The sequence below is a fragment of the Rattus rattus genome, chromosome X, assembly GCF_011064425.1.
Source record: "Rattus rattus isolate New Zealand chromosome X, Rrattus_CSIRO_v1, whole genome shotgun sequence".
In the NCBI taxonomy this organism is placed as follows: domain Eukaryota; kingdom Metazoa; phylum Chordata; class Mammalia; order Rodentia; family Muridae; genus Rattus; species Rattus rattus.
Genome location: NC_046172.1, coordinates 94,235,070 through 94,379,248, shown reverse-complemented (window position 1 = coordinate 94,379,248; position 144,179 = coordinate 94,235,070). Strand labels below are relative to the sequence as shown.

Genomic DNA, 144,179 nt, shown 5'->3' with positions numbered 1-144,179 from the left:
CAAATTCTGTACATTTTACTAAGGGCCAAAAGGTGGAAAATACTTAGATGAAAATATACAGATATACCACTACTTAGCACCCCAAATCACAGTTCTCGGGAACATGACATGATAGGTCTTTGTATACTCATTTTAATTAACTGGGCTGATGTAAAATTTACTTGCATTTTTAACTAGTGAAGAATTGTGTACCTTTGAAGTATAACCATTATCGAATGACTCCACTTCCTCTGGGAGTCCGTAATTATGAGCTGTGTGTTTGTCATTCCTACGTCAACAACACAGGTTCCGGGAGCTGAGAAGAAGCTCTGTTCCTCTTTGCCTTCTTCTGCCATCAGCCTGGCTTCCCCACCTCCAAAAACAACTGCTGAACCGAGTTTCTTATGCTGGAAAAGGCAAGAACCACTTTAAAAAATGAAGGACCAGCTGCAGGGAGGGTTCTGCGCACATTGTCATTGGGTACGAATTTAAGTTAGCAATGGAAGCCGAAGCATCATCCTCCTTCCCAGTGGGGAACTTGGGTCTCCATTTGGAAGCCCCTAGGTCAGCAGCCCTGTCTGTAGCTCACACGTCTACACTGTTTTCTCACCACACTCCGACGGTTCTCCTGGGGTGGGTCACCTGCAGTTTTGCCACTACAACATAAACATCTGAAATCCACATTTGGGAACACAAAAGACAGTCCACAAGTGTTCTGTTAGGAAACCAGTTAGGACTTAAATTATTTTCTGTCTTCCCCACTAGGGTGCTCAAATAAATGAAATAGGCCCATTAGCCAGTGTTAGAAAGTACCACAGTCAGATACATAATCGGCGGCAGGATCTTGTGCATAGGTAGCTTTTATCTTCCTTCACGCACTTACAGGAAAACCCAAGTGGGAAGCACTACCAGCTGTCGATAAGTGTACTAGTGTATTGGTAGGAGAGCTGTGCCAAGGATTAAGAGCACTGGATGGTCTTCCTGAGGAACTGGACTCAGTTTTAGCTACCCACATGGTAGTAACCCACAGCCATCCTGTAACTCTAGTCCCAGGGGATCTGACACCCTCCGCTGACCTCCTTGGGTACCAGGCATTCATGTCATGCACATGCAGACAAAACACCCAGACACGTCTTTTCACCATTTTGGCACCTGTGGAGGCCGCTGAGCTGAGAAGAGGACTTCTAAAGGGCAAGTATGTCTGGAAGGCTGTGGTGCAAGGCCATTTCTGCCGGCTACAGGCAAGGTCTCCGGAACCAAAGAGGGCAAGGCCTCTTCTTCAAATTGAAGATATTTATGCCTGGGATGAAAGTGAGTTCTACTTAGACAAGAGATGTGCATATGTGTATAAAGCAAAACACAATACAGTGACTCCTGGAGGCAAACCCAACAAAAACAGAGTGATCTGGGGAAAAGTAACTCAGACCCATGCAAACAGTGGCATGGTTCGTGCCAAATTCCAAAGCAACCTTCCTGCAAAGGCCATTGGACACAGAGTCCATGTGTTGCTGTAACCTTCTTGCATTTGAACTAATAGCAAAGTGAAAAGCAAAACAACCCCCCACACCCATCCACAGACAGACAGACAAATAAAAATAAAAAAAATAGTAATACTAATGTGTGCTAGCTTTAAAAGTAGCTGTTTGGCATTTAAAAATACAACTGTCCCCCCTTTGAAGATTTGTTTTCTTTTGTGTCACCCTGACAGATCAACACTTTTACTTCCAGTAGCTGGTTCATCAACGGGTGGGTAAACACTATAAAGATAATCAAAATATACTCTAATTATGTACTATTCTCTATGATGACAATTAAATTTTGCAAATAAAGTGACTACCTGATACCAAAAGCAACAAAAACAACAAAAAAGGGTGTAATCTTTTGTAAACTGACCATGTTCTAATGGAAGAACACACGTCCAAGAATATCTATGGGCAGAGGCTGGAGATAGCTCAGTGAATAAGAGCACGGATTGCTCCTCTACTGGACCAGTCCGATTAACCACCTGTGCCTCCAGTTCCAGGGGAAACCAGCCATGCACATGGCACACACATCTGCATTGATGCAGAAATGCCCATACACATAAGTGATAATAAATCCAGCACTTGGAAAGCAGACACAGATGGACTTCTGCTGAATTCTGAACAGGTGAGTTTAAGGACAGTCAAGCCTGGTCTACATAGTGAGTTCCAGGACAGTCAGGGGTATATAGTGAAATTCTGTCTCGACAAAGCAAAACAAACACCCCCCTACAGCAACAGCAAAGGAATATATGGGCAACATAAATAGGATTAAAAACTTTTGGTTTCTTTTCAAGAGGACTGTCGTGTAGCCTTCCTGACATTTCCCATTCCTGTGGCTCTTATAATTTTTCTGTCCCCTCTTCTTTATGACCCTGAAACTTAGATGCAGGAGTTTTGTTGTAGCTGTATCAGTTGGTCAGGGTATATTTACATAATTAGGAATATGCAACTATCTGGCTATCTATCTGTATATATGTAACAACAGTTAAAGAAAAAATTATAAATTTGTGAGAGAGTAAGGAAGGGCACATGGAAGGGATTGGAGGAAGGAAAAGGAAGGGGAATTGATGCAATTATATTTACAAATATTATAAATAAAAATAAATATTTGTCCAAGAAAATGTGAATATAAAGAGGACACAGTGCTGAATGGCAGGGCAAAAGAGAATGTGGAAGAGGTTGGAAAAAAGCCATGAATATGATCAAAATACACATTGCATGAGATTATAAAAAAAAACTAATGGAAAACAAAGATAAAAATTTAGCTGTGCATGGAGTGAGTGAATGTATGAGAGAGCAAGTCAGTGTTCTATGATTTCTGCTTATGTTCCTTCCCTTTTTGACTTCTTCTTTTTAAAAATAGATTTATTTTACATATATAAATGTTTTTCTTGAATGCCTATATGTACACCATGTGTGTGGTTAGTACCCACAGAGGTCAGGACCACATTAAACCCCTTAGAACTGGGGTTACATGTGGGGCTATGAATCAAAACTGGGTCCTCTGTGAGAAGTACAAGTGCTCTTAATTAACTCCGAGGCTTCTCTCCAGTCCCCCTGTTTGATTTCTTGTGCCGAATACTCTATGATGGAATGTAAACTAGAAGTGTAGGCTAAGAAACAAGCCCTTTCCTCTCTGTCTTATTTAGGGTTTCTATTTTGTAACAAAACAAAACCAAAAGAAACTTAGGGAGGAAATGGTTTATTACAGTTTACAGTTCTACATCACAGTCCATCACTGAGGGAAACTACAATAGAAACTCAATCAGAGTCGGAATCTGGAGGAAGGAACTAAAACAGAGACCATGGAGGAGTGCTGCTTACAGGCTGCTCCCTGTAGCTTGCTCAGTTTGCTTTCCTATAGCAGCCAGGAATACAATTCCAAGGGTGGCACTGCCCACTGTGAGCCTGCTCCACCCCAATCAATCATCCATCAAGAAAATGCACCACAGACTTACTACAGGTCAATCTGGTGGGACTACTTTTCAATTGAGGTTCCCTCTTCCAAAATGACTCTTAATAATTAAGAGTTTATTGGTGTGAAGAAAACCATGACCACTGCAACTCCTATTAAAAAAAAAAACATTCAATTGGGTCTGTCTTGCAGTTCAGAGGTTTAGTGCATTGTTGTCACAACAGGACGCATGGCAACATGCAGGCAGACATGGTACTGGGGAAGCAGCTGAGACTTCTACATCTGGATTCAAAGGCAGCAGGAAGAGACTGAGATGTGCTTCCTCTGATAAGTCACACCTACTCCAACAACGCCACGAGTCCTAACAGTGGCACTCCCTGTTAGCCTATGGGGGCCATTTACTTCAAACCAACACACACACACACACAGAGAGAGAGAGAGAGAGAGAGAGAGAGAGAGAGAGAGAGAGAGAGAGAGAGAGAGACAGAGACAGAGACAGAGACAGAGACAGAGAGACAGAGAGAGACAGAGAGAGAGACAGAGAGACAGAAGAGAGAGAGAAGAGAGAGAGAGAGAAGAGAGAAGAGATGAGAGAAACAGAGGAGACATACATACAAAAACCCAGGAACTGGGGAGTTGGCTTTGTGGGTAAAAAATTCTGCAAAACAAGCATGAGAACCTAAGCTTGAATATCGAGCTCTTCTGTCGGAAAAAGAACCTCTCTGTCTCTGTCTCTCTGTCTCTGTCTCTGTCTCTGTCTCTGTCTCTGTCTCTGTCTCTCTCTCTCTCTCTCTCTGTGTGTGTGTGTGTGTGTGTGTGTGTGTGTGTGTGTGTGTGTATTCGATTGTTCCTGTAACAGTTTACTGTAGGGAGTGAGGGAGTGGCGAGAGAATTGCCAGGGCTTGGTGGCCTCTAGTCATAGTTTCAGAGTCTTTGAGTGCTCCAATTTCAAGGTAATATGGGAGATAATGACCGAGCAGAACATCTGACATCCTTATCTGCACGTGTTCTATGTATGCACGTATAGCAACCCCTATAAAATAAAAAAAAGTAAATTACATATTTCCTGCACACAATGGCACAGCACACATATTACCATTCCAAAAAGAAAGAATGGAGTTACAGTGATGAAATGCTGAGTCAAAAGGAGATAAAAACCCAACAGGGCAAACTCCAAATCCATTATCACCATGTCAAAGGGCATAGAATGCTCCACGCTCCACCTTTGCGCACTGCAACCCGTTCTCTCTCTTGGGCTGCTTGCACTCCCTGTCCTGCAGCTCTCCCTGGCAGGCACCTCCGCAGCTCTGGCATCTCCAACGTTGTGGAATCCTGACTGCACTCCAGGCATCACTTTCATAGCTTTATGCAATGGCTTTTCAGCGTCCCCATGTAGAGACTCCCCTGTTACATGCCTAGCCACTGTACCTCTTCTTAACCACAGAGGAAGAGTGTAACAATCCCTTTACTAGTGTATCTTTTATGACTCTAAAGCCAGAACCATGTGTCCGATGCTGCAAAGTTCAGCTTACCTTTTGGGATGGAACATGGCCCTTTTCTTGAATTACCTTTGCATAAGCTTTTGATTTGTTGTTTCATTTTCAGGATCATAAAATTCTTTAGGTCTTTTTATTTGACATATTGCAGAAATAGCTAGGGTGGGTCTTACTCTGAGGGCATCACCTACTTTATTTCACTTTGTACCAGGGTTTTCCACGTCTCTTTCAGCACAAAGACTTGGCTCCAGCATTCAATTTCCTGGTGCTCCTTTTCTTCTCAAACTGTACATTTTGCATTTTTTTGGTTCCTTTTTTTTCACTGTAGGTATGAATGGGTGATCACTAATAATCACACGACAGAGTCGATATTAAGATCTCCTCTGCCAAAGAAATTAGTTCATGACTCCTCCACTTAGCCTCAAGCAAAAACAAGAGCAAAAAGCAGCCTCACCCTTTGCTAAACCATCACAATGATCTCTACCCCAGTTACTGATTAGTGTTCCCCTCTGAAACCTCTTGAGCTAGGTCACTCCATAGTGCACACTGCTCAGCACTGTCACCCTCCACGCTTCTACCAGGCAGTCCATTGTCAGAGCTGGATTTTTTTCATTTGACATGTAGGTGCTTGCCTGCATCGATCTTTTGAGTATCACATTCATGCAGTACCTGTGGAGGCCAGAAGAGGGCATCAGATCCGCCAGGAGTGCGGTTAGAGATGGTTGTGTGCCACCAAGTGGGTGCTACAGGGCAGCCAGTGCTCTCAGCAGCTAAGCTATCTCCTCAGCCCTCACTATCTGGATGTTTATTGCGCATTTAATCGCAGATATATGATGTATCCTAAAAGCCTTCATCTGACAAATACACATTTCTGCAACAATAATCTGTATATGTCTCTCCCTTTGATCGCTAGATTTAACTAGACCCCAATAGGAAATCTTTTGTGCAGAAGGACTTGACAAAAGAAAATATTACCTAGAACAGTTTGGTGATATTTTGACAAAATACTCTCAAATCCAAAAAGACTACCATTTCCCTGATAAATGTATGGCTATGGTAATACACTTACCACCTGCCCCCACTCTGTGTGTGTGTGTGTGTGTGTGTGTGTGTGTGTGTGTGTGTGTGTGTGTGTGTGTGTGTGTGTGTGTGTGTGTAGTTTGTATTAGTCCATGTCTCTCCTGACCATGTGTGTTATGTAGAGGCCAGTGATTGACACTGTGACACTGCTTTCCTTCCTATGTCCCCTTCCAATAAACAAATAACTGATAATACTTTTATTATTGTTTCATGTGTATTGCTTTTTTCATGCATGTATATCTATGTATCATGAGTGTGCAGTACCCATGGTGGCCAAAAGTGGGAGTCAGATCCCTTGGAACTAGAGTTACAGACACATGTGAGCCATCATTCCGAGATTGGGAATTGAACCCAGGTCCTCTGAAAGAGCAGCCAATGTTATTATTAACTCCAGATCCTTTCTCTAGCTTTACAAAAAAATTCTTTCACAATTTCATTTGCACAAACACACACATATACATGTGACTTGGATCGTGCTTTTTCCCTATTGTTCTCTCAACTGCTCGACCCTCCTACTGAACCCCTTCCTTCTATTTACATGTCTCTTTTGTTTATGACACACTGCATTTAATCGGGGTAGCCTGTGTGAGCATAGGTGGGAATTTATTTACTTGTACAAGGGTGACTTACCACTGAACTCTGCTGACGAACATAACTCCCCAATTTGAGGCAGGTTCTTTTAGTGTAAATGGAGCTCACACACTGCCGAGACTTGCTGCCCAACAAGTCCCTGGGGGGTCTTAATGTCTCCCAACCCAGTGATGGGATTACAACTCCTGTGCTACTATGCTTTTTTAAAATGTGGGTGCTAGGGATCCCAACTTGGATTCTCTGCATACAAAGCAAGCCCTTCGGCAACTGAGTCATGTACGGCAGCCCCTTGGATTGTACTTTTATATAAACTATACACTACTAAGTAATTTTAAGGTAAAGATTAAAAAACTGTTATTGTAGCAAATATATTAAGGCACAAATGCACTTTCTAGTCCGTGGCTTTTTCTAGCAATATGATCCAGTCATGAAATACAAATAACACGGTAAGACTTGGAATACCATGTGACTACTAGTTGGCCCCAGTTTACTTCCCTGTTGCTGTGTTTAACACTGACCAAAAACAGCTTGGGGGTAGAAAAGGGTTTATTTTGGCTTACAGCTCACAGGTCATCACTGAGGGAAGCCACAGCAGAAACTCAAAGAGGAGTTTAGAATGAAGCAAGATACCATGGTGGAAAGCTGCTTTTGCCATCCATGGCTTGTTCATCCTGCTTTCATATACAACCCAGGGTACCTGCCCAGAAATGAGCCACTCAGTGATCCGACTCCTCCCACATCAATCATTAATGAAGAAAGTTCCCCCATGGGGGTGTTTACAGGCAAGACTGGTAGAGGCAATTCCTCATCCGAGGATCAAAACACCAACCAGGACACAGGAGAAAAGCATTTAGCCTTAACTTCCACTAATACCTATAAACTTAGAACTAACTGGATTCCTGGCCAATTTATTATAAGTAAAATTATTATGATTTTATGTGCATGGATACTTCATCTGCTTGTATGTCAGCACCACTTGTGTGCACTGAGTGCCTGGCAGAGACAGATCCCCTGAAACTGGTGCTATAGATAGTTATGTGTCGCCATGTAGGTGCTGGGAGTAAGACTCCTGTTCTCTGAAAGAGCAGCCAGTGCTCTGAACTACTGACCTATCCCTTACTCGTTTGGCTAGGCAAAACTCGTTAATATTTCATCTAAGGTACAGCTAATTACAACGTTCGCCATTGTCTTGTGTACGAATGATGATAAGAGGAGGACAGTGGCTCAACTCTGATGCAGCATTAATTCTCTTTTTCCAAAGTGTCTGTTGACTTTTTTTCAAGACATAACTCTGCTATATATGTGGCACCCAAACTGGTGCCACAAATGCACATTTTTTCCCTCAGACTACTGAGTACTGGGATTTCAGTCATAACTTACTCTAACTAGTTGATAATATGCTTATTTTTAAGATGTATTTTGTGTGGGTATGAGTGCCTTCAGGTATATATGTGAACCATATGAGTGGCTGGTACCCACAGAGGTCAGAACCGGGGGGGGGGGTCAGATATCGTGGACCTGGAGTCACAGCCACTTGTGAGCCAGAGTGTGGGTGACGGGAACTAAATCTCCATCCTCTGTAACAGTAGCAAATGTTGCTTGTGGGGATGACTTCTGAAAATGCTGTTTAAAACTTGTTTTACAAATCAAACTCTCTCTTAACCTGTAACCAACTTAGTGAGGTGCTTTAAGATCCTTTACGGCGATGTTCTACTTCAGCTTATGTTCTGTATTTTCAACTTGTTCAGAATTAACTGAATTCTAAGAAAAACACTGCAATCTTACTATGCATTGAACATTCTGATGTACCATGTTTGCTATCTTTCCTTTGTGACACATTCATGTTCTTGACACAGAACAGTGTGTATGCATAAGATGTTGTGGGTCAGACCTAAGATCATTTACTGGAAACAGTGAGGTATATCTAATTGTGGTTTTACATATTTTTCTGAGTCAACAGGGCCAAATAACAATTTCCTCCCTTGCAAGCCTTCTGGAAAGGAGTAAGACAAAAGTTCATTCATTTTGAAATCATATTTGCTGTGCTGTTTAATAAAGAGAGGACAGCCTCTGTTTGAGAGATCAATGAGATCAGGAGAGAAATTAGATTTCTTCTGCACAAGTCACACGTCACACTAATTGATGTATAAATAATGCCAAGAGTGGGCTGGTGAGATGGCTCTTCCAGAGGTCCTGAGTTCAATTCCCAGTGACCACATGGTGGCTCATGGCCATCTATGAGGGCATCTTATGCAGGTATACATGTAGCAGAACAATCATACACTGAATAAACAAACAAACAAACAAACAAATAAAATCTTTTTTTAAAATGCCATAGGGTCCCTAACCTCAGTCCAATGGTTGGCTGAGTATCTGCATCTTTCTCAGTCAGGTGCTGGTAGAGTTTCTCAGAGGACAACATGCTACACTCCTGTGTGCAATCACACCATAGCATCAATAATAGTGTCTGGGTTTGGTGCCTGCCCATGTGATGGATACCATGATAGGCTGGTCACTGGTTGGTCATTCCTTTTGGTCTCTGCTCACAGGCAAGCATTGGACCGAGGTCAGGGAGACCTATTGAAGAGCTTGGGGAAGGACTGAAGGAATTGGAAGGGATTGTAACCCCATAGGAAGACCAACAGTCTACTAACTACTCAATTAACCTGGACTCTGGGGAGCTCCCAGAGACTACGCCACCAACCAAATAGCATACAGAGGTGGGGCCCAGACACATATGTTTCAGAGGACTGCTTTGTGAAGTCTCAGTGAGAGAGGATGCACCTAATCCTGTAGAGACTTGATGCCCCAGAGAAGCAGGTGATGCCTGGTTGGGGGCACCCTCTCAGAGGTGAAGTGGATGAGGGATGAGGTGAAGAAGTCTGGGAGTAGGCACTGGGAGAAGGGTAACATTTGGGGTGTAAATAAAATAATTTAAAAAATAACATCAAAAGTTAGTTTTGTTTGTATTGCACCAGCTCTTAATCACCGTGCCTTCTTGCTAGATCCTATTGACATTATTTTTAATGTAATATTAAAATTGGAGGAATAAAGGTTTCTGGAATGCCACTGCATTTCTGATTCAATGTTCAATAAATGGAATGCTTTGGCTATTTTCTCCAGGTTAAGAGTACCAATTTCTCACCCCAAACTTCACTAGTGTTTCAAATAGTTGATTCTTTGCAATGTGCGTGCTTTGTAGGAAAAGAGGGAAAGACAGACTGTATAATAGACAGGGAAAAAAGCCCAAGTTATTTATCATTGTTTTTTAGCATTGTAACATGTTTTATTTTTTAAGTTAAGAAGTCTCAGTTATGATGATAACTAAACCACTCAAAGACCCAAAATAAGAAAGGGAACTTCAGACCAATTTTCCTTAAGACTATCAATGCAAAAATGCTCAGTAAAATTCACACAAACTGAATCCAAGAACACATCACAATGATCATCCATCGTGATCAAGTAGGCTTCATCCCAGTGATGCAGGGATGGTTCAATATACAGAAATCCATCTACATAATCCACTATAAAACAAACTCAAAGAAAAAAAAAACGTATGACCATTTCATTAGATGCTGAGAAAGCATTTGACAAAATTCAACACCTCTTCATTGTAAAAGTCTTGGAAAGATCAGGAATTCAAGGCCCATACCTAAACATAGTAAAAGCCATATACAGCAAACCAGTAGCCAACATCAAACTAAATGGAGAGAAACTTGAAGCAATCTCACAAAAATCAGGGACTAGACATAATTAGTCAATATAGTACTCAAAATACTAGCCAAAGCAATCAGACAATGAAAAGAGGTCAAAGGGATACAAATTGGAAAGGAAGAAGTCAAAATATCACTATTTGCAGATGATATGATAGTGTACTTAAGTGACCCCCAAAGTTCTACCAGAGAACTACTATGCCTGATGAACAACTTCAGCAAAGTGGCTGGGTATAAAATTAACTCAAACAAATCAGTAGCCTTCCTCTACTCAAAGGATAAACAGGCTGAGAATGAAATTAGGGAAACGACACCCTTCATAGTAGTCACGAATAACATAAAATACCTTGGTGTGACTCTAACCAAGCAAGTGAAAGATCTGTGTGACAAGAACTTCAACTTCTGAAGAAAGAAATCGAAAATCTCAGAAGATGGAAAGACCTCCCATGCTCAAGGATTGGTAGGATTAATATAGTAAAAATGGCCACTTTACCAAAAGCAAACACAGATTTAATGCAATCACCATCAAACTTCCGACTCAATTCTTCACAGAGATAGAGCAATTCTCAAATTCATCTGGAATGAAAAAAAATTCAGGATAGCAAAAACTATTCTAGAAATTAAGAGAACTTCTGTGGGAATCAACACCCCTGACCTGAAGTTCTACTACAGAGCAGTAGTGACAAAAACCGCATGGTATTGGTACAGAGACAGGTAGGTAGATCAGTAGAATAGAATAGAAGACCCAGAAATGAACCCACACACCTATGGTCACTTGATCAAAGGAGCTAAAACCATCCAATGGAAAAAAAGATAGCATTTTCAATAAATGGTGCTGGTTCAACTGGAGGTCAGCATGTAGAAGAATGCAAATTGACCCATTTTTATCACCCTGTACAAAACTTAAGTTCAAGTGGATCAAGGATCTACACACAAAACCAGATACACTCAAACTAATAGAAGAAAAAGTGGGGAAGAATCTCGAACACATCAGCACATGGGAAAATTTCATGAACAGAACATGCTCATGCTCTAAGATCAAGAATTGACAAATGTGGTCTCATAAAACTGCAAAGCTTCTGTAAGGCAAAGAACACTGTCAATAGGACAAAACAGCAACCAGCAGATTGCAAACAGATATTTACTAATCCTAAATCTGATAGAGTGCTAATATCCAATATATACAAAGAACTCAAGAAGTTAGACTCCAGAGAATCAAATAACCCTATTTAAAAATGGGTAGAGAGATCTCTGACTCCAGAGGAAAACACCAAACGCCATCTGGAACCCTGGTGCACGGAAGCTCCCAGAAAGGGCGGCGTAGATCTTCCTGGTTGCTGCCGCCGCGGAGAGCTCATAAGCAACAGCCCATGAGCAAAATTGAGCCTTGGGACTGCAGGTAAGACCAACTTTCCTGCTGCAAGTGACCTGACTGGTGGCCTTGGGACACACAGAGGCAAAATTCCTCTAGGGACCGGACACTTCCGGGTTTTTAGTGGAGTCCCAATCCGCAGCTCCCTGCCTCCAGCCACTGCCCCAAACCCCGTGGGAGAGAGAGAGCTCACCGCCGAGACAGGTGGGCACTCCTGAGACTGCAGAGCGGAAGAGACCACCAACACTGCCCACCCCTGCCCACATCCCTGGCCCAAGAGGAAACTGTATACGGCCTCTGGGTTCCCTTGGATAAGGGCACAAGAGCAGGAAATCCGCTGCGTCTGAGACACCGCCGGAACCTGAAGGGACCGACCGGATAAACAGTCCTCTGCACCCAAATCCCGTGGGAGGGAAAGTTAAACCTTCAGAGAGGCAGACCGCCTGGGAAACCAGAAGAGACTGTACTCTGCACACATCTCTGACTCCAGAGGAAAACACCAAACGCCATCTGGAACCCCACAGAAGCTCCCGGAAAAGCAGCGCAGATCTTCTGGTTGCTGCCGCAGAGAGCTCATAAGGCAACACCCCACGAGCAAACTTGACCTTGGGACCACAGGTAAGACAAACCTTCCAGCTCCAAGTGACCTGCCTGGTGAACTCAAGACACAGGCCCACAGGAACAGCTGAAGACCTGTAGATAGGAAAAACTACACGCCCGAAAGCAGAACACTCTGTCCCCATAACTGGCTGAAAGAAAACAAGAAAACAGGTCTACAGCACTCCTGACACACAGGCTTATAGGACAGTCTAGCCACTGTCAGAAGTAGTAGAACAAAGTAACACTAGAGATAATCTGATGGCGAGAGGCAAGCGAGGAACCCAAGCAACAGAAACCAAAGACTACATGGTATCATCGAGCCCAATTCTCCCACCAAAGCAAAAACACAGAATATCCAAACACACTAGAAAAGCAAAGATCTAGTTTCAAAATCATATTTGATCATGATGCTGAGGACTTCAAGAACATGAAGAACTCCTTAGAGAAAACACAGGAAAACATAAATAAACAAGTAGAAACCATTAGGGACTAAAACAAGGCTGCCCACTCTCTCCCCTACTTATTCAATATAGTTCTTGAAGTTCTAGCCAGAGCAATCAGACAACAAAAGGAAAACAAGGTGATACATATTGGTAAAGAAGAAGTCAAAATATCACTATTTGCAGATGATATGATAGTATATTTAAGTGATCCCAAAAGTTCCACCAGAGAACTACTAAAGCTGATAAACAACTTCAGCAAAGTGGCTGGGTATAAAAATAACGAAAATAAATCAGTAGCCTTCCTCTACACAAAAGAGAAACAAGCCGAGAAAGAAATTAAGGAAACGACACCCTTCATAATAGACCCAAACAATATAAAGTACCTTGGTGTGACTTTAACCAAGCAAGTAAAAGATCTGTACAATAAGAACTTCAAGACTCTGAAGAAAGAAATTGAAGACGACCTCAGAAGATGGAAAGATCTCCCATGCTCATGGATTGGCAGGATTAATATAGTAAAAATGGCCATTTTACCAAAAGCGATCTACAGATTCAATGCAATCCCCATCAAAATACCAATCCATTTCTTCAAAGAGTTAGACAGAACAATTTGCAAATTCATCTGGAATAACAAAAAACCCAGGATAGCTAAAACTATCCTCAACAATAAAAGGACTTCAGGGGGAATCACTATCCCTGAACTCAAGCAGTATTACAGAGCAATAGTGATAAAAACTGCATGGTATTGGTACAGAGACAGACAGATAGAACAATGGAACAGAATTGAAGACCCAGAAATGAACCCACACACCTATGGGCACTTGATTTTTGACAAAGGAGCCAAAACCATCCAATGGAAAAAAAGATAGCATTTTCAGCAAATGGTGCTGGAATTGGAGGTCAACATGTAGAAGAATGCAGATCGATCCATGCTTATCACCCTGTACAAAGCTGAAGTCCAAGTGGATCAAGGATCTCCACATCAAACCAGATACACTCAAACTAATAGAAGAAAAACTAGGGCAGCATCTCGAACACATGGGCACTGGAAAAAAATTTCCTGAACAAAACACCAATGGCTTATGCTCTAAGATCAAGAATCGACAAATGGGATCTCATAAAACTGCAAAGCTTCTGTAAGGCAAAGGACACTGTGGTTAGGACAAAACGGCAACCAACAGATTGGGAAAAGATCTTTACCAATCCTATAACAGATAGAGGGCTTATATCCAAAATATACAAAGAACTCAAGAAGTTAGACCGCAAGGAGTCAAATAACCCTATTAAAAAATGGGGTTCAGAACTAAACAAAGAATTCACAGCTGAGGAATGCCGAATGGCTGAGAAACACCTAAAGAAATGTTCAACATCTTTAGGCATAAGGGAAATGCAAATCGAAACAACCCTGAGATTTCACCTCACACCAGTGAGAATGGCTAAGATCAAAAACTCAGGTGACAACAAATGCTGGCCAGGACGTGGAGAAAGAGGAACACTCCTCCATTGTTGGTGGGATTGCAGTTGTACCAATCTGCAAATCAGTTCTGGAATTCACTCTGGAGGTTCCTCAGAAAATTGGACATTGAACTACCTGAGGATCCAGCTATACCTCTCTTGGGCATATACCCACAAGGTGCCCCAACATATATAAAAGACACGTGCTCCACTATGTTCATATCAGCCTTATTTATAATAGCCAGAAGCTGGAAAGAACTCAGATGCCCTTCAACAGAGGAATGGATACAGAAAATGTGGTACATCTACACAATGGAATATTACTCAGCTATCCAAAACAATGCCTTTATGAAATTCATAGGCAAATGGTTGGAACTGGAAAATATCATCCTGAGTGAGCTAACCCAATTACAGAAAGACATACATGGTATGCACTCATTGATAAGTGGCTATTAACCCAAATGCTTGAATTACCCTAGATGCCTAGAACAAATGAAACTCAAGACGGATGATCAAAATGTGAATGCTTCACTCCTTCTTTAAAAGGGGGAACAAGAATACCCTTGGCAGGGAATAGAGAAGCAAAGATTAAAACAGAGACAGAAGGAACACCCATTCAGAGCCTGCCCCACATGTGGCCCACACATATACAGCCACCCAATTAGACAAGATGGATGAAGCAAAGAAGTGCAGGCCGACAGTAGCCGGATGTAGATCTCTCCTGAAAGACACAGCCAGAATACAGCAAATACAGAGGCAAATGCCAGCAGCAAACCACTGAACTGAGAATAGGACCCCCGTTGAAGGAATCAGAGAAAGAACTGGAAGAGTTTGAAGGGGCTTGAGACCCCTTATGAACAACAGTGCCAAGCAACTAGAGCTTCCAGGGACTAAGCCACTACCTAAAGACTATGCATGGACTGACCCTAGATTCTGACCTCATAGGTAGCAATGAATATCCTAGTAAGATCACCAGTGTAAGGGGAAGCCCTTGGTCCTGCTAAGACTGAACCCCCAGTGAACGTGATTGTTGGGGGGAGGGCGGCAATGGGGGGAGGATGGGGAGGGGAACACCCATAAGAAAGGGGAGGGGGAGGGATTAGGGGGATGTTTGCCTTTGCCCGGAAACCGGGAAAGGGAATAACACTCGAAATGTATATAAGAAATACTCAAGTTAATAAAAAAAAAAATGGGGTAGAGAACTAAACAAAGAATTCTCAACTGGGGGAATCTCGAATGGGGAAAGAAGGACTTAAGAAATGTTCAAGATCCTTAGTCTTCAGGGAAATAAAAATCAAAACCAACGTGCGATTTCACCCCACACCAGTCTAAATGCCTAAGATAAAAAACTCAGGTGACAGCATGCTGGCGAGGCTGTGGAGAAAAAGGCACACTCCTCCATTGTTGGTGGGATTGCAAGTTGGTATAACCACTCTGGAAACCATTCTGGAGGTTCCTCAGAAAATTGGACATAGTACTATCTGAGGACCCAGCTATACCACTCCTGGGCATATACTCAAAAGATGCTCCAATGTATAAAAAGACACGTTCTCCACTATGTTCATAGCAGCCTTATTTATGATAGCCAGAAACTGGAAAGAACCCAGATGACCTCCAATAGAGGAATGGATACAGAAAATGTGGTACATCTACACAATGGAGTACTACTCAGCTATCAAAACAATGATCTTATGAAATTCATAGGCAAATGGATGGAACTGGAAAATATCATCCTGAGTGAGGTAACCTAATCACAAAAGAACACACATGGTATGCACTCACTGATAAGTGGATATTAGGGAAAAAGCTTGCAATACCCATAATATAACTCACAGACCATATGAAGCTCAAGAAGGAAGACCAAAGTGGGGATGCCTCCGTCCTACCTAGAAGGGGGAACAAAATAATCGCACGAGGTAGAGGAAGGGAGCAGCATGGGAGGGAGAGAGGAGGGCAAGGTAAAAAGGGGGCAGGATCAGGTGTGGGATGAGATGGGAGAGAAGTTCCAGAGGGTTAGGAAATTGAATTGAGGTGTGTAGCAGTGTGGGATGAGGAACTGGGGTAGCCACTAGAAAGTCCCAGATGCAAGGAAAATAAGAGTCTCCAAGGACCTTGAGGGGATGACACTAGCTGAAATACCCAATAGAGGGGAGAGAGAATCTGTAGAGACCATATCCAGAGGTTAGGCATGGCCCCCATTTGAGGGAAGGGGTCACCCACCCATCTCAAAAATATTAATCCAGAATTGCTCCTGTCTAAAGAAAATGCAGGGACAAAGAGTGGAAGGAGAGACTGAAGGAAAAGCCATCTAGATACTGCCCCACCTAGAGATTCATCCCATCTGCAGATACCAAACACATACACTATTGCTGATGTCAAGAAGTGCTTGCTGACAGGAGCCTGATATAGCTGTTTCCTGAGAGGCTCTGCCAGCACCTGACCAATACAGATGAGGATGCTTACAGCCAACCATTGGACTGAGCACTGAGATCCCAATGAAGGAGTTAGGGGAAGGACTGAAGGAGCTGAAGGGGTTTGCAACCTCATAGGAAGACCAACAGTATCAACCAAGCAGAATTCCCAAAGTTCCCAGTGACTAAACCACCACCCAAAGAGTACACATGGAGCAACCCACGTCTCCAGCCTCATATGTAGCAGAGGATGACTTTGCCAGGCACCCATGGGAGGAGAGGCCCTTGGTCCTGTGAAGGATGCCCCAGTATAAGGGAATGCCAATGCCAGGGTAGAGAGGTGGGAGGGAGAGAGTGGGTGGGGTTGCACTCTTATGGAAGCATGGAGGAGGGAGGATGGGATAGGGGGGTTGTTGGTGGGGGAACTGGGAAAGGGGATAACATTTGAAATGTAAATTAATGAAATAATAAAACTATTTTTAAAAAAGAAGCCTTATAATGAACCAGTTCCCATTCTGGGGCCTTAAATACAAAAGCAAAAATACCATAAGAAAGACTTGAGAAAACTTGTGAAAATGCATTTTTATTTTATTTTTTAAGTTATAAAAATATGAACATGTCAAAAATAGTTTAGTCCACACATGAGCAGTTCCAGCCATTTAAAGTCATACACATTACGGAATTATACAGTGTATGGATAAAGCAATTCACAATGGTTCAATTCTGTTATTGCTAATTATACACAGTTTTGAGATTGTTCTCCACCAATAGAAAGGGCAGCGATTGGACATTTTAATTGTTTCCACTAAAGATGTAGTTAATGGAAAAAAATTCAAAATAAGAGCAAGCCCACTCTGAATAGTCTAGAATGCGTATGTTTTGATAAGAACTGAAATAAACCATAGTTTTAAATATCAGTTCTATCCCCTTCTACTTCATTTAAATAATACAATAATTAAAAGTGCATTTCTGGACCAAAGTAAATTACTAGTTTTAAAATTGAGTGACAATTTAATTTTGATCATACCACAGAACAAAGATAGCATGTTAACTTAAAATATTTAAAAACTGCAAAAAAATTGTAAAATTTAAAATTTAACTAAAAACTAAAAACTTTTTTTTTGTCTTTAGAAGCTAAGACATAAAGTTAATGAGTTTGTTCCTTTGAAGTTTATCATGAAGATCTTTCCCTTGATTTCTGGTTTTTTTTTAACCATAAGCAGAAATATTTTAATATTATTTCTAATCCAGTGCCATACAGAAATAAATCATAAGATCATAGATTTAATTTTAAAAAGTAGGTAATACAGTTGACAGTGTAAACACCAGAGAAGAAAATCATTCCTGCGCGTGGCGGGTAAGACCCAGGAGGCTGTGGGCTCGAGGCCTAAATGGAATACTTTGGAGTTCGGGGTACACAGGGATTGAGCAGTAGCCTCCTTTCTACCTTTCAGATTCTGAGACAAAGTTTACTGCTGATATCTTAATCCTATGAATTCACAAACTAGGGTGGACACTGGAGATAAATATGAAGGGGAGTAAAAGGATCTTAAAATCCAGTTTTTAGGACCATTTGGCAAGGATTCTTAGACACTTTCGGGAGACAATCCTGAAACTAGGCTACACTTGCAGGAGGTAGGACACGAGTATGGCCACCTCTCTCGTGTGTTGGCTTCAGTCTCAGATTTCTATATTTCTCATTCCATACTCTCCCATTAAAGCTTTTATTCTCACTCCCATTTATCACATAAATATATTGACTTGAAGCTTCCAAGAAAATGTTTCTCTGAGTTGCTACTGCCACTAAATGTACCCAATACCCAAGTATCCATCAAGACCATTTTCGCCCATCTAGTTGATTACTTCATTTCAAAAGGAAACATGTCAGAAAACAGCAGGACTATTATACACTTATATGCAATTGAAATATGACAGAACACTAGCATAAAATTAAATTGAACTGACTTCAAATATCTATACTTATATATTAAAACTTTAGTACCATTGTTCATCGTAAACAGGCATGTGCTTCATTGAAAAATTACTCTAATAACTGAAAAACCACTATTTCCTCCTACAGAGCTATCTTGTGCTATTCCATAGACAGTATTACAAAAAAGGACTCCATTTGTGCAAGAGATCGGGTTCACAGTGAATATCTTAGTACCTAGATCATGTTTAATATTACCTTGAGAGTATCAGTAGTGGAATGTATGCATAAGGCATGTAAAAAACTATCTTTAAAGCTTTTAAGGGCAATAATCCAAACTGGCAGCTAATCTAGCAAAGGTGCTGCTAGGAATAAAAAAATATTACATACATTTAGTTTTAGCACATACACTTAAGTTTATAGTACTTTTGCAACGAAATATATTAATTCACATTAAACTTCTCTTGCTGGAACTAATGGACCAATCGAACGGGCTTTTGCTCCTTTAAATACTAGCCCAATCTTGAAAACGGAAGCAATCACTTGCAATCTTCCACACCGTGCTGTTAGGAGTGCTCTGTGCAGTCAGCAGGAAGTTCTGGTTAAAGAAGTGTTGTTTGTTTCCATCAAACTTCACCACTCCACTGGTCACGACGAGCACTGTAGTCTGGTACTGGGTAGCTTGCTCTTTAGCAATATAAGCAAGAGGAATAGGTCACATTACACATCTAAGCTTATGCTGCAATGTTAAAAGTTTTTTTCATGAACGCTCTTTATTTTAAGAAGGCATTTCAAAGTCAATATATGAATATTTTAAAAAAGTATTAAGATGATTCTTTTCAGTCTAGAAAGATTTGCAGGGTTCTCTCAAGTTTCAAAAAAACAGAGATCATAAATCCAACATGACTACATGCTCCCTGTACATGTTAATATTTCATTAGATAGCTAACATCATTCATAGTTTATCTCTAAAGCCATTCTTCAGGAACTATAAGGGGAAATATCATTATAAACAACTACTTAAGATAGTGAATTCCCCATCTAGAGGTGAACTGCATCAATCCACTGGGAATCAAATTCTATCACAAGTCATTCTCCCATAGAATACAGTTCTCTGAAATTTTAACAAACACTCAAACACATTAATCTATGATATGATATTTAATTTTTTTCTGTAGGCATTCTCCTTTTAGATAACAAAGAATCACAATCTCCCAAAATTAATGGTGGTTTCTGGAGTGAAAACAAGACCCAAATCCTGACTATATAACTTGTTTTTTTGTGACACTTAACTTGCTCAAATAAGTAACCATACCCACTATTGAAGGTTACTGTTGCTTGGGGTGTAAACCTCAGTGTTTACTAACAGAAAATGAAGGAGATTCTTTGAAAGATCATGATCTTACCATGAACTGGTTGGCAATCTAACATATTGATCTGGAATTCACTGGAAGGCAACATCTCAAAAAAATTAGCAAGGGCTTCCAGCCCTGTAACAACATTTCCATTCCAGATTAGAGTGGCCTTGTCCAAATACAGCCTGACAAGTGCCTAAAAATAAAGGAAGAGTTTAAAAATAGATATTTTAACTCACAAGCATCTTCTACAAATGCATTAAAAGATTATGGACGGTATGTAAACATTTTCATGGCACAGTCTCTACCTCCATGGTTTCTATTTCCACTTCTTTTGCCTGGTTGCTTTTGGAAAATAATGTGACCATGATGCCTACCTTGCCTTGAATAGGTATTATCCCACTCTGTAAAACTGGAAATTCGTATTTTAATATTTTCATATTAGTTTTGATGACAAAACCTTGCTTGTTTTATTCTCAAAGGTAAAGTTGGATTAAAAGTATCACATATACCCTTGCACTGATAATGAACTATGTTACCTGTCTTTTTTTAACTTTTGTCTTGTATTCCAGGATGGCCTCACACCTAGGATCTTGTCTGAGCCTCTAGAATTCTACAATTACAGAAGTGCACCAAGAGGGGCTTGGCTATGCTGTCCCATGTGCCCCTTAACTTTACTTGACTTTACTCTATCTATCTATCTATCTATCTATCTATCTATCTATCTATCTATCTATCTATCTATCTATCTATCCATCCATCCATCTATCTATCTATGTGTGTGTATGTTTGTATCTGTCTGTCTATCTATCTATCTATCTATCTATGTATCTCTGTATCTCTATATCTATCTATCTATCTATGTGTGTGTATGTTTGTATCTATCTATCTATGTGTGTGTATGTTTGTATCTGTCTGTCTGTCTATCTATCTATCTATCTCTGTATCTCTCTCTCTCTCTCTCTCTCTTTATCTATCTATGGGTCATCTATTTTTCTGGAACAGGGTGTTACTATGTAGCTCTGGCTGTCCTGGAATTAGAGGCTTATGCCATCAAACTCAATAGGATACAGTAGTTCTGAAAGCACCAAGATAAGATAAATGACAAATATTTATGACAAGGGACAATAAGCATCCACTGTCATAGATTTTCCCACCCCCAGGTCCATGTCAGCAATTGTAAAATGTTTTATCTTACTTTAAAAAGTTTTAAAAATAACAAAACAGTCCTGTACTGGTAGGAGAACAAGGCAAGACTCATTTAATCATATGTTGGAATAATAAATACAGTTAATTATTCTTTATAATACAGTTCAGGTGGTGTTGCGAGATGGCTCAGTGGTTAAGAACTGAGGATGTGAATTCAAGTCCCAGCACTCACATGTCAGTTCACAACTATCTGTAACACCATTTCATACAGGCAGGCAAAACACAAATGCACATAAAAATCTATAAAACTAGAGTTGAGGAATATGTTACAATGAAAACAAAAAACGATATGAGACCTTGATGTATTAAAAACTCAAAGCATGTGTATTACTAGGAGTCTTACTGTGAACATCAGCTACGACTGTGAACCTTAAGCAGACATTTTCTATTAGTATAGAAAATAAAAGAAGCAAACCAGGAGACCTCCCTGCATCATCGCTTTAACTTTGTTAATTTGAGGAACTAAGAAAAGATCAATCACTTATATGTACAGGTATGTTGGACCCAGTTATATGAAATGTCTAAATTAATTCCTGAACTGGGTATATGGGAGGAGTGGTAAAAGTACTTGTATAGTATGTTAAGGCCCTGAATTCAATTTCCAGTACCACATTTTTTTTTCCAATTTAAAAATAAAACGAGGTTAAAAAAAGTTGGGACTTGGCTGAAGAGCATGGTAAAGGCAAACTTATGCTTCCAGAGCTGGCATCTTTACTAATACCTTATCATACCTTCTATAAGCAACTCGTCCTCTTTTCTTTTTATATTTTTATGTAAAAAATTTTAAATTTAAGTATTTTGATCATATTCTTTCTCTCCCCCAAGTCCCACCAGATCTTCTCCCTAGACTTCCAATGTGCTTGGGTTTCAAAAATACAGCGAACCATTCCCCAAATCAAGAAAACAAAATGAAACAACACCAAAAACAGGAAAAACAAAACCAAAACTAAAAATCAATAACCAAAATGTAATCCAATAGAAGCAACTCTTGAAGAACTTGTGCAGCATAATTAAGTATGCAGGTTCAGATAAATGGTATTTAAACAAAAATAATATTTAAACAAAGAATTATATAGACTATAAAACTCACATGTCGTCTTTTGTCCATTGTCTCATAGTAAATATTGACAAATTCCTCAGCAGCTCTACATGCCTGATCCACATACATTTTAAAATCCTACGAAAGAAAATTTTCTACAAGGTAAATTAAGTTCCACCAATCACCCTCAAGCAAAATACAAAAAAAAGCTGTCAATTTATGCACACCACTCTAAAACTGCCTTTGAAAGCCACTCCTATCACATAAATTTGAATACTTTTAAGGTTAAGGCATAAATTTCAGCGTAAAAAAATCTGCTGTTAGTTTTAGGTGTATGTCTTTAAATAAAACAATCAACTCCCATCTTCTTTTCACCCTTCACATATAAATCTTTGCTTGGGATGTAAGTAAAGAAAAGCTCAGTATGACAAAGCATTCACCTATAAAAGGGCACCATAGTAATTGTAACTTGGAGATGTGCGGAGACAGAAGCCTAGGTGTGAGGTGTGGGCAATCATTGAACAGGCTAGTAAAATGCTTCGTTTCAACTTATGACCAAGCTCAAAAGCTACTGAGTTTTAAAAAAAAACCTGTCAAAATCCACATGAAGGTCTAAGGAGCCTCACTTAGACATTTTTCTTACATTATATAACTACTCACTGGTGTTTGGAAGCGAATTGCAGAAACTAAGAAATGGAACCTGATAAAGTAATCATTTTACCTGAAAGGCTCTGTTCTTTTGAATTAAAACAACTGCCCCTTTTTAAAGGGGATCAGAGGCTTTTTTTTTTAGCGCCACAGTAAGGACACCACAGAAAGTCACAATCCACCAAGCCCTCATCTTCCTGCTGGCTTCTACCCTCCCGTCTGCCGCTTTTTCTCAGGACCAGGGGGCGGGTGGAGGGCGCGAGCCCCGCCCCAGGGGCTGGCGGGCCAGACCCTGATTCGCCACTTGCTCACGTGTCCAAGCCCGGCTCGCGCCTCCCTTCCCTTCCCTCCCCTCTGCTGCCCGAGCCCTTGCTTTTCAGCTCGGCGCGAGGTGCCCCGCACTCACCACGGCCATGGCCATCGGGGAGCTTGAAATGATCTGCTCCGGCCTTGGCACCTGAGGTGTCAGCGCTTCCTCACTCTTCTGGGTCCTTTGGCTGCGGAAGGATGAAATGTTTAGCAACAAAATGAACCGCGCCAAAGGCACAGAATATTCAACCCGCCCATTGTCCCCCGGAAGTAGCTCAGTCCGGTGTTAAAATCACCCCGATGTTCCAACTTTAAGCAGCGTTTCTCTTCAGTTCCGACTGATCCGGTCCATCCATTTTAAATCACTTGCAAACTGTTTATTTAGCATAAGAGAAACAAAAGAAACTAACCAACTTACACCACCCCCTCAAAAACCTCAGCCAAACAAAAGGTGGGGCACCTCAAAAACACCAACAAAAGGTGGGAACCTTGCTTTTGCAACCTTAATATGGAAAACAAATGCATCTCAATTTCCCAGCTATCTGCCCTGGCACAATTTAAAATGTTCAATTTTGGCTGGGGGGCATTTTTACTCCAGGAGGTGGGCCCAAAATTTGAAGGCCAATGAGAAACTGAAAAGACTACGTTAGTAGCCAATAGGAAAGGTGGGCAGAACTTATGGAAAGGTACACCAACTGCCCGGTGCACGAGGGCTGAAAACTGTGTTAACTTGAAAGCACTTTAAAGTTCTAGAACGTCCTCCATTTTGAGCCTCAGCCACCAACGCTTCACTTGGATGCCTAAAATTTCCCACTGTTTAAAACATAAGCATCTTACTCATTCTCTCCACTCTGGAGGGATTATACATCAAGGACCACCCCCTAAATACTGTGGTATATGTTTCCACAGTTTATTCAAGAACACCATGACAAAAAACAGTTTAGTAGTGATCACAAGCACATTTTAAACATTTTTACTCATATTCAATTATTTATGACAACTGTGAGTTAAACGTTATTTTGTTATCAGTCTATAAATAAAGCGATTAACCAGCAACTACCTAGGATTTAAGTTCAAGCTATGAAACTTGTTTCACTACGCCGTTGCGGTTAATTTTAAAGCGGCCACCCCCAGACTTCGAAACTTTGATTCAAAGATTTCTATAAACTTACTATCTGTAGTTGTTTTGTGGATCCTCATAGGAACTGCCAGACTTTCCATAATGTTTGTTACTATTGGACCAGTTACTACCAAACTTTTTCATATCTTTATTCTCCGTCAGCTCTCACGACCGTACTAACAGTCACAGATCACCTCTCCGACTGCGCGCGACTGCACGTGACTGAGCTTCTGTTACTTCCGCTTTGTCTGTTATGATGCTTACTTCCTGTATTCTTATAACTTCCGGAGCTCCCACGTGATGCTCTGCTGTTCTTCATATGCTAATGAATCATGATTTTGTATATTCCATTCTACCTTTTTTATGGAGATGAATTATACATATTGAATCTGACTAATAGTGAAAATGGGAATGTTGTGCATGTTTTTCAGGTTTCTCAGGCACTCAAGTCCAAAATTTAAACTAATTTTATTCCAGTTTATTTCTCTTCTTTGTTTTCTTAGTCAGCTGTGCATGGATCTTTGGATGTTATTAATATTTGATTCTCTTATTATTTATTCTATCAACAAGTGCTTATAATCATTTACTGTGGTCCCGGCATTGTGCAAAGCTCTATCTGCTAAGCAGTGAACTTAGTGGACATAATACCATTGCAAAAGCTTACCTAACAAAATGGCAAACAATCAAATCATTACTAATAAGGTTTAAAAGGCATTTCCATGTAATGAGTTCTGAATATCTAGTTTTAGCCTATCTCTAAAACATTTTCTATCCCATCTTCTCTCTTTGTGTCTGTGCCTTTCTAGCCCCTTTTCCCTTTTCCTTCTTCCCTCCTGCACTTTTTCTCCTCCCCCTCACTCTTACCTCTTCTGTTTTACATTTAATCGCTCTATCCCCACCACCAGAGTTCTAATATTTAAAGCCTATCTTTTTTTTTTTTTTTTTTTTGAGCTGGGGGATGGAACCAGGCCTTGGCGCTTTAGGCAAGCGCTCTACCACTGAGAGCTAAATCCCCAACAAAGCCTATCTTGATGTGTTTTTTTAAATTTATTTTTCCAGAGTTCTCTCCCAAATTTAAGAAAAGTTAGTAAATTATGTCTCCTCAAATTAACTCTTGTTCATTGTTATATAGGTTTTGGCTTTTCTTCAGTACAGGAAGGTATTTAATATAATTTCATTTACTCTTCATAAAACACAGGTAAATATTAATATTATCCATATTTTTAAGAATTTAAGGGGCTGGAGAGATGGCTCAGCAGTTAAGAGCACTGACTGCTCTTCCAGAGGTCCTGAGTTCAATTCCCAGAGACCACATGGTGCCTCCCAACCATCTGTAATATTTGAAGAGAGTGTCAGTGTACCATATACATAAAATAAATAAATATTTTTTAAAAAGAGTTTTAGATGAAACTCAAAAGAGAAAAATAAAACAAAAACAAAACTTTTGCTGGGATGACACAGTCTGGGCTGGAGAGATGGCTCAGCAGCTAAGAGTTGCTCTTGCAGAGGACCTAGGTTTAGTTTCTATCACCCATATCAGTCAGCTGTAACTCCAGTTCCAGGATATCAGATGTCTTCTGGCCTATTCTGATATCAGCATGCATGTACTCAGGTACACTCACGTACACATAAGCATTTTAAAACAAGATGATACAGCTTCCTGGTCAACACATTGCCATTTATTTATTTATTTATTTATTTATTTATTTATTTATTTATTTATTTATTTATTTGAAGTGAAAACTTATGGGTTTTTTTGAATGTCAGTTGTGTTGGATGGTGTTTTGTTGGGGCAAACATGAAGGAGTGTTTTGCTGAAGTAGACATAGGTGAAAGGATGTTCTGTTAAAGTAAGTATGTGAAAGGACACGTGATGAAGAATTTTTTGGTTAATGATGCATATGTATTGGTCTGTCTTATATTGTGTGGTTGAGCTTTATTTGTCAAGACTTCATAGAGAAAATCATATCTTTATGATAAATATGGTATGCTGTGGTTTCTTACTGCTCCCATGGATTCATACCTTTATTTATTTATTTATTTATTTATTTATTTATTTATTTATTATTTGTTTGTTTAGTTAGTTTAATTATTATATATCGCCTATTCCTCGTCTCAGATATATGAGCCTGTGGGGGCCATTATTATTCAAATTGCCCCAGTATCTAACACTTTATACAGTAATTAAAAGCAACTTATTTTTAAAAAGAGATCATGCCATTTGACAAAATATGATGAGTAAAATAAGCCAGTTATAGGAAAATTATTGTGTGGTCTCTTTTACACATAGAGTCTAAAAACTGTCATACGCATAGAATAAAACAGTTATTATTAGGAGCAAGCTAGGGAAGAGAGAGGGAAGATGCAGGTCAAAAAGTAGCAGTCTCCAGAGCTAACATGCAACAAGAGTCCTAGTTAATAGTAGTGTATTCTATTCAGGAACTGTGTAAATATATAGATTGCATATGGTTTTGTCATGAAAGGAAAATGGATAACCATGTGAGGTGATTAGTATCTTTTCTGCTTTCAATAGACACCATGAGATCTTTATTTAAAATATTTTGTAGTAAACACTCTTATTATTTATATACTTATTTTTTCTAGTAGATTATTTTTGGAATAACATTATGCATTTTTCATGTATTTTTCACTTGACTACTGACACTGAGTAAAAAACAATCTTACAGAGTATGTGGTTGAAACTGAGTGACCAAATACAATTTCTTCCTTTTGTAAACCTCCCTACATCTCCATTCTGAATCCATTCTGGATGAAACGAAGGTGTGAATTAATTTCCTGTAAAGGAATTCTTTTTTCCTGTAGACATGAAGTGAAAGCATAATCCATTTTCACCTCATTACATTCCAATTGCCTCCTCTATGGGGCATTCGCAAGTCTTGTCTTCAAGGGAGAACAATTCTTTCAACTCCCTGCTGGAAACTTGGACTTCAATTAATTATTTTCAGAATAAAAACATATAACAAGCCCTTTGTGTTGGTTGAGCTTTCTGGTTTCTGGAAGTCCTGCTGAGACTCTGGTTTATCCAGTCTGAAAACTTCTTAGAAAAATATGATTGTGATTGTCAAGATATTGCAATGAAAGATTCTGGCCTAAATGTGCATTTAATTAATAAGAGGACAAACTAAAATCTCAACATTTCCTTATCTTATTTTGCTCTACCAGTGGAGTGTCATTCATTTATTTATCTTATACTCTCTTTCCTATCAAGTTCTAAAATTCACCCTCCCGAAAAAAAAAACCTCAAGTCCAAATAAAAAATTTTGAAGACAATAGGTGACCTTTCTCTGCATACATTTCCAAACAGAAAGAATACACACTTTTGGACTTAATGTCATGGTTCAGTTTTTCTGTTACCTTTCATTATATTTTCTGATATTAACCTAAATCTACCAACGTTTTCAGTAACAAAGTGTTTTATGAAAATAAGGGTTGAACACAGCAATTCACCTGTGCTAATCACTTTACCACTAAGTTATGTCACTGATCAGAGCTTTTAGTATGTGTTTGGCATAACTTTATCATTTTCAATGTTTATGAATTCTAGTATTGACGTGTTGCCTTTTCAAAATTGCATATAAGTAACAACGAGTAATGAAAAAGAGGCCAAAGGCCTTGAATTTGGTAGAGAACAAGGAGTGGTGGATATTTGAATAAACAGTAATTTTTCAGTCCAGGAGGCTGGATGTCTCAGTTAGTTTTTAGAATATTCTGGAATCCCAAAGAAGTAGATTCTAATGCCAGTGAAGGAATGGACTTATTAGTGATGCCAGAGCAAGCAGGCAAATATCCCCAGCTTCCTTCTTCCTTGTCCTTGTATAGGCTTCCAAAAAAAGGCATGGCTCAGATTAGAAGTGAGTCCTATCACCTCAAAAGTTCTGGATTGAAGGTATGTCTTCCCACCTCAGAAATCTGGACTAGAATTATTTCTTTCCACTTCAAAACCTCTCACAAGTGTGTCCCTCTATTTTGGGGCTTGAACTGATTCCAGATGTAGTCAGGTTGACAACTAAGAATAGCCATCCCGATTACAGTAATTTTCATAATGTTCAAGTGTATTACTTGCTGGATTTTATGTATATGCTCATGTAAGAACTGCAACAAAATGGAGTGATTGCATTGTTCCAGGAAGTGCCTTCCCGTCTTCCCCTAGTAAATAATTCCTAAAAGTAACTATAATGACTTCTCTGGTTATAGGTAGGTCTTGACAGGTAATCTCTGTATAAAATGACATAACACAGTATATGTTCTTTGAATCTTGGTTTTTTAAATGTTAATTCAAATGTTTTAGTTGACTAATGGGGTTGGAGAGGTAGCTTAGTGGTTAAAATGCTGTTCGTTCACATCATGTAATATGTATATCAAATACATCTATGTTTGACATAATTCTCATTTGTCAAGAAATTATTTACTATCAATCTTTCGTTTCAATTTTGAAATATAATATGGCTTATTAACTACTACCACTTAGGTATACAACAGATCTTGATGCTTCTCTTGTTTTGTCCCCACATTGGGCATCATTGTGAGATTTACTTTTGTTGTTGTCTATAATTAACAGTATTTATATGAATGAACAACAGTGTATCTATCCCCTTTCCTATTAACTGATGTTTGCACTGTTTTCAGTCTGGAGATGTTTTAAATAAAGTTGGTGTGGATATATATATATATATATATATATATATATATATATGTGTGTGTGTGTGTGTGTGTGTGTGTGTGTGTGTGTATGTTTGTGTTGGGAAGAGAGCTCACTTACTTTCTGTAAAGAGTTGGAATAGCTAGATTGTAGTCTCTAAATATCATTAGCTCTGTGAGATTCTGGCAGAAGACATTTCGAATTGATACATTTACCAATAATCTTTGTTGTTGTTTTATTTTTCAAGAGATGGTTTCTTTGTGTAGCCCTGGCTGTCCTGGAACTTGCTCCACAGACCAGGTTGCTCTCAAACTTACAGAGACCCCCCTAATTCTGCCTCTTGAGTACTGGTACTAAAGGCACGAGTCACTGCTACTCAGTTTAGTAATTTTTAAAAATTTCACTTTGTCGGGGGTTGGGGATTTAGCTCAGCGGTAGAGCGCTTGCCTAGCGAGCACAAGGCCCTGGGTTCGGTCCCCAGCTCCGGAAAAAAAAAAAGAAAAAAGAAAAAAAATTTCACTTTGTCTACATTTTTTCCGTGATTGGTATTGTCAGTAAATTTTATTTTGAACTACTTTGGAGACTATGTGCTGGTATTTCAAAATGGCAGGTTATGAGTTAAGATCCATATACTTATTGGCTATGTATTTACTTATAGTGAAAAGCGTACTTGCCTATTTTACTCATTTTAAAAATATGTATTCTACTTGGGCAATGGTGGTAAGTCTGGTGGCACAAACCTGTAACATAGGCAGGAAGGTCTCTGGGTTTGAGACCAGCATGGTCTAGAGAGTGAGTTCCAGGGCAGCCAGGGCTACACAGAGAAACCCTGTCTTGAAATGGTTTTTGCTAATTGAATGTAACTTAAGCACCATGAAATACTTGAAAAATGATAACATAAAATATCATATGCCAGGCATCATGTGTGACTGAGTATGGGGTGGGGAGAAAGAGAGAGAGAGAGAGAGAGAGAGAGAGAGAGAGAGAGAGAGAGAGAGAGAGAGAGAGAATGAATACATGCTATGGTTTGAATGTGTGGTAAATTTAATTCCCAATGCAAAAGAATTGGCAAAATGGTCTGTGTTTTCATATTTTACAGGCAAGCGAAGGGTAACAATTTACCTATATAATTTGCAAATGTTACTGTAACTATGATCCTCATATGTTATCTAGCCCGACAGACTCTGATCTTTTTTTTTTTTTTATCACTATCCTCAATAGCCTTCCTAAATCAGAGGCTTTTTTCCTTTCTTTTTATGAAACAGGGTATCACCATTGCCCTAGATGCCTGGGATTTGCTATGATATAGCCCAAGCTTACCTGAAACTTGCCATCCTCCTGCTCCAGCCTCCTTAGCTCTGGAACTATAGGCATGTGTCAATACACTGGCTTGACCTCCAACTTTTGCACTCGTCATTCTTCCTGACATATTTTGCCCCTGCCCCCTGCTCATACATCTGGGGATGACAATATATGGTTTGAATATACCCTTGTGCTGTTGGGCTGTGACAGTGAGCTGTTGTGGACCACAAGGGTAGATAAGCGATACTCTACAGTAGACTGGGTGTTGCTAAAGTGTGATGTTTAGGATGCATGTTAAATGCATTTTTATTTGAAATATTTTTTCAACTTATGATGAATTTATTGGAACTTTTACAAGTATATAAAATTTGAAATTGTGACACACTTTGAAAGAAATAACTCTAGCCATATTCCAAGGCTTTGGTCAGGAATATCTCTTTGGGATGTTGAATAATACTATAATACTAGTGAAAATACATAATCATATATTATATATTATACATTATATTATTGAAAATTATTATCAATACATTATATATTATATATTGTATGCTATTATTAATATAGTTATTGTTTATATTTTATGTAATATAATAATAGTGTGATAATGATTTATTATTATTTATTACTATTATTTGGTTCTTCAAGACAGGGTTTCTTTGTGTGGCTATGCTGGAACTCACTCTGTAGATCAGGTTCCAACTCACAGACATCCTTCTGCCTTTGCCTCTGTAGGGCTGGGATTAAAGGCATACACAACACCACCCAGTGAAAGTTGAAGATTTGTAGTGTGTTTTGTTTTTTGAGAGAAAGGTTTCACTGTCTGGACTGGAGTTTACTGTAGAAATATAGACTACTGTAGTACTCCTCCCTTATTTATATACTTTATATACTTCTATTTTCTAGTGAATTTAGCGTTTCAGGAATTACATTATGTAATTTATATATTTAACATGAAACCACTGACATTGAATAAACATTTTATACAGAGTAGGTAATCAAAACTGATTATGTATGAAAGTCTTTAGATTCATGACTTTGCATTTTCTTCTTTTAGTGGTAGGTTTTGATAAGCAGAAGGTTTTAATTTTGATGAAATAGATTTCGTTACATTTCCCTTTCAATATTTATTCTGATTGTGTTCCAGTTTAGAAAAGTATGACTATCTTGGAGGTCCTTAAGGCATTCTTTTAACTTAAAAAGTTTATGCTCTTTATTACATGGTAGGATTTGAAGCATGGATCACCCTTTGCTCCAGTAGCCAGCAATCCTTGTGTCTCAACCTCCCAAGTTCTGGGATTATAGGCATGTAGTAAAAGACTTGGTAGATTTTTAAAAATTTATTTCTAGTTGTTTGACGAGGAGTATATACACATACAAATGATTGTTTCTGTTTAATTTATACGGCATTTTGTTGTGTTCACTTAAATATTTTAAAAAATCTGTAGATTCATTTGAATAGAGTATATGAATAGTCATGTTATCATTCAGTTTTTGGTGCTCATCCAAGAGAAATCACAAAACTGTGTGTTGTTTTATGGGCCTCTGGAACTTCCTGGACAACTTATGGAGATGTTTCACACCTCTGGCACTTGAATTTTTGTTTAGTATTACATAGCTTCTGAGAAAAGCTTTTCCCAGTCATGAAGGGTACCTATTTTTCACTTTCCCCTTTTAAGATTTATTTATTTATTTAATTTTTCTTTTTTAAAAAATTACCCCCCTCCTTTTAAAGATGTATTTATTATATATGAGTACAATGTTGCTGTGTTCAAACACACCAGAAGAAGGCATCAGATCCCATTACAGATGGTTGTGAGCCACCATGTGGTTGCTGGGAATTGAACTCAGGACCTCTGAAAGAGTAGTCAGGACTTTAACCGCCAAGTCATCTCTCCAGCCCTATTTATTGTTGTTGTAAATAAATAAAAATAAAAAGTAAAAAGTAAAAAACAAAAACAGGGTGAATGTTTTCCTCAGGGTGTTTTTCTCTAGGGTTCCACCTCACTTGCCCCAGATATCTGCTGAGGATATCTTGGCATAAACCTTCAGCCCAGCCACAGCTTTCTTATACTGAGACTCTTACAAAGAGCATACAACTGGTGTTTTTACCCTGCTAGGGGTTCCACCTCACTGCTCTAGATATCTGCTGGATATCTTGGGCAGAAACATAGCCCAACCACACGCTTTTCTTATACTGAGACTCCTACTGAGACACACCCACACAATAATCTTTGGTCCAATTGGTGGGATATAATTGCTCGATTAAACAGCCTAAAACCCGGTACCATCTATCCTTACCTTTATTTACAAGTCTCCAGCTTCTTCTCCCACAACGACTCCTTTGCTTCTCTCTCTCTCTGCACTATTTCTCACTCTCTGATATATCAACTCTTTTGTGCTTTGGTTTCTCTTTCTCTTACAAATTCCTAGCTTCTCTCCTCTCCATCTCCTGTCTCTAAGCCTATTTTCTTTCTCACTCTCCCAAATATATCAACTCTTTTATGCTTTTAGTTTCTCTTTTCTCTTACAAGATTCCTAGCTTCTCCTCTCTCTCCATCTTGTCTTTTCTTCCTTCAGTTCCCCATCTTGTCTCTAAACCGTTCCCTTCTTTCTCCCTAGCCTCCTCCCTCTTCCTGCTCACTCTTTTAAACTGTACCATCCTCCCCCCCCCCTGCTCAGGTTCCACTGGCTCAACTGTCACCAACTGTCCTCTCTCAACCTAACCTCTGAATCTAATCCCCCTCCTGCTCCTGACTCCTTCCTCTGCCCAAATCTAGTGCTCTTGCCTTTATTCCACAAATTCAGAGAAAACTCCAAGGCAAACCACAACAAGGAGGAGCTGGGGGAGGGAGCTGGGTGAGTCCCTGGGATTCATAGCACCCATGATGGTGACAGGCCTGCTGTGAGAGAGCCCAGCTGGCTGACTGTAGCCAGTGCAAACCAAGGGGTCGTTCGGAGCTTCAGGAAATAACATTTCCCCCTTTTTGTCCAGTTAAAAAACCTTTTCCCTATACATAGGTGAACTAAGTATTATTACCATTCTGCAATTTATTAAACCAACAATATGCTGATCACCCAGTCCACCAACTCTGTTCACCAACCATGTTATCCACACCACATCTTGGCAAGGCAAACCACAACAATTTATTTTTCAAGATAGGATTTCCCTGTGTAGCCTTGGCTGTCCTGGCACTTGCTTTGTAGACCAGGCTTGCCTCAGACTCACCGAGATCTGCCTCCTGAGTTTTGGAAATATAAGCATGAGCCACTACTGCGTGGCTTAAATAAATTACATTTTTCAAAAACTTGACAACAATATACTAGCGTTCCCTATGGCCTTTTCATTCCGTTTTGCTTTGATTAGCCCTCTCTCTGCTCCCTTGTCTTCTCCCATTCCCAGGTCTCGCTCCCTAATTAAGCCTTTCAATCCCCAGTATTCACTCTCTCTATTTTCATATTGCCTATGTTCTACTATGGCCTGCCCATCCTCTTAAACCAACCCTCTCTTAGTGGCCTCTCTAGTTTTCTGGCTTTCACAAGTACTCAGATTTTAACACATAGTATTTAAGGCTCTACTGTCATGGGAGACTGGGGATGGGTAACCTACTACCTTTAGTGACTGAACAATAATTTTCTTAAGGCCACCCACCTAACTCCAAAATTTTAACTCAGAATTTTTCCTGTCTAAAGCAAATACAGGGACAAAGAGTGGAGTCACAGAAGGGGTGAAGAAAAAGAAGAAAAGGCCATCCAGAGTGCCCCACCTGGGGATTCATCCCATATCCAGCCACCAAACACAGACACTATTTCTGATGCCAATATAAAAGATAGACATCTTATATATCAATTTATCTATTGATGGATATTGAGCTGTTACTCTTCTTATAACTATTGGAAGTAATGCTGTTGTGAATATACTCACATATGTGTATTTGTTTCCATTATATTGGGGTATTGGATATCGTTTTCTTTTACTGTGATGTATCTGCTATTCATCAGGATCATAATTGTCTGAATAATTTGGGAAGTGCCTCTCTACCTCTTTAATATTGTGCGTGCATGCACACACACACACACACACACACACACACACACACACACGGGAGTGAACAATTGGCCCTAATTCTTCCTTCAATATTTAATGGTTTTCATCGGTTGCAGCCATTTGCTCCAGGTTTTATTAAATAGAAATTTTTAATTTTAATTACTTATCCAATCACTTTTATGTATTTCATTATCTGTTTAAAATATTCCTTTCGTAATTTTTTTGCACATCCTTTAACATTTTATTTGTTGTTATTTTGTGTATGATAAATATGAGGGGTGCCATGAAGTACATGTGTAGGACATTTTGTGCAATTTTTCTCTCTTTCCACCTTTGCATGGGTTCTAGGGATTGAACTCAGGTCATAGGACTTGTGTGGCAATCACTTTACCCACTGAGTTATCTTAATGGCCCATGTCTTAGTTAGGTTCTTATTGCTATGAACAGACACCATGACCAAAGCAAGTTTTAAAATGGACAACATTTAACTGAGGCTGGCTTACAGGTTCAGAGGTTCAGTCCATTATCATCAAGCATGCTTGAGCCTCCAGGGCAGGCATGGTGCAGGAGGAGCTGGTTCTACATCTTCACTCAAAGGAAGCCAGGAACAGACTGAGCATCCTCAGGCAGCTAGGAGGTGGGTCTCTAAGCCCCACCCCCACAGTGACATACTTCCTTTAACAAGGCCACACCTGCTAATAGTGCCACTCCCTGAGCCAAGCACATGCAAATCATCATAGCCCATATTTAATTTTAGCTGCTTTTTGGTTTGTTTTTTACTAATTTGTCTGTGTATGTGTGCGTGAGAATGAGTGTACTTTTATATGGTGAAAATGTGTATATTTAGAATTGACTAACTGAAATCAGTTTAGATGACCCCAATCTGGTTGTCAACATCCAGAACATCATGATCAGGAAGCATCCTAACATATGCCTTCTTCTCTATATCAGGCCTCATCAGGGTATTTCCTTTGGCCACATCAGTGTCACTGAGTTTCTTCACAGTCAGTATGATCTGGTGCATGCTGGCCTTGACATCCACAATGAACTGTTGTCCTCTAACTTCTTCAGGCTGACTCTTTATTGGACAGGGAATTTGGTGATGGCGTAATTCTAGCTTCTATCTGCCTATCATGTTCTTTTTTGAGGGTTTTTGTGCTTCCTGATCTGTAAGGGCTTAGCCACAGGAAGGTGGGTGATGTTTGGATCTTCTTTTTTTTAGGCTGTGGAGATCTTTTACCACTGCCTTCTTTTGGGAGAGGCAGGAATTTCCTTGTTTGCTTTTGGTGCCATCTTGGCAAAAAGGCAAGAATGAATATGTTTTATCTAGGCTATATAATTTGTTATTTTATCATTGTTCATTGTATTCTTTTATATTTTTTATTAAAATTGATTTATTTGTGGTGATCACTGTCTCTGTCTCTTTCTCTGTTTCTGTCTGTCTGTCTGTCCCTCTCTCTCACATGCACGCGCACACACACACATACACACACATACACACACACACACACACACACACACACACACAAACACACACTTGTGCCACAGAGCATGTGTGGAGGTCAGAGGAAAACTTGCAGGAATTACTTCTCTCTTTCTCCCACAGGGATTCATTCCATTGTTTTCTTTTCACTTTATGTGGGTCTCAGATTGAACTCGGGTCCTCAGGCATGGTGTCAAGTGGCTTTTTATGCCGAGGTGCCCTGTATTTTTATATCTGTAAGCTACGACATCACTTTATTTTTCATTTAGTGATTCACCTTTTCTCTGTTTTCCTTGTTAATATTGGTCAATGTTTGCCAGTTTGTTAACCATTTCACAAAATTAACTTTGATCTGGTAGTGTTCTCAGTTACCTTTACATCCCCATTGCAGTACATGGTAATCTTCATTATTTCCTTCTGCCTGGTGACTTTAGCTTCTTTTGCTCCCCCTAGTTCCTTCAGGTGTAAAGTTATTGATTTCAGATGCTTCTTCTTTCTTAAACATGAACAGTTATTGCAAAAATTGCTCTTTGACCACTGATTTCATTATTTACCACATATTTTGGTATGATGAGTTATTAAAAAACAGAATCTTCCAAAACGTTTCTAATTTCCTTTGTGACTTGTTTGATCTATAGACTGTTGAAGACCACAATATTTAATTTCCACACATTTATGGATTTTCAGAGGTTTTTTCCTAACAATTATTTCTGGGTCTATTCTGTGGTACTCAGAGGAAATACATTATATTAGGAATATTTCTCAATATTAATATATTGAGAAATTTGAGGGAACTTAACATATGATCTATTACAGGGAATGATCAGTGTGGGTTTGAGATGAGTATTTCTACTGGAGGCTGTCAAGTGTGGAATTTGTATTTGATTTGTTTGGCTTATGGTGTTGTACTCCTCATTTTTTTCCTGATCATTAGTCTATAAATTCTACACAGCATTAAATGAGAGGAGGCACCCTGGATGGTCTTTGGACATTTTTTACCACAGCATTGCTTATCTTTTTAAAAGACTTGGGTTTTGTTTTGTTTTGTTTTGTTTTTGGTGAGAGGAATAAGTGAAGCATTCAAATTCCCCCCTTTTATTGAACATAGATTTTGTTTAAAAACCATGGAATGTAAAATGATTATGAATCAGTACCCCGATCCTCCCCCCAGCTACTTCTCAACTCCCCTCCTATTTGGATCCATTTTCTTTCTGTCTCTCATTAGAAAATAAACAGGCTACCATGAGACAATAAATAAAATAAAATTTAAAATAATAAGACATACAAAAACTAACATATCAGAATTGGACAAAACAAACAAACAAGACAGGAATCCATTTGTTCATACACTCGGGTGTTCCATAAAAATTCTAAACTGGAAGCCACAGTATATATGCAATGGACCAACAGGGTGGTGGGCTACAAGGAAGGTTAAAACATTTAAGAACCATCTTGAAAAATAGGATTTGAAAAAATTAAAGTTACAGGAGGACTTCCCTCTCTCACTACTTTTACTCAATATTTTACTGAAAGCACTTGCCAATTCAATTAGTCAAGAGAAATACATAAAAAAAATCCAAGATGGAAGGAAGAAAGTCACAGATAATATAGTTTTTAATATTAAAAAAACCTGTTGACAACTTCACCAAATACTGTTAAAAACAACCAAGCAAAATCAAATTTGGTAATGCTAAGGAATGAAACATCAACATACAAAAGTCATATCATTTGTATACATTAATAAAAGCTAAAGGAAAAGATATCACAACATCTATAATTACCACAAAATATTTATGAATAAAAGAGTTAAATAATATCTATAGAAAATAAAGTGCTTTTCAGGAAAGCATGAGGATTTGTGGTCAAATTCCAGCACGCACATAATAGTGATGGTTACCTATAATGCTACCACTAAGGAGGCAGAAATAGAAGACTCCCTGAGGCCAGCCAGTCTAAACCTAACCGAAACTATGAGACACTGAACCTGACATTGATCTCTGACCTCTACATGTATGTTCCATAAATACACAAAACCATACACACGTATACACAGAGAGAAAATTAAAAAAATATTGAAGAAAAATGATACAATCAAGGTGAATGACACAAACGAAAAGATACTCTGTGCTCATAGATTGGAAGAATTAATATTATTAAAATATCCCTATCACCCCAGCCAGCCTATAAATTCAATATAATCCTATCAAAATATCAGTGTTGTTTTGCCCAGACAAATTTTTTAAAAAATCTTGAAATCCACACAGGACTACAGAATACTCTGATAGCCAAAGTAATGTTTAGCAAAGAGAACAAAGCCAGATATTTCACATATTAAATATACTATAAACCTTTTCTAATTAAACCATCATGGCAGTGAGATAAACACATGAACCTGGCAGACATAACAGAGCAACTGAGCAGAATAGGAATTCCAGAAATAATCACATACTTTTATAACCAAATTATATTTAAGAAAGGAACCAAGACTACACAATGAGGAAAGACACAATCCTAATAAATGATGCTAGGAAAATTGGATATCCACATGTGGAATAACAAAATTATCTCTATATTTAAGTAGTTACAAAGTCAACTAATGAAAAATGAAATGAAATATTTATTATAAAATTACAAATTTATGAATAAATTTACAAAATTTATTTTAATATAAATCTATGTATATATCTATATAAATAAAATTACTAAAATGAAATAAATATTTAAATGTAAGATTAGAATACATTAAATTACTAGAAGAAAACCAAGAGGAAACATTTCAAAAGCACAAGCAACAAAGTAAAAATTAACAAAAGATACTAAATCAAACTAAAAACCCTCTTTATAGAAAAAAATAAACACACACATAATTATCCAATGAGAGGAAATATTTGTAGCATATACATATGACAAGGGGTTAATACACATGATTTCATAAGGAACTCAAACAATTCTGAAAAAAAAAAAACCACTTCTAAATGATGCAATTTTTGTATCAGATAAAAACCTGAACGAGCATTTTTGAAAAAGAAACATGTAAATGTCCATCAGATGTTTGAAAAGTATTAGACATGACTATTTCTCATAGAGCTAATAAGACCCTGTTTGTGCATATGATAAGAATCAGAGTAATTATCAGTAGTCAGAAATAGTATTTAAAGAAATGCTGAGCAAAATATGTCTAAGACTGACAAAAGACATACAAAAGGAACCCCCTTAAACAACTAAGCAGTATAACACAGAATATACCAGAAGTAAACTTTTGAAAAGTTAGTCAAATAAAGATGAAAAGTAGTTACAATACGAAAAAATAAAAACATATAATAAAATTTTTTTTTCTTCAATAAAAAATTAAAGAAAACAGGAGACAAAAATGACACTTTAACAGTTGAGGAAAAGAGAACCTAACAAAAATCACGGCAGGCAGGGAAGCAGGAAGGCTAACTGCAGGTCTTCACATCTCTCTCCATTCCTCCAAATCCAAACCCCTAGCTTCATTCCCAGCAGACCACCTGCCCCCCACCCCCCATAGCTAGTGGATCACACAGATCTTCCCCTCCAAACTTCCCTCTCCATACTCATTACTTTATCCCAACCCCCAACTCTAGAAGGTACTCCCTGAGATCCCACAGGCCACTCCAACAAGGGAAGCAGGTAGCCTAACTGTAGATCTTCACCACACCCTTCTATCCTCCAGTGTAATCCCTCATTCTCAACCCCTTTTTAGTAGCAGACTACCTGTTGCCACCTCCCCCTCCTTTCTTCTCTCATCCAGGGGATTTAGCAGATCTTATGTTAATCCTGAGATTTTCCAGGGGGGAAAAAAAACAATTTCAATATTTTGGGCCAAATTTAAAGCAAACATTTGTTAAATATTAAACACTGACCAAGAAATGGACTTTGGTCAGGATCATTTCACCACAATTGCCCAGCTGGAATGCCCTTAGGACTCTTGTTGTAGGGGCTTAAAAGGACAACCATATCTGCCACTGTACTTTTCCATGAGGCTTTGTTATTTCCCAAGTATTACAATTCCCAGCATTCCAGGAAGTTACCTGGTTCCTAGGCAGGTGGGGCTTACAGATTAATTTTGAGAATTACATTTATTCTCCTACTTTATTCCAATTCATATTGTTGTCCCAGCTCTCAACTCCAGAACACCTTCACTGGGAACCTGCCAGCCAAGCCTGGCAGAGAAGCATGTAGACCAGCTGGGCAGATATGTGAGCTTCAGAGTTTCACTCTCCTTTCCTTCATATGAAATGTTCTAGTCCCATCCCCAGCTCTGTAGCAGACCTGTTATGTCCTCTCTTAACTCTCTCACATATTCTCAGGGGGCTAAACAGATTCTAGTGGAACACTCTGCTTTCCACACTCCTGAGGACTCCCCCTTACCTCCTAACCCATGCACATGTCAGCTCCAAATATCTAGGAACATGTCTTACCAGGGACCTCCAGTGACCACATCTATCAGAATCCTCGAAGAATTTCCTACCAGGAAACACACAGCCACTAAACTTTCCTAAGAATCAGATAAGGCAACAGAAACCAAGGAACAAAATCCTCCAGACAACAAAGACAAGACCAGATATCAGCACCTAGAACATTGGTTCTCAATCTTCCTAATGCTATGATCTTTTAACATAGTTCCTCATGTTGTGGTGATACCCTCAACCATGAAATTATTTTCATTGCTATTGAATAATTGTCATTTTGCTACTGTTATGAATCACATGTAAATATTTATGTTTTCTGATGGTCTTAGGTGAGCCCTCTGAAAGGGTCATTCAACTCCAACCATAAGTTGGAGTACTAGAATCATAGCTTGAGAACTACTGACCTAGAATAACAATCTTCAAAGGCACATCTAGATATCTAGAAACTAGTATAAAAACACAATTAGTAAAAGCCAAGACAATATGTCTACATTAGAGCCCAGTAAGGCCCTGAGGATTGCAACATACATGAAGCATAAGACAAAGATCTTAAAATAGCCCTTGTGAACATGACAGTAATCCTTAAAGGGGAAATGAATATTCCCCCCTAAAGACATGTATGAAAACACATAGTGAAAGTACTGCCTGGGTTGTATCAACTTGACACAAGCTATAGTCATCAAAGAGGAAGAAGCCTCAGTTGAGGAAATGCCTCCACGAGATCCAACTATGACACATTTTCTGGGTAAAAGCCCAGCACATGGTCAGTGAGCAACTTTTGTTTAGCAAGCCAGTAAGCAGTACCCCTACACAACTTCTACATCAGCTCCTGCCTCCGGGATCCTATCCTGTTTGAGTTTCTGTCCTAACTTTCTTCAATAATGAATATGGACGTGTAAGCCAAATAAACCTGTTTCTTCCCCACTTGCTTTTTGCAAGTTGTTTCATCACAGCAATAGAAACCCTAACTAAGATGCTAAAGAAATGAATAAAACATTTCAAGTCCTGAAAGTGGAAACAGAACCAACAAAAAAACCCAACAGGTGGTGGTAGTGCACACTTTTAATCCCAGCCCTCAGAAAGCAGAAGCAGGTAGATTTCTGTGAGTTGGAAGCAAACCTGGTCTACAGATCAAGTTCCAGGACAGCCAGGGTTACACAGAGAAATACTGTCTTGAGAAAAAAGAAACATAATAAAATAAAAATAAACAGTAAAGAGAACCCAAACTAAAACAAATCTGTAAATGAAAATTTTAGGAAGTCAAACAGAACCTCATCAAAAAATACCAGAGATGGAAGGAAGATAGGCTCTCAGACATTGAAGACACAATAGAAAAAATGGATACCTCAGTCAATTAAAACATTAAATCTAAAACAAAGTCCTGGCACAAAACATTCAGGAAAAACATTCATCTGTGAGAAGAACAAATCTAAGAATAGGAATAGAAGAAGAAAACGAAACACAGGTCAAAGGCGCAGAAAATATTTTTAAAAAAATCATACAAAAAAATGTCCTTAACCTAAAGGAAGAGATGTCTATAAAGTACAGGAAGCATACAGAACACCAAATAAACTGGACCAGAAAAGAAATTGTCCACAACACATAATAATTAAAACACAAAACATACACAACAAAGAAAGGATATAAATAAAATTTATAGACTTATAAAGTATAGATAGATAAAAAATTTTAAAAAATGGAAAAGATCAAGTAATATATAAAGGCAGACCTATTAGAATAAGACCTAACTTCTCAATAGACACTCAAGAAGACCAAAAGGCTTGGAAAAATATAGACTCTAGGAAACCACAGATGCCAGGCTAGACTACTATACCCAGCAAAACCTTTCAATCCGATTAGTTCTTTTATAAATTGAAGTCTTTTACATTTTGGGAAGAATGTTGTCAAACTTTCCCCCAAAATTACTTCAAGCTCTTTGCCAGTTTCTTCCCATGATGAGGCAATTTCAGCATTAGTAAAAACGTCCCATAATTTCTGCTGGGTCTATTCCTGCTAATTGACAAAGTCACATTTTTCCTTTCAGAATCAATTCACAAATCTTTTCTACATAGTTCTTTAATTTTACACTATGTGCTAAAAATATCCATTCTAAGATACTATCTTCCCTCTGCATAAGAATACCTGTGGGAGAATGAGTAGAAGACAAAATAACAAAATACATTCCAGCTTTGGAACCAAACAGTCAACATGTGTATCCTGTAATTTCTTTTCTATGAGAGACAATTGTATATTAGCTTCAGCTGATACTTTTCTTAGACTGTTTAAATCCTTATCACCTTTTAAGGTTTGATAGAAATTACACAGCTCTTGAACAGTTAATCCATTTGTGAACCATAGCCAAATAATATCTCCCAACAATTTTTGAAAATTATTAATAGATTATAATTACTCTCCAGATTTGTACTTTCTGGGGTCAAATTTTCTGTAGCTCTATCTTATATTCTAGATAAATAATAGAATCTCCTTTTGTATCTTTTCAGGAAAATTTGTAATCCCTAACAAGGCAAGATTTCTTTATTTCATCAAACATTTTTTTCTTATTTTCGAGCTGGGGACTGAACCTAGGGCCTTGTGCTTATAGGCAAGCGCTCTAACACTGAGCTAAATCCCCAACCCCAAACATTTTTCCTAAGATGACATTATCTGCATCTGAATCAGCCAGCAAAATATCTTAGGAAACTATTTATGAATCATCTCTAGAGGCCGTTTGTTGTACAAAATATTAGCATAAGGTAGGACTGTTTAACATTCCTTGTGGTGAGACATTCTATTTATATCCTTTTTTTTCTTTTTTTTCTCCATCTTTATTAAACTGGTTATTTCTTATATACATTTCAATTGTTATTACCTTTTTCTGTTTCCAGGTCAACATCCCCCTAACCCCTCCCCCTCCCCTTCTATATGGGTGTTCCCCTCCCCATCCTCCCCCCATTGCCGCCCTCCCCCCAAACAATCCCGTTCACTGGGGGTTCAGTCTTAGCAGGACCAAGGGCCTCCCCTTCCACTGGTGATCTTACTAGGATATTCATTGCTACCTATGAGGTTGGAGCCCAGGGGCAGTCCATGTATAGTCTTTAGGGAGTGGCTTAGTCCCTGGAAGCCCTGGTTGCTTGGCATTGTTGTTCATGGGGTCCAAGCCCCTTCAAGTTCTTTCTCAGTCCTTTCTCTGATTCCTTCCAATGGGGTCCTATTCCTCAGTTCAGTGGTTTAATGATGGCATTCTGCCCATGTGTTTGTATATTCTGGCTGTGTCTCTCAGGAGAGATCTACATCCAGTTCCTGTCTGCCTGCACTTTTTGCTTCATCCATCTTATCTAGTTTGGTGGTTGTATATGTATGAGCTACATGTGGGGCAGGCTCTGAATGGGTGTTCCTTCAGCCTCTGCTTTAAATCCTTTTGCTTCCTATCCCTCCCAAGGGTATTCTCCCCTTTTTAGAGAAGGATAAGCATTTGCATTCTGATCATCCTTCTTTGAGTTTCATGCTTCAGCATCTAGGGTAATTGAGCATTTGGGCTAATAGCCACTTATCAATGAGTACATACCATGTGTGTTTTTCTGTGATTGGGTTACCTCACTCAGGATGATATTTTCCAGTTCCAACCATTTGCCTACGAATTTCATAAAGTCATTGTTTTTGATAGCTGAATAATATTCCATTGTGTAGATGTACCACATTTTCTGTATCCATTCCTCTGTTGAAGGGCATCTGGGTTCTTTCCAGCTTCTGGCTATTATGAATAAGGCTGCGATGAACATAGTGGAGCACGTGTCTTTTTTATATGTTGGGGCATCTTTTGGGTATATGCCCAAGAGAGGTATAGCTGGATCCTCAGGCAGTTCAATGTCCAATTTTCTGAGGAACCTCCAGACTGATTTCCAGAATGGTTGTAGCAGTCTGTAATCCCACCAACAATGGAGGAGTGTCTTTTTCTCCACATCCTCGCCAGCATCTGCTGTCACCTGAGTTTTTTGATCTTAGCCATTCTGACTGGTGTGAGGTGGAATCTCAGGTTGTTTTGATTTATTTCCTCGTGACTAAAGATGTTGAACATTTCTTTAGGTGCTTTCAGCCATTCGGCATTCCTCAGCTGTGAATTTTGTTTAGCTCTGAGCCCTGGTTTTTAATAGAGTCATTTGTCTCCCTGCAGTCTAACTTCATGAGTTCTTTGCATATTTTGGATATAAGCTCCCTCTAGTTTATGTATGAGTATTTCCCAAATAGACCCTGTGTACCACATGGCATGCCTGATTCCTGAGGAGTACAGGAGAAGATGCTGGATCTTGTGGAACTGGAGTTGCAGATGGTTGTAAGCTGCCACATGAATGTTGGGAACCAAAGGAAAACCACTCCTCTGCAAGAGCAGCCAGTGCTCTTTAACAGCTGACCTATCTCTCCAAACCTCTAAATTATTTTTCAAATGTACATTTACCATTTCATGTCAATGTATGTGGGAGAAGACACGGGGCAGGGCCTCTGATTGCTAAAGTAGCAGAGAGCTTACCATAGAGTTAAAAGGTCTTGGTTGGTACGAAACAGTATTATTGGAGCTCCTGCTGCATACTGGAATCATCATCTTTAATCCACACAGGCAAACCCAGGATGTAAAGAACTTACACATCTGATTCCAGTTCTGAAATTTAGGAAAGGTGGGGATGGTATTTGAAGAGCGGTCCAGTTTGACACCATAGCCTGTGATTGTTATGAGAACATATATGTCATAATATCATGTTAAAAATGAACTGCACTGGGCATAATGGTGCATGACTTTAATCCCAGCAATTAGGGAGCAGAATTAGGCGGGTCTGTGCGTTCCAAACCATCCTGGTATAAAATATAAACTCAGTGTGGTGCCTCTAATCACAGATCTTGGGAGGCAGAGGAACAAGGATTGCCTCAAGTTTGGGCCAGTCTGTCGTGTAAATTTTTCTCAAAAAATGTAAATGTGCACACAAATAAGACATCTAATAGAAACGACATATTTTAATTATTTTGTACTGTTCTCCATCACAAAATATTGTCAGCATCAAGTTAGAGGAATTTTGTAGTCATGATGGTGCAATAGTGACATCGTGTGGCTTCCTTCTGTCATTGCAGCCTTAGTTTTAATTTCAATTGCAACGCTGACCACTAGAGGTCAGCACTGAAATCTGTTCTGGCCATGTATTCTGGACTAAATAAGATAACATGAACAATATTCCACCTATACAAGTACAGAAAAACAAACCATTACTGATGTCACAGATAAATACATATGTGCACAAAATAATATATGCATGAAAGTTACTTTCCATCCCCCGCACCATAAAGCCTGAAGAAATATAGTGAACTTAGTAACTTCCAGATTCTCTCTCTCATATTTTTATTGGATATTTTCTTTATTTACATTTCAAATGTTATCCCCTTTCCCAATTTCCCCTCCAGAAACCCCCCATCCCAAGGTTACAGATTCTCAAACCACACTTCCTATAGGACCCCACCATTTACTAACCATGTAACATTATTCAAGCTACATAACCTGTATAGGATCACTCAGTTTCTCCATATGTAAAGTGAGGTTAGGAATTGTCCTTGTGCCTTAGAGTTGCTCTGAAAGATCAATGAAATAATACATTTGCAGTGCCACTTGTGAGGATGTGCACAGTAACTGGTAATTATGATATTGTTCCTAACCCCAGTATCCTCTTTTTTTCTTTTCCTTTTCCTTTTTGTTTTTCTTTTCTTTTCCTTCCTTCTTTTCTTTTCTTTTCTTTTCTTCCTTCCTTCCTTCCTTCCTTCCTTCCTTTCTTTCTTTCTTTCTTTCTTTCTTTTTCATTTGCTTTGTTTCTCTATGTAGCCCTGGCTTTCCTGGAATCCACTCTGTAGACCAGGCTGGCCTCAAACTCAGATCCACCTGCTTCTACCTTCCAAATGCCAGCACACTTGGCTGAGACTACCATTTTTTTAAAGAGCTAATGTACATCCTGTGGAGCACAATAAGTATGAAAATGTGACAAAATGCAAAAGAACTTTGCTATTGCTATTAATTGTACTAAAGAAATGTCAAAGATGTGGTTCAGCAGTTAAGAGCACTGACTGCTCTTTGGTGGACCTGTTCAACTGCTAGCACCCACATGCCATCTCATGACCATCTGAACTCCAGCCTCAGGGAATCTGATACCCTCTTCTGGTCTCCATGGGTATTGCATGCATGTTGTGCACCATGTAGACAAAACTTCCATACACATAAAAATATTAAATGATTGTTCAAAACTATTTTAAGAAAAAAATTTCGGTGGTATGTGCCACATGAAACAATTTTTAAAGGTTGAAAATTGTCAATAAGTACCCTCATTGGAAATAGAGGGGGTTGTGGACATGTGCGGTGTCTAACATCTTGTTTAGTAGCTTTCCTCTTCATTCATACTTATTTTTCCCCAACATTTTTCCCAGGCTAACCCACCATTTCCTGACTTGATGAGAGAACATATCAAAAGCTTCATTCTGAATGATTAATCAGGGGCTTGCCAATAGGAATCTATTTTTATAGCCCACGCTCTAGCCTGCGTCCCAGTCGTGAAAGGAATATGAGGGTTGTGGGCTAATGTCATATAAAGCCTGTGCTACTTTTTCATGATAAATGTCTTTGAAGTTCTCGGTTGTGTTTAGTAGAAAAAACACCATTCAATGGAAAGAGACTGTAGTTTCTTTTGTTTGTAGTTATGATTACAAAGGAAGATAGGGCGTCAGCTAGATGTCTCAGTAGATAAAGGGACTCCCCAAGCAACCCTAGAAGCCTAGAGTTCAATCACCTGAATTTATTTAGAGTGAAGGAAAGAATGGTCTCCCTCTGCAGACATGCAAGGGGACTGTGCCTAGGACTTCTCTCTGTGTATACCCAAGAGAAAAGAAAGTACTACTTCCACTTGGTCTTTTGTTTTGTTTTCAGAGACAGGGTCTCTCCGTGTGACCTTAGCTGTCCTGAGGTTCACTTTATAGACCAGGCTGGCCTCAAATTCAGAGATCCACTTGCCTCTGCCTCCTGAGAGCTGAGATGAAAGGTGTGAGGTACCACGTCTCTGCCCATCTAAAAGTCATATATGACATTCCAGTTTCAGAGATGGCTCAGTTTATAAAATGTTTGCTGTGCAAGCAAGGACACCTGAGTTTATCTCCTAATGCACCCATAAAAATGAGGAGCACTGTGGCTTGCTCCTGAAACCCCAGTGATGTTGAGACGGGGACAAGAGAATCCCTTGGGCTTGCTGGTTACCACTCTAGCCAAAGACTGTTTTAGTGAGAAACCCCATATTAAAAAACAAGGTGGATCGTGATTGGGGAACACACCTTCTGTTCTGAATATATGCACACACACTCTCCACATTTATGCCTAAAAGCGCATGATCCCAGAGAAACCATTTCACATAAAATAGAACATTTCATAATGGCTGAAAAGTGGGAACAGCCGAGATATCAATCATCTGATGGTAAATGTAGCATGTCCAAGGTAAAAAAGGTGGTATGTCCTGGAGGGTGTAAACTAAATGTGTTATGTCTAACAGGGTGTAAACAAACAAAATGTGGTGCATTCAAGAGGGTGTGAAGAAACATATGGTAGTATGTCCAAAAGAGTGTAAACAAAATACGGCATGTCCAAGTGAGTGGAATATTATTTGATCGTTAAAAGGAATGGAATACTCCTGAATGATAGAACAAGCATAAATCTTGGAACTATAATGCTAAGTGAAACAAGGTGGTTTCAAAAGGCCACATACTGCATGCTTCTATGTAATCTCTAGGATAGGCAATCCACAGAAAGTGAAAGCAGATCAATAATTCCCTAGGCATGGGAAGAAAGGGGATTGAGTTGCTTTTACTCAAGTCTTGTAGAGAAAGTGAACATTGTCCTGGGATGAAAGAATGGTGATCATTGTATAATCTCATGGATATATTTAAAACCTCTAATGTGTGTGAGGGAAGTAAATATGATAGGTGAATTATAACAGAATTAAGCTATTGTAAAATGGTTGTCATGTAGTAAACTTTACTTAATACAAGTCATTTTTATTCCTTGATATCTCAACTCTTAAAGTCTGGATGGCAGAATAGAGCCCTGAATGAATGGTGGCAGGCATCTGGGGACAGGTGAGGGGGATGACAGGGAAAAGCACAGATCTAAAGTCTAAGTGGGGGTGGGGTGGGTGGGAGGGCCGGAGTGCAGGAAAGTTAGAAAGCCTTTCTTGCAGGGAAAGGAAGTGCTAGTCCTTAAGGGGGAGGGCTATAAGAGGGAGAGGAATTTCATCTCCTTTGAAATTTTCAGGACTCAGCCTGGATCATCACTCATATCTCAGACCAGCATCACAGCTGATAAATGTTCTGGCATTTAGAGCTCTCCTGGAGAAAGGGGGCTTTGTAGTTATTAGACAGATGGGGGATGGGGGGGAGGAACACACAGGCAAACTGCAAAGCTATGTGAGCCTAGCTAGAAAGGTAGAAGGCAGTAGTCTGTGGAGGATGCACATGTCTAGAGGATTCAAATTGTTAATCTCTGGGTCAATGCATTTAGGTCAGCTCTAACTCGGCTACAGGTGGGATCAATTTAAAGGATTACAAGTGTCACTCTAAATCCTAATCCAGGTCTTGGTGAGGGGATACCGCAGTGATTTTCTAAAGGTTTACAATGCCTCACAATTATTTACTCTTTCAATGGAATTTGTCAACAGACTGGAGTCCTTGGTGGGATTATGACAGCCCAAAAGATGGGTGCATTGGAGTAGCTGTGCCTGAGATCTGCATGTTCAGGCTGTCCACTGGAGATGATTGAATGGTGATTTACATGGTAAGTAGCTGATAACTCTTGTCTATGGGAAAGCTTGTAATGGGGGAAAGAAAATCGGTCCACTTGTGAGCTCAGACGCTACCTGAGATATGTTACATTTATTGCAATATGTGGTGAAAAGAAGAAAGGAAAGGAAGCGAAGCGAGGGAGGAAGAGAGGAGAGAGGGAGAGAGGGAGGGAGGGGAGGAAGGAGAGAGGGAGGGTGAGAGGAGGAGCTGGTTAGTTCAAGACACGTTTAAATCAAGATTTGGATTTAAAAACTCTCCTCCAAGCTTTCATTTACTTTCTCCCATGGCTCTTTTATTTCTTCCTGACCTTGTCTTAGCCAAGCCGTTAACTTAATTCAGGCTGTAACTGCGCAGATCAATCTTCCAGAGAAGTCCCCAGCTTGACGAGCTAGGAGAAGGAGTCATTTCCCTCAGTTCTCTCCGTCTTAGCTTTTCTTTGTGTATGTTTAGAGAACAGTGTCTGTCCTTGTGAAGCCAGAGGTTGGGGAAGCTACCCATGCCCTGAGCATGGTCTGTGGAAGCAGGACCCTTGTGTAGATCTTCATACCTGAGTTACTTACACAATAATCACAGAACTTTGGGTCAGTAGTGTTCTAGTTCCAAAATTACTTAACTTCAGATTTCCTTTTGGTTGTGTCTAGGCTTCCTATTAACCCCAGGGAACCCTACAGCAGGCTTGTTTTGTAAGCGAGGAACAAAGGTCATTTATACAAGAATTTTATACTTTGTCTTTAAATCAAAATCAACATGTGAAGGTATTCTTACTTCCTCCCTCCTCCCTCTTCTTATCTTCATTTCCCCATCTCCATCCCTCCTTTAGTTCCTCTATGAATTCCCCCTTTTAAAGAGTAAGTTTTCCTTCTGTCAATCTTGAGTTGGGGAAACAAAATGCAATACTAAAACAACATAGAAAGTTCTGCTTCTTCAGGGAGACCTAGCATTAATAGCAGCCATGCTTAATGCATGACGTACAGAAAGAATGTGAGGGCAGATCTTCAGCTTGGTAGAGCATTAACTTTGCAGTTCATGAAGGAAACGGGCTGCAGCAATGGGCAAGGGACACTTTCTGACCCATGGCTAGAGGAAGGGCCTATGTTATATGTGCATGTAAACTTTGAAAAATGCTTCAAGAAAACTAAATGTTTTAGAACTTGAGATGGGGCAGGCATTAGGAAGACTGACCTGGATTACATCATTACAATGCCAGGCTTATACCAGAGAGGACAGCCAATGGCTTTGATCCACAGGTTCGAATTTCCCTGTTTAAAATGGGAATGCTCTTCACGCACCTGCAGTAATATAAATTAATACTATTTAATGCAAAAAGTTGGCATGACCATGCCTCCAAACCACTTTTCAAACACTGTTCTCACAGAGAAGGGTATAGAGAATACCAAATGTTCTAATTTTTTACATATCCATGCAGATTATTTAAAGACAGTTTTCTCTAGAGTTGCTTTTTTCTCTATTAATGGAGAAGCCAGAGAGAAATGAGAAAAAAACACGGGGGCAAGTTTGTGGATTATTTTGCAAAGGTAGCTATTTACCAAGTTCTAAAATAGAGCTGTTTCAAGAACACAGTAATGTAAAAACATCTCATGGCTGCTGTTTAATCCTCTTTGCCAATTGCTCAACAAGTATTTATTGAGCATTTACTATGTCCCAGGCACAGTGCTAGGTGCTCAGGTTCTAAACAGATGTGTAGGAGCAATAATGGCAAGTGATAGCTTTAGAAATCCAGGCTGTCGGCACAGTATAACTCACACTGAAAGAGAAAGTAGGCTTCACATATTAGGTTTCTATCAAGGATTATAAATTGGAAAATTTAAAAAACTGGATCTGCTAGTTTGCACTCAGGATAAAGGTTGGGTGTGACATGAGGAAGACGCTTTTGAGGAAAAGGCCTTTCATGGGGTGGGGTGGGGAGTGGGGGGGGGGTGAGAGGTGGGGGGTGGTGTTGATGGGTTTATCAAGCACTTTAACTGTGGTATGCTCGGGAATCACTGTCTGGAAGAAGCAGAGAAATCAGGAAGCCAGAGAAAAAAAGATTATTGAAGATCCCAAAGTCCAGTTTAGCGGGGAGAGGGAAGCAATTTGGTGACAGTTGAATGGTACTGAGTCACTAGCAGAGCTGGATCCAGAGGCCTGGCCTTGTGACTGGCAGCATGGCCCACTTGGCAAGCAGCAAAGAGGAACCAGGGTAATGAAAAGACTGCTGTGTGCCGAGCATGATAACTTATTTAACTAGCTCTCTTCAGAGAATTGCATTCCATTTAACTACATTTTGCAGATGAAGAAATGGAAACAGTGAGAGATATTCTCCCAAGACATCCCTGAACACCTACGTAGGCTTGCTATATAGTGTAGAGGTTCTAGTGACCCCCACTTCTTCCCGAAGCACTGTGCTTCAAGTCAGGTTGTTTCAGGGAGAGGATTAAACATAAACCACAGATTTCTTCCATTTCGATGGTGATTTTCTTTTTCCAAAGAAAAATCCAAAGAAAATTTTGCTTTGTTTCTATACCTCTTGGTCTAATCTATTCTTTCATAGGGGGGTGGGGGGAACTAAAGAAGTCTTAAACCACAAATGAGTCGATAAAACTCAATTTGAGTGTGAGAGAAAGTATAATGAGGTGATCTCAATTATTTTATAGATTAGGGGATATCTGTAAACCTTCCTTCTCAGTGCTTAATCAACGGGGGTGTAAATCCTCAGTCTACCATGGCGCACCCTCAGGCAAGGTGTTCTCTCAGTACTCTCTCCCCATCTATAATTGATTATGACAGCAGGTGCCTCTAAGCTCAAATGAAGTCTTTAAATTAAGTTGCTATTAAAATAAGATACTACATGCAAAGGATATAGCTAACTGTTTCTCACATACTCAAAACTCAGTAAATGTTAGCCTTTATTATTTGGTGCTGATTTTTAATTTAAATATACAGGTTATGGAGAAGAACTCATCAGATTGGTGTGTTTGGGTTAAAAGAACCAATTGTTTGTCTTGGTAGTCCACTTTGGGTTGCTATGACAACATATTTGAGGTTGAGTCCTTTGCAAAGAGAGATGTTTATTAAGCTTACAGCTTTGAATCAGGAAATTCAAGATCTACAGGTCAGGTTACACCGTAATATTTCTGTGCGACATTGAATGGGTACTCGATGGCTCACCAGGGAGAGTACCAGACCTACTTTATAAGAATATACTCATTTCAAGAACTCATCCATTGAAATCCAAAACCACCAATCCTCCGAAGGAGTATCAGATAAGAGATCGCATAACATAAAAACACTGAAGGTAATGCACAAGCTCCTTATGTACCAGACTCAGTTCTTATAAGAATATACTCACTTTCAAGAACCTTCCATCCATCCCTATGGGAACACTAAGTAACTCCAAAACCCATCAATCCCTCCTGAAGACCCATTCACCTCTTAAAAGTTCCACCACAACACTGGTGGTACATTGGTGATGATGCGTCACCATGAAGTTAGTAATGCACAAGCTCCTTATGAATAACAGCAGCTTACTTCACCTTGTTGTTATAAATTAGGGTCAGTTCACCACAAGGAATTGCTTTCATTGCAGTCCATTCCTGGGGGTTGAAAGAGCGAGGACCTGTAAGTTAAGGGGGTATATAATCCAATATCTGTCACAAAAAATATACTTGAAACAGAACCCGCCCCAAAATGAAAAAACTCTTGGAATGAGAAGAAGGTGGAGGAGAGGCACGGCTGCCCTATCAGAGCTCAGCTTGTAGCCACACCCTTGACTTTTAGGTTGTGTCTTACCTGCATGTTTCCACCATAGCACTACAGACCAGATGCGCTTTTTTTTTTTTTTTTTTTAATGAAAGAGAGGTTAAGTAGCATTGAAAGCATATTATCTTTCAGGGCCTAGCAATGAATCTGAGATCTTCAGGCATATAGCCATCCAAGAAGCACCTTTTCTCTACCCCTAAAGCTTCTCTTGCTAATGCTTACACCCCTGTCTTCAGTGTGTTACTTTTGATCTTCCTAATTTCCCAAGTTACCGCCACTGTCCTTTAAAACAACTTTCACTGGTGTATGAATGTTAGCCACAGTAGTTTGTTGATGCTTAAAGATCTACCAGGTGTGCCACAGTTAGGCTTTCTCACAAAATTAGGTGTCGGAGCCAGGATAACATTCAACGGGGCTACCACAAGGAAAACAATTATAGTTTATTACAATAATAATAATAATAATAATAATAATAATAATAATAATAATAAATAGTTTGACATGATCAGTGTACACCTATGCTAATTATCAACCCAGAGGAGGGCCAAGGCATTATTCTGACATTTGATTCATTGTTTACTAATGGTTTTCCTCATTATCACCTCTCCTGAGCAATTAATGTTTTTGAATGTATATGTTTTTTAAAATTAATTTTCTTTTGAGGGTCTCAGTCTGTACACTGGGCTATCCTTGAACTTACTTCAGTCTTTTTAACTTAGCTTCCTAAATGCTGTGACGACAGTAACGAGAAATTAATTGGAAGTATTGAAGGTATTCCTGGCCTGGGACTAACTTGAATGTGTTGTTTCTCCATTTCACACACATTCATCTGATTTTCTTTGCTGGGTACTTGGCTACAGGAAATCTTAGTCAAGCAGGGCCTCTTCTCCATACAACCACCCTTATCATGGCTTATTTCATTTGAAGTTCTGTGAGTGCAGAGAAATCAGTCAGTTCAGTGTCCTTATCCATCCAGAAATATAGAAGCTTAGAATGAGAGTAATACTTCCTCTCGAAGTTATGAACATGGGTGCAATGAATTCAACCTGGGAGGGTTTTCTAAGGTAGCACACAATGGGAAACACTTCACTTGGTTCTTAAAGGGAGAGTTCATCAAAAGAGTCTGAAAGGAGACAATGGAAGAGAGAAGAGGGAATTACACACAGAAGGCATGAGATTTCCTAAATCTTAGTTCTGTCAGATGATGTGACATGTGTCAGAAGAACTATACGACCTTTCTCAGAGCATGAAGAAAGACGAGCAGGGTATGGGGGAGGGTAGAGGCAAGGACTGAATCTTTAGCATCTGTTATCTTGGATTCTCCATGCTTGCCAACTTTACGTCATGCATTCATTCTTCTTTATTTCCTCATTGTGGTCCTTGATCTTGCATCCCTACTATTCTGACTGCAAGTCTACTAGGCCCCTATCTTTGACTTACTTGATTTTACTGAGGTGTGATACAGATAAATAATCTGTGTTCTCAAAGTTTTATCATCCTTAGAGTATACAATAAGCTTTTCTTTTTTCCTTAGGAGCTTGTAAGTCATTATGACTTATTTCCTTTCTGATTGTCTTTTAAGTGTTGTGGAGTCTCAGAGATTTGGTATTTTTCATCCTGGAGAAATTCATCTTACTCCTCTTCTATATCTTCACCCTTATGCTTTGGTCTGTTTCTTTTTAAAAAGATTTCTTTTTCTTTCAGCACATTGGTGTTTTGCTTGCATGCATGTCTGTGAGAGGGTGCCAGAGTCCCTGGAACTAGAGTTATTGACAGTTGTGAGTTGTTATGTGGGTGCTAGGAATTGAACCCAGATCCTGTGGAAGAGCAGCCAATGCTCTTAACCACGGATCCATTTCTCCAACCCCCCTGTTATGTCTTGTATGGGTGTTTGCAAACTGTCTTTTTTTAAGTCTTGCCAGCCTTCCAGACCATTCTCCACATTGCAGATAGCAGCCATGTCTGATCTACTAGCCAGGCTCATACACAGCTGGGACAGCTATGAGGTTGGCCCAGATAGAGCAAGTCATACACATATTAAAATGTTATAAGATTATTTTGTGATTGGGGGGGGTGGGTAACAGGATCACACATTTCTGGAGCACGAACTCTGTAGACGACAATGTCTTATAAATGTCAGAAGCTTGAAAACTCATGATATACAGATCTTAGTGATCTGGCCTTTGCTTTCATTGATTCCATAAATCAAGGTCGGCAGAAGAAATAGTTTGAAACTCTGGAATCTAACGTACACTGTTTTCGGTTTTATTTTCAGACAGGGTTTTCTCTGTTAACAGCCCAGGCTGGCCTTGAACTCTCAGAGCAATTCCTGCTTCTGCTTCTTTAGTGTTAGGATTAAAGGTATGCTCTACTACACTCAGCTAAATTCACATATTTTCAACTCTGATGCATTCTACACAGTGTAAGAAACAAAAGGAAACGAAACTCGAAAGCCTTCTAGCTTTCCCCTTGTTTGCCCCCTCCCTTCTTGTGGTTGAAAGTAGGAAGTGCTATAAGTGCAGAGTGCAGAGGTCTCAAACAGGAAGAAATCTTTTACAACACCCAGAGATACCCCTCTTCCCTGGTCTCTTCTTTCCTCACGTTTCCTCTACCCAGTTGCTCCTGTCAGTGCGAGCTACCTCAAATAGCACTTCTCTGCACTGCTACCATCCGTTTTCACCTGTCTGTCTCCAGGAAGGCAGTGTGGGGAGTAAATGGATGTCTTGTAAACCATCATGTGTATAATAATACACCAAGTATAATTCTGATGATTATTCAGGCCATGTTAGAAGCACTTCCCATATATTACCCCTTGTAATTGTTACAAAATTGTGAGGTAGAGAAATCTTATTAATGTTGAATACACTGGACTTGGTGATGGATTGAATATGGAGGGGTAGCAAACGAGGAACCTCCATAATTCTACAGTTTTTGACTGAAGTAAGTGAATAAACAGTGGAAGGAGATGTTGCCATCCACTATGAGGTAAGGAGGACCAGATGAGGAAATGTTTTGGTTGGGGTGGGGAATGGAAAGTTTCACCTTGGGAGGCTGCATTGTTTCAAAAGTGATTTTTTTTTTTGCCCTAGAAACTTCAGAAATAGTGTAACATATATTTCCCTCTGCTTGACAGGCACTCGGAAACACCACTGTTCATGTCCAGAGGGCAGAGTAATCCTTCAGTATCTCATCACTAACTTGCTGGAGGGCAGCAAGGCTATGTTCCTCGGACCCTGGCCTTTTTCTCGCCTTCTGTCCTGGTTTGCCACTTCCAGCAGACTGTCAGGACAGCATGGCCTCACTTCCTCCAAGTTCCTGAGATGCTTGTGCCTCCTGGCCCTATTACCTCTCATATGGTGGGGGCAAGCACTCCCCTACAAGATAGGGGTCATAGGCCCCTGGACATGTGATCCGTTCTTTTCCAAGGCCCTGCCTGAGGTTGCTGCTGCTTTAGCAATTGAACGAATCAGCCGGGACATGTCATTTGACAGAAGTTACTCCTTCGAATATGTGATTCTTAACGAAGATTGCCAGACTTCAAAGGCCCTCACCAGTTTCATTTCCCACCAGCAGATGGCCTCAGGATTTGTTGGGCCTGCCAACCCTGGCTACTGTGAGGCAGCCTCACTCCTGGGAAACAGCTGGGACAAAGGGATTTTCTCTTGGGCTTGTGTGAATCATGAATTAGATAACAAACATAGCTACCCGACTTTTTCTCGGACACTTCCTTCTCCTATCCGGGTGCTTGTAACCGTCATGAAGTATTTCCAGTGGGCTCATGCTGGGGTCATTTCCTCAGATGAAGACATTTGGGTGCATACAGCCAATCAAGTCTCAAGTGCTCTTCGGAGCCACGGCCTACCTGTAGGGGTCGTCCTGACCTCGGGACAAGACAGCCATAGCATTCAGAAAGCTCTGCAGCAGATTCGCCAGGCAGACAGAATTCGCAGTGAGTGCTCGCTCCTAGCTAAGGTTTAAATGTGGTTTGGTTAAAAGCATGACAATCTCTGAAAGCTTTTCTGCCTCCATACCCTAGGCCAACACCTTATCCCCTCGTTCTTTTTGCACATGCCTTCTTTCACCCATAATCAGACCCCAAGACTGTGGCTTCAACAGAGCCAAACTTAGGGACTTAATAGAGATTTCAAGAACTCTATGGTCAAATGTGCCAGCACTTGATTGCAGCGGCTGGTATGGAAGAACGACATCAAGAGTCCTGTAGGCACATCCTGTCTTTGTCCCGAGGACCACAGCAGTTTCAGACTAACCACAGCAATGCCCTCCGATAGTTTTGCCTCGTTTCTGTTTGGTTGTTTTATGTTCTGGTTTCTTTTCTCATCGAGTGGAGATGTACTTTGGACTCCCTTCTGAGTAGCTCCTTCATGGGTGCCCAGTACCATTTTGTCATCACCCCTGTCCTTCTCTCTCCTTCCTAATAAAGCAGGCCCTTCTTCCTGCAGAATGCAGCTCATTGGTATGGAGGGCACTTAGGTGGCAAATGAAAGCAGAGCAAAGCATGCTTTGTGTTCGCTCGCCTCTTGTTTCAAGGGAAGCTTTATGCTTGGAAATAATTTTCCCAGAGGCAATAGGCAGGCAAAATGTGCCACAGGGGACTTGACTCATGGAAGCTTCAATTACCAACAGGATTTGAGTTAATTTGGGGAGGGAACCTTCCTAGTTCTCTAGAATCAGATTTTTTTTTCTCTTACATTTCTGACACTTGGTTTTGATTTTTTCCTTCTATATCCTATTTGGTTTTTTAAAAGAAATTTCCTCTTTACCTTCCACTGGAAGTGGCAGTGATATATGGGAATGATGCTCATGCCAAACTCTAACCCCTTCACCATGGTAGGACCTGTAGCTCAGAACCCACTAGTCAAACTGGTGGCTTCTAGGATTAGTCCTGGTCCCAGTCATTTCCTTAACATAGCAATGGTCTTGCTAGAAACTGGTCCATCTTAGGTCTGGTCTATAGCCAGAATCCATTTTAAATTTCAAGTGTCTCCAGTATTGCACCTTAATTATGATCACTGCAGGAAGATGGGAGGCAGAGGTCTAAGTTCCAGGAGCTACAGTAGTCCTATAGTCTGCAAGCTCCAGTCTGTAAGACCTTCTGTCTGAGGCAATCAGCGTGGCTCTGATTATTTCATAGCAGAACTTAGAACCTGTTGAGCACAGAATTACTATTTTTCAAATGTAAGAAAACATTTCCAGGGAGGAGCTATGTTAGGAACAAAACAACATACTTAGTGTCAGTATTTTATGTCAGAGATTCAAGGAAGACCTGTGTCTCTCCTAAGGTTCATATCCCACTCATTCTAAATACTAAGTTCTTCAAATGAGTGTTCCTTGTTTGAAGTGACCAGTCATCTTTGCCTTAATAAGACTTCGTTTGGTCAGAATGTATTTTTTGATGATGATATGTATTAGCCCATGCATGGGAATGAACGGGGAACCCAACAGAGACTGTTTAAGGAGCAGTGGAAGCCCCTGTATAAGGGTGGCAGAAGCAGGCGGAGGAAAGAGACTCTGAAAGAGACAGTGTTGGAGGTGACGATAAATCAGTATGCTCCAGGAATACTATTTCTCTATTTCTGACAAACATAAGCCAACTCAAGTGAGTCACAATATGGTGAGGTATGGAAACAGAGAAATTGGGTTGTAGGCTGGGTTGTAGACTGAGTGTGAGGTCGTGTTATTTCTGTGTAGAGCGAGCAAAGGAGTACGGGGTTCCTGCAACTGGTACAATTAAGTACACTAGATTTTAGTCTGTCCTAACCAGTGGGTGAGATGTGGTAGTAGGAGTTGGAAAAGAGAAGTGAGAGTTTGAGAAAATCAGTCTTTGGGTCAATGCAAAGAGGTCTTGTTATGCCTTGAAACCAAGAGCTCCCAACACTGTAACCTAGGTTCTTTACAGGACGATAAAGGAACTCAATAATAAGGAGTTTTCCTAGGAAAATACTTTGCAGCTCTGAATACAGCGAGAAGAGACCATTCCTTTGAAGAGACCTGGTAATAGTTGTAAGGCTGTATCACATTAACAGTGATGACATTTCTATATGACAGTGGTATCCAGTGGTGGGTACTGGGGGCAATAGGGATAAAAGGAAAAGAAGATCTGGCACTGCTGCATATACTATTTCTGTTCCCTACAAATTAATGTTTCCAGTTAGGCCATGTTGTTGGTCCTTTATTGGAGTTAGAAGGAGTGTTTTTCTGAGAAACAAATCTGAATCATATTTGCACAGTACAAAGGCAATGGTTAATTAAACAATGGTGTAATAATAAAGCTAAATACTTTTGGAAGGGAAAGCGATAGAGGCTTCATTAGATGTTGGGTCACAGAGACAATAAAAGCAACCACAATTCATTCTGCCTCACATCTAAACTGCATTCTACAGTTTACAAGGTATGTACACATTGACCAATTCGCTTGTCAGTATTTTCCAGGAGATAGTTGTTTTCATCTTCAAAGTTTACAGTATCTGTGAGGCTCACAAGAACAAGTAGATAGGTGTAGGCATTATTGGTATCAAATAACAGGGGCGATGCAGCCTCAGAGTAGGGGGATTCAGCCTTCCCAAGGTTAGCGAGCCATTTCTTTTAAATCTTGGAAGTGATTGCCAATTATCTTTATTTCCAACAAAGTCAAGTGGAGGTATTGATCAAAGACAAAGACCTCAATTTGCAGTCAGAAATCCTGTGTAGGATTATGTAGGTTTTGCCCTGTGCCTGGGAAACTTAACTGAGTGGATAAGGGGGCCCACAATTCCATCCACTCTCTGCTCCTCTACCCATGAGCCCTGCTGGAGGTTTTTGTCCCTTGACACAAAGGAGCATTCACTCCCCAAGGCAAAGCACCTGAGGGATTGCGTCCACCCAGGAGGGGTTCCCTTTCCCATTCCTACAAAGGCCAGCAGGAAGCCTTACCTCTTGCTCTTCAGAGGCCTTTTCAAATGACCATTTCAATTCCTCCCGTCTTCTTATTTTGAAGTCCTTTCAACTTAAGCTTACCTGGTTGTCCACCAACTGGAGTTTCCTTTAAATCCTTCCAAATTGGAATTGCTTTATTGTGCCAGTCAAAATGCCCTTTCTTGTTCTCCCCAAATTAGATACATTTTTCTTTCTTTTATGTATTGGGGGCCTGACTGGCTTCTTTCCATTGATTACATTCCTCCACATGAAAGAATAATTGATAATACCTAATATTTATCGAGAATTTATTATATCCTAGGCATTTGGAAAGGACTTTTCATTCAGTTCTTCCAACGTCCCTATAAAATAAGGCCAATTACTGTTTCCCAGTTTTCTGCGTAAGACTTCTGAGGCAGCAAGGTTAAAGAACTTGCCAGACATCATACAGCTAGTGGATGGGAAAGCTAAGAGATATGCCTTCAGGTTTATCTGATGTAGTGGCTCTCAAATCTAAGTGAGCATCAGCATTTCCCAGGGGGGCTTTTTCAAACACTTTGCTGAGTTCTTTTCTCCAAAGCGTCTGACTCAGAGAGGCTGGGGAAAGTTCCTAAGTGATGCTCACTCTGGTTGCCCACAGACTATATACTTTGATAACTGACCTATGAAAGGACTTTACTACTTCATCTCTGCTTGAGATATGCTCCTAAAACGCACACACTGGAGAGTCTGTGTTTTCTTGATCACGTATAATTCAGCACTTCTGATTTTCTTTCTTAATTCAAAGGCCCGCTGATGAATTATTTTAAGTCTCCTCAGGTGTGCAAGGTTTAAGTCCCATCTCCAACACTAATAACAGTGAGACTGGTAATACTGTGGTGAATGGTGTTAATCCTGATAGAGATTTCTATATAAAATTTGCTATAGATAAATGTAAATGTACAGAAATATAATTGGCAAGAAGACTGCCTGCTTTTATGAACATTACATCTATGTTGTCTATATTTCTTCCGTCCTATACTCTTCCCTCCCTTTAGTCAGTTTTAACAAATCATTAAACTGAAACAGGCTAAGATGAATGTCAGTGGAAGAAAATGGCACAGAAAAGTCAAAAATGCAGGTAGAGGACAAAAAATGAGGGTTTTTTTTTTTTGGACAGTGTATTCCTGTGTCTCTGGCTGACCTTGAACGTGTTATAGTTCAGCCTGTGCACTGTGATACCGCATCATGACCATCCTGCCCACTTCTTACTAGTGCTGGCATCACAGGAGTGCAGAACACTGTCTGACAACTTTTGTCCTTTGAAGAATATAAGTCATCTACCTCGAGGAAATAGTGTAGGAAGAGAAAAAGAAGAGTAGAGGACCCAGGCTTTCATTCATGACATTCCTTTCTAGGAATACTGAGGGGAGGGAGGTTCCTACAGAGTTTTGCATGGAGAGCCCCACAGTCTGAAGGCATGGCTTCCGGCAGCTCAATTGGAGTTGTGCATATACCAGAGAAAGAGCTTGACTCATCCTTGTAAGATATGATCTCCACAGGATGTATTTTCAGGTCCTTGTTTTGGCTATAACATGTCTTGACTGTTAACAATCAAGATGGAAACTTACAAATTAATATTATTTGATGACCACCTGTTGACCTAAACCTTGTCTAGGATTTAACTTTTCTGTATACTAATCCTTTCCTGACAACAACTTAGAGGTCAAGTCCCATTTTAATGAATGTAATTTTGAGATAATAAAAGCTATTTAGTAAAAACCATCTCGTGGAACAGATGCATCCATAAATCCCTGGGCATGAAGCACTCAATCTATTAAATTAAGATGCTGTTGTTTGAATTCAGTATTTATGCTTTCTACTTTAATTGTGTCCAATGACAAGTTCTTGCCTTGCAAAAATAGAGGCCAGAGATCATTCAATTTCAACATTTCCATTTTTTTTTATCCGAAAATGAAAGGGGAAGCTTGGGCTGGATACTTTTAAGTTGTCTTTCTAGTTTTGGAAATTTGGTTAAAAAGGTCATTCATATGTGCCAACGAGAAAAAAAAATAGAGATTCAGATTGAGGGGTAAGATAATGGCACTCAGTATACGTATAAGCTTGCTAGTCTCTACTCATGTAGGCATATATCTTCCAATTGTTCTGTTTTCGTGACAGTATAAATGTGCCCATGTCTCTTATATACTTCATAGAACATTTAAAAAATGTTTGAATGCAGATTATTTCTTCCTAGGAATTTGCTAGCATGCAGACATCCATCTAAACAATGGTTTGTGTGTGTGTGTGTGTGTGTGTGTGTGTGTGTTTATTTCATGTGTATCAGGATAAAAGGTAAATATGACACAGTCTCTGACATTAAGAAGTCTACAGTTTCATAGAAGATGCTGTCATATACAAATTAGAGCAAGAAATACAGTGGGTATCATGGTAGAAGCCAGTTTAGGGTATAGTTGTAACTTCAAACTGGTGCTAGGTGTATCTTTGAGTCCAGGAACTTTATTGGTGAGTGTTTTCAAGTATAACACTCATGAGGGAGAGAAAGCAGAGAAGTAAGCAAAAAGAACAAAACAAAAAAGGCTAAGTCCAATCCATAAGGGTACTCTGGAGCTGGAACAACCAGAATTGAGATAAAGAGGCTGCAGCTCTCCACCACTATGTGTAGACAGCTCATTGTGTAGGCCTACCTAAAGAAAGGGTATAATGTGCTAATAATTGTTTTAGCAAGCACCTTCCCGGGAGTGCAAAAGCCCTGATTTGTAGTTTGCTGATTTCCATAGAGTAAATCACCATCGCCATGGCCAATTTCAAGCTAATAACATGTTGTTTACTGGATTACAGATGTCCTGAAAATGTAACCATAGATTCAGTGTAAGTCAACCCCAGCCAGCTTCAGTTCCCTGCTGAAGGCATGTGACCTTGTGAGAGGTGGCTCTCTTCAGCTGAGGTTAATTATTTGTGAAGCATTAGCTCTTACATACTGACATTCTCAGCAGCTAGGGGGAACGCGTGTCAGTCCTGAAGTGTGTGTCTGGATGGCACACCATAATAGTTCCCTCTGCATGCACTGAAACATTTGTATCTTAACAAACGCAAAGTACTTTGTTCTATTTCATGTTTTCCATGCAGTAATTTCAATATCCCTTAAGGGAGTTAAATAGAATGGTGTTTGAGTAACCTTGATCAAGTCAGTTTATCACTGCCTTTGCTGGAGAAATGCCAACTGACTTTCTTGCCAAGAATACTCACGAACTAGCCAACTAACTAAAGAAAGTTCATATCCTACCAACCCCAACGGACCTGTGACTTGACCGATTGGGTCAAATGAATTCATGTTTGATGGTGTAGTCAAGCAGAAAGGGTGATGCTAGTTTTAATTTCTCTTCCCAAGCCCAACTCTTGCATTGCCAAACATCTCTGGTACCGCATTTTCCCATTTCTACAGTGTGTGATCTCAGAATTCTTTGTGTGGCTCAAGACACAGCTCCAAAGATACATCTCTTTGGAGAGTTCAAAGGAAGGTCTGAGCATCTGAATACATGTAGGTCCTCTTAAGGTATTTGTTTTGTGGTCATTTAAGAACTCAAATTTGCCTGGGTTGTATGTGTATTGTGTGTGTGTGTGTGTGTGTGTGTGTGTGTGTGTGTGTGTGTGTGTGTGTGTCTTTAAAATCCACGTTGAAAGTTACTTGGTAACTTTCATTGAAAAAATTGAGGTGGTAGCTCTGGTTCCAAATCAAACTTTCTAGGAGTCTTTAAAAGTGTAAAAAAGCTTTGGAAAAAACATAAGCAATCACGGTAATGCCAAAGACAAGTCACTGAATGTAGTTAAGCACACTTAGCTCCTGAGATTAAAGGTTTCATGGAAGCATGTATAATTAATATTTACCAGTGGTGATAGGATTTTTGCTTTTCTTCAAGGAGCTCAGAATGCTTGCCAGGCATTATCTAATTAAACTACTCAATGTACCTGTGAAATGCATTGGAATCTGCATTTTAAAGATGTGGGCACTGAAGCACAAGTGGGCTTAAACTAAACTCATTTAGCATGCCAAGGACAAAATTGGATATAAGACTTTCAGTCTCATGATCTAGCCGCCATTCTTCAACCGTGGCCTACTCTAATCCAGTCTATTCTAGCATAGCCTTGCCAAACAACATAGTTTCATAAGTTTGGGAAGAATTAAATTGAGTGCAAAATAATTCCAATTATAGGGAAGTAAGATTGAAAAAGTTGAGCATATCATCCACAGTTTTAGGACCATTTATAGATGAGTATGGGTTAGTGCCATTCATTGTCTATAATGGCTTTGGTAAGAGTGAGGAACATTAGTCAAAATACGCTGGAGTGCACATTTGTAATGAGTGGACAGCAAGAAAGCAATAGTGGCTGTGGGCCTTCTTACACGGGAGTAGATACTATCCATCTAGTGCTATGTACTCATCATATGAATTTTCTCCTTGAATTATCACTCCCTCTCCATGAATTATTGACATCTGGAGGCACAGTGAGGACAAGTCATTTTCCCAGAAGTACACAGCTAATACCTCGTGCTATCAGGATATAAACTTAATAGACCTTTCAACCTCAAGGCCTCTGTGTTTGCTGTCCCCAACTTTTACTATTATTCCTGTTGAGGATTAGGCTCTCCTTCTGTCTTTCTTCCCTCTATATACAATTTACAGAGTTCCACATATGACGCAGACTCAACTTAGGACCTTAGTATCTTTCCCATCCTGTGGGAATAGGAAAGAAATAATTTCTAAATGATTGGCTAGAGCACATTTCTTTCTTTTTCCTGTTTGCTTTCTGATTCTATGTTTTACTACCTTAACCCCCCGCCCCCCTGTTTCAGTAATCATCATGTGTATGCATTCAGCCTTGATTGGGGGAGAGACTCAGACACACTTCTTGGAATTGGCTCATGATCTGAAAATGACAGATGGGACTTACGTCTTTGTCCCCTACGATGTACTGCTCTACAGTTTACCTTATAAGCACAGCCCCTACCAGGTCCTGAGGAACAATCAAAAGCTCCGCGAAGCCTATGATGCTGTGTTGACTATTACAGTGGAGTCCCATAAAAAGACCTTCTATGAAGCCTTTACAGAAGCAGCAGCCAGTGGAGAGATTCCTGAGAAGCTTGACTCACACCAAGTAAGTGCAGACACACAAGTTGTGTCATAAACTGAGAACATAAAAAAAGGGAAAACAAATGGCTTTTTTTCCTTTACCAAATATTCTGAGAATTAATTCCCTGTCAGATGAATAGCTGCCAACATTTTCCCCAGTTCTGCTGGCTTTCTCTTCTCTCTGGTAACTAGAAAGAAGGAAAGAAAAGCATTCAGCATGTGCTGGGGCTGCTCAATGGAAACTAATAAAATAGAGGTCTTTTTTTGTGACCCAAGTTTGGAACCAATTCACCAAACTGTGACAGTGGGATATAGCTGTGGGCTATGACTGTGGGCAACTGGGGAAGCCTGGGAGTGGGAGAGATGGTCTTCCCCAGTAAGCACAGCAATCCATTGTCTAGGGCCAAATGGCCCTCCCTGTAAACATACATACAAATAACATTATATAAACTGAGCAGGGTATATTTAGGAGTGTGTGTGTGTGTGTGTGTGTGAAGGGTCATGTCACTTAAGGACTACACTCAGAAGAGTGAGGGGAAGACAGGAAGGCAAAGGAGCTGCTTACATTAGAGAAATACACATGCAAGCTTCCTCTCTCCCTTCCTCCCTTCTCCATTCTTCCTTCTCCTTTCTGCCATTTCTCCCTTCTTCCCTCTATTCCACATTCCCTGTGTCTCTTCCTTCCTTCTTACCCTCCTTCCTCCCTGCCTGCTTTTCTTCCCCCCCATTCTTTTTCCCTCTCTTCCTCAATTTCTTCCTCTCTTCTTCCCTCCCTTTTTTCGCCTGTCTTCCTTCTTTCCTTCCTTCCTTCCCATCTGCCTGCCTGCCTGCTTGCTTGCCTGCTTTCCTCGATGTGTCTCTGTCTCTCTCTGCCCCCCTCCCTTTCTTGTTGGGCAAGGTCTTGCTCTACCGGGCATAGGCATGGAACTTGCAATCCTCTTGCCTCTACTTCCCAAGTGTTAGAATTCCAATTGTGTGTACCCATTTCCAGCTCATATGGTAGCTTCTATAGATTACACGTTATATGCACACAGTATGCATTTATAAAAGTAGCTAGAATGGCATGTGAATATATTTCAAAGTACAAGAATTTACTAATATTAGTTCTATTAATTCTCACTATTAATTACAGAGGGCCCCACAAACATTGTACTAAATAATTATTATTTTTGCAAAATGTAAAACAGAGAGCTCTGGGGGTGGTCACCCCAGGAAATCTATAAAGTCATCCAAGAATCAGCTTGTTTTCACTGTTACCCTTCTCAAGTCATGTCATGATAGTTTTGTTTTCACTCATAAACTGGTTTTCCTTATGGTACGTGAATGACTGCCACATTTCTGGACATTGTGCACAAGTATGGATATTCAGAAATGCCAAACAGAAATGTTCCTTTCTTGTATCTGTTCAAGATTGGGAAAATCTTCTCAGAAGTTACTCATGTAGACTTTCCCCCACACCTTCCTTGTTATAATTGTGTCTCTTTCCCATGCCTGGATCGATAATCTGGAGAGAGGAATGAGACCACTGTGATTTAGTCTATAGATGCTGGCAGACTATGAACTAAGCTAAATTCAGCTAGCAAAGAAGAAGGGGGATTGTGCCTAATGGCTACATTCTCCAACGCATGCTTTCATTCCAGCTTTTATTTGTCCAGTTGCTTGTTCTTCTATGAATAAGTGATTCAAATCAAATTTAGGATTGCATATGGTTTCCTGCCTTGACAGCAAAGATTTCTCAAATTGTTTTTCTTTTAAGAAAACTGACTCACAAAAATACTGATAGTATTGGATTTATTCTGCATCACTGCTGATACATCGATTAGAAATCTCTTTTAGGGGATATACAGACACACAGACACATAGAGACAGAGACAGAGACAGAGAGAGACAGACAGACAGACAGACACAGACACAGACACACACACAACATGCACACCTATAAAGCGACTGTTCACAGGACTCTCTCAGATTAATAAGACTTGTTGGTCAGAGCAGACATTCACAAATGACTGGGTTGTTAATTTTTGTGCTATTTAAGCCAATGATACACAGCATCATATAAATATAGTCTGAAAACTCATCTTTTTTCCTATGATTATTGGATTGAGGGAAGAAGAGGAGTGTGTGTGTGTGTGTGTGTGTGTGCTATGCATATGTATGAACACATATATTGATATAAAAACTCAGACCTTGCACTCTAGATATTTGATTCAATCCCTTTGAGCTTGTACAAAACATAAGATAATTAAGGCAAAAAAGAGACACCATTAGCTTGGTTGCTAGGCAGCCTGCATTCTGCTTTAGACAAGGAAATAGAGAGCTACAACAAAGAATACAGAGCTTATTTTTTTAAAGGCTTCTTGGATGCATTTCTACTCCCACTTTTCAGGTACCTAGGCTAAACTGTATAACTAAAGGATGTAAAGAATGAGAGGAGGTTAGATAATTAGCCTCATGTCTCTTATAAACAAAACTCCCATTTAAAAATATGTCTTTTAAAGGGTAGTTTTGAAGGTAGTTGGTATAGCAGGAAGAGATTATAATGAGAAGCTAAACAAACTTGTTCAAATCCAGCTCTCCGGGGAAGGTGGATCAATGAAGACTCAGTTACAGCGAGATAAGTAAGAAGTTGCATAATAGGTGACTATAGATAAGATATTCTATGTTTCTCAAAAGGTAGAAGAAAAGATTTCTTAAGAATATTTTCATTATCAAATGATACCTTATATGTGTTAGTTATCTGATAAATGTTACAATGATTACATTATAGAGGTAAACATGTATAAAAGCATCACATGTTCATGCATAATTTTGTGTCATAATGTGTCAGTTAAAAGCAAGCAAAAATAAAAACATCAAAACCAGATCTCTTCCTTCCTATCTTGGGAACGTTGCTTGCAATTGATGACTCTGTTTTCCCATCTGTAGAATGGGGAGGCCTGTCTCTTGGGATTCTTGTGGTGATTAAACAAAGTAGCATGCATAAACTGAATAGCTGAATGCTTGGCTCACTCTTATCTTCCCTATTTTTCCCTCCTTGAGGCCAGTGTGCCATTGTAGATTGATGGTGACCCAATACCAGTCTGACTTCAGCTATTAATATTTTCTTTGTTTCAAATTTGGAAAGCTTTTACCTTTTGAAAATGTAATGTAAGTTTTGTCTGATCAGGTTACACAAGGTTCTTTACATGCAAGTATATAATTGCTTGGAGCAATCCTCTCCCTTGTTTTTTTTTTACCCCTCCTATTCATTGTTTTTACACCCCCCTTCCCAGACAGTGTCTCTTCTGCTCTCACAAAGTCTAGCCTTTGACTTTCTTCGGCTTGGGGAATTTTAAGTCAGTTTTTGCAGACTAAATAATTGCATGCATTCGATGTTGGCCTATCTCTGTGCTTGCTTTTTAAAATTATTTTATTCAGGGGTTGGGGATTTAGCTCAGTGGTAGAGCGCTTGCCTAGCAACCGCAAGGTCCTGGGTTCGGTCCCCAGCTCCGGGGGGGAAAAAAAAATTATTTTATTCATTTCAATGTTGGTCTATCTCTGTGCTTATGTTTTTTTTAAATTATTTTATTCATTCCAATGTTGGTCGATCTCTGTGCTTATGTTTTTTTAAAATTATTTTATTCATTTCAATATTGGTCTATCTCTGTGCTTATGTTTTGAAAAATTATTTTATTCATTTCAATGTTGGTCTATCTCTGTGTTTATGTTTTGAAAAATTATTTTATTTGTTTACATTCTGGTCATTGCCTACCCCTAAGTTCCCCCTCCCACAGTTCCTCATCCCATTCCTCCTCCCTCTTGCCGCTGAGAGGGTGCTCCCGATCCACCTGGCTTCCCCCTTCCCTGGGGCCTCCAGTCTCTGCAGGGTTAAGCACGCTGTCTCCCACTGAGGCCAGACCGGGTAGACCTCTGCTACATAAGTGCCTGAGGCCTTCGACTGGCCCCTGTGTGCTCCTGGTTGAAGGCTCAGTCTCTGGGAGCTCCTGCTGTCTGGATTAATTGAGACTGCTGGTCTTCCTATGGGGTTGCTCTCCCTTTCAGCCTCTTCAATCCTTCCCCTAATTCAACCATCAGGGTCCCTGACTTCAGTCCAATGGTTGGGAAAAGACTTCTGTCTCAGTCAGCTGCTGGTAGGGCCTCTCAGAGGACAGCCATGCCACGCTCCTGTCTGTAAGCACATAATAGCATCAGTAATAGTGTCAGGCCTTGGTGTCCCCCATGAGATGGTTTCTCAGCCATTCTGGGATTTTTTTTTGTTTGTGGGTTCTCGTTTAACTCTGTATCCCATTTTAATTGGGTTATTTGAGGTTTTTTTTGGAGGCTAACTTCTTGAGTTATTTATATATTTTGGGTATTAGTCCTCTGTCAGATGTAGGGTTAGTGAAGAGTTTTTCCCAATCTGTGGGTTGCCAATTTGTCCTATTGACTGTGTCTTTTGCCTTTCAATTTCATGAGGTTCCATTTATTAATTGTTTTTTATCTTAGAGGCTGAGCCATTGGAGTTCTGCTTAGGAAATACCCCCTATCCTCACCCAGTGCCAATTAGTTTGAGGCTCTTTCCCACTTTCTCTTCTATTAGATTCAGCGTGTCTGGTTTGATGTGGAGGTCCTTGATCCACTTGGACTTGAGCTTTGTACAGGGTGATAAGCATGGATCGATCTGCATTCTTCTACATGTTGACCTCCAGTTGAACCAGCACCATTTGCTGAAAATGCTATCTTTTTTCCATTTGATGGTTTTGGCTCCTTTGTCAAAAATCAAGTGCCCATAGGTGTGTGGGTTCATTTCTGAGTCTTCAATTCTGTTCCAGGGTCTATCTGTCTGTCTCTGTACCAATACCATACAGTTTTTTTTTTTTTTTGTTTTGTTTTTTGTTTTTGTTTTTGTTTTTTTTTTTTGGGAGCTGGGGACCCGAGAAGCCAGGGCCTTGCTCTTGCTAGCAAGTGCTCTACCACGAGCTAAATCCCAACCCTACCATACAGTTTTTTTTTTATCACTATTGCTCTGTAATACTCCTTGAGGTCAGGAATGGTGATTTCCCCAGAAGTTCTTTTATTGGTGAAAATTGTTTTGGCTATCCTGGCCCTGGGCTTTTTTGTTTGGGAGGTTTTGGTGACTATTTTCACTTCCTTAGGGGTCATGGGGGACTGTTTACATACTTTACATGATTTTGATTTAACTTTGGTATCTGGTATCTGTCTAGAAAATCATCCATTTCATCTAGATTTTCCAGTTTTGTAGAGTACAGGTTTTTGTAGTAGGATCTGATGATTTTTTAAATTTCTTCAGGTTCTGTTGGTATGTTTCCCTTTTCACTTCTGATTTTGTTAACGTGGATAGTGTCTATGTGCTCTTTAGTGGGTTTGGCTAAGGATTTATCTATCTTGTTGATTTTCTCAAAGAACTAGTTCTTGGTTTTTTGATTTTTTGTATTGTTCTCTTTGGGCGGGTATCGGCCAGGCTCTGTGCTGTCGTTTATTCCGTTTCAGTGAACAGGTAAACTGCTGCTTACTGAGTCAGCATGTGCTAAGCACCGTGATTAAGTGCAGAGAGAGGAAAAGGAACACGACAGGAAAAGTTTCTCTCAGTGGTATGGTGGAGCCAGTCACCAGAGCCAATATGCTGTATCTGCTACCAATTCAGTGTTTACTGACACCATTTTGGTAGCTTGAACTTAGGTATGGAAAGAACGTTCACATGACTAGAACTTGAAAATGCTGCAGATGAAGCTCTTGTTGTGTCTGTAGAATCAATGTTGAACATTTATTAGCCTATTGCTATTCCTGTTATGCTGCATGAGGCTTACATTCTAGGAGTAGAGAGAGAGAAAATAACTGAGTGAGTGAGGAACAAGTGAGTTCTGGGTTTGCAAATGTATTAAAGATAGCTCCTATTTAAAATAATGTGATTGATTAAAAAGTAGGGGTATTGAGTCTGGAAAGAAGGTTTAGTGGTAAGAGCCTTTGCTTCACTTGCAGAGAACCTGGATTTCTTTCCCATGGTGGCTCACAACTGGTCCCATGGAATATGACACTTCTTTCGGCCTCTGTGGCTGCTGCACACATGTGGCACACGTTTACTCATGAAGGGTTACACACACACCTAAATCAAATAGATACACCCTTAAAATTCTTTTGCCAATAACTTTCAATGGAATTGAAATTTCTCTACATAGGCTTCATTACCTACATCAAAGACTTCAAGTACACTTAATTTATTTAAAAGGCAAAATATAAAAGTAAAACTAAGCAAGTAAATTATGAAAGAGATGAGAGCACATAGATTTCAAAGTCGGGAGATGCTGAAATGTTCACACCAACAATAAAAAACAGACCTTAAAATTTCATCTTCTCCTTCAGACGTATTCACTACCATGTGCCTTAGGTCTTGATTCTTGTATAACCCGTCCCTCTTTCTCCCTCTCTCTCCTCTCTCTCTCTCTCTCTCTCTCCTCTCTCTCTCTCTCTCTCTCTCTCTCTCTCTGTGTGTGTGTGTGTCTGTCTGTGTGTTTGTGGGTATGGACTTGTGAATACAGTGCAGGGGAGTTGCTCTAGGCTGGAGTTAAGGCTACCTGACATGTGTGCTTGCAAACAATCTCAGCTTGTCATCAACAGCTGTGTGATCTCTTAACTGCAGAGCTGTCTCCCATGCCTGTTTTATTCTACCATACTGGTATTGGTCTATCTTGATTTCTCAGCGTGGGTCACTTGTTACATTCCTATTACAATGGAGGAAGACTGCTAGCCTTTTTTTTTTTTAAAAAACACTCTTATCCTTCTTCCAATCCTCCATCTTATGTTCATATATTTAGTTAAATACAAGTATGTTTTACTCGTCACCTCTCTCTTTTTTGTAGACAGTCTCATGAGTCCATGTATCATGTGACAAAGGAGGATGGCTGTGGACTTCTGATTTTCTTAGTTCTATTAGTGGCTGCTACACCCATCAGTGTTTTTTTTTTCTTCCTATTATGTCTTTTATTCTTTTTTGATATATTTTCAAATATTTCGTATTTCCTCCCCACCCCCTTTCTTTCCCCTTCAAAACCCATATCCCCCTAAGTCCAACCCTCCCCTCTTCCTCTCAAAAAATAATAAAACTGCTAGGGACATCAACCAATCACAGCACAAAAAAGAACAATGAGACCAGGTACATACCATGGCATCAAAGGCCAAGCAAGTAGGAGGAAAAGGGCCCCATATGCAAAAGAATCAGAGACAGCCACCACTCCACTGTTAGCTCTACAAGAGCACCAAGCTACTCAGCAATAACACATGTGCAGAGGTTAGACCCCTACAGGCTCCCTGATCTGCCCCCAGTGCCTGTGAGTCCTGGTCAGTTGATTCTGTGGACCATGTTCTTGTGATGTCCCTGACTCCTCTGTTCTTCCACAATCCTTCCTCCTCTTCCTCTACAGGACTCCCCGAGCTCCTCCTAATGTTTGCCTGTGGTACTCTGCATCTGCTCCCATCAGTTGCAGAGTGCGTCTCTCTGCATCTTTTGATGTTGATTCCTGCTAGGGCTCTGGTCCCAGCCACACAGAGGGATCGATTTCAGTATCATTCAATGAAGATTGCAAAAAGCAAAAGTTTATGTGGGGCATATGTTACCATACCAGCAAAATTTACCTTGCACACAAAATAAACCCACTTTAATTTGCATTTCATAGTAATTCCACGCTTCCTGATAAGACTGTAAAATCCTCTCAAACAATTTTATACATGGTAAAGCCCATAAAATCCCTTCTCAACTTTATTTTTCTTGAGGCCCTTTGTCTTCCTAGTCTGGTGTAAGCCTATACCCTTTTAAGAGTGTCCCACAACTATTTGTCTGAAATCTCCATTTTTACATTTAAAAAAATGTTCCTTTTCACTTCTCTGTTCTGGATGCACTACATTTCCTAACTCCCATGACACCCATTTTTCTTGATTTGTTTTCTCATTTATTTTGTCAAGTACATCTCTCAGGAGCCTCTGAAGAAAGCATGTTGGGTAGACATTTAAAGTATCATGTGTCCAGAAAGTCTTTAGTCCATCCTTTGCTATGTCAGTCTTGGAGAAAAATCATTTCTCTCAGTTCTGTGAAGTTCATTGCTGTTTTTCTGGGATAGGGGGCATTGCTGAGGATGGACTTAGGACCTCACACTTGCTAAGCTAAAATTCTACCACTGAGCTAAATCTTCAGCCTTATCTATCTTTGTTTCTGATGCTATGAACCATGATGGTGTATGAGTCTTTCACATATTGTATACTATTCCTTTGGTAGAGTCTTTTGGTCTAGAAGCCCATTCTTCCTGGGAAATTTTGTTTTATTATTTATTTGACATTATTTTAAATAATTTTTGTCATAGTTATCTTTAGGAAGGCAAGTAGGGAGGTAAGACTTTCTGGATTGATTTTTTAAAATATTTTTTCTCCATCTTTATTAAATTGTGTATTTCTAATTTACATTTCAATTGCTATTCCCCTTCCCGGTTTCCAGGCCAACATCCCCCTAACCCCCCCTCCCCTTCTCTATGGGTGTTCCCCTCCATATCCTCCCCCCATTACCGCTCTCCCTCCAACAAACCCGTTCACTGGGGGTTCAGTCTTGGCTTCCCCTTCCACTGGTGCCCTATGATTTTGGAATATTTTATCTAAATAAGTGACAAGGAAGTAGAGACGCAGCTCAGGTGGCAGAGTCCATACCCAGTGTGCAGAAATCCCTGGGTTTAACCTACAGCACTGCAGTTCAGTAATCCCAGAACTGGAAGTAGAAGCAGAGGGATTAGAAGTTTAAAGTTATTTGTGGTTACATAGGGATTTTGAGATCAGCCTGAGATACATGAGAGCCTGTGTGAAACAGACAAACAAACAAAACCACAAAATGATGAACAAATAAATAAGGCAGATTAGTTTCTAGTTCTATTTTACTATAATTTTAATGCACATTTTAAAAATTAGTGTAATTCAAATTAGTATTTTTTAAATATTTTTTAATCATATTAACCTTAGTATTTCTTATTTACATTTCAATTGTTATTCCCTTTCCGGTTTCAGGCCAACATCCCCCTAACCCCTCATTCCTCCCCTTCTCTATATGGGTGTTCCCCTCCCCATCCTCCCCCATTACCGCCCTCCCCACAAGAATCCGGTTCACTGGGGGTCTAGCCTTGGCAGGGCCAAGGGCTTCCCCTTCCACTGGTGTCCTTACTAGGCTATTCATTGCTACCTATGAGGTTGGAGCTCAGGGTCAGTCCATGTATAGTCTTTGGGTAGTGGCTTAGTCCCTGGAAGCTCTGGTTGGTTGGCATTGTTGTTCATAAGGGGTCTTGAGCCCCTTCGAGCTCTTCCAGTCCTTTCTCTGATTCCTTCAACGGGGGTCCCATTCTCAGTTCAGTGGTTTGCTGCTGGCATTCACCTATGTCAAATTAGTATTTTTATGTGCACATCCATGATGTGCTCACAGGGTCTGTGCCCTCTATCCCCTAAATACAGTTCCCAGTTCCTAAAAGTACTTTTCATTTACTTGCCCTTTTCTTCCTTTTATCCTTCCTTTCCTGAGACCCTGTTTCATTATGTATGCGCTTACGAGTTGATTTATTATTTTCTTAAATGACTAAGAACATATGGTATTTATATTTCTGGCTTGTCTTACCTAAGATAAGTTTCTCCATTGCCATCCATATCTTTGCAAATGACAACATTTTATCTCTAACGGATGAGTGTTCTATGTGCTTCCTTTTCTTTATCTGTTTATCTGCTGAGAGGATGCATCTGGCTTGCTTTGCTATTCTGCCGATTCTGAATAATGCTGTAAGCATTTCATCTGCGTTCTCGTTCTCTATATGCTGGGCTGATCTTTTAATTGTTTTATTGTTCTCTTATATGTCCCATTTATTTGATTTAGTTGACCTTATCGAATCGCCCAACTGTGTGCTCTTAGCCTTTTACCAATTCTTTTTAAAAATGCATAGTTTCAACATTTTTATTTCTAAGAGTCCATTCTATTTTAGTGGTGTTCTGTTTCATCAAGGACAAAGTGCAATTGTCCTTCAGTAGTTATGGAATATTGGTTTCAGAATCTCCTCCAGATATCAAAGGCTATGTTTTCTCAAGTTCTTTACATAAAATGGTATGATATAACTTGTATATATCCTATGCTGATCCTCGTTCATACTTTGAATCACATTTAGATCATTTATGATGCCTCATACAAGGGCTATACATGTCTTATACTATATTATATGGGAAATAACAAAAGCTTCAAATACACACACATCATTTTCCAGTATATATGCATACAGATACATGCTTACAATTTTGTATGCATGCAAGTATGTGTGTGTGTTGAATTTTTTTTTTTTTTTGCTTAGCATTTGGTTGAAGTTGTAGATATAGAACTCAAGGACACGAGGAGTTCTTATTTCTTTAAAAGTATCATAGCTTCTTTGAAGCCCACTTCTATTTTTTCCCCTTAGTTCCTCATTTTTCATGTTTCTTTGTTCTGATCATTCTATTTACTGTTAGAAACTCTGCCCAGACTGACCCTGGACTCTGACCTCATAGGTAGCAATGAATATCCTAGTAAGAGCACCAGTGGAAGGGGAAGCCCTGGGTCCTGCTAATACTGAACCCCCAGTGAACTAGACTGTTGCGGGGGGGGCGGCAATGGGGGGAGGGTGGGGAGGGAACACCCATAAGGAAGGGGAGGGAGGGGATGTTTGCGAAACCGGGAAGGGAATAATACTTGAAATGTATATAAGAAATATTCAAGTTAATAAAAAAAAAAAGAAAAAAAAAAAAAAAGAAGAGCAGAAAGTATGCTCATAATCTTGCTCAGACATACAATCAATGATACGTGTGTATAGCCTTGGCCTTGAATGTACTCCTACACACATTATTATATTTCTAAAACAATGCCATGAGAGTTTTCATACATTTTTAATAAACATTCTATAAAAAAAAAAAAAAAAAAAAAGAAACTCTGCCCAGACATCTAGCAATGGGAATGTCTGCCTGTAGTTAAGAATGAAGCTCCAAACAGCAGATCTGAAATAGATATGTTGCCTTAGAGGTCTTCTGAGAGAGCAGTTAGCTAACCAGCTGTTGTTCAATTTGATTTCATTTATTTGTTTTTGATTAATATATGCTGACCCTTGGGTCCAAGACAGTCTTCAGAGAAAAGACTTAGAAATTTTCACTGCCAGAATCTAGGCACAAATTTTGGTGAAAAAAAAAAAAAACTGAGATTCTCACTATCAGTCTCATGAATACTGTAACTTCACCACTCCTTTTTTGTCCTCCATCTCAATTTCAAGTTTCGTTGTTTCCACCATTTTTGATTCTGGAGCTTCTGTGAAACAACAGAATGGATTTCTGGTTGTTGTTTGTTATTTTTTTGTTTCATTTTTGCAGGGGTCTGTCTGTTTTCAGTACCTGTCAGGAGAGGGAGATGTCTAAGTATTCCTTCCTTAGATATTTAAAGACCTTTCTCTCATTAATGCTCAGCCTCAGCCCTACTAGCATAGTGTCAAACAACTCTAACTGATACTCTTTTCTAGTATTCTACAAAAACACAGCTGTTTGCTGCTTATCAATCAACCTAAGTTTGGTTGGCCTCCATGATGCAAAATCACTTACTGCTCCTATATCAGCCTTCTCTCCTACATGTTCTCTGGCCCGGGTTTGCAGAGGTCTTTGATAATACTAATTTCGAAACACTAATGTTCTGTTTCTTCTCTCTGTAGTAAGAAGTCTATGGACAAATAATGTAGGACAAAATAAGTTACAAAAGGGTGCACATGATACTCCTTTTTGTTGTTGCCACAGCTTTGTAATTAATTCAACAATATTTATTAAGCTTAAACATAGGATGTTGGTTTAAAGCTTCAAAGACACTTTAGTATGCTTAAACTCTGTATCTTCTCTTTATTTTAACTTGCATTGATATTGGTACCCTCTCACAGAACTGTGAGAATAAAATGAGTGAAGACATTAATGAATTTGCCTGATAACTAGTAACCCCTTAATAAATGTTAGTCATAATATTAATAAATTAGCCATTGTTAATATTACTGTGACTCAGGAATATTACTGCAGGGGATGTAATGAGAAGCAAAATATAAATAGGTCTTCGTTTCAATTAAGAAAGAATGGTTTTACCATTTGGGGACATGGAGACTATAACTGGTTACAGATTTCAGACTGGAACAAGGGGCAAAACCACGACATTTCCAGGATGATGTTGCCAGAGACAGTAGCTACTTCTCATAAATGCAAACAATAGCTGGTATTGTACATTCAATGTTTTCTCTGTACTAAGTAGTTTTGATAATCATCCCATTGAATCCTCAAGTCAACTCATAAATTACATACTAACATTTATATTTTATGAGTAAGGAAATTAAAGCTCAAAGCAGTTTTCTCAAGGTCAAGACAAGTGATAGACTTGGGATTCCACCCAAGATTGCTATCAGAACCTGATCACGGGACCACACATCACACCGGGCCTTATTATACATAGCTAGTGAGTAGCTAATGCTAATTCTTTACTAAAGGAATGTAATGGAACTAAGTGACTGATATTTTGATCTGAACATGTTTATTGGATTCTTTTCCCTGGACATAGGAGATAGTAAGTCGTTACAAGGCGCCATGAAAAGGGAACAGTTCATCTAAAATAGAGAGATGTAGGGATGGAAACCCGCTGACAAACTGCCTAATTTGGTCTCAGGAAGACTGAGCAAGGATTATCACTATGTACCTTTATACTTCGGCACAAAATAGACTTCTGAAATTAGGTATTGATGCTTGAATTCTTCCCCCCCTTTCAAAATTATACTCTGATGTTTGTTTTGAATGAAATTCTGTTGGCTACAAGCACACATTGCTAGAACACACACTTTGGATATTTTCCTCAAGTGTGGCCTTATAAGGTTAGGAAAAGGGAATCCTCCAGGTTTCTTAGGATGCTTGTTGTGGGGAGCTTATGGTCCTTGTACCTACTGTCCTTCATTAGCCTGAATATGGATGCTTGGCAGGGCGTGCCGAGCTGAAGGGGAGACAGGCAGCAGCTTGGACATTTCAGAAAGAGGCCTAGGAGACATTTCAAAAGTCTGAAAAGAATGATTTCCCAGGTGTCACAATGACCGCAGTTGTCTACCTTACTCTTAGAGTATTGTGCTCATGACCATCACACCAAGCATTGCTTATTCATCAAGCTTCTAACCAAGTCACAGGATTCTGATCATGAATTATTGTATCATTTTAACAACAGAAATTCAATTAACTTAAAGTTCTTAAGTCTCTTCATGTGCCTAGTTCTTGTTTGAAAGTGGTGCTGCCTTTTTAAAATTATTCTTTAATCTCTCTTTACAGTCCAGACTTACCCCCCTCCCGGTCCACCCCCCAACTGTTCCACATCTCACACCTCCTCCACCCTAGGGCCACCCCCCAACCCCTGTCTCCAAGAGGATGTCCCCACCCCACCCCACCAGACCTCCCCACTCCCTGGAACCTCAAGTCTCTTAAGGGTTAGGTGCATCTTCTCTGACTGAGGCCAGACCAGGCAGTCCTCTGCTGTAGATGTGTCGGGGGGCCTCATCTCAGTTGGTGTATGCTGCCTGTTTGGTGGCTCCATGTCTGAGAGATCTAGGAGTTAGTTAGTTGACCTCCTTAACTTCTTCCAGCCTCTCCCTAATTCAACCACAAGGGTCAGCAGCTTCTCACCCTTGGTTGGGTGTAAATATCTGCCTCCTACTCTTTCAGCTGCTTGTTGGTCCTCTCAGAGGACAGCCATGCTAGCCTCCTATATGCAAGCACACAACAGTATTAGTAACAGGGTCAGGCCGTGGGATCTCCCCTTGAGATGGATTCCAAGTTGGGCCGGTCACTGAAACTTCTTTTCCTCAGGCTCTTTTCTAATTTTGTCCCCGCAGTTCTTTAAGACAGGAACAATTTTGGGTCAGAGTTTTGATCATGGGATGGCAATCCTATCTCTCCACTTGATGCCCTGTCTTTCTACTGGAGGTGGACCTTACAAATTCCCTCTCCCCACTGTAGGGCATTTCATCTAAGGTCTCTCCCTTTGAGTTCTGAGATTCTCTCACTTCCCAGGTCTCTGGTACTTTCTAGAGGGTCTCCCCACATCCTACCTCCCAAGGTTACCTGTTTCTATTCTTTCTGCTGGCCCTCAGGGCTTCAGTCCTGTTTCCCCCCAACACTTGATCATGCTCTCCTCTTCCCCTCTCTGTCCCCTTTCCCACCCAGATCCCCTCTCCCTCGTGTTTATTGCTTTTTCTCCTCCCAAGTAGGATTGAGGCATCCTCACTTGGGCCTTTTAGTTTGTAAGCCTTTTTGAGTTTGGTGGATTGTGTCCTTGGTATTCTGTACTTTTTTTTTTTTTTGGTAATAGCCACTTATCAGTGAATGCATATCATGTGTGTTCTTTTTTGACTGGGTTACCTCACTCACAATGATATTTTCTAATTCCATCCATTCACCTATGTATTTCAGGATGTCATTGTTTTGAAAGCTCATTAGTACTCCATTGCGTAGATGTACTACATTTTCTGTATCCATTCTTCTGTTATGGGATATCTGGGTTTTTTCTAGCTTCTGGCTATTACAAATAAGGTTGCTATGAACATAGGGGAACATGGTGCTGCAATTTATTTTATTCAAATAATGATTGTTTGAAGAAGTAGGTTTTAATGTACACTTTTGAAGACCAAGTGATGACAATCAACTTTATCCAAGCATAAACTGCTGAAAACAATTTAGATAGCACCATTCTTTACTGTGACCTTATTCATTTTTAAAGATTATTAAAATCTTAGAATAGAGTTATCTAAAGTCCTGAAACAAAAACCAGTGCTATGTTTCACTTAGCATTTATTCTTTTTTTTCCTTTTCTTTTTTTCGGAGCTGGGGACCAAACCCAGGGCCTTGCGCTTGCTAGGCAAGCGCTCTACCACTGAGCTAAATCCCCAACCCCTTATTCTTTTTTTAAAAAAGATTTATTTATTTCATGTATGTGAGTACACTGTTGCTGTCTTCAGACACACCAGAAGAGGGCATTGGATCCCATTGCAGATGGCTGTGAGCCACCATGTGGTTGCTAGGAATTGAACTCAGGACCTCTGGAAGAGCAGTCAGTGCTCTTAACCACTGGGCCATCTCTCCAGTCCAGCATTTATTCTTAATTCAATTATTCAGATTCAGATCTACGCAATTGGCAAAAATTGCACAAATCATTAATTTTTTTCTTCTGGACTGTGAGATCAACAAAGTCATCTGTCTGTCAGGTATTCCTGCCCATTCTGTCTTGCTTCTTGTCTTAGTCAGTTTTTTGTCCCTGTGACAAAACACTATGAGCTTATAGAAGCTTATAGAAGAAATGTTTAAATGGACCTTACAGTATAATAAGATGGTGAGTTTATGACTATCATGGCAGAGAGCATGGCAACAGGCTACATCTGATTCCCAATGTGGAGATATCTATATATCTATATATCTATAGATATATAGATATATAGATAGATAGATATAGATATAGATATAGATATAGATATAGATATAGATATAGATATAGATATAGATATAGATATAGATATAGATATAGATATAGATAGATATAGATATAGATAGGTAGGTAGTGTAGGCCAAAAACTAGCAAACCACCTTTCTTTCAAAAAGGTCACACCTACTCCAACAAGGCCACACCTAATTCTTCCCAAACATGTCCACCAATTTAGACCCAAATATTGAAACATTTGAGCCTATGGGGGACATTCTCATTCAAACCACCACACTTTTTAAAACTGTTTTAGTGAGAAGTCAGGATAGGGCTACAGAGCATGTTCAGATATCTCTTGTTTCTTCCTCTACTTATTTTCATGATTTGCTACAAATACAACTAGAGAACTTTTGTGATTGATACCAATAGATCATGCTTTGGACTTCGGACTTATGTATGTGAAGGGCAAAATTTCCATTGTTAAGGAGCTAAATGGGTGAAACAGACCCAAGCTTTCTTATGGACTGTGGGCCAGGGTGACAGCTCCTTGTTTGTAATTGCATACGGCTTGTAAACTTTTCTCTCAGCTTCAAGCCCCTTCTCCATTACACCTTTGTGGCTATGAGAGCACTTACAGCAGCAGACCCGCTCCGTGTGTGTGTGTGTGTGTGTGTGTGTGTGTGTGTGTGTGTGTGTCTGTCTGTCTGTCTGTCTGTCTGTCTGTCAGAAATGGAAGAGGTGAGAAAAATCCCAATCTTTAAGTTTCAGTAATCATAGGGAGTTGCTGTCAGCCAGTTCTACCAGTCAGTCTACCTAAGATCACAGAGGCCAGCAGAAAACACAGTGTCATGTGTCATCTCAGAACAGAAGGGTTTTTTAAGAGTTTCAATTTGTTTCCATCATAGAGAGATATGGTCTCTTTCCCAGAACGCTTTATGCTGTCACAATAGAACACCAGTGTTCTTCTCTGCTTTCAGGGGGTTGCTGAACTGTGGGAGTTTAAAAACTAGTTTTTATTTTACTATTATTGATTTTGGACTCTGCCTTCTTTCCTTCACCTTTTCTCATAACCTACCAATATCTAGGAAAGTAGTTGGGCTCTTGCAGGCATTCTAAAGGCAAGAACTGTCCACAAAAGTCAGGACAGGGGATTATTGAAAACTTCTAAAGTGACCTCTGTGTATGTTCGTTCACTAAGGGGGAATATCCTGTTTTGATGTATTTCTAATGTGTTTCTGAAGAGTGCATATTGGGATTGGATAGTGGAAAGAGTTCATTGAGACAGAATTCAGGAGGCTGAGACTCAGTAGTCTAACAAACTGGAAGAAGATATAGCTATTTAGAAAGAGGAGGGATACTTATTGTATGTGGAATGGGGGTATAGTGAAATATAACATTCAAGTAATGTTAATGAGATAAGCAATTGGCTATTTGAGTCTGGACTACAGGTCAGAGGTCTGAACTGGAATCTTAAATCTGAGAGTTATAGGGTAGATACGCTATTTCAATTAATAAAATTAAAAGTGGCTATGTAAGGAGAGAGTGTAGATAGACAGGAAGCCAAAGACCTGAGTTTGGGGCACTCTAATATGAAGAGAAGAGAAAGCTAAATAAGAACCCATATTCAGGCCAAAAAATGTTTACTTGCTAATTTTAGTCTCTTGACTAAGCTAAAAGTCAGAAACTTTTAGAGGAGATCCGAACCAGAAGGGACTATAGCTAATGTTTTTTTTTTTTTTCAAGAAGACTAATCCAAGATATAAGAGCCCAATTTATGTTTGAATAAGTAAACTTGTCAGATAGCCTAGCTCCTTTGGCTCTTCCTTTTCTACCTATAAAGATACCTAATCAAATGTTAGAAAAGGTTATGATAACCATAATTCTGTATTATCATTTATGTATGGTAAAGTATGACTCACCCAGACATTTTTTCCTTAGGAACAGTCTATTGCTTTTACAACTTTTAGATATATTAGAATCTCTCCAAGGTTGTTCACAAACCCCAAATTAGCATCTCAATTTGTGACTATGAGTTTGGTGATGCTAATATGTAGTCATGGTTGACTCGCCATATGCTATGAAAACAGGGCATGGCACTATCCTGCTATCTACTGCACCTCTCTGCATATTGACTTGCATTTTAAATACAAACAATTCAGTTAACTGTAAGTGTTTTTGTTTTTTCCCTCACACATGAAGATTCTCACAGGAGTTTAGCTCTGTAGACGTTAGGATATAAAACTTGTGAGTAATCAGCTTCCCTCAAAACTTGGTAAAAATGATATGATCATAAACTTCTTGACTTCCATACTTGATTTGAAATGCTATAGGAAAGTATGTGGCCATGGCTGTAGGGGGGCTGCAGAGTAGTGGGGGCTGTTTGTTCTCTTCACCTTTTATGATAAAAAATACAAGAGTTATTCCAAAAATAACTTACAATGAATAGTACATCAGGCATGGTATACAAATACCAATGCCTTCGGAATAATTTTGTAGCAGGCATAGGCATTCAATTTTCTGTAACCTACCTATTGATATATGGTGGTTTCTCCAAAGAGTTTTGCCACGTTCCTAGACAATTGGATGTAGGATTTGTTGATTTAAACTCAAGTCATCTAGTATGTGAATATGCATTTAAAACTATCCTAGTGGCCATTTTCTCTGAGGAGTATGTGTCTAATAGACTAGGCATTTTGGACAAAGACAGGGAGACATGACACAGACAAGGATTGTGGTGACCAATTATTTACAATCTTGTCATATATACCTACCACTCTAGTAATGCAAGGGAGTGATTTTATCATGCATAGCACACCAATAATTTTCCTGGTAAATTTTCCCGGAACTCCCCTTGTCTAGTTTCATGCTTGGTTTTTAGTGCTCTTTTTAAATCCTAAATCACATTTTTTAGTTGAGTAGCATAAACATATACTGTATATGACTTGGTTTGCTCGTAAAATTGTCATATTTGATATATTTAAAGATGTTAGGGCCTTGGGGGAAAACAGAAAAATTCAGGGAAGAAACCAAGCAAGTCCTCAGAAATATTTCCCCCCTCTGGGTCTTCAGAGCTCTGCTCCATTCAGACGTGTGGCACATAATAATGAAGAGAAGCTTGGAATATACTCTAAAATCGCTCTAGGGTGAGTAGGGCTCAAGATAATTGTAATTTTTAAAAATAGGTTTCACCGTTGTTTGGAACCATCTACAATTCAATTTACTTTATCGCACAAGCCATGAGTAATGCTCTGAAAGAAAATGGACGGGCTAGTGCTGCCAGCCTGGCTCGGCATTCCAGAAACATGCAGTTCTATGGATTCAACCAGTTGATAAGGACAGACTCAAATGGAAATGGAATTTCTGAATACGTAATCCTGGACACCAATGGGAAAGAATGGGAACTCCGTGGCACCTACACTGTGGACATGGAAACTGAACTGCTAAGGTTCAGAGGGACCCCCATTCATTTCCCAGGTGGCAGGCCTACTAGCGCAGATGCAAAATGCTGGTTTGCACAAGGGAAGATCTGCCAAGGAGGTAAGGAGTGGGAAACGACTGGTCATCAATTCAGTTCATCGTGGGCTATAGGGATGCTTCTTTAAGACAAGGAATATTTTAATATTGAAGCACTCATAGAAGGGCAGACATTTGTATTTCAGGTTGTACAAACATCTCGGCACTTTATCTTCTTCACTTAAAAATAATCAGAGCCACAAGAGGCACTTTCTAGTCTTAAAGATTCCTTCACAGTTTAAAAGCTAATCGATCACTGGTTCTGAAAGAGGCCTCAATCTTTTCCAAAGACATTACTTTAATGAAAGGAAAACATTTTTCTCCCTTGACTTTAGTTGCCTGTGACCTGTGGTTGCTGTCCTCTACCAGAAAGATCACCTGTATATCCTACTTCTGTCTGTCAGTCAGATCCTACAAGAATGCCATATTTACACCATCTCCTCACTGAACTGCCTACCATTTCATTAAAATTCTTTGCCTTACAGCCGAGCACAAAACCACCTTTTACTTGTTGCTCGTGTAGTGGTTGCAGCTCCCCATTCTCTGAATGTATTACACTGCTCCTCGAGGGTAGGGACCACAGTTAGTGATTCTGATGTGCCTCAGCAGTCCAGCAATTTGATTGGCTGGTAGGTCTCTCCTAGCTTTTGGAAGAGGTAAACTTCATCAAATCTCTGACAGCCAGTGCTTACCTTTGGAAGTACCCATGTTATTCTGACTTAAGTACCTGCCTATACATTTCCAAAAATATGTACACTTATTTGAACTAAGGTTTGACTCTGATTTTACGTTAACATGACACATCCAACTGCCTCTTCACTCACACCATCAAATATTTTCTCTTGAAATATTTGCAGTCTATTTTAACATTTAGATTTCATGAGACCAACTTATATGCTTATGAAAGCACTAATTGTCATAAATTGCCCCTACCTCACTTCTTGAAGGACAAGTATTATGTAATTCACGAGGTATTGGACTCAGATTAAGAAGGGCTTTTATTATAGAAAACATAACACTTACACTTCACAGGTGAGCTACCACACCTATTCTCAAGAATGTTATTGCTTTCCTACATAAATGAATGCACTCAGAGTTTTCCATTTTTTTCTTCCAATGAAAACACCCTGGTCAGCTTTAATTCAAGAGATTCATTATTGTCAGAGTGGTGAGTGGGTTTGCTTCAGAACAGTGAAATTGCTTTCTTGTCCATAAAGTCAACAAGACAGACTATGTTGTGGGAAAAAAAATGGAATTAGGTTAGGTACATCTGGCTTGATTTTAGAGTCACCAGAAAGCATGAGGAGTCTCTCTATAGTGTGCTTAATTTACTGCTTTTTCTGTTTTAATGTTGTTCTTTTTCTTCTCTCTCCCTCTGAGCAGGTATTGACCCTGCTTTAGCTATGATGGTCTGCTTTGCTTTGCTTCTAGCCTTGCTGTCTATCAATGGATTTGCGTACTTTATCAGGTACATTTTTGGGTTCTTTTTGTATATACAAAATAGAAGTCGACAACAGCCTTGTTAATATTGATTTCCAGGAAGTCATGCTTCAGTACAATTGCCCCATTATATGACCCACTGCTTTTCTTTTCCACAGTGGTTTACCATCCCTACTGGTCCCATTTAAGACGGAAATGTTTTTATAATGCTAAGAAAAACTTTCACAGTTGTGCTGTCAGTGGTGATGTTGCCTATGAGTAGATCAATATGATGGTTAGACAAGAGAACAGGATTTTAAGCCTTTCTATTATTGTTTAAATATGCCACACCTTCTCCATGAATTGGTATGGTAGCAGATGGAGTTGGAATACTGTACTTTAGACTTTCGAAACTCTTTGCATAGCGGTGCTAAGTCATATATCTGGTCCTGCCTCATCGTTTAGTGTGTAAGGGCAATTGTTGCGACGTCTGAAGATTTGAGTTTGAGTCCTATGATCCTCAATGGTGAAACAAGAGAATCAACCCCCACAAATTGTCCTCTGACCAACAAATGCACGCTGTGGCACATGTGAGCTCCTCTTTCCTCCTCACCATGCATACATGTAGAATACATACAAATACTTTCGAAGGTGTAGAGAGAATAGCTTAGTGGATAAGATTGGGTACTGAGTAGCTCTCAGCACCCACGTCAGGTAGCTCACCACTGCCTGTAATTCCAGTAACAGGGAATGCGATGCCTTCCTCTGGCTTCTACAGGCAGCGCACTCATGCGGGTACCCATATATACATACATACACACAGAATTAAATATAAATAAGTAAAAGTGAATAAAGCACTTACCTCGGTATGTGATTTTACAGTAGTTACTCAATAAATGGAAAAACGTAAACCCTTAGTAGACTTCTCCTGGTAATTGCTGAGAAGCCAGGATCTTCATTTGGACACCCATGCTTCTAGTCCACTGTATTGCAATCCGCACTTTTACTGTTCTTTCTTGGATTAAACACCACCCTCTTCATTCATCAACATCATAGTCATCACTAAGTCTGTCTTCCACCCTCAAATCCTTGTATAACAGGTGGTCCACTAATTTGATGACCTGTTTTCAAGTCTGGTCTGAATGTGACATGCTGCCAAATAATTTAATATTCATTCAACATCCTTAGATATTCAGCAACAATAGATAGCCAATAATACCCCCACCCCCACCCAAGGAGATTTTAGGAGTCACAGGCGCTTTCTACTCACTATTTAACCATTTCATGTCAAGGTAAAAAATGGACTCAGAGTCAGCTGCTTCTATTCCTAATCAAATGATAATTCTTGCTTGTCTTTTAAACAGAATGGATTGGTACTCTGGGTTTTGAGTGAATTCAGCCCATTAGTCATTAGGAAGAGAAGGAAAAAAAGAAAAAAAGTGGGCCCACAAAGGTGGGGGACTTGTTTGGAGCTTCGGAGCGGAAGGGCAAAGAAGACTGAAGAGGGACATGATTGGAGAGGGACATGATTAGAGAGGAAAATGATTGGAGAGGAAAATGAGTTTGAGACAATTGGTACTTCAAGTGGTCACAGAAAACTGAGAGATGAGAGAGAGGCACATCATTTCCCAGAGTCACTTGGTCCTTGGTTCCTCACCTAACAAAGCATAAAAAGATGTGCCCTCTTCGCTGCCTCCTCTCTCTCTCTCTCTCTCTGCCCACCACGGCTGCAATCAGAAGAGCCAAGCAGCTGATGAGTTTCTGTAATAGATGATTACTTGCAGGAGAGTGACTCTCTGTTCCTTCCTTTTTTTGTGTGTTTTGATTGTTTAGGTTTTTTTTTCCAGAAAAGAAAAAGACGTGCAAAGAACCTAACTGCTCCAAAACAAAGGATCCTTTGAACTTCTCTTTTCTACTTACTCCTCGAACCAGATTGCATTGCCTTTCTGTAAAGCTCTGCTGAGCTTTCTGATACTAATGATGATAATGATGATAATGAGTCCTGATACTTCCCTAGCGCTTCCTGCTTTTCAGAACACTTTCACATACATTATCTCATTTGATTTTCAAAACAACTCTCTTCGGCAGGGAATATAAGGAGTGTTATTCAGCTAGACAGGAGGCATTGAGGCAGGAAGGGGTTAAATGATTTATACAAGGTCACCTGCACCTTGCTAATTAATGACAGAATCAGTACTGCACCCCTCCCTCCCAAACTGGGAGTCCAATTTGCTTTCTACTAGACTATATTGCAAAGTACAATTATTTTCACAGGTGTGCCTGTTTTAATGTGTAGACAATTTTCTACACATATGAAACTGATAAGTTAGGGAGTGATATTTTACTTTGCCAAAAATTCATGTGCTCTACCCAAGAAGTCACTATAGGATCCTTTTAATTTTCACTGCTGGGTAGCAGCTCCCACCGTGATAAGGGACATATTTGTTGGCAGACAATGAGAAACACATTGTTTGTTTCCAAACTAGTGACGTCACAAGACAATTGACTGGGTTGCTGGTACTTAAAGTCACAGTGATGTTATAGACGTCTCCTCAGACCAGTTTGGCAAAGCATTTTGATTCACTGGTTGTTTCTCTCACCCTGGCTCTTGCAATGAACACATTCCAGTATTGAATAATGGAAAAAGAAAGTCAGAGAGAAGCCTGTGAGCAGACCAAGAAAGAAACGGGGGAGAGGGAGAGGGAAAAAGAGAGGGAAAGGGAGAGGGACAGGGAGAGGGACAGGGAGAGGGACAGGGAGACGGGGGAGATAGGAGACAGAAACGAAAGAAAGAGACAGTGGGGAGGAGAAAGAGAAAGAGGTGGAGGGTGACAGACAGACAGACAGACAGACAGACAGACAGACAAAGGTTCCTTCCTGATCTTAAGTTGCCTAAGTTGCCTGGTAGACCTACCTGATTGTGTGAGGTAAACATCATATACTCCCATACCTCTATTGATTAGTGTTAAATAATTAACATTGCCTGCAAATTAATGGGCATGTTTAGAGAGACTCGTGTTTAAACTGTGTCTGTGTAATGCTCAGACAACAGACTAATTCAGTAAAAGGGGAAAAAAAAACCCAGCCAGCCCACTTGTATAGAATCATGTAGACAAAGCAAACCACTGACTGATTTTTTTCCCCCACTTTTCAACCTGTTGCTTTGGCAACGCGCGCCTGCAACTTCGTGAGACAAGTGGTCTTATGGGCAGAAATCTGGGCCTACAGCCAGGGGCCAAGGATTCCAGTTCCAGCTCTGCCTAAGGCTAGGGAATCTCACACAGTTTTCATTGTTTTGCTTTGTTTCCTTAATGTGTTTTTGTTTATAAACTGGGGATCAATGACTTTGGCTCCAAGATTATTAGGATGTGTAGGGTGAATAAGGCATATGCAGAACTCCTTAAAATGAGCTGGATGAGCTTGGAATGTGCCCCTGTTGTGAGATCACCATTTTATTAGTCTGGGATCCCTATACGTTACCCTTGCTTCTTTTTTAGATACCACTTCAATAATATTTTCATGTGTGTAAATCTTGTCTTTGTAAGTTGTGATAACTAAGTTTGTTGCTATAGATATTATGGTAAAGATCCATGTAATGTGATGCATATATTTCATTCATAATGTGTACCTATAGATATATCTCTATTAAAACCAAGCATCAGCATCCCCTCCCTGACCGTCTTGTTTCATATTTGTTTCAGGCGACGTATAAATAAAATCCAGTTGATTAAAGGACCCAACAGAATCCTGCTGACTTTGGAAGACGTGACATTTATTAACCCCCACTTTGGCAGTAAGGTAAATAGCTCCCTTTCTGGCTGTATTGTCTCATGTCATAGGCAGAAGCTACAGGTTAGCATCGAATGCATGCATTTATTACTTTCAATTATGACTTGCTGTAAGAGTAAAATATATGAGCTGCAGAGATTAAAGGCTAGGCTCTCACAACCGACAGTCTAAGAGGAAAATACATACTGTATTTGGAACACTTGCCAGAAAGAGAAAGACAAGCTCACACGAGCCTGCTCATATGTACAATTAGGAGAATGGACTAATGGTCACCAGAAGGTCGGAAGCGTAGAAGACAGGGAAATAGTCAGATATTAGATAAATGGTACCAAAATACAGTTAGACAGGAGGAATACATTCCAGCATCCTATAGAACACTTGGGTGACTGTAATTTACAACTTCTTGCATAATTGACAAAGAAAAAGAAAATGGACAAAGGAAGGTAAAGTTTATTTACATAAAGAAATGATAAAGGGGACTAGACCTATGGCTGAGCACTTGAAAGCTGTATTGTGCTTGCAGAGGACCTGACTTTATTTCCCAGCACCCAAGGCCAGTGGCTTACCTATAACTCTAGCCCCAGTGGGTCCAACACCCTCTTTGAGCCTCCTCAAGCACCTGCATGTGTGTAGCAGGTACACATACACCTATACACCAATTCACAAAATAAAAATACATTTAAAAAAGAAATGTTTTATATATATAATTTAAGAATATCAAAATATTAATAACTCATTTGTTCAGCATGTATTATGTATACATATCAATTATTCAGTTTTATACCCTGATATATGTATCAATATTAATTGTTAATTATAATTACATATATAGTTCGTGATATATCTCAGATAATGATGACTTAGAACTGTTCCGAACGTGAATACAATCCACTCTGGGCAAGAGTTTAGCTTGGACTTCCTATAACCCCTTTTAGGTAAATTTTACATTAGCCTCTCACACCCAATACAGTGCTTTTACTAGTAAATGTACTAATAAAAGTTTGGAGAAAGATAGTTCAACTCATCAAAGAGGGTTGAGTTACATGAGAGTCCAGGTTGTATTTGAGTTATAGTAGGTAGTCTGTGTAAGGATCTGCTACTGTGTCTGGGATGCATTTTGTGAGATTATGTGTGTGTGTGTGTGTGTGTGTGTGTGTGTGTGTGTGTGTGTGTATCTCCCTTACCTCCTAGGGCATTACAGTCAAGTTGAAGACAATGAAATCTTGCAAGGAAACCAATACGTGCCAAATTGTACAAATGAACCGGAAATAGAATAGGACTTTAGAAAAGTCAGATCAATAGAAGGAGTCTTTCAGAGAACCATATCCAAAGCTGAGTCTTAAAAGAATGGAAGGTAGAATTTGTCTATGTCACAGATTACAGACTATTTATCAATCACTTTTCTTTGACCCTCCCAGGAGAAATTAGTAGTAAGCTTTGAAATTGCAAATAAAAACTGGACTTATAAGCTTTTTAAAAACTTGGCTTGTAAGTGTTGGTATTTATTACAGAAAGGTGATTGCAAGCTAACACTGTTGTGTGATATACTACAAAGTAATTAGAATAGGGGGTTTTGAATATTCTCATCACAAAGAAATGATAAATGTTTGAGATGATAGGCAGCTTAATTACCCAGATTTGAGCAATATGCAATGTATGTAACATAGCATCATAATGTATCCCACAAACCTATATAAGTATTATGTATCAATATATATTTTAAAAAGTTGGGATTGGTCAAAATTTGGTTATTGGTTATTGGATTATTATTATTAGTAGTAGTATTAGTATTAGTATTAAAGACTAACTTTCTGTGGTTTGATAGTTTCCATCCTGTTTTTCTATTGTCTTCCTAGCCCCGAGGGATACCCTAGGCAGAGGAAACAGCCTAAAGAGAAGTATAGAAAAGAAAGCATGTGCGGGACAATTTTGCTAAGAGAGCTGGTGTGTTTCCTTATGCTAACCTCTTTGGTTGCAATAATGATATTGATCTTCGCATATTTTGTAGTGGTGGCAAGATGTAGAAAGAGGATACAAGAAGCATCATATTGTTTCAATTTACTACACCAGATCTGAGAACTTAGCTATCATGGTTGCAAACTGCTCAGTTCCTTAAAAATGATCGTAAAACTTACATGGAATTTGTTGGCTATGTGAGAAATGGAATTGTGTGGTAATGTCCTGTATGGTCAGTCAAATGAATTGATGAGCTATTTAATTCATTTCCCACTGAAAATCATCTGGATTAAATCCTTAGATGATTTTGTTGGGTGAATATCACCTTCCTAGATACGTACTGATGAAAGACAAAACTATCATTGTGGCTGTATTCTATACCCACGCCCCGAAACACACTAAGAATTGGTTTCTGTTTTTTTGAAACTACCAGAGGTGACTAGCAGTTATGGTGGGGGAGTCACTCTGGGTCTTCCCTCAGTATTCTTTGTATGGAATTTCCCAACTGAATCAGACACAAAAGCCAAAGCTCTGAGGCAATATCAATCTATAACTTGATACCAAGACAAAATAATTCAGTCCGGTGGTCAAAAATATTTTATCTAGAAATGTGATCACTGATAAAGTCTTGTGAAAAGGGAATTAAATGTACTGAAGTCTTGATCAAAAGATATAACCCTGTTCTCAAACCTCCTATTAATTTGGTATTATTCATGTCAACCTGACAGTTCCTGATAGCTGCCTGGATGTTGGTCTGTAAAGTAGCAAAAACAATAAATATACCCAATTATGGACTAAGTTGGTCTTTCCAATGCATAGACCTTGTATTAGCCTAGTGAAATCTACTAATATTTAAACTCGCCTGTGCTGCAAAATTGTGCCAGCACTTGGAAAACGCCACAAAGAGCACACTAGTGCTACTGTCAGACAGACAGATTGCCTAGGGTCTGAGACAGTGCTCATGATGACAGGTCATTTCATCTATGCATACCTTTTGACCCTGAAGAGAATAAAAACATCATTGTGACTTTTTAGTATAAAAATGAAAAGACATCAAATATCAATAGCCCTAAGGGATGTTGGTGCTTGTTCGCTTGTTTAAGTGTTTTGGTCTAAGTGGAAAAGAATGGCATTACCCAAGCAGAAGAACATAGCTCTCTGTCCATTTTAGGGATTTGGCTTCTCTCAAAGATTCGGAGTGGAACAGATAGGGGAAGCATATATTTTGCTTAATTGCTCTGCAGTCACAAACTTGCAGCTGGCTGTGTTTAATCAGTCAAGAAACCAAGCCAAGAATTCCATCCAAAAGGAATGTCTGAAAGTGTAAACTCTTTGAGAATACAGAAATGATTCAGTCTAGAAAAATTGGCAGGTCAGGAGAAGGCAGGTCAGAAAAGGAAGATTTTATAAGGAAGTGAAGCTGAAATCCAAGTGTATGTGGATTTTGGCAGAATTTATCATTTTCTCCCTTGCCCTTTATAGAGAGGGCTGTGTCTTAATATATATCTACGTGCTCTTGCTGAGACGTGAAAATAAGGGAAGTAGATGGCTCCCTGGCCTTGCTTTCTTTGAGCGAGTGCAGGTTGATGGAGAGGTTATGTGAGGAGTCAGGTCTTACATGTTGCCCAAGTCTTGAGCTGTTAACATTTCAGAACATTTTCTTCGGACTTGGTGTGGAAAAGAACTTAAGTCAAGATTAAAGCAACCAGTTGATCAAAGACCATTGTAATCACAGCATCAGAAATGATTTAAGATTAACTCTTATTGGCAAGCAAGTCTGATAAAAAGCATGATGTGGTAAGAGCACAGGATAGGGATGTATAACAACCAGATCTTTGCTCAAGCCCTTTATTCTTTAGCTGTCCGTTCCATCCTTATATATAAAAGAGAATATTGGTGGTATGTGCCTATAACCTTGGTCCTGGAAGGCAGGGGCAGGAGGACTGTGTTCTTAAGGCCATTCTGTAATACATGATAGAGTCTTTGTGAGACTGTCTGAAAATAATGAAAACACTACCGTGACTACTAGTAATAAAAGTAATTAATGATAAATGAGTCTGTGGGTGATATTAGTGTTGGGCGAGGGTCCTTGCCTAGATAATAATGAGGGTATTTAATTCTTTATATTCATTACAATCCTTTTAAAAGACATTTACAGAAATATAGAGAATACTATTGAGGTACCTGTTGACTTACTCCATCTTCACATAAATTATATCTCCCGGCTTACTTGCGGGTATGGAAGCTTATCTTTAAAGGTTAACACAGATTGCAGGGAACTCTCTTCATTTTGTCTTTCAAGTGGGAAGCTTGCATCCCCCTCTTTCGGAATATGTATCCAAGTAAAATCAAGGAGTAAAGGATCTGACCTACTTCAGTCTCGAACTTAGCATGGCCTAAACCCATTTACTACGTTTCTTCTTAATTGCTCTGTGGGAGGTCTTCCGTCAGAAAGAACATTGGTATTTGGCAGAGTAGAATAAAAAGGAGCCAGTATTAGGAGTCACGATCTGGAATTATTCCCTAGTTCTATTTTTTTGCTTTCTCTACACCCACTGTTCTCTTCACTAAATCATTGAGTAGATAATTTTGGAAATTAATTTCACCTTTGGGGTCTAAATGTCAAGTCTAAAAAATGAGAATTCCATGTCAAATTAACAACAGTAATATTTTTCTTTGTGTAACATGTCCATAATTCGAATTTTTCTGGGAACCAGGAATGATACATTGCACACCTGTAAATCCAGCTCTTGAGAAGCTGAGACAGGAAGATTATGAGTTCTAAACCAGCTAGGACCACACAGTGAGACCCTGTCTCAAAAACAAAACCAAAAAACCCCACCAAAACCAAAACAAAACAAAAAAACCAACCAAACCAAAACCAAACCAAAAACCAACCAGCCAACCGAGCAACCAATCAATAAGTAACAATTTAGGTACTGAGAGGGTTGTATTTATACATTGAGGAATGTATAGCTATATAAATAGATGTATTTATATTGCATATATATATATATATTAGCAACTAAAGAAATAGGGTCTATGAATTTGAAAAGAGCAATTGGGGATGCAAAGGAAGGTGTTGGAGGGAGAAAAAGGAAGGAGAGAAATGATGGGATTATATTTATTTTCAAACAATAAAAAACAAGAAAGTTATCTGGGACTTAAAATATATGGGAAGTTCACCTTTCCTTGATGGTATATAGGATTTAAGTAAGATTCCAATGGCATCCTTAAAAGAGGTTCTGAATGATTAGAATGTATTAGTTTCAAATAATGACAATTTTGTTCAACCTTTTCCCCCTAATCTTTTCACAGAGAGGAAGCCGTGCCAGTGTAAGCTTCCAGATTATCTCAGAAGTTCAAAGTGGGAGGTCCCCAAGGCTGTCCTTTTCTTCAGGTAGTTTAACTCCAGCTACTTATGAGAACTCCAACATAGCAATCTACCAGGTAAGACAGCTGGAGTATTCTTTAATCTGCAGCTTTCTCAGTTTTAAAATGAGGCTGCCAATGAAGAGTCTTCAGGTGAAAATATTGAGGCTTTCCCCCCTGCAAGTTTTTCTGTCTGCATCCATTTACAAGCTTGTTTGATGTTTTTGGCAGTGATCTCCCCCCCCAACTCATCTTCTTACTTGAAACTTCATTAATACTTCAACTTGGTGCATTTACTAGGTTTGTGTGTAAAAGACTTGAGATGCAAGTAGCTAAAATGTGCCAATTATCTCTCAGCACTCTATGTAACAGAAGAAATGAATCTCTGAGTTACTTTTTGGGTTTGAGATGTCCAGAGACACAGATACGTGGGGTAGTGTTTGGAGGTAATAGTCAAAGTCTGGTTGCTTTTCCTTTACGTTTGTCTGGTGGCACTGAAACATTAAAAATCCTTTCCTTTTAGTCACCTGTACTATCTTTAGGACTAACAGGTTACTTTCTGCTTTACAAAATAGAAATCCCCTTTGAAGTTTCAGTCTTTCAAGATTGAAACTTCAATAGGGAGGTCACCTCCTCCCTATTGTTCTTAGATATTGGAATTTGGCAACCAGAACAAATCTTGCATCTCTTGTAAAGATGAGCGGTTTCTTCTCAGCAGGCAAGAGTTAAGCAGGCAGTAAGGAGGAAACTCTACCATCCTTCTGTCCCTCCTAACTGAGGCTTTCCCAGTGTGGTTTCCTTGTGTTTGAAGACAGTCCTGAGAAGCAGTAGACACTTTCATTGTGAATAGTAAATGGAAAGAAAATCTAAAACAGGGAAGAATTTACAGTGCTGACTGCAATGGATTTTTCCAAGGGAATATTTTCCTCTATCAAATAAATAATTCACAGGGGGTTTGCTAGGGATTGAACATATTACCCTCCAAACTTTAGGTGTTAAATTTTAATGACCAGCACGATGACATTTAGAAGAGCTTGAGATTTTCAGTGAAAAAGTGAGACTCAGACAAATATGTGTTTTTCTCTCCATTATGGATCCTAGATTTTATAAATATATAAGCTATATATAGAGATATTTGACATGAATGTACAAGAAAGACTGGGGGAAGGGAGGAGACTACTGGGAGAGAGGGGAAGAAGTAGGGTATGGGGACCTAAATGTGGTACAGAATATTCTCGAAAGAACTCGTTTTTATGAAACCTTCACTGTGTACAATAAATATCTGTCAATAAAGTGAGATGAGTTATTTAAAGGGATAAAATCAATGTGAGTAAAGCCCTTACAAATAAAACTTCATACAATGGCCCACTTGCCTTTCTGCCTTCCACTATGTCACAACATAATGTTTCTCTACTTTAAAGGATGTGACACCACCATCTTGCACATAAACAACAGCTCTCACTCAACAACTGAATCTACCGTCCCTTGATCTTAAACTTTTCACTCTCTAGAACTTTGATGAATAAATTCCTGTTTTTTTTTTAAATAATTTGCCCAATTTCACAAGTGTACTACCCAGGCCTGCATACCGAATTAGCCTAGCATATGGTCTTTCAGTATACCTGAGGGTTTTATCTTAATCTTAAGCAAAAAAACCTCTGGGTTTTACCATAATTTAATGAAAATGAAAAAGGGGATTTGTTTCCAAGTGAGCTTGGGGTTCTAATGAATCTTCTTTCTGAAAACCTAAAGGTGAAAATGATTGGATAGCTTTGGAATGTCAAACAGAATGAATTTAGACCTTTACAGTTGCAATTCGCCATTAAGATTCTGAAATGAATATTAATGACTTTTGATTTTCATTTACCAAATTAGAAGTTGAAATGAGTTCTTAATTCTGAGGGCTCATTAAAAAAATTATGCCCAGACTCTCATTCTCACCAATTGGGTCTTGTTGGTATTCAGCTCGTAGGAACCTGTAACCAGGCACTGATAGATTTTTAAGTCCAAGGATGTGCTTTTGATATGTGTAGCAAGGTGTGGCAATTGCTAGACAGAAATGCTTCTAAGGCCACATCTGGCATGGGTCTGCCATGATTCTCTGACTCAGTGGACAAATTTATGTGTTGGATCATAGTGTGCTTTATTTGGTTGGATTACAAGGTTACAGTGTAGAATTGAGAAAGATTTAAAAGAAAACTTGTTACTGGCCTTGAAGATCTTGTCAGATACTTCTGTGTTTTGGAAGTTGAAAAGAGAGCTGGTTAGATTGCTTTTTTATAATTGGCTGCTGCTCAGTCAATTCCTGAGCTGGGATCTTTTAAAAAATATTTTCTTATTTATTTTAATGTGTATGGGGTGTTTTACCTGCATGTACATCTGCACCACCTATGCATGGCCTTAGAGTACAGAAGTGAATGTTGGATTCCCTGGTACTGGAATTATAAATAGTTCTGAGCTGCCATGTGGGTGCTGGGATTTGAACCTTGGTCCTCTGGAAGAATAACTAGTACTCTTAACCTCTGAGCTACCTCTCTAGCCCCAGAAGGGTGTTAATAACAATAACACCACACAGAGAAGTCAATATTAGACTAAGAATAAAGTGTAAAGGAAGAAAGACAAATGTACAAAACTGCCTGGCTAGGGTTCGAGAGGTTTCTAAGATGGAGTATAAATCAATTGAATAAGAATAAGATAGTATTGGTCGCTCTTGGAGTTCTGATGGGGTTGAAAGTCCCCTTATAGTCTCATAGCCAACAAGTCTAATTAGCACTGAAAGAATATATTTGAGAAGATAGTTTTCAGATAGTATACAAGCTAATCAGGAAACAAAATTTGGGTGTATAAGCCTTTTTAAAGTTAGGATAGATAACAGAGTGTTCTATTTAATTGACAAAATTGATGGACTGGGTGTTAAATGTATCTTATACCTTATAAATTACAGAATGGTAATAGCTGTGCTCAATTTATATCTGAGATACAAGAGCCTTTTAATTGGAAATAACAGCAACAGCAACAGCAGCAGCAGCAGCAGCAACAACAACAACAACAACAACAACAACAAAAACAACAACAACAATGTCATCCAGCAGCTTTCTCAAATGCTCCTTTATTAGAAATTGTTTGAAGTACCACCATCAGTAGATTATGTTTCAATAAGTCAGATTCCCAATACTTGTTCTATAGCCAAGCATGATGATACATACTTGTAATCCCAACACTTGTGAGACTAGGTAAGGAGGATTGTTACAAGGACGGGCTGAGCTACATCATCATTACCAAACAAGTAAAAGCTGCATAGTGCTACCCTCTTCTGGGGAGATGACTCAGTAAATTGCTTCCCACAGAAGCATCAAGACTTTGTTTAATCCTCTAGAACCATTCAAAAAATAACTAAGTATAACAGTGTGTGTTTATAATCCCAGCACTGAGGAGGTAGAGACAGGTAGATATCCCTGGGACTTTCTGGCTGGCCAGTTTCGTTTGCAACCTTAGATTCAGTGAGAGATCCTTTCACAAAAAATAAGGCAGAGAGCAATTGACAAAGAGATACAACTTTAATTTCTGGCCTCTACATGCACATGGACTTCCCTTACATGAAAACACACACACATGAGCAGCCATGAGCATACACACACACACACACACACACACACACACACACACACACACACACACACACACTTAAAGCCAAAGAAAGAAGGAAACAATCCCAACCAACCAATCAAAAGAGAGAGAGAATTGTTCCTGGGAGCCCTGGAATTCCCAGATAAGATGCTAACTAGCCAAAGATGGGTGTTTCTAGGTGGTTCCATAAATTGTCCTACAATGACACATATATGTATTCTAATTCGTGTACAGATATATAGCCTTCCATAGATACCTTTTGAATACAGGCAGGAGAGCCAGATGAGCTGACCATTGGGGAGAAAACAACAACAGCAGATGATCTGCTCTAATAACCATAGAAGGTGGGACTGGAGAGATGAGGTAGGAAGCGATGCAATCTTGACTCAAATCATGGACAAGTCCCTGAATTCAATTCATCTTCTGCTTCATTTTTTGATACTTTTCAACTCTCAGCCTCACCCTACGGACTCCTGCTTGGCTCTCCTTTCTCTATGCACTTGTTTATCTTTCTCTGAGCTTTTGCTTTTTCCTCCTTCCTGTAACACTTAACCTCTTTCTTTCCCCCCAGCCATGGTCTCTCATCACAGAAGTATAGGTCAGTAAAGTTAAAAAGCCTTTATAAATTACCAGGTAAATGTGATTAGAAAGGCCGGGAAGGTGAAGACAAGGCCAGTTAAATGGATATGCTAAGGCTAGAAGCCGAGTCATGCTTAAGACCTTGCTCTCTTGTTTAAGTTAATTCACAATGGCCTTACTGAAAAAACAGATAGACTTTAAATTACTTCAGAAAACTTTCCCAAGTAGAATTTGATGTTTCTTTTTCTTAATTAAAAAGCAAGTGATAAGTGAAATATTTTATCATTCTGTTTTAAGAGACCAAAACAAAGCTATTTAGCCCGTGTGTGGTGAAGATAAAACTGCCCATTTCCTCCTTCTCCCTCATTTTTCATGAGTGAAGATGCACACGGACTCAGTAAAAATTTCCTTATGGAGTATGTGAGAGAGTTAAAATTTAAACAACCAAATCCTCCAAACACAGGAAGCCTGACAGAGAAAAAGAGGAGTGGACTGGGCTTGGAAAGATATTGGTGTAGTTTTAGCTCCTGGGTTCTTTATGGACATATGAGACTGAGTCAGGTGTACATAAGACCCTTTCCAGCTCTCAAATTTAATAATTTGACAGGAAAACCCATTGTTAGCTATCATGGCATGAGTAGACCAAATAGAAGGCCAACCTATGTGTCTGATTAAACTCCACTAAGGAGGTATCATGTATAATCTACAAGGTGGTCAGAGCGGACATACACCATATGAGGACATCACATTCACGCTGACATGTTCTAACTCAACTGTGAGTTGTACAGAAGGAGATGTAGGCATTCTGGTTTCCCAGACTAGTTTTGGGTGGGGTGTCAAGCGTCACATCTATGTCTATACCATCTACACCACAATTACCTATTAATTATGCACATTACTCAGTTATTATTTTGAGTATACTTCTGAAATTCCTTTAGGTTGTGTTTTTCTTGGAACCCAGAGCAAAGTTTCTTTCTTCCACCCTGATAGCACCACTCTACCCCTCCTAAAAGAGGCTTCCCTTGGCAGGGAGAGCTTGGTGATATCAGAATGCACACACTGCCATTGAGATGTGCTCCCTGGTGACCAGGGTGTGGTGTGAGTAAACGCAAGTGTGGAACATGCATGCTTGTAAAAAGCACATGCATTTAGGCTGCTGCCCCAAAACAGAGTGCACAATTATATACTCAAAAAATTACCCTGGTCTTTTTACACCTGAGGGAAAACATCATTAGCTAATTAGCACTATGGTGCCATAGCAGCTGGTAGTTACTAACGGCCAAGTGACAGTTGCCAGAAAGCTGAGAAAGCTCTTTCACCCACCAGTGTATATTCTCCATTGTCTCATTTTGAAGAATTCCAGTTAGACTTTTGTTCTATCGGCTTAAGGCTTAACCTTTGATGGCTGTAAAGGATAAAATCCTTTGAAAAAAATAAAACTGTTAATCTCATGGCAGGTCCTCTTGACTTCTGTGAATGAGTTTTAGATCTCTGCCTGAGAGCAGAATTTGATAAGAGAGGCTTAGCGTGAGGTCAGTGGAAAGGCTGTGAATGAAGGGAGCATCGTAGAGATAAGGCAAGGGAAACGGCTGGACAGTAGGCTGCAAGCTTGAACATGGATTAGAGATACAAAGAAGAGTCTATAACATTCACACGGCAGGTCCCTTTCCTACACCTTACAATTACTTAGGTGTTCTGTGGAACTCAATTATTTGGTGCCTCTGAACAGTTCCCAGCTGACCCTGATGCAGCTGGTCCGGGGTCACACTTTGACCATTCTGGTACAGCCAACCACCAATGCTACGGTGCCTTGCTAAGCTTCATGGGCAAGGACCTTGCCTCTCCTAGATTGTCCAGCTCTGCAAGGTCTCCTAGAGTCATTTCCTAGTTGAACGGGGCTTTGAACTCCTTGCCTAGGAGAGGCTTTGTAACAGAGTGTGGGGGAGTTACTGAGATGCCTATAGCTACCATTACCCTTTGCCTCTGACAGCTTTCCAGATGAGCTGCGATAGCTGGGTATATTCCTTAATAAGAGGATGGTTACACATTCCTATTTTCACAATTCGATAGCACAGAGCTCTCTGCTTTATTATCTCTACTTGGTGACAAGTAGGTGCAGCCAGAAATGAAATCTCCAGGCTATAGGTAATAGACGTGCAGGCACTTTGAAAACCAGGGAGCACAGTGTAAGACATTACCATTATCACAGAGAAAAAGGAATCTCTATTTATATTGCTTTTAATTTATTTTTGGTTGGACAGAACTAAGTAGGTCTTGATGACCGATGACTCCTTCAGGCTATGCATGCAGAAGAAAATTATCAGGTGCCCGCAGTGAACTGAAGGAAGACAATGAAATAATTGAGTTTGAATTGACAGCGACCATAGAAATTGTAGTTTTGTGTTTCAAAAGTTAAGAATCAATGCTAATTACTTAGATTTGATCTTTACACATGTATCAAATTATCACACTCTACCCACAGACATTGAAACTCAGAAAGATAAAATGATTACAAATGGGAAAAGTTGGGAATAGACTTTTGAAAGGGTCTAGATGACCTCTTACTATGGCGGCACATGTATGAATCAAAATAAAAAAATGTTTAATCTACATTTAAATCAGTCAGTTCAGGTTTAATGTGGGAGAGAGGCCCCACCTCCGCCCCCATGGTCTGTCACAGGAAAGCAAAATGAATCAAGGTAAATGCTGCAAACCTCCCTGGCACTCCATCTCCTGCCTTGCATCTCCTACTACAGGCACCTCAAGGCAGTGGAAATTGCAATCACAGACCATCGCCATTAATCGAAGCAAGCCGTGTGCTACATCACTTAGCTATGAATAACTGAAATGACCTGACCCTTTCTGCGGTTAGTTAAGGAAGTCGTTTCAGAGTGGTATCCATGCATTTCCTGGGATCTCTATCCCAGTGGGTTGTTGTCCTGCTCGCCGTACTTTGACACTTTTAACTTTAACTTCTTTGCGTGAGTTCATTTCAACTTAGAATACAGAGTTTCCACGGGGTAGGGGATGGGGAAGGAGAAAAAGACATCGGTTCTTATTGGTATTCTTACTCTTAGTCTTTTATGTGGGAGAGACCTTGCTCTGGCTGCTCACGACTGTATCTCATCAGCTTTCTTTCCCTTTTCTTTCCAGGGTGACTGGGTATGGCTGAAAAAGTTCCCTCCTGGAGATTTTGGGGACATTAAGTCTATCAAATCAAGTGCAAGTGATGTGTTTGAAATGGTATGAGAACCCCTCATTTATATATATTCCTATTGAAATAAATTTCTTTCTTCCAAGAACTGCCGGTAGGTAGGAGACAGTCTTACAAACCTAGAGCAAGTACACAGTTGTTATTGTGAGATTGGTACAATCCTGTGACACAGTGGCGAAGTCAAAATGAAAGACGCTTACTCTGAATCAAAGAAGGAGCTTCCTTAACTTGAGCCCTGAGCCTTCAGGTTTCTGTTTGCAAAATGTCTGTTTACTACGATCCCTGCTATGCTGGGAAGAGAATTAAGAGACAATATATACAATACTTCTTGCAAATTCCTGGCTTATAACTTCTTTATAAAATGATGCCTATTAAGATAATTATCAACTAAGCATATCATAATCATTCACAAGCCCATTTTTTCAGACCTTGAAGACTCACCTGCTAATTATTGTTTAGAATATGGTTATTTTCCTAACTCCACTAGCTATGTTCAAAGTGTCCTTGGATGGTTTACTTAAGAAAGCAGCCTATAAATAAGTCAGGCATTATCTCTTTTAAGCCATTTAAATTCTTGTCTCCTCCTTGAACTTGGATTGGAGTCTATAAAAGATTTGTGGATATTGTCTTTGGTTCTTTCAAACACTAGTAATAGTAAATTTATCCACATCTGCAAAGCAGGCAAATCGTTCCAACAAATCTGAATGAGGACCGTCTGTATGCAGACCAAGTGCAAGTGAGAAAAGAAAGGAAACAAGGGGTATGACCTGTGGGGAACAAGGTGTGTCCTAAAAGTTCAGATGAAATATCATGATATGGTATTTCTGTTACATAGGATTTTGGTGCCTGGAGCTGAAGGGAAAATAATTGGAGATAAATTCGAGAGGACCAAAGGCAGCTGAAACAGCCCATTTCTCATTGATTTTATAACCCGAGAGGCTAACCTCCCCAAATCTATATTCAAAATAAAAAGACAAAGTGACTCAAACTGGGGGAAGTTGACAAAATACAAGAGTGTGAATAAACAAAAGTAGGAGTTGTGCATTACATCATTTTTTCCTCTGTGTGTGTGTGTGTGTGTGTGTGTGTGTTTGTGTGTGTGTTTGTGTGTGTTGACTTTTAATTTTGGCATAATTCAATCTTATGGACGAACCCTCCGGAATCTTTTGGGGACTTTTGTGGACTCTGCTCAGATTGGCACTTGCTTACCATTTGCTCAGTTTACTTGGGCTACAGTGATAGAAAACAATTATAAAGCAATTTTTTCTGATGTCAGCTTACACTCTATGTTCTCATATTGTAGTTTGCTATATGTCTTTTTGGGGTCTGTTAATACGAGAGCTTCTAAGAGTGCTCTACTTTTCACCTTATTATTTTTAAAGAATTCTGGCCAGTTACTGGTAGATCACCCCTCCACCTGGTTTTGCCTAATATTCTTATGGTTTGCTTTATGCATCTTTAGTCAGATCATTTGAGGAGTGATGTACTCTTCTTTTGTGCACTTTATCCAAAAGGCACACAATTTCTCACTGGTGATATTAACTTGGAGTATTTTGTTGAGCTACATGGTTTCCTTGCCAATGAGTTACTTTTCCTCACAGTAATTAATACATAAGTTTTTACACAGTTTGAATCATAGAGATAGTCTGCTTGGTTTTATGAGCTAGGATCTCACTCTGTAAAAAACGTTGGCCTGTAGCTCACTTTGTAGTACAGGCTGGCCCTCAAATCATAGCAATAATCCTACCTTAGCCTTCTAAGAACTGAGATTAGAGGTGTGAGACACCATGCTTGGGTCTTTTTGATTTTTTTTTATAGCCCAGTCTTATTCACTATTTTACTTACTAGTTGATAATTTTATAATATTAAAATTTTCTGTACTTATTGGTTGACATTTATTATAAGAAACATCCTTCCCTTCTTCCCTATTATTTACATTTTATTCTTCAATCATTATGCATGCATAAAAAGCTTTTCAATTGGTTAGGGAGGTCAACATCTTTGCCATATTTCTGGTTCTAAAAGAAAAGGATTTAATACAGTTCATGTTAACTGTAAATCTCTCTCTCTCTCTCTCTCTCTCTGTCTCTGTCTCTGTCTCTGTCTCTCTGTTTCTTTCTCTGTCTCTGTGTCTCTGTCTCTGTCTCTGTCTCTGTCTCTGTCTCTCTGTCTCTCTCTCTCTCTCTCACACACACACACACACATAGGTGTGTGTGTATGAATTTTTATCATGCAAGTTTCTCAAAACCATTTTTTCTACCTTTTGATATGGCTATTGTTTATGTCTTTATTTGGTTAATATAGTAATTTACATTGTTTTAAAATAAGTATTGGATAAACTTTAATATAGCTGGGATAAATTCCACTTGTTCATTGAACACTGTCAAGAACTTCTGGACGATACTTTAGAGATTTTTTTTGCCATATTTATTGATAGGATCATTTTGTATCTTAGGTATCTTTACCATATTCTTGTCAATATGGTTTTCACTTACTATTAAAACTTCCCTGTTTATTAATTCCATGATTTTTCTTTGCATTCTTTGATGTCCTAATGTTATAGGTATACAAGTTAGCGTATTAGTAAATACTTTGCATGTCTATGTGAAAAATAACCAATTTTAAATATTTTCTGATTATGGTTTTGTAAATACTTTCATTATGAGTGTTTTTTTTCTATTTTTACCTACCTATGTAATGAAAGAATTCTGTAAAATTTGTTTCCTCAGCTCCAGGACACAGCTACACATGCACATTTATGATAGCAAGGTCTTTTATTATTATAAAACACTCACTTTTAGCTCTGGGAATACTTATTTTTCTGATTTGATTTTAGTAGTCTATTTTCCTATCATGTTACTTTAACATCTTTTGGGTTTTAACGTTCACTTCTTTCAAGGAACATGCATTTGTTTCCTTTTGCCCCTTCTCCACACTATTCTGCAACCTCTAGCCAGTAAGAAGAGTCTTTAGTACACTGGGGCACCATCTGAAATTGTTCAAAGTTTGATCAGCTGTCTCTCCTCCATCTCATCTATTCCTCTGTTTTACTTGGTTCATTTTTCTTGCCTTTGGACTAAAAATATGTGTAGGGACTTCAGTTTGCTTTTTATATTTGCATCTTAGGTATACTTTATTGGATTTTTTAATTAATTGTTCTAGAAAGTCTTGAATACATTTTTAATTTGTCACAATGTACTTAGAGTTAATATTATACCATTTTTCCTAAAATATGGGAAATTTGTGAACATGTTGCTCTTTTTACCTTGTCTATATTCCTTGTTTTACAGTTTGAATGTATATTAACTCCATGTCAGATTTTACTTTAAATGCTTATATATTTTATAGAAACTAAATCCAATTAAATAAAATACACTTTTATATTTATTATCACATTTACTATTTGTAATGATTTTTATATTTCCTAATAGTTGACATATTCCTAACACTGTTAGAAAGATGTGGAAACAAAAAAAGTGGTATAAAAATTTTTAAAGTCAGGGATGAAGAGATGACTTGGCAGTTCAGAGTAATGGCGTTTCTTCAAGACGACCCTAATTCAGTTCCTAGTCCCTATATTGGGTGGCTCATTATCTTTTGTAACTCCAGTTCCAGGGAATCTACCACTTTATTCTGGCTTTTATGGGAACACACATATGTGTCATACATTCTTATATACATACAGATACATAAATTAAAATATATACCTTTTAAAAAGTTCAAAAAGTCCTCTGGCTCTTGCGGTATTTGGGTTGGCTCTATTACATCATAAAAGTTCTAATATAGGGGCAGGCGACATGGCTAAGAAGTTAGGAGCACACTGTGCTTTCTGAGAGAATTCAAGTTCGATTCCCACAACCACCTGAAACTAAAGCTCCATTGGACCTAATGTGTCTGAGGTGACCTGCATTCACATATACATGTGTGTGCATGCATGCATGCATGAGCACAGACACAAACATGCACAGATATACAGGATTAAAAATTAAAATAAGGCAGAAAATAGTCCTGAAAAATTCCATTTCCAGTACCTAAATAATATATTTGATATGACTATTCACTTTTGGGTAGTAGGCAGTAGGTAGGGCAGTATGGTAATATAAACAATACTTTATATAATTATCAAAACAAAATAATGTGCTAGAAACAGACAGACATGTGTAGCCAATTAGGCAATTGGGGTAGAAAAAAAAATCTTGCTGCTGCAATATGCATCAATGGATAGTTTAATAATACCTAGTATGGGAAAAGGCAGGTGGGCTTAACTCTGATGTTGCCATATTTCAGTATGCTTTTTAATTGGCCAAAGAAATATTTGACCCAGAAGCAGGTATTTCTGCGAGTTGAAAGCTTAAGAATATTATATTAGAGAGGTGAATACCAAAGATCCTGATATAAGACACATTCAACCCTTGAAATTTTGATGTTAAATTGCTAAGTAAGCATCGTGGTAGAGGAGAAATATATGTCTACCTAGTAAACATTCACCTTGTGAGTGCGTTCCAGACTTTCTCTCCATCATATTCGGAATCTCCGTAGGACATGCTTGCATGTAGGTATTTATATAATTTCAAAACAGGACCTTCTCTCATGTTTGCAGCTGAGGATGGGTGGTTGTAAAGTCCAGGCAGAGATGTAGATCTGAAAGATGCCGTTATTCTCCCAAATATTTAATGCCATTTTTTCCCTGGAGATTGAACCCAGAAAACATGTATGTGGTCATTCATTCTTCTGTAACTCCAGTCTTCATATGTTTTGTTTCTGGAACAGGTTTTCATCATGTTGCCTCCGCTGGCCTGAAGGTTACTATGTAGCCTTGAACTCACAGAGATCTTCCTGCCTTGCCTACTGAGTGCTGACATTAAAAGCATATGCCACCACACTGGGACCATTTACTGTGTTAAACGCTGCAAACATTTTCAAATAATAACAAAAGATGGTTATTCTTGATTGGCAGGTGATCCTTTAATGCGGTGGTTTAAAAACCCAGGCTATAGCCATATTATGGCTCTGCTATCTCTTATGATCTTGTAAACATGTATATTTAACCATGGAATTGGAAAATAATATGCAACTGAGAATATTTGCTTCTAGGTTAAAAGCCTTAACCTAGAAATGGGGGCATATCCCTGCTCTTCTATTCTATTGATTAGACATCAATAATATTGCTATGCTTAGCTTCAATAGAGGAAAGGGGATGTGAGTTATTTTCCTAATCAGTTTTTATAATTTCTGGACCAATAGTTTTGGTTGTTTGGTTAATAAAAGAATGAAATCTTAGAAGAAGGTGCTTAATTTATTATATGTAAGCTGAGATTTCATGTCTTCTTTAATTGGTTTAGGTTGAAGTGGACTAATAATTGCGAAGGGTCAGGTCTTTATGCTTAATAGGCAAATGAGATAGTCCGTAGGGTTAACATAGTGTAGTTCAGACTATCTCGCTGAAGGTCTTATGGTATTATCTATACCAGTAAATGGATTGCAGCTTCTCCATACTCCATATGATAATCTTTGAAGTCTTTTTTCACTTCCCATATCATGGCATGTGATTTGTAGCTCCAATATACATCTGAGATCTAACCTGTTCCTAGTCCTTCAGTGTTGCTATTATTCTAAGCCTGTGTATACATGAGTGTGTGCACACTCACATATATATATAAAACAATGTATGGCCAGAATGTTGTATTTATTATATTCATGGAATTGGTTTCAGGAACCCTTCAGATACCAAAATCCACAATACCCAAATCTTTTACATAAAAGAGAAAAATACTTTGTATCCCACCTGTGTACATCCTACCATCTTTAAATTATGTCTTACTTATCTAGTGGCCATTACAATTTAAATTTTGTGTGCGTAAAAGTATTGTTTTGGGAGTGAAAAGAAACATACTGTATAAATGTTCAGTATATCTGGTACTTTAATATGCTTGGCCCAGCGAGGAGCTCTATTAGGAGGTGGGGCCTTGTTGGAGGAAGAGTGTCATCATGACAGTGGGCTTTGGGAGTCTTCTCTGGCTGCTTTTGGATCAAGATATAGAACTCTTGGCACTTCCAGAACTGTGCCTGCTTAAACATTGTCATTCTTTCTGCCTTGATGATAATGGACTGAACCTTTGAACCTATAAGCCAGCTCCAATTAAATGTCTTTTATGAGGGTTGTCTTGATCATGGTGTCTCTTCACAACAATGGAAACTCTAACTTAAGAAAATCTATGTGATTGAAATATTAATAGAGTTTAGTTATTTATATTTCACACCAGGGCTCTCTATGAGATTATATGTCACATACGATACTGAAATTATGATATTCACTCCATGACTTTTGGTTCCTGTCTATTTCTATAGCTTGATATTTCATATCCTCCCCACTGCACTGTAGTCTGGGAAGACTAAACCTGCTGCAATTTTCTCAACTCAGAAGTATTCCTCCATCAGATCCACTGGCCAACTCTTTTATGTTCTTCAGTGTTCTACTTATCAGTTCTTGGGAAAGCTTCCTTTGATACCTGGCTCCCCCACTGACTGTCAAGATGAGATATTTAATCTCTGAGCTCACTTGGCATTTCATGGTCTAATTGAAAACACATTACATGATAAATATAATTTTCAGATCACTTACCCGCTACTTTCCACTGAGTATGAGATCTTCTAGGACAAGTGGCTGCATTGTATTTATTCTTTTCTCATATATTTTATTTATTTCTTTACAGTTTACATAAAACAGCAGTTGTCTTAATCGTGACATTTTGCATATTCTTATTGTACCTTTTGTACAGTACCGTGAACAGTAAGGAGCAGCAGCCGAAACAAGACAGCTGTGATTGGTCTCTGTCTTCTTTGCAGATGAAGGACCTGCGGCATGAAAATGTCAACCCTTTATTGGGCTTCTTCTATGATTCGGGGATGTTTGCCATCGTGTCAGAATTTTGTTCTCGAAGGAGCCTAGAAGACATACTTACACAAGACGATGTGAAACTTGATTGGATGTTCAAATCATCACTGCTGCTTGACCTCATCAAGGTTAATGGCAAACATAAAGGAGTCTTGGATTCTCCTCATAGATTTGAAACTTACAAAGATTTTGACTGTTGTTTTTAGTCTACTCTTTTTAGGCTAGGAATTTAAAATACTGAGGAGTGTTCTTTCCTATGGGCATTTGTGATTATTTCACCTACTCTCCTTGTCTCTCAAGTCCTGAGTCTCCACCCTTTCATCACCCTTTTGTCTACATGTGTTTTAGGGTATTGATACAGAACATAACTGCACATGTTCCTTCTCAACTTGGGGTCCAGATTTCCCTCTCTTCTCATGTTTAACATCAAGCTCTCTTCTACTTTTAACCACCTTCCAGTTCTTTGCTTTGTAGCTATAGGGAAGTGGTCATTCCTAGAATCTTCTGTGTTGTGTAAAAGCAGCTGCTTGGTTTCATTTTCTAAAAGGTGTCACGGTCTAGAAGTAGACGATGAGACTTTGCATGTCTGTATGGATGTGGAACTTTGCCTCTGAGAAAGACACTGATCATATAAGGTAGCACCTTCATTGTGTGTGCCATGGACAATTACAATGGAGATTTATGGAAAGGTCCATGGATGAGCTTCTGTAGAGACAATGAACTCTCCAAGATAACATAAAGCTCTGCGTATGTGCATTTTAATGGAATTGGTTTGAATTATTGATTACTTGTTGAGCTATGTACACATTAATCACAGCCTTGAGTTTTGAATAGCGACTTAAACATTTTCAAGGAGGTACAGAAGGGGAAGATATTATCTTATCCTCACTTTGTAAGATGGCCACGATCAAATCCCTAACCCAGAGAGCCCCAGAGAGACTAACTGAGGCAGTCTTTATTTTGCAACATCTAGCCCAGGCCTATATGAGTAATAGTCAAGCACTAGCTAACCTGGAGAAAATCCTGCCTATTGTAGGCTTGCAAGTAATAGAGACTATAGGGGCTCTGAGAGGACAACATGGAAATCATGGGACTACAAAGGGGTATCAAGTTTCAAAGCAGAAATAGCTCACTAAAAGGACACTTGGTATCAACAATTCTGAGATGACTTCACTAAAATACAGATGTGCAGAAGGATTAAACCCATCTGGTAGAGAGTTTACATGCATCACATTTAAATTCATGTAAAGGCTCTCAAGCAACCCTAGAGAGCAGAGATACCTAGCTTTCTTCTTCATTTAGATATTCTTTCATTTAAAATTAGTACATTTAATTAACATTTGAAATCAAGTGCTATAAATATATGTGGGGAAATATTGACATTTATCCAACCCTCATCTTTCATCACCTCTACACTAAGTTAAGCTAAAGCTAACAATTTGGAAACTAGATTTGAAATACATTCCATGCCTATTTACATTCTATTATAACTATTTTATTTGTTTTGAATACACATGCCATCACATAACTTGGAGAGTCACAATTTGGTCCTTACTATTTGGTTTGTAGTTATATCAATATCAGTACATATGGATTGACCTTATTAGTATTGCAGAATGTTCAGTTAAGAATGTATGATAAATCTTTCCCTTACTGATAATTTAGTTTATTTCCAATTGTATACCATATAAAAATCAAAACTTCTGTTTGCACTCTTCTTGCTCTGTTTGTATATAAGTAAGCATACATGCTTTTTCTGAAGAATTAGAAGCCTATAGTATACATATTTAAAAAAAATTGCAGCTCCTGTTGAATTGCCAACCTGCAAAGTCACACCAAGTTCCCACTTTTGCTGGTAATGGATGAAAGATACATTAGATCTGTTTTGCAAAATCAGAATCTCCCAGTTCCTGGCAATTACATGCGAATGGATCCATCTTGTGCTTGAGATGTCAATAGATCTCCTAGTAGCACTTACTTCTAAATAAATACAAGCTATGATTCTTAATCAAAGCCAAACATTTTAGAGCTAGAATGGACCTAAACATTTGTCAAAGGTTTACTTTGCCTTTGCCTACAAATAAGAGAAGAAGCTTGAATTCTGGTCATAATTGCCAATGCCATTAACGACCTCAGAAATTGGCCCTAAAAGCATCAAATAGTGAGTGTCTAAATAAGTTTTGTTGTATCATCTGCAGGGAATGAAATACTTACACCACAGAGAATTTATTCATGGGAGGCTAAAGTCTCGGAACTGTGTGGTAGATGGACGTTTTGTACTAAAAGTGACAGATTATGGCTTTAATAACATTTTAGAAATGCTGAGACTCTGAGGAACCTCTGAAGAAGGTAAGCAATGAATTGTACCTCGATGATATGCAAGGTAACTTCAAGGTTCAAATGAAACTATGCATAGAATTAAAGCTTTAGAGTGATTTCAACTCCTCACTTTTGTTGAAAATCCAGCCTCTTTTCCAAGCCAAGGGACTTGAATGAAGTCTGCACGCTGTAACCTCAGCCCAGCCCTTCCTTCCAAACAAAGCCATTGCAATAATGTTCAGTCCCTGCTGAGGCAGGATTAGGCTGTATTGTTTAGACACCCCAGCAGTCCCTGGAGAATCTTGCTGAGCGCTAGGCACACAGTAGGCACTCAATAAATACTTGTCAGATTGAATGGAGAGTAATTTAGAAGCTGGACCCCCACGAAGTATATTCTCAAATGGGATGTCACTAGAGCGTATCAGTACCGTGTCTTTGAGAGAAAGAAGCAAGGAGGTAGCCCCCTGCAAATGAGTGCTCTATGGGTTGTGTGTATGGCTTCAGAGAGAGTGACAGACTTGTAAGTAAGCAGGCATGCTTGTGACATCCATTGTGTGTGTGTGTGTGTGTGTGTGTGTGTGTGTCTTCTGTCTAGTGCACCAGTAGCAGCACTAAGGAATTCCTGGCAGACTCATAACTCATCAAGACGAAAAGAAAAAATCTGAGGTGTGGGAGAACAGACCATCCCCGAAAGACAGGAGGGTAGAAAATAGTGGTCTTACAAGTTTTACAACTGCTGACTTCCCTACATGGGAGGCAAGAACAATAAAAGACAGACAGCCACATGCCCAGATAGAGAGCCGTTCTTTGAGGGCATCATATCAGCACTTCCCCAACCAAATGCATGCAGCACTAAACTGTAGGAGTCCATTTAGTCTAACTCTCCCACTTACAGATTAGAGAGCAGAGAGGCTCCTGAGTTACTCAAACCATACGGCTACTTCACAGCAATTCAATTCAGGTCTTCATTCAGTCAACAAACCCCAGTTTTCTCTTTCTCTGTTCATTCATATTCTGGAGGAGTTGAAAGTCTTGAAAATCATAGTGACAACTGTGATATTTTCCCTCTCCCACTCCTCTCCCTCCACTCCCGGTCCCTGACATAACTGTGTCGTAATTACTTGTCTAATTCTAGTTTGAATGCCTAGTTTGCCATTTGCCTTGCCTTACAACAGGGTGTTGGGAGGATAGCTTCAGAGATGGCAGGTCCTTAGCATTCTATACAAATCAGACATCTGGAAAAGGTAAAAACACAATACTTTTCAGAGTTCATTTCACATTTATTTCACAGACTGACAAAACTTTCAACCTTAGGGACATTCGGTCATAACGTGGGAAAAGGGTATCTTCAGTTGTGTGTGACTGTGCCTATAACAGTGCCTATGACTCTGTGTATGTGTGTGGGGGTGAGTGGGTGTGCACTGTCTACAGTCTCCGTCTGTATCTTGGTTTCTCACTCTTATTTTGCTTCACTCTTCAAACTGCAGCCTATTCTTCACATACTGTACCTGGAGGGAACTTTCTAGACTGCAAATCTGATTTTGTTATAGGTATCCCTCACTGAATGGCTTTTTACTGCCTTTAGGGTAAAGTTCAAATTCCTTTACATGACATATGAGTCTTATTTGGTATGGGTTTAATACCGATAGCCTCTATCTCTCTGATCCAGCCCCGCTGAACTCCTTCAGGTTGTTTATATATATTGAGCTTCCTCTTCCTTCCAGCCCTTTTACATTTGCTGTGCTTTCTGTCTGGGATACTCTGCCTTTCTCATCATCATAAGTATTTATCTGAGCATAGCTAAGTTCTCCTCCTTTAGGACTCAGCTTAAAATACTGCTGCACTGAGTGGTTTCCTATGACTCCTTATGCCCAGCTAAGTTCTTCTCTTCAAGAGTCTCTTTAAGGTCAACAGAATTCACTGGGGATTTGTACTTGGTTGTCTTTTCCCTACACCCAAACTATAATCTCAGTGGAGGTAAGAAGCAGGTTTGAGTCCACGGTTTCTAGTAGAATAAATATTCATTAGCTTAGCAAATGAATGAGATGGAATAAAATGTTGGAACTGATCTCCTACCTTAAATGATGATGCTTATAGCGCCTTATAATTGGACAGTCTTTGAAGGTCATCTGACTCAACTTTTGCTTTGGGAAAATTGAGTTAAAACTGATTCCTGGTCAAGCTGGGATTTAGAAACCCAGGTCTCTTGACTTGCAGTTCTGTATTTTATTAAATGTTCTATTAGCACGGTTCTTCAAGGTTGACTTTACTGATGGAATAAGCTCAGACTTAGTAGTGGCTACAACTTATATAAGAGAAGGCAAAATAATTTCTTCTAGTTTTTCTGACACCCCATGTGTAATAGTAACTAGTGGCTGTTACTTGCTTCTGGAGTGGACAAGAGGAAGGGGAACCGGGTTGGAAGATGGGGATGAGTGTTCATTATTGTCCCATTTCAACTGTCTGACTGCAGCCCAGATCCAAGCTCCTTTTAGCCATTAACAGCCTAGATGTTGGTGCTCTCTAAGAGTACTATTTGGAAATGATGGTGTTTAATCACCTGGCTTTTTACCAGACAGTTCCTTCCCCCTCTGATGCTTTTAAATGTGCAGGGAGAGCATGCCAGGACAAAGACCATGTTTTGGTTTTGCTTTCGGATATCCACTCAGGCTCTCCTTCCTCAGCCTCCTCTTGAAATCTCACCTTCAGAGAAGGCATTCCTTTGACTAAAGGATCATTCAGCCATTTCAGGATTTTTATGAACTTCAGTCTCTCTAGGGAGGGAGGCATGAGAGCAAAACAACTGCCACGAGTGTGCCAGAGACATTCATAGAAGTGGGTGTTGGGTGAGAAGTCAGAAGTGCTTGTTAATTGAAAGCCAAAGTGAGAAAACAGGTACAGGAAGAAGACTGAGTCTAGACGTTCTTGTTCCAAACTTTTCTTCTTGGTTGTCCAAAATTAAGGCTGCTTTCTCCTTCCCTGGGTTTTTACTAGCAAAACAAATAATCCCATGTTCTGTATGTACCTTCTTGCATCATAGGAACTTGTCTTCTAGGCTCCCATCTTCATATCCCCCCATTAAGCATGATGCAAAGTCGGCTGTCCCCAGCCTTAATCCTGGCCCTAACTTCTGTACTCCTTAGCAGGCATTCTTCAGCCTTCCCAGATGAATTTAGTTAGCTCAGATATTTGTTAGTTTAAATCTGATGACATTAGCCATATTCAACTATTCTTCAACTCATAGAAATGGTGCCTTTTCTATAGCTCTACAACAACAATTACAACAAAACCCCCGACTCCTCTTTGAACTTTCCTCTCCATATTATCAGGGCATTTACTCCATCCTCACAAAGCTACGGGGAGGAGATGCCTGCCCTTGTCACTTTCATTTCTATTGTAAGCCCAACTCCAGTATATCTGGTTCCTGGCTATGCTGCCACAACGTACCCCCTCTCAGGTCCCTTTCAGCCCTTGTGCAAGCTCTTACTCCACTTCCTAGCTGATCGCCCTGAGTCCAGCCCTTCTTGCATCCAGCTTGTGCAGGCTGCAGATTAATCTTCCCAAACAGTTTTCATCAAATCCCTCTAGCTCCAGCACCCCTACTGCCTTCTGTATTCACTCCAAATGCCTTCATTTGGCTCTCAGGGCCTCTCACCCTCTGCCCCCATTCTTCTAGCTACCCTCCCTACCCCCACTTCATCAAGCCTTTCTCCCTTCTCATTATTCCTCAGCCCTTCACTAATCTGCTTACCACCTTCCCACCACCCACAATTTGCTCCTTTCCGCCTCTTGTTCTTCTGCTCCTACTGTTCTTGCTTCCTGCAAAACCCTTACCTCTCAGCTCCAGAAGGTGCACCCTTGACCTTCTTAATGAGCACATTTGAGATTTAACTTTTCCAGGAAGCCTTCCTAGATTAATTTAGCTAGTTCAGATGGCTGTTAGTTTATATCTGATGAAACTACCCATATTTAAGCATTCTTCGCCTCACAGAAATCATCATTTTTATATATAGCTCCATAACAACAACAACAACAACAACAATCCTCTTTTGATTTTCCCCTTTATATTATAAAAGTCGATTTCTTTATATGTTAAGGTGCCTGCTACACAGCGTTCCAATGTTCTCACTGGTAAAATCTATGAAAGGGAAGATAATTTTTTTAAACATGTATAGGGTCTAAAGTCATCAGAACATAGTCATTATTCAAATTTGGTTTTTAATCAATTCAATTTCTTGTACTATACAGTAGTACTCATCACTAGCTCTCTTGTATTGATTGCAATAAGGGATGTACATGGCTTTCTTGTCCTCTGGTCTGTGAACTCTTCTTCTGCAGAGTGAAGGTATGATTCATACTTGGAATCATTTTTCCACACAGCACAGTGCCTGGTACATATTTGCAGAACCAGGTAAGTAGCTACTGTACCGTTTTGCTCTGCAAGGAACACAGGAGACCTGAGGATGTTCTAATCCTTTCAGAGAAGACCTGGAGAAAGCAAATTGTAAATCCCTGAGTCCTGGCACAATCAAATTACCAGACACATATAGATCTTAGTGAGCAGCAAATCCATGGCAACCAGTCTGGCGGTGCCCTTGCCCTTTCATGGAAACCTGCCAACTGCTACTTGCAGGCTCGAGAGAGAGAGAAAGCAAACACCAGAGAGTGTCTCTGCTTCTGGCGTCCTGACCTTCCCCACACCTTTATACTGTGTCTTACTGTGTGGTTGTGGGGGGTAGAGAGAGTAGTATGTTTTCTCTCTTTGTGTGTAATCCCTTAGATTAATAGATTTAGACCCTAAGGGGCACTAGCATGCTAGTCTGTCTAATAAAAATATAAAGCAGTTAATAAAACAGCACCCTTAGAGCCCTTTAGGGCATTGCAGATGTCAGTTAATCCTCCTTCCATTTATTAGACAATTCTTCCTTTGCAGAGCTGCTGGACGGCCCCTGAACTGTTAAGAGCCCCTGGGGGTATCAGGTTAGGTTCATTTGCAGGAGACGTCTATAGCTTTGCCATCATCATGCAAGAAGTGATGGTCCGGGGTGCTCCTTTCTGCATGATGGATCTGTCTGCCAAAGGTAAGCAGGAAGTGAGAAAAGGGCACTAGGGGTTCACTGTGTTCCATATCAGCAGGCCAGCCTAGACTGTCATGATTTGCTAGCAGACTGTTAACAGCCTGCTCCTCTGCAAAAGGCTAGTCTGTTTTGTGAACATAGGATTTGGAGCCAGACAGCTTTAGGCATGTGGAAGAAATTCCCTCACCTAGGAAGCTGGTCATTTTGCAAACATGGATACAAATCAGGGACTTTAGGACCTATATCACTTTTCTAGTCTGCACTAACCCCACTGTGCAGTACCTCTGCTCCCCTGAGTTACTTTTTACTAAGTACTTTGTTACAGATCGTGATACTCTGTGATGTCAATCTTTTCCTATAGCACGCCATAGATTTTTATACCTGTCTCCCATTGAAATCTATGACTGTTAGGTAAGATGCATCAGTGGAGAATAAAATCATTGCATGAAAGTTTTACTGGTAACAGAAGAGCTGCGTATTCTCAAAGTGTAAGCTTACAGAATGCTTAGTAACTACAAATGGAAAAATAGTAAGTTTATAAGGTGAGTGCCTGTGACATCACCTTAACCAAATGATTAAGGTTACCTTCACTTATAACAAGACATATGTACATTGTGTACCTCTGATAAGATGCACTCATATAAGTACCCGACCTTTCTGCTCTTTTGTACTAAGATAGGTATATCACTTTTGTGGTGTGCTGCTCTTGACGAAAACAACAACAAAAACAAAAGCAAAGCACAAACTTCGAATCACTAGAGAACTTCAGATAAGTCCTAGTTGAATAATTAGAACCTAGTTGAATAACCAAATACCAACCAGTAACCGAGCATGGTGGCACAGCCCTGTAATCCTAGTACTTGGGAGGGTGAGGCAGGGGGATGACAAGTTACCTGCCAGTGTGGGCTATACAAATAAATGAATAACTGGTTAGTCCTTATCAAATGTATCTAAATCATTAAAGACAGACCAGAAAAGAAGACAGTTTCAAAGAGACGAAGACACAACAATTGCATGCAGAAAAAGATCTGGAATTGGATTGTGGAACAAAAAACAAATACATTAGAGAAAACACTGATGAAATCCAAGGAAGGGTTGTAGTAATTGTGTCAGTGTCTTCAATGTTATTTCATGTTAACATTACAGTAAGCCCAGTGAGAAGTATGCAGGCAATCACTGAGGTACTTTTGGCAACTTTTCTGAAACTTAAATTTACTTCAAAGAAAAAGGTTTTTAAAATATAGGCAATGGTTGGGGATTTAGCTCAGTGATAGAGCGATTGCCTAGCAAAAGTGCAAGGCCCCGTCTGGTCCCCAGCTCCAAAAAAAAAAAAAAAAAAAAAAAAAAAGTAGGCAATGCCACTAGATTATATAGCTGTCTCTTGCTGCCGTCCACCTTTTTTCATGTCACACCTTTGTTTAAAGCCCTCCGACTTTTCTTCACCTCTGTCTAGATGAAGCTCCTCATGTGCCGTGAGGGCCCTTCATATTCCATCCACTTCCGGCCTCTCTGAGTTCATCTCTTGCCACTTCTAGCATTCTAGTTAGTGCCTTGAGAGTACATCGTTCCCCCAGCCCCGACTGTGCTTTTTCACAAGCAATTCATAATGCCTAGAATTCACTCATTTCCTCTCCAATTGTCCTCATCCAACTCCTGCTACCAACTCTGGAAATTCTCCTTTGACTTGTTCAGTATGTGCTGGGTATCCCCATCTGTCGTTATCAGTATCTATTTGTTCCAGTGAAAGCATCTGTAATACTTTTTTTGCTTATCTCCTTGGACCATGAAATCCTCCAGGAAATGTGCCATGCTGGGCCTTAGCAAAGAATTGACCCAGTCAACTGTATATATTCTGCCCAAAGTGGACTTTCTGGAACAGTCTTTTTTCAAGAGGTTCATTGCTATGGAATCTGTGGCACTGAAAGCCCCATTATGGGCTGCTATGAGTTAAAGGAGGCAAATCCAGGGCTGTACAAGGAGCTGATAAATCAGAAGCAAGAGTAGAACTCCTCCCAGCATGCGTTTGGATATGCAACAGCACTATTGACTCAGTACAGCCAATGCAGAGGTAGACTGAGCAGTGAAAGTTTGCTTGTTGATGCAGAAGTTAAAAGTTGGGGGCATTGATGATGAGAAGACCTGGGATCAGCAGTAATTCTGAAGAAATAGAGGCCACAATAAAGAGCTTGGGTTTTATTCTGTTGGCAACAGAAGCCAGGAAGGGAATTTTGAATAAGAAATTGACATTGACATGGCTATATACATAGTTTTAGAATGATTTGGAGAAGTCCAGTATGGAAACAGACAAATTAGTTTGAGGCCCAGTATGAGTTGATGGGGACATTGGGAACTAATGATTTTCTTCTATTTATTTAGTTTGTACTTTTGAAAAAAAAAACAACTCAGTTTGTATAAATAGCCTTTGGCCAATAAAAGATTTAGTTTATACAGGGTTCTATGCTCTTACAGTTGAGGCCTGAGGTATTTGAAAGCAGAGAATTAGTGGAGATTGCTCGAGTTCTGACCGGAAGTCTGTCATTTCCCATGTGACCTTTGGCAAGTCCCATACTCTGTGTGTTCCAGTTTTACCATCTTCTTCACAGAAAGAATCTGAATGCTCACCTCATTCATTTGTGCTGAGCATCCAATGACACAGCGCATATCAAGTGCCCATTCCATAGCTTGGCATACAATAAGTGGCATTCATTGATCAACATCCATGAGAGTTCCCTTTGTTTAGTGATTATCCAGGACCCACTTTGGGTGGTTATAGCCTTACAGAGAAGGCTCAATGATTCTGTTCTGGTAATTGTGAGACTTAGGTGACTTGGGGATATTGAAGCTTAGATAAGCCACACCTATAACTTAGTAGAAGCAGGATAACATGATAACTCATTTATACTAAGATTCTGATTGATCAGTTTCTCGGTCCTTTTTCAAAAGTTTGACACAGCCTTTTCAGCGATGTAGTCACCATTAAAGCTATCTAAGGAGAAATCAAAGAGAAGCTTTCTTCATTTTTTTTCTCCTGACAAATCCCCTTCTTGGCTGAAAGTTATGATTCACAAACTTTTCTCTTTCTTGTGCCTTGCCAGAAGTCATAGACAGACTTAAAATGCCTCCCCCTGTGTATAGACCAGTGGTTTCTCCTGAGTTTGCCCCTCCAGAGTGTCTCCAGCTGATGAAGCAATGCTGGGCCGAGGCTGCAGAACAGCGACCAACTTTTGATGAAATCTTTAACCAGGTAATTACTATTAGCATAATCACTGCTTGGTAGTTAGTCTCTCTGAGACTAAACTCACTGGGTCCTTATATTGTGGACGGGGCTTCCTTTCATAAGGGGAAAAGGTCATTCCACTTTCAATAGCAGCCCGGGACTGGCTTTGAGGTCCTTAAGCCTGGAACATCACTGGCACATCCTCTACAGCCTAAGGTTTAGTTCTGGTGCTTTTGTGCCTGACTAACTTTTCTGAAGCACCCAAATCTGCTGGGATCAGCCTGTCAATGATGGAATTAAAGCACCAGTCATTTGGAAGAATTAGTATTGGAATTGTTGCCATGAGTATTCTGGGCACATGTGATACTCACATAGCTATGTTTCTATAAAAGTTTCTAGGGAACTCTAATGAGGACACTATTAAACATCTAAATTTTAGATGATGCCAGGTTGTTTTTGTAGGCTCAGAAAAAAAATAGAAGGTTTCTTAGGTTCCCTGAGAGCTACTGAAAAGATTGGGTACATGAAAAGTGATAACCCCTCTCCTTAAGATATGCATTTCTATAGAGTCTGATCTAGGAAGAGGGTGGAAGAAAAGACAGAGTTCCTCTGTTAGTGCATGTAGTTTAAACTTTGTTCACTTGCTTGATAGAGAAATTGTGGGTGATCTCCCCGAGTGCTATGTCAGCTCTGGAACAGAAGCATTTGAGCCTGGCTAGGGTCCAGCCCTGACTGGCAGGTATCTGAGGCAGAAAAGAGAAAGACTTTGACTGAAAGCCTGAAAGGTTCCTGCTTTTGAAGTCATCCGTGTCCTCCAGCTAACAATACTTCCATTAGTCTGACTGGAGTTCTTGAGTACACTCTAACAGATGTTCAATGGTATGGAAAAAGCAAAGGACCATAAAGGTCACATTTCTAAAAACTTATCATGAGGCAGGAGGAAAAACCATTTGTCCTTGTGTCGATGCTGAAGATGTTATTTCAGAAGGCAGCAGAGAAGTCACTGATAGACAGGAGTGCCCATCATGCGACTCTCAAACAAAACATTTCTGGGGCTCCCTTCACTAAAATGCTTTACTGAAGTTTATTCTGCCTGATGACAAGAGTAACTTTCTTTCTTATTGCATCTAATACAACTTAAATGCACAGAGATGAAAGAACTTCTCTAAGTGAGGCTAGAGGGGGAGCTCAGCGGATTCAAACTGCCTGATGGATTTTGATGGACTTGTAGATGTGCACAGAGTTCAGAAAGAGCCTCTTACTCTCCACTTTGGGACATGGAGTTCTATGCAGAGCACTTGTGGCCATGTGGAATGAAGTTTGTTGGGCAGTCCCTTTAATGTCTACTCAATAAAGCCACTACCAATCTTTTCTGGTTATGTTAATGGTGACTAAAGCACCATGGAGGATGCTACCCACTCATGAGTCAAATGCTCATGTTAATAGGCTGTTTGTAAATGCATAAGGTCCCAAGAGACTATATTGAACAACTATGCATTGAATTTACCTCTTGGGAATCAGGGACACAGGACAAAGTTTGAATGTCTATAAGCACGACCCTGACTGATATGAGTTAAGTGCTAGATGGAACCATCTAGTGGTAGATCCCATGATAAGCAGTAGAGGAACATCTTTCTATGTTATATTTTGAACACTCTTAGTCAAGATTCTCTTTGATGACACTGTATCATTTGCGGATAAGGGTGATTTTATAGCTTGAAAAGTTGAATGATAAAACGTAAGTTCCTGCCTTCTTTCTCCCTCTTATGTTACCCACAATTGACTTGGGCTCTAAACCAGATCTTGTTTTCTTGAAAGTGGCTACAATTATGATAGCATTTCAGAAGTGAAGGAGGTTACTCTGAAACCTTGTGCTCAGACATGAAAGAACCAGAAAATTTGGGGGAACTCTTTTGGTGCCAGGGGTGGAAAGTGCTCTTTGAATGCACCAGGATGACAATAAGACTGGATATCGACCTCTCCTATTTATATCTGGGCTCATTTCTCCTGGTGGAGGGGAAAGGTGGTTGCTCCATTATACTGAGTTTGGAACTCAAGTAGTCATAGGCTCTTCTTTTTCCTTTACTTTCAGTTTAAAACTTTCAACAAAGGGAAAAAAACTAATATTATCGATTCTATGCTCCGGATGTTGGAGCAGTATTCTAGCAACTTGGAAGATTTGATCCGGAACGGACTGAAGAGCTGGAAATTGAAAAACAGAAAACGGAAAAGCTTCTAACACAGATGCTACCACCGTATGTGCGAATGCCCAAGGAGTGTGAATGCTTGTCACAGTGTGCTCCATTTTAAAAACGAAGAAAAAGTTACTCACCAACTAACTGTTCCCTCCCCGTCCTTCACCCTCCCACTCTATTCCCAGTGGCTTTGAGTCACACCTTCAAATCAAAGTAGAATTGGAAAGCAAGAAAGCAGAGCGTGCATGCTAATTCCCTTCTTTCTGTGGAACATGATGGTCACTTCAGTTTTGGTGTAGGACATGATTTTTCTATATGTCACTTTGTGACAGAGCCAAGAAGGTGGCCAATTTAGAACAAAATGAAACAGGCAGCTTTTTGAGTTCCTATAGGAAAGAAGCAGGCCTGTTGTTTCCAGTGGACTTTCTCCCTTATCTGTGGCTAAAATTTCCATTTCCTCCCCAAGTAGTATGCTCATTAATAAGGTCATTGTTGAACTAACTCATGGAAAACTTATCACCTTGGAACAGTCCTCAAAGAGAGAGGGTAAAGTAGAAGCCCCAGGAGCTGAAGACATTCCATGGGGACAGAGACCAGATCTTTCTTATCTAGACCCATCTCATCAGCACCTGACACATTGTTTGTACTCAATATATACTTGTTGAATAAGTGAACTCTCTAATGCTCTGTCCAGATGAAACTCTTTCCCATTATCTAGCAGTGATGTTTTTTTAGTGACTTTGTCTTTAGTGTGTGTCTCAGAGGGAGGCTCATCTTTTCTTAGGAATAGCGGTTTCTCCTTTTCAGATCAGTTGCTGAATCCCTCAAAAAGGGCTGTACAGTGGAACCTGAGGGATTTGACTTGGTCACCTTGTACTTCAGTGACATTGTGGGCTTCACCACCATCTCAGCCATGAGTGAGCCCATTGAAGTGGTGGACCTTCTGAATGACCTGTACACACTCTTTGATGCCATCATTGGCAGTCATGATGTCTATAAGGTATGTTAATTAGCCGACTAATGCTTTCTAGCATGAAACTTTTTACATGGGGTTTATTTACCTGTAGTCCAAAATTGAAGGATGTGGTTATAGAATGTTGTCTTTTAGGAACACTCTTAGTCAAGATATTTTCTAGAATTATGACTAAGAAAAGGTTAAGTCGAGGGGACCTATTGGACTAAGAATAGGTTAAGATGGGGAGACTCGCTGCAGTTCATTGGATGAATCTAGATGACATAGCAAATATTTTGCTAGTTAATGAAAAGGATATAGAAATATTGGCAATTTTCTCATAGTTTATGGCTGCTACAGAGTACATTTCGGTAAAGTTTGTGTTGATATGATACATGTTGTGAAAATTTTTATCTTCTTGTTAGTTATTGTTTTGAGAAAAGAAGGAATATAGAATTGTACCAGAGTACTCTAACAAATGAGACTTTTGGGGATTGATACAGGGTAACCCAAAGTATATCTATTGATCTGAAGTTTGAGGAAGTATCCATTCCCCATATCCCTTTACTCCAGCCTCGTTATGTTCTATTTTTAAAAATAATAAAAGGTTGCAGAATATGAGAGATGACACACGACTCCTTTCGTCCTTTTTGGTACTACAATTCTTTACTATTATTCTTTGTACATGGTGTATTTATTGTCTATAGGTACAAAATTACTAAAAAATCTAGTAGAGATATTTCCATGTTGTGAAAAACATGGATATTTGTCATATTGGAAGAAAAAGACGTGGCAAGTATCCCAAAGTTTAAATAACTCTTATGTCCCAGGAACCATGGAAAAGCTGGAAAATGAGTGGTTTCATTTATTGGATCCTTCGCAGCAGTCTCAAATGGTCCAGTTCTCAAATCACATTGGGCAGTGTATTTATCTCAGATTAGACAGGTAGAGACCCTGAAGGCTAAACTATGCAATCTAAATAGGGTTCAGAAATAGACATCATACCTGTCAATCAGCAGGAGCTGCAAAGTAATCAAGAGATGCACATGGAAACCACTGTGGAGGAAAAATCTATGGAATCAGGCTACCTGTCTAAACTTGTTGAACTCAAGAAGCCTGAAGAGAAAAACAAATCGCTGAAAGCTAATTCAGTTGAAACTAAAATCAAAGATGATTCAGCATGGGCAGTAACACAGCCACTAGTTTAATCAATCCAGCTGATTCTGCTCAGGCAAAATCATTGGGGGTCCTGGGGATGAGGCCATTAGCTATTTTGGTACTTCTTGGCTGTAATACAGAGTTAGTTGACTGTTTTTAAGATGGAACGGGGCTGTCTGAATCCAAAAATGGGATCTAAATTTTCGGGCTTGTTTATTAAAAAGAACACAGGCAAAGGAAATAAAATTGAACTATCAGTGAGTCACCAAACCTGTGGGTATTTTCATTTTCCTTCTCTGTAAAAATGGAATCACCTCCCCTGGAACTTGATAATCTAAAATGGATGTGAGAAGCCTACTGCAGAAGTCTGTGACTTGTTTGCACATTCATCCCTTCAACTGCCCCATCTCAACCGGATCCTTTTCTATGCCTTTGCTTCCCTTGAACAGTTCTTTGACTGATGCATCCCATAATTCCTCATGGCCATCTACACACTAATTCTCATTTGAGCCAGATTTTGTGTTCTTTTGATGTTCTCAGATCATTAGGTTCTCTGGGGTGACAGCTTATCAAAGCTAAATGGTTAACTACCATGCTCTGATAATGGCCAGCCACTAGCATACCATACCTGCATAGCATTTGTATTATAATTGTTCCTTCTTTCGTTCACTCTCTGTCCTGTTCATTTTGACAGCAGTAATCTTCCTTCCTTATCATACCAGTGTTGGGAGACTGAAAGGGAGAACACCGAAGTAAAATTCCTATGGGCAAATGCCCAGATTATTAGTTATTTAGAAAGTCATTATGTGAGCTCTATTGCTGAATCCTAAACTTCATTTTCTGGAACTGAATAATAACCATCCTAAGACTTCAGGACATACTTTTTGTTGGTGTTGGTGTTGGTGATGGTGATGGTGATGATGATGGTAATGGTGGTAATGGTGATGATGATGGTATTGGTGGTAATTGATTACCTTTACTATATGTTATCTCTACCTGACCAGTTTTAAGTGCTTTAACGTATATTACATCATTTAGTTCTAAAAATCCTATGAGGTAGGCATTGAAATTATCTTATTTTAAAGATGGACACACTAGATGGAGCAAAAAGGAAATAAATGATTTGTCCCATGATTGTAAGTGGTGAATTTGAGATTCCACCCAGGCCAGTATGTTTCCAGAATTACATTGATTTTTAGCTGTAATCAAACTCATAGTAGGTCAGTCTGATTGGCATACTTCACTGAAGTCCTTTCAGTTTGATTTGAATTTACCTGAGGAGCTTCTACATATGAGATATCTAGAAGAATGAGCACACTCTATGGGAAAGATGAAGAATACGGACCTGTTTTCTGCAGAATAGTCAAAGGCCAGAATTATTGCCTGTCTTGGTTAGGGTTTTATTGCTGTGAAGACAATATGACAGGGGAAACATTTCATTAGGACTGGCTTACAGTTTCAGAGTTTCAGTCCACTGACGTTATGATGGGAAACATGGCAGCCTGCAGGCAGACACGGTATGGGAGGAGGAGCTGAGCGTTCTACATCTTCATCCAAAGCAAACCAGGAGTAGACTGTCTTCTGCAGGCAGCCAAAAGGAGGGTCTCTTCCTCACAGAGCAGAGTTTCAGCACTAGGAAATTTCAAAGCCCACCTCCACAGTGACACACTTCCTCTAACAAGGCCCCGCCTATTCCAACAAAGCCACACCTCCTAATAGTGCCATTTCCCATGGGCCAATCATATTCAAGCCTCCACATCATCCCTCAATGATATAGCAATTGGAGACGAGGGGGGTGATTGGTGCGGAGAGACTCAGTTTTCCTAACTCAAAAGACTTGTGAAATTGACTGAATATTAGCATGGACAATTAGAGGGCCCAGACCCTTTTTGTTCTTCCTTTTCCTTCCCTGTATTTCCCCCAGAGCTGCCCATTTACCTAAAATTAGCTGGAGAAAGGCTCTCTCTCTGACAGTATTTTGGGTACATTTTCTCCGAATAATTTGCCTGGGGCATCTTAGGGGCAGTGCCACTTTTCCTTCATACAGAAATTCATTGACCTTGATATTTTCCTAGAGTCAATCAATAGCCTTTGAAGTAGCTATATTTACTTCACGATCCCTGGTTGTGAGGCCTATGCATCAGTATTTTAGTAGAGTTCCTTAAATGATTCTGATGTACAGCAAAGCCAATGAATTATTGACAGACCCACCCTGCGTCCCTCACTTTACACATGCGGCTTCTATCATACTCCTAAAACCCCACGGGGTTGGGGATTTAGCTCAGTGGTAGAGCGCTTGCCTAGGAAGCGCAAGGCCCTGGGTTCGGTCCCCAGCTCCAAATAAAAGAACACCCCCCCAAAAAAAACCCACAGAGGAAAAGGTAGCATGAAGAGATTGCTTTGCTTGTTAATCCTACTTTTTTATAATTCCTAGGTAGAGACCATTGGAGATGCCTATATGGTGGCCTCAGGCCTCCCAAAGAGGAACGGCAGTAGGCATGCAGCTGAGATTGCAAACATGTCCCTGGATATCTTGAGCTCTGTGGGTACCTTTAAGATGCGACACATGCCAGAGGTGCCAGTCCGGATTCGAATAGGTCTGCACACAGGTAACAGAAGCTAGTGAAAGCAACAGAAACCATTTCTATAATTCTCAAGGAAGACTTAGAAGAGGAGGAAGAAATATGCAGATGTCCTCTGATAGTGGGCAGCTAGATTATCCTGTTGTCCAGAAATGCTCCACTTCTTTCTGCCTAGCCAGACTTTCTTCTTTCCTCTCCCTCAACCACTGCACTGAGCACCACAGATGCTGCAGCCTAACCTTCTCATTCCGCATCACCGTTTCTTTGTGCTATGCTAGAAGACCACCGAATATCTGTGATGTTTAAGATAATATAATTATTCAAAAGCATTTTCCTCCTGCACTCATCCCCTCTTGAATAAATGTCTTCAAGCCCTTCCCTCCATCTTTTTTAATTTAACTACTGTATACCTGTTGGTGACTGTAGATAATTTGTTTCTTTATTTTATAAACATATTTTTAGAACTTAAAATATAATTATACTGCTTCTTTTTTAACACTATGGTTCCCTTAAGAAAAATATGTGTGTCAGCCTCTCTGATGACATTTTCACAGGAGGGTCTCATTTGGTCCTCAGACTCAACAAGTCTAAAACAGAACGATTTTCTTTCCCTATCAATGCCCTCTCTCCTGTGTTTTATATTTAATTTAGTGTTACTGCCAGTGAGTTAATTATAATCTCGGAAGTTATTCTTGACTCTGTCCTCCCTTTTAACTTCAGTATTGAATCAACTACTTGGTTTATTTTATTTTATTTTATTTTATTTTATTTTATTTTATTTATTGTATGGGTGTTTGTGCCACAGTGCTTGTGTCAAGGTCAGAGGACTATTTACAACACTTAGTTCCATCCTTCTATCATGTCAGTTCTGAAACACAAACTCAGGTTGTCGGACTTGGTGGAAAGTACCTTTACCTTCTGAACCATTTTGCCAGCCCCAGCTACCACTTTTTAAAACTTTTTGTCCTTTTAAACATTTCTTGAGACTGTTTTGTGTTACCTTGTCAAAGACTCCTCAAGTCTAGGCCACCAGCATCTCTTTCCTAGATTGAACATTGTACTAGCATCATTTTGCTTCCTCATTTGCCTCTATTTTTCTTTTCCGTAGCATCAGTGGAATCCACGTTGTCTTGTTTGTTTAGCCATTAAACATTAAGCTCTAAAAACAAAAACTCCCAAAAACCCAAACAAACAAACAAACAAACAAACAAAACTCGTTAAGCTGTTTGCCACCAGAACCATATCTTATTCATATATTTGTGTTGAAAGCTTCATATATAACAACTGATCATTCTTTTTCCAAAACAAAAATGAAAAACATCATTCGGTACCCTAATTATTTCAATATATAACATTTAAATTGTCAAACTCTCTTTTCCAACACAAACTTAGAGCCCCATGCCAACTTAGTCATGGTAATCAATCAGACTGCCGACAGGTCCGTTGGGTCTCTTTCATAATGCAAGTGCTTTAGGTCCCCACTTTGGCTGCCTACTTTACCCCATCACCTCTTTTCCAAAGCCTTGTGTTTGTTTTTATGACAGCATATGCCTAAAAGCTTTTCTATAAGGTTACCCATCCCCTTCAATGCATGCAATATACTGACTAGAGAGGGAAAAAAGACACAGATATTCTTCGTATCACCATTGCTCAAAATTTTCTAGTGGGCCAAGGCCCTTATTTTGTAAAACCCATTTACCTCAACCTGATACCTTTCCCCAGATGCATGAATTGGTAGAATGTTTACTCTAAGAGCTCCCCAAATGTCCATGTATGCTGAAATCACAATCACAAACCTTTGATGTATGTCTCTTTCCCCTGTAACTGAATCCCACTCACCTTACAAGAGTCTGGGCAAGCCTGTCTATAGGAAACTTCTCCACTGAGTCAGGTCCGAAAAACCAAGTCCACATCTTCAGTTCATACTCCAGTTCTTCTGACTTTACAATTTGCTTGGCCTCAGCCACATTGTCTTGCACTTCTGCTTCCTTGCCTACTGCTTGGCAGTCTCGTCTCTTCATTCAGATGTGAATATCTGATGTAATTTAGACCATACATTATTTATTTTTGAGTCCCCATAGTCCCTACCATGGTACCCTAGTAGTTGCTACCGAATGAGAAAGACATGAATAAATAAATATATATAATATAATTGATATATATGGCTATTGGTATATATATACATATTTATCAATCTTATTATTAGTAGAAAAAACTTTGGAAGCAAAACAATGACTTTAATTCAGGAAATAGCATAGATATAATGAAAAATTTAAACATAGAAAGAGCAAAAATCACCAAGGTGAAGATTAGGGTCTTTATTCCCTTTCCCGGTTTCTGGGCAAACATCCCCTTCTCCCCTCCCCTTCCTTATGGATGTTCCCCTCCCACTCCTCCCCCCATTGCCGCCCTCCCCCTGACAGTCTAGTTCACTGGGGCTTCAGTCTTAGCAGGACCCAGGGCTTCCCTTCCACTGGTGCTCTTACTAGGATATTCATTGCTACCTATGAGGTCAGAGTCCAGGGTCAGTCCATGTATAGTCTTTAGGTAGTGGCTTAGTCCCTGGAAGCTCTGGTTGCTGGCATTGTTGTACATATGGGGTCTGAGCCCCTTCAAGCTCTTCAGTTCTTTCTCTGATTCCTTCAACGGGGGTCCTATTCTCAGTTCAGTGGTTTGCTGCTGGCATTCGCCTCTGTATTTGCTGTATTCTGGCTGTGTCTCTCAGGAGCGATCTACATCTGGCTCCCTGTCGGTCTGCACTTTTTGCTTCATCCATCTTGTCTAATTGGGTGGCTGTATATGTATGGGGATTAGGGTCTTTCTATTGACTGTTGAGCTCATTTTTCTGCCTACCTGCTGAAGTTGTCTTTTTCTTCAGCTATCTTGAACATGTAACACAGCCATACTAGTGTGAGAACAAAAATTCCTGCAAGGACAAATGGGAAATAATTTTAGATCATCTCTGTACACTGTTCTTCCACACCCCTACCACAGATAATGAAAAGTCAGCTCTGCTTGTTTACACATTTTCTGATTGTCTGAGCAATAATGCTCTTCATTGACACAGTTGGGAGATGGGCTGTCTTCTAACTCTATGCCCAGGAAATGGTCACGTTTTCCCCCTACAACAAACCTATTTTGGATCTGGAGTCCTTGTTCAGACTTTTCTGGTTTGATTTTGATGTTTCTTTATCCTTGCTGACAGATATCAGCATTTGGAGTAGAACTCTTGCAGGAATAGAAGTGTAAATCAGAAAGTAGTCATGTCTAGAACATAGTAAATTCACTTTCTTGTAGACCAGCGCTCATTATTCAATCACGTCTTCCTTTAGATTCTAGAGCAATGGTTTGATGGAAGCTTTGGTTCTTCTACTAAGCCACCCACCTGCTTGCATGGCTCTTCTATTAGCACTGAATATACACCTGTTGACTCCAGCCCCACTCTTCTGCTATTCAACAGGGCCTGTTGTTGCTGGAGTGGTGGGCCTTACCATGCCCAGATATTGCTTGTTTGGTGATACTGTGAATACAGCTTCTCGAATGGAATCAACAGGGCTACGTGAGTATTGTAGATAGCTCGGGTGAGGCCATCTTTCAATTGGGATAGTGATTCTTCAAGAGAGGAGAAAAAAATTGGGTACTCGGTGCTTTTAATGTTTTTTAAGAAAAGGAAAGATAATTGAGACAATTAAGGGCTATCACATTTCCCTGGCCTCTAATAGCAAACCAGTAGGGGGTGATGTTGGACCGAACATGTCCCTATCTTGTTCTAGAAATAAAGCTGTAGCTAAGTGCCACGGAAACAACCAGTCAATTTGATCAAAACAACTTCAAAAAGACTTTTGGGCAAAAGAAAGAATTGGCCAGCCTGGTAGGTGTGAGGGAGTCATGTAGAGAAGAACTAGGTAACAGACTGACATTTTCAGTTTTCAACTAGTTTGTAAAAGCACATGAGCTAGCTGCCTCCCAGCTGGCTACTGCTGCTTGCTACTCGAGTCTAAGTTTTGAACTGGTTAGGTCTCCAAGAGTTCCTGGTTTTATCAAATGAGCCCCTAGAATTTAGCTTGCGATAATCCTACAATCCAAGGAACTTGAGGTTCAAAATTAATTAATTCCAACCTGCCTGTATGTAAAATCCTTAGCTTCTATCAAAAATGGTCATAGTAACAAGGATTCTACTTCTGCTTCCTCCTTTATTTGCAAAGAAAACTGTACAAATCATTCCGTCACTTGTCTGCTACGGGCAAGATGCCTCATCAACTATTTCCTGACCACTCTCTGTCTCTACTGAAATACAGTCAACACCATAATGTTTTTATTTATATCATGGTTGAGCAAAGCAAATTCTCCACACTGTTATAAGAAAACCATAGAGAATAGAATTAAACCCTATGTACAGTTCTTGGAGATTTTTTTAAGTGAATGAAAGAGATCATTTAAATCAGTAGCAACCCTGGCCTTTGAGATGACGAAGCAAGACAAGCTTCTCCTTCAGCTCCAACTTCAGCATCATACTGACCCTAGTTTCTGATGGTATGGTGGCCTGGAGCACAGCTGGCAGTGCCCTGTACGACCCCACTCCACATCATTCACATACAGAAACAGGTTTATACAATGGGTCCAGTCTTAACCGATCAACCTAGGCTGTGCAGCCATGACTATGAGGCAGCACGGAACTTAGAAACTGTTTTCAAAATAAATTTTCTGGCATCTGGGAAAGTCTTTAACACCCCACCCCTCCCCAGATATGGCAGAGGCCATGGAAGTGGTCATCCAGGGACACTGTGTGCATATGACTGGGCCTATGACTTTATCTTGAAACGCAACCCAATATAGAGTGAAAATGGTCATGGGTCTGCAATGCAGAGCTGGCACGGTGCTTGGGACTGATGTAAGCTTTGTAGAAGGCTGAAGTCACATTCTGGTCTGCACTCGGGAAGACTCCACACATTACACTTTGCAAATGGAGAGCTGAGAGCAGAAATTGAATGCTGAGATTTGGGCAGCATCTTGTCTAGTGGTCAGGCAGGAAGAGAAAGTGAATGCACTGAATCACCCACAGTAAGTGTTTCCTAAGCCCAGGCTTGGCACTGTGTGGGCTACAAATAAGCGTGCTCTCGTGATGTCTGTGCATCGGAACCTGCTCAGTGTGCTTTTCTAAAGGCTTATGACTTTGAACGGAATATGCAGTAAGCTTCACCACTAGTGAAGGTCTGTTAAGAGGTAGCCTCTGACCTGTTGGATGTGACACTAGGGTGTGTTACCTAGTTTTTAATAAAAAAAATCAATTTTGTCAGTCTCTCCCTTGTATCCAATGAAATAGACTGGGATTCTTGAATGGAAGTAATAAGGGACTTACAAGGGATCCTCCTTATCATGTTGTTAGACAGTGGTTAGAATCACCCTTTTTTAAAGCTATGTGCTCCACTGCATGAGAGTGTTAGCCTACTTCAATACTTCCTGAAGAGCTGAGGCTAATGCAATGACACATAGAGGGAATGGATACACTTCCTAGGGATGCGTTTTTAAGGAACAGGACAACTGTTTCTGAGCAGAGGCTTTGGATGAATGTGCACCAATAGAAAAGAGAAACAAATGCTACTGAGCTGTTAAGTAAAGGAATATCCTGTAAATATACGCGATAAAGGTGTCCTGTTCTGTGCACCTATGTCTTCCTATTCAGATTGTAGTCAGCTTCCGCGTCGACAGCTTCTGCAAATACCTATGAGAACAGATCTTGAACTTTTACTTAAGACTCAATCTCAACAAGTTGTCAGGTCACACAGTGACAATTGTCAGGAAGCTCAAGGACCTTATCTGAGAGAACCAGTGGTTAGTTTTCAGAAAAGAATTACAATTCGATCGTAAATGAATTCTGAAAGATCTAGTTACCCAAATGTAAGTCCCCTACCTCATGTTGGAATACATGTCTAGAATAAAAATACTCATGCATATTTATGTCTGGAAGCACTTACTGCTCATTTAAAAAAATGTTAGCATTGTCTGATACGCACAAAATACTGACTGATAGAAAGAAGTTGGGATACTTCTCACTGATGTTTTAAATGTGATAATACTAAGAGATGGCTGTCAGTGTACCTCTTTTGGAAAAGACACCTTTTTATATAAAGTAGGATTATATAGATCTGGAGAATTCAGCCTTAAGAACAACCCATGTAACAAGTTGCTGAAGGGAACCTTCCCTCAGAGGAAGAGACATTGGAGCTGAGAGCACAGTGGAGGTTGTTGCTTTCTCCTTCTCAAGCTTTGAGTTAAATGAACACCTTACTATTGCGTGACCTTTCATCTGAGATGGCATCTAAAAGGCTGACCAACGCTACTGTTAATGCCTTCTTTGGGGCTGATGAGGTCATCGCTCCTCCTCCTCCTCCTCCTCCTCCTCCTCCTCCTCCTCCTCCTCCTTTTACTCAACTAGGACACAGCTCTTGCTCCCCCGCCCGCCCCAGCTCTCTTTCTAAACTTTCTGAGGGCTTCCTATACTCTGAAGTGGGGCCATTCATCACACGGTTCATGTCTTGTTGACTTTAGCAGTGAGAAAGGAGCCAAAGCGATGCTTCCCCTTCTTTTGCAGCGTACCGAATTCATGTCAGTCTCAGCACGGTAACGATTCTTCGGACTCTGAGTGAAGGCTATGAAGTAGAGCTTCGTGGAAGAACAGAGCTCAAGGTAGAAACACCTCCCCCAAGCTGAGGGGGACGAACCCAGGCCTTGCGCTTCCTAGGCAAAGCGCTCTACCACTGAGCTAATCCCCAACCCCAGAAACACCTCTTTTGTTTGAGGAGCCAAACCTCTTGGACACACCTGTGCCTCGAGAGGTCATGGTCTGTTGAAAAAGCTCACAGGGAGGCTGAGACTTGGAGGTACATGTTGGACAGATTCTGGAATTCCATTTGAGCTTTCTTTGTTCTTCTTTTTCTTTTTTAAATATTAACCTCAAATGGGATGTGAGAGACTTGAAAATCTGCTTTATTTTTTTTTAAAAGAATGTAAGTTATATTTTTCTATTCAGAAAAACCGTCGAGAATTTGGTGTAGTAATGTGTTATGCTATTATTTTGATTGCCTAATTTCCATTTTATTTACTATTTGGCACTGCTGAACATAGTCACAGTATTGGTAAATTTAGATTTTTCACTTAGCCCACTCAGTGGCTGCCTTTGCTGACTTGTTTTTAAGTCACACCCTTGGCCCAGCATATACACAGGTCTTTCTCCAAGGCCAGGGGTTCTCAGAGAGGGGAAGGGTTGGGACGGATTCTGCTTCTATGAAAGACAAACGTTTAATAAGATCTTTTCTCTGCCGAGGCTATTATTATTTGACCTGGAAATTGGCACGAGGATAATTCAACCTCCCGTTTGGAATTTCTACTTGATTTTCTTCATTTCCTTCTAGCTTTGAGGTCTTAGGTGTGAGACTCCAGGAATCTGATAATCTAACTTGCTCATTTTAAGAAAAAGAGTCAAGACCCAGAAAGGCAAAAGTCTTTTCACAGGATAACATTGTCCCTGACTAGCAGAACCAGGCCAGATCTCAAGAAGTCTGAACTGCTTCCATGACACCATGGTATATGAAGATGATTTTAAAGTGATTATTCATGGGAAGAAGCATAAATGGGCAGTAAGAGGGTTCAGCTTGTTCCTCTCATTGGCATGCTTTCCCCTAATGGCGGTGATTGGCATGTAAGTAGATTTTAGGAGTTAAAGATAGGAGGGCTTAATGCTAGTCAATCACCTCTTTTTCTACCTCATATTACATCTGCTCTTCCAATAGATGGTTAATACCTTCTGGCAAGTAGGATGGTGCACTTACAGAGGGATAGAAGCTTCTCCTCACTTCTGCAGAGAACTCACACAATGACATGATGGGGTAGGGTTATTACATGGGCAGCAAATCAGCTCGCTCAAGGCCTTTGTGATTCTACTGTACAGTCTGTCATTTCCCAGCCGTGAGGCACAAAGGCAGCTTGGTTCCCTGAAGCACTTTTCTCTGTATTACTGGGTACAGAAATCTCACCTAAAAGCCTAAGAACGGAAGAGCTCTCACTTTTAAAACTGGGGGAAAAAAAACTGGCCATAGTTCCATGGGTTGGTTGCTTGTTTGTTTGTTTGTTTTATTGCCCTATAGATTCTAGACAGGAGCAGTCACATCTTTAGGAGTTTCAAGTACACAGATGAGGCTAAGCTTCAAAAGAGCCCTTTGCAACCTGAAGTTTCCCCCATCTCCGGGAATTTTTGGAAGATGGTTACAGTAAATGTGAGGAAGAACTGCTTTTTAAATGCCACACTAGTACCTGGTTTTTAGAGTGGCAGGAGCCTCATGAGGAAGACATAGGAAGAGTGAGATGTTGAAAGTGAAAGGGAGGAAAAAAGACAGCAGAGGAAAGGAAGGCATTTTGAAAGAAAAGAAGAGAAGACTCAAAGGAAGAGCATAGGAAAGCCCCCCCTGCCCCCTGGTTTCTCTTCATTCCACCTTCCACTGGAGTCAGAAATTACACATTGTAAAGCATGAGATGGGCAAAGGAGTTGTTGAGTACATCGGAGACAGATAACATATATGCCCAATCTGACTATATCACATAGCCAATCCATTTCAGAATGTTTTCCTTCCACATTTCCACTCTTCATCCACTCTGTTGTTGCTTGCCGTATGCAAGCTGTGATTTCAAAGCTGATGGCTACAAACATGTTTTCCTTCCAGCTTGAAATCCCTCCAGTATAGCCTCTTTTCTTGAACTCCACCTTTGAATCCAGTAGCTATGTTCTTTCCTTACTACATTACCTTCTCTGGAGTGATGATTTTTTTTCTATATTGTTTTTCTTAGTGGAATCGACACAGTGTCTTAGATTGGGCAAGACAATAGAATATAATAATTACATGGGATGCTCATAGTGATTCGGTGACTATAAAAAGAAAGAGATCAAATGAGAAAACTAAGGTTGCTTGGGAAAGGAATCATTTAAAGTTGAGAAGCTTGGCCTATTTGGAGAGTTGTCCCAATGCCCACGTAAATTCCTGCCATATTATACTGGCACCATATTTCCCTAATGCCTAAATAGACAGTTCTGGATTTTCAGTATTCTCTTCCTGATGGCTTTATTAAAATTTAGGACATTTTTATTAAGCCCTCCCTCAGCTGAGTTCACTTAAGTCACTGTTTCCTTGACAAGGTTGGAGCGTGTTGCAGAGACTTTGTACATAGTGTAGCACGTCAGTTCCATTTCTCAGAGAGTTTTACATAAACGTGCATTCTAAAACGATTTCCCTCAGCAAATGTAAGTTTTCATTGCTACAGGTGGACCTTTTTAGACTTTGTTTCTGGCATTACATAGTATTTGAGTCTCTGGTTCATAAATATTAGTATTGTTTTGTGATTTTTCTTCTTTTACAATATCTTTTATTCCTTCTCTTAACCCATAACACACACAACACACACACACACACACACACACACACACACACACACAGAGAGAGAGAGAGAGAGAGAGAGAGACAGAGATAGACAGAGACAGAGACAGAGAGGGGGGAGAGAGACAGAGAGAGAGAGAGAGAGAGAGAGAGAGAGATGATCTAAGAAATGTAGATGTAATATTGTTAGATTTATGAAGACCAAGGTCTGTTCTCTAATTTTTGAGTGACATCAGACAATCAACTGTATCCTTTCCGTGTTTCTACTTGTCTACACAGAAAGCTCATTAGTCTCACACCTGTAAGATCCTAAAAACTGTCTTTTGGCCTCAGACATGTATGCCCTGTGACTCTGGTACACTGGAAAATCCATGTACCATGTAGTGTGAAGGGAAGGGGCATTGATAATTTTCAATCTGATAGCCTTGGGTTCAATTCTGTTATACTCAATTATTAACAAACCACTCAGTGTCATGAACATCAGTGTCCCAAACTGTAGAATAAGATTGATAATAAGAAAACCTTTGGGCTGGTGAGATGGCTCAGTGGTTAAGAGCACTGACCACTCTTCCAGAGGTCCTGAGTTCAAATCCCAGAAACCACATGGTGACTCACCATCCGTAATGATGTGATGCCCTCTTCTGCTGTGTGTGAAAACAGCTACAGTGTATAAAATAAATCTTAAAAAAGAAATATTTTTAAAAGGAATATCTTCAAGGATTTCTGTAAAGAATAAATAAGACAGGAGACATCAAGTGTCTTAAAAGTATTATTGCCAAAGCATGATGCTATTTTTCAGGTGGAGGGGGCGGATCCTCTGGGGCTTCTGGCTTTGGGGTGTGTTGGGGTGTGTTGCTCTACTGTTTTGTCTCTTTCTCTGTCTTCAGATTAGTGGAAGTGGGTATTTAAGCAGGGAGCCAGGATTCCAAAATAAGATTCTTGGATGAGCTCCCAAACTTCAGGGTACCCCCGGAGCTCCTTTGCATACTCTTTAATTTGGAAGCTTGCCCAAGTCTGTACACTTCCGTCTTCTTTTCCAAGTATTGGTTTGGGCATTGCAGAGTGACTCTGGATCCACCCAACCTCTTCATAGTCCTGGTATCCACAAAGTTTTTCTAGAAGTTAATGTGCTGTCCTAGTGACCTATAGATCTCAAGAGAAACAATTAAATGGCTAAGGGTTGGGTCCTCAAGTGTGAGTTCTAACAGTATGAACCTTAGGAAACGTAAGTGCTCAAAGGTTAGGAATTTCCATTAATGAAACTGTCTGATCATTTACTAAGCAACTATTCTATAAGACATTCCACAGTGAGAAAAAAAAGAAAGCAGACAATTAGTGTCTAATGTTTTAGAAAATGTGACCTGGTAGTTGTTTTCTGTTAACTATTTTGTGATCTGTTTAAGGAGAAAACCATTTTCTTATTCAAAACTGTGGTATAGGAAGGATATAGTAAATAAAAGAATGAGTGATAGGGTACATTCTTGTCATTTTAGTCCTCTTCAGAAATTAGAACACCACCAAACAGCCTTACTGTATGAAAGTTAGGGTTGGTTGCTTGTCAATTAATGCAACTTGGGATTTGCAGTACGTTTTTCCTACTTGCATCATGAAGGGTTCGTCTGAACCATATATTTGCAATCTGCTTAGAGAATATTAATTATATATGCTTATTTTATATGGCAATTGTCATTATTATTAAGGAAGTAATGGATATGGCTCTTTGTCTAAATAATTTTTTTCCAAATGAATTAGTGGAAATGAAAAGACAGCCAAAAAAAAAAAAACCAATTGAAAGGAGGAGTAAGAAAAATAGAGGGAGGAGATAAAGTCATCAAAGACATGCTCCTGTGGTGGTTAGCGTAGAGTTATGATCATTGTCTTGTAAGATCTGTGATTCTTGACAACCTACCAACTTGCCTATAAATGGAGGCATACTTGTGATGTTACTCTACTTAGAAAAACACCTTGTCATTAAAAATTATGCTGCAGACATATAGACTTCTCACAGCAACCGAGATGCCCCAGGCTTAAAAATCAAAGTTGTAAATCACATTTGTATTCTCCTCTGGGGTTTTATAATACTAGCTGTTGGATTGTAGAGCATAGAGAATGCATGTACTCTAAATGGAAAAGACAGTGGCTTGCTTAATGCCAAAAGATCAGTCTCAAAATAATAAACAGGACCCTCAGATGACCATGCAGATGTTTGCTCGCTTTGAAGTAAAAAGTCCACATGCTGCCAAAGACGGAGCTGCCTAGTGATGAGTACACAGAATGCCTGAGTGACAGACAGCTCAGTATGGTGTTCACTTTGAATCTGGAACTCGTCTCGCCTTGGGTAAGGAAGCCATATAGAAAAGTGGGTAAAAAAAATGGTAACAATGGGAGAACAGAGACTATTTCTGAGCTGAAATGAATGGTTATATCCTACTGACCAAATGATGCTTTTGGAAAAAGTGGCGACTACATGGTTAAATGTTTCCATATTTTCAATAAGGGTAAAGGCACAGAGGAGACCTTCTGGCTTGTTGGAAAAAAGGGTTTCACCAAACCTCTTCCTGTACCCCCACCAGTGGGCAAAGATGGGTAAGTGGAATTCATACTTAATCACCAGATTCCTTTTCCTGTGCCCCACTTTGGCATCCTCTCTTTATTCCTATTTTGGTGTCTCCTGCCCCTGCAGGCAAGTGGGCCATGGCTTGCAACCAGCGGAGATTGCAGCATTCCAAAGAAGAAAAGCAGAAAGGCACTTGGTGCGAAACAAGCCATAAGGTAACGGCCAGTGGGGAAACAGATTTCCCACGCTGGGACTCCCTTTGGCACGTGTGCCAGTCTTAGACCTTACCTTTTTTTTTTGGCAGAAGGTAGCACAGCTGGTTAATTTCCAAGCTGCACTGAGTTGGGTGAAAAACTTATCATGGAGATGCCTGTTTGCAGAGGTGAATTATACTCGAGGGATATTGGCTGCCATGGTCTGAGAGAGCCTTTTGTCTTCTACATTGATAACATGTTTGAAAACTAACAACTGTGACATTTTTATCTAGTTATCAAGCAGGTGCACCTGTCTCCCATTCTTGAGCACATGGGTCATGTGGTTAGCCAGTGCAGGTCTCTAGAGATTTACATCCGTCTAAGCCATACAACAATAGCCCCCATTTCGTGGACCCATGCATTGGCATGGCTATATTGCCTGAGATACTTACGTCATTTCCTCTGGAAGCACTGCTGGATCTAAGCAAATTTCTAAGTGGAATTTCTAAGCAAAAATAAGACTATATATATGTTCAATAGCTTGAATTCAGGATAACCCTCATTCCTTCTAGGATGAGATGAATTTGTAGGTGTAACAGCAAAATAATCATGACCACAAAATTACATCTGAGGGATATACTACTTTCTTATATTTTCTTCAGCATCTTTTCTTTTTACTGTTTTTGTGTGTTTATGCACACACCCGTATACAGGTACACATGCACACATATACATGTGCAGGCCAGCAGTTGATGGTTGATGATGGCTGTCTACTTCAGTTGCTCCTCACTTTCTATTTTGTGACAGGGCCTCTCACTGAACCACAAGTTTGTCAATTCAGCTAGACTGGCTGGCCAGCAAGCACCAGAAAATTTCCTGTCTCTGTTTTTCTAGCATTGTGTTTAGAGGTGCAAACTACTGCCCTCAGCTTCTTACATGAGTAATGGTGATCTGAGCTCAGGTCCTCCTGCTTGAATGGCAAGCACTTTACTGCCAAAGCCATCTCTCTCATTCCCTCTTTTCTGTATATCGATTTCTTATTCTCTTTCTCTTTCTTATGGGAAGAATCTTTGCCCCAAAAGTCCTCTGCCCTCTCTACATGTCCTTAGGAAGTCATAAAAGTTTAAAGATATCAGAAGATTCTAAAGAAAACGTTAGAGTATCTCTGTATGCTTCTGATCTCTTGCTTTGTAGAATGTTCCAGAATAATCACAATTATAGTAAAATCTACAAAAAGGCATCCCATGTTAGCATCCAAGTGTATCGCTCTCTGGGTTTCTATCAAAAACCACAGTGTATCTTTTTTTTTTTTTTTTTTTTTTTTGCCACAATCACAAGTACTATGTACTAGTCAAAAGGTTCTGTTTGACAAGCATCTGATCTTGGCCTTTCAGTACCACCTCCTGATTCTCAACCGCCTGGGGTCTGTTGCACTTCTTTCCTGCTGACCAACATAAGCAGATAAGCAGCTGGGACACAGTCATCCAACTTCTGCAACATTCTTTCCTATGGGTTGGGAAACAAGGATACCACCAGTCACGGATTCAGTCTCTCCCTTCTTCCTTCCTCTTTTCTGCCCCCTCCCCTTGCTTCTTCCCCATTTCCCCCTCACACCACAGGAAAGGTTGGAAACTCTTGGAAGATTTTCCCCCTGAAACAGTGCTACAGACATTGAAGGCATTAGAGAAGAACCCGTCTACTCCTAAAGATGTCTTGGATTTTGCAACAGAACACAGTGCAGCTGACTCATCACCATTGGCTGAGTGCTTGGTGGTGCTGTTCTGGCCTTAGACAGATGTAGCTTAGACTGTATACAAAACTTACCCATCTGGATCCTTGGCGGCTAGCCAGCACTGTAGCTATATAGCATTGAAACCACAGGCCAGGAGGGGATCCACCTCTGATCAAGCTTTATTTGTATTTGTGCTTTAACTATAATGTTAATTGAGCATTCTGACCTTGGTTGCCTGTAAAATTTACAAAAAGTCTCTAGAAAGGGCAGTACCCTTGACAAATTCTGGAAGGCTTCAAGAGTTCCCAGGTATCACATTTATTTCTCATTAAATGTCTTAGATTAATGCTACCCAATGAGATCACTTTCTCTAGGACGTTTGTACACTTCTGTGAATTTACAGGCTTATCAAAAGAGACCCAATGTACAAAAGACCTATAATGCCTGTGGATGTTCTGACTTGCTGCCAAACATCACCTGTACTATGGAGGGAAAACAAATTTTAACTAAGCCTTGTGTGATCAGTCAGTCACTAAAGATGGAAAGAAGTTATGAAAGAGGTCACAGCTTCAGTAGATAGGTTCCAGGGGCTGCCTGACAGGTATTGTTGATTCAATATCTTTCATCTTGTATCCTTAAATATTTGTAGCCTCCCAAACCAGCTTTTTCATCTTACCTCCTTACAAAAACTGTGGTGAGTTTGAGACTGACAGGCCACTTCTTTTATTCCTGGACCGCCTTTTGCAGAGTAAAAAGAAATTAGTTGTTCATAACTATCATCATAGAAGTGAACTGAACTCTATGTTTAGAAGGACCTCACAGCTTCGTTTTGATTGGGACAGGGAAATTGAGGAACCTGGCAATTTTGAAGAACAGAGTCACAGAGGCAGGATTGGGACAACAGGGCAAACATGAATCTCTGAGAGATGGGTGGAATGAGTATAAGGGTGGGAAAATCACTTTAGACTTCGCCTTTTAAACCTTTTCCTTTCTTTTCCTTTCTTTTCCTTTCCTTTCCTCTCCTTTCCTCTCCTTTTTCCCTTTCCTTTCCTTTCCTTTCCTTTTCCTTTCTTTCTTTCCTTTTCCTTTTCCTTTTTCCTTTCCCTTCCTTTCCTTCCTTTCCTTTCCTTTGGGAGAAAGTTTTCTTATCCTTTGCTTTCAGCAGGAGAATTAGATTAGACTTCATGTGCATTAAATTAGCCTTTGCAGACTGGGTGAAATCTAAGCTGTGTGTGTGTGTGTGTGTGTGTGTGTGTGTGTGTGTGTGTGTGTGTGTGTGTGTGTGTGTGTGTGTGTACTCACAGTGTCTATAGAGGAACTCATTTAAATTATTCATTAGCAAATTAAAACTACCTGTATATTTGTCTTTTTTCCTTTGTCCAATATTTGTGAAAAATAAATCCTGTATTCATGCAAATCTGACAAATGTGATAATGAAATATTCATTCAAGGATTCAGGAAAGTTTAGCAATTCACTAATGGTGGTGGATAGAATTGGTCATATTAAAACCCTGTTGAAGGGACTAGATAGAGAATGTATGCTTACTATTTTCTCTTTCTCCTACCTAGATGGAAAGAACTCCAGCATTTGAATCTCCTCTTGACAAAGCAACACTGAAGCTCATTACAGATCAAGATATTCTTCTTCTTGAGCAAGATATTAGTGAATGATTGTTCCTCTGAGGTTGCCTAATGTCCAGGGATGAGTCAAGCCTAGTGTACGGAGTCTCCTGAGAAGGAAATTTGCTCATAGGTTTTGTTCATTACCAAGCTGTCACCAAAACCAAACCAAACAAAAGCAAAGCGAAAACCCCAAAACTATTTGAATACAAAGAGAAATGGATGTGAAGACCCAGAAAGGGTATACACCCATCTCCCAGTTTAGTCATTCCAAAGTAGCATGGTTAACTTGGATGAAGAAAAAATGATCTCTATTTTCACAGAAAGAAGGCACTACTTTGTTTTCCTTTTAATTTTATTTGAATTTCTATAAAGTTTTTAGTGAGCATAACTAATCACTCAGAGACCATGAGATGAGATCCAGGGAAAGGGATAGCTGACGTCTAGCCTATGTCTGTAATGCCATGACATTAGGTAACTGGAATACATAGAGAATGGACGGGAGGAAAAGAGCCTAGCTAACTGTTATCTGGATAACTGAAGGCTAAGAAGAAATTTCTCTTCTCACAACTTATTGTTGAAAATCTTTTCAAAGTTTTCATTGTGTTTTTCTAGAATCTAGACAATAGAATTGAATTTTCCTTGCTAGGTGAGAGTCTCCCTGGGCCTGAGGGACATGTGCTGACCATGACAGAATAAATGTAAGGGACACTGTCAGGGTAAAAGACATAGAAGTCACAGAAGCAAGGGAGCAATTTCTTTGAAGTCTTATATTTCCCTTGCCTTCAACCCCTTATGCGTTTTCCTAAGAGGGATCTCTTTCAATACATGATGTGATTTTATAATTTTAGTTTTCAAGGTTGTATTTTCAAGAGGCTATTGGCAACGGCTTGCCATCATCACATGGACTAAAACAGTAAGGCTGAAGACATAGGCGTGTTCAAAATGGTTAAGCAAGCTTTTCTTTCCTTTTATTATAAAAATAATCTATTAAAACCAAACCAAAACACGTAAGCCAGTAAAGAAGTTAATACTTTTACAACCCCTTTGAAAGGAAGAAATGCCTAAAGGTATAAGTGATACCTTTGTCACTGTTTAATTTTTCCATAACCAACTTACCCCAAATCTGTGTTTGGAGTAAAAAGCCAACCCCAGCTGTTCTTTCTCCTCCAGTGCTGAGTCCAAGCGCCCTATATTACTAGCTATCACAGCCTCAGGTGGTTGACTTACTATGCAGGAGGATGCAGAAAGGCCAGTGTTGACTTTACTTCCTTCTGATGAGTTTCTTACTCTTTGTATGGATGTTCTAGGAAAAAGGAGACACAAACATGTCATCATCTCTTTGTGTCAGTCAGAAGCTGAGCTTTTAAGACTCTACTTCTAGAGTAAGAGATGATTCCATGCAGTGGTTCTCTTTCAGAAAAGGTAACACAGCTCTCTACTATGAAAATGGATGGAGCATTGGAGGCAAAGGATGGGAATAGCGCTAAGTAATGCATAGAATGCTGGGTACAGCGTTCTATGGATCAGGGTCATCCCAGACACGTTCCCATCTGGGCTTCCCAAGTGTAGGCCTTCGAAATAATTACAGCCTAACCCAGTGCTTCTCAACCTGGGGCTCATAACCTCTTTGCAGGTCCTATGAACCTTTCACAAGGGTTGTCTAAGACGATTGAAAAACGGGTATTTATATTATGACCAATAACAGTAGCAACATTACAGCTACGAAGTAGCAACAAAACTAATTTTATTGTTGAAGTCATCACAGAAGAAAGTATTAAAAATATTAAAAGGTTGTAGTATTAAGAAGGTTGAGCCCACTGATCTGGTCAAATTATTTCATCGGACAACAAGACCTAAGGCAAGTGCTCCCTTGCTGTCTTCCTGATCCTTCTCTCTACTTCCTTTCTTTCCCTTTAGCTGTCTCAGTATGTCAACCAAATTTACCTTTCTAGCCTGTTTTCTTCCTCATCCCATCTTACTTTCCTTGATATAATCATAAGTGAGTTCCTAGGTAAAGCTGTTCCATTCACCTTGGTTTCTTTTGCATAAATGCCTTCACCATTAACCAAAACTAAACTTTTTTCTACTTGCCTTGGTATTTACTGATTATATAAGAAGAAGGAACACATTCTCCATTCCTATTTGATTGACTTAGTGAGGTGTAGTCTGATTTCTATACACAACTGATTATCAGCCTGTGGCTTACTAGCATAGCGGGTAGAGCTGGTAGGGACCCAAATGACTTTTTCCAAGCACTGCTTTTGTTTGTTTTGTTTTTATGTTGGTGGTGGGTTTTTTCTTTTAGATATTTTTATTCTTATTTATTCCTCTCTCATATGTACACCCTAGATGCAGTTTCCCCTTCTTTCTCTTCACCCAAGCCCCCCTCTTCTTTTCCCTGGATCTATCATTCCAACTTCTTTGTCTCCCCTCGGAAAAGCACAGTTCTTCCAGGGACATCAACCAATTTCAACATAACAAGCTACAGTAAGACCAGGTGTATATTCTCATATTCCA

At 39.6% G+C, this 144,179-nt stretch overlaps 2 protein-coding genes across 2 annotated transcripts; one reads left to right on the top strand and one right to left on the bottom strand.

The window, feature by feature from the left end:
- Positions 1-17,145: 17,145 nt before the first annotated feature.
- On the bottom strand, positions 17,146-23,350 carry Nxt2 (nuclear transport factor 2 like export factor 2). Its single transcript, XM_032890302.1, has 4 exons — positions 23,166-23,350; positions 22,163-22,249; positions 19,915-20,059; positions 17,146-19,195 (listed from the first exon to the last, which is right to left on the bottom strand). Exons 1-4 carry the CDS (start codon positions 23,178-23,180, stop codon positions 19,014-19,016), a joined length of 429 nt encoding a protein of 142 aa, XP_032746193.1. The 5' UTR covers positions 23,181-23,350; the 3' UTR covers positions 17,146-19,013.
- A 25,432-nt stretch (positions 23,351-48,782) lies between these two features.
- On the top strand, positions 48,783-141,759 carry Gucy2f (guanylate cyclase 2F, retinal). Its single transcript, XM_032890124.1, has 20 exons — positions 48,783-48,953; positions 55,854-56,669; positions 64,488-64,789; positions 83,449-83,803; positions 85,163-85,247; positions 88,900-88,996; positions 94,262-94,393; positions 101,675-101,764; positions 108,582-108,758; positions 110,829-110,979; positions 115,883-116,030; positions 119,123-119,271; positions 121,337-121,499; positions 122,247-122,439; positions 125,984-126,158; positions 129,592-129,690; positions 132,724-132,818; positions 138,054-138,142; positions 138,240-138,328; positions 141,609-141,759. Exons 2-10 carry the CDS (start codon positions 55,940-55,942, stop codon positions 110,961-110,963), a joined length of 2,103 nt encoding a protein of 700 aa, XP_032746015.1. The 5' UTR covers positions 48,783-48,953; positions 55,854-55,939; the 3' UTR covers positions 110,964-110,979; positions 115,883-116,030; positions 119,123-119,271; positions 121,337-121,499; positions 122,247-122,439; positions 125,984-126,158; positions 129,592-129,690; positions 132,724-132,818; positions 138,054-138,142; positions 138,240-138,328; positions 141,609-141,759.
- Positions 141,760-144,179: the final 2,420 nt, after the last annotated feature.

Bases quoted from the DNA above. Each gene is read 5' to 3' on its own strand.
- Gucy2f (XM_032890124.1), top strand. From the start codon at position 55,940: ATGTTCCTCGGACCCTGGCCTTTTTCTCGCCTTCTGTCCTGGTTTGCC. The intron at 64,790-83,448 runs GTAAGTGCAGAC...TTTTAAAAATAG, and splicing joins AGAAGCTTGACTCACACCAA to GTTTCACCGTTGTTTGGAAC. The intron at 101,765-108,581 runs GTATGAGAACCC...TCTTCTTTGCAG, and splicing joins CAAGTGATGTGTTTGAAATG to ATGAAGGACCTGCGGCATGA.
- Nxt2 (XM_032890302.1), bottom strand. The intron at 20,060-22,162 runs GTGAGTTTTATA...CTTTATTTTTAG, and splicing joins CAATGGACAAAAGACGACAT to GCACTTGTCAGGCTGTATTT. The intron at 19,196-19,914 runs GTAAGATCATGA...ATATTGCTAAAG, and splicing joins AGATTGCCAACCAGTTCATG to AGCAAGCTACCCAGTACCAG.